A 101,156-nucleotide genomic window follows, 5' to 3' on the forward strand; every position below is an offset into this window, starting at 1 on the left:
CGATCTGGCTCTCTTTTTACGTGGTATCTGTGTGACTTGTTTTGTAACTCTGAAATGATGGTGACAATGCTAGTTAGTATTTCCAAGTAATACTGATCTTAGTGTTATTTTTGCATTAATGAAAGAACTGATTTAAAAGCCAGTTATGTAAAATTTACTCATTCTGGCTACTGTTTTTATCTGTACACATATTTAACCTCTATAGCCTAAGATTCTGTGCATTAGACATTTATGCATATTAATTCCAAATAGATTAGACATTAATTTTGTTGTTATTTCATTTTGTCCCTCCTTCTAACCTCTTCCCATTAATTACTCTTATACTGCCTTATACCAGAAACATCCAGAATTGTGTACTTCAGCGGACCTCTATGCAAAGTTATAAAATAATAAGGATTCTCCAAGGAAAGGATAAAAAGATGTTTTTGATGTAGTGTAGTTGCATGAGAGGGGGAAAACCAGACTAAAGACCTGTTTTTGCCAAAAAGTCCTTATTTGATTCCTCATTTGATTGGATAAATAAGGACTCATTGAGTCCTTATTTGATTCCTCATTTGCCCTCATCTCACTCTGCTCCAGCTCTGACCCTCTGTGAGGTCATTCAACTTATTAACCCAGAAAAAGACTAATGCCAATAAAAGAAGAAAAAAACATGATTGTTTTGTGCTGAGTTAGCGTATTGAATTGCCTTAGCTCACCTCCTGCAGGAACCACAGCCAGCTTGTGGGAGATGAGAGGTACAAACATGCAGTCAAGAGCAGGCACAGGGAGAAATGTAGATGGAAGAGACCTCTTTCTTCTCGGTTGTGAGCCGTTTGACTAACTCCACTACATTATTTTTTCCCTTAAAAAGATGTTAGATAAATACTGAATTATTAATGGCCAAGACAATCTGGTCTGAAGACCCGAGAGAAGAAGAATTTCCTTACAGACTTCAAATGCATTGGGTACTGTTTGTAGCAAGTCTTTCAAAAAGGAAGGAGGGAGCTGGAAGAGGTAGGCCATCTACCTACACCAGTATCTCTGTGGACTGTCTTTGCAGAGTTATTTATTTCCACAAATCACGCTGCATAAAAAAAAAGAAAAAAGAAAAAAAAAAAAGAAACAGAATGCAATGCTCCAAATTACAGGGAATTAAGGTATATTGTAAATTATATAAAGCTGAGTTAGTTTCAGCAGTCTAATGAAGCTATGGCTGATATTCCCAGCAAATTATTATTCAAAATAGTGCCCTGTAGACTCCCAGACTGTATTTAATGCTATATAGACACCTATAAATGAAAAAAAAAAAAATAGATGTGGTAAAAACCCACTTCCTTTTTTCCTGCATCCTTTTCTTGGGCTCACATGCTATATATGGGGGAAAAGACAATCAGGCAGACATAGGCAGATGTACTTTTTCCTGTCTTAAATCTTTCAGCCAAAATCATACAACCTATCTAAAGAATGAAAAGCTGGATTATACTGCTGGCTATTGTAGTCAGCACAGAAGAAGCACAAAAGCAGGACATCTGTACCCAAGGGTATCCTGGCATCCCCGGCAATCCTGGACACAACGGCATACCGGGTCGTGACGGACGCGATGGCCTGAAAGGCGACAAGGGGGATACAGGTACCGTGTTCAGCGTAAATGATCTGATGTATGAAGTGTTTTGCTACTAGTTCCCAGCAATGTCTGTCACTCTGCATTAATGGATCATTCCACCAAGCCTCCAGGAAACATTTCAGACTTTCATCACTTACTTGTTTGAGGATGGAAATATAAGAAAAGACCTAATAATTAAAGCTAATGCTACTGAGAGGTCAGGTCAAAGGGATAAAAACAACTTAAAAGAAGAAAGATTTTACTTTCTATTTGGGGGCATTTCCAGGTCTGCTTAAAAATTGATAGCAACTATACTTCTGTAAACAACTTCAAGCCCAATAAAAAACAACTGTGTAATAGGAAATGTTCAGCAGTAAGAAAATTTTTCTTTTTTACCTAAATTTTGCATTTGTAGGACTTGATTCTGAGTGTGCCTACGTGCTGTAACTCAAGCACCTCTACAGTGAAGTTCAGGAAAGGACACTATTGAAAGAACAGTGTAGGATTCATGTCTGCTGTAACAGACTGCAGTAGAGACTTACATGTGATACTGAAGACAGGTAATCTTCACAGCCTAACCTAAATGTAATAACTGCTGTGGTACTTTGAGCCTCAGGATAAGGACGGCCTTTGCATCCATGCTGGAACATCAAGGCCAGGGTTACACCCAGTGATGAACCTGTCCACGTGGACATTTAACACTTCATCACAAGTGTCACAAACCTGGACATGCAAAAGAGGGGACAAATGCAAACCTGCTACCTCAAACTTGCTCACAATTTTTTGTAGGGGAACTCTTCCCCAACAAGGTATATGTCAGGTCAGCTATTGTGTGGCATCATGCATGGGGCATCACGGTTTAATGCATAAGTGTGTCACAAACACTGTTACTGTGAGCACAGATCTATCCAGATCAAACTTGTACTTATCACACAAATCCTTCTACCAAGTCCTGATCCTGCAGATTGTGAATCACAGTTTTTTTTCAGTAGAGTACACAGTCTAGTACTTGAATCAATATGAGGTCAGCAGTCAGAAAGAAATTACTTCAAAATGTGCTACAGTGTTTTACTGTGCCTTTCAGGCTAAAGGAAATGTCTGCCTTTAATAGACCAGCTTGCCGGTGCAATCACAAAGACAAAACCTAATGAATCACTTTCTTTACCAGTAAAGTCTACGCCTCCACAGGAAGTGCATTCTGCAGAATCAGTGCTGAAGGTGTAGCCTGATGTGCATTTCTTAGATGGTTATACTGGCATAAGCAGGACCCTCTGCTAGACCCTTTTGCTACCTCTCCACTCCTCTCTTCAATACACCACAACTCTTTGTGTGGCTATGCAGTAAGTTGGATTGGTTGAAAAATGACCAGGACTTACAGTTTGGACAATAAAGAGTTACTCGCTGCTTCCTGCCTGCCCTGGAGCACTGAAAGTCAAATCTACCCACTTTTACCCACCTCTGTGACTGCTAAAGAGTTACTTTGAACTCTCTTGTTTTATAAACAATTTACAGAATTCTCTGTCAAGCAACCACTTATGTGCTACTCCTGCATTCAGTGCCCTAGTCTTGCTTAAAATGAAACCTTTTAAAATCCAGGAGCAAATAAAAAAATCCTTTAGCTTCTTAACAGGTAGGTACAGTTAATTGCCATGATACAGTGATGAGGAGTGAATGCTTCCCTCTGATCTACAGACAAGATTATTCCACTGTGATGTTTCATTACCATTGGTAAACCCCTGCAGGTGTCTTTTCTTGGGGGTACAGATTATGATCGTTTCACTACAGTCAGTAGTGTAAAACCGTCAGTGTAAAACTTCTTTCTGAATGCAGCTTCCTTGCTCCTTTTCCTGCTGGTGTCTTCCATGATATCTCCCATGGATGGAGGCAACAACAGGACAAGAGGTTTTCACACCATTGGTCCTGACCAGGGGGTATCAACTCTACATATTTCAATATCTCACTTCTTTATGCCAAGGATTTTCTGTCTGAAAAAAGTGCTATCCTCAAGCATTTCTGTTCTCCCTGTTTAGTCTCCCCATGAGATAAAAGCATCAGCAGTGGCACCCACTAGTCAGGAATAAGACTACTGTTTACATCACTGTTTAGCCAGGCTTGAAGAGGAAGGATCAGAGCAGGATTTGAACCCCATTTTTCTGGTAATTTAATTATTTGATGAAGATCTGTTTTTCTCTTTTGTGCTAGGTGAAGCAGGACTTCCTGGCACTCCAGGGAAAGATGGCACAAATGGAGAAAAAGGCCAAAAAGGTCAGAGAAGTATTTCAATGTATTAGTCATCTATCAACTGTTGGTTTGTGAGCGTTGGACATGCTATACTTTCCAGCTGTAGTGAAATTACCATTGAGGTTAAAAAAAACTTTTTCAGAAGTGGTAGAGGCTGCACACCCATACTGACAATACAAGAGGAATTTGCCTCCGATTATCCTTCTGCCTCTGATGCCCTACAACTTGTCTGCTCAGCCCATTACCTCACCTTTCTCTTCTCTCACCCCTTTGTCAGCTGCAGAGGAAGATGCCACATCTGCAGCTCCCTCAGGAAAATGAGGTTCCTGTGGCTATGTGTGCAACTTTAGGGAAAGGTACTTCAAAAGGAATTACAGAAGACATGAAGTATACACCTAAAAATACAGTAGGCCCTATTATTCAATAAGGTCGATCAAGCAGATACCAGACCCAAAATCTGTCAAGGGAAGGCATCTATTTCTAAAATAAATGCACACATAGAAGACACACACAAAAAAGATGCATGTCCTGCATGCTTTCCCTGTTTTTGTGTAATCACAGCTCAGACAGACAGTCTGGAGCTCAGCCAGCAGCCTTAGTGGTACCTTAACATATATGCCCATGAGACACTAGCCCCAACATCTTGGCTTAAAGTGGCACCCAAGACCTTTCAATAAAGGGTTGCCAGATGTCCTTTATAACTGTCAGCTCACCTCAGATCTCATTTTCACATTCTATTTTCACATTCTAATCTCACATTCTATTGTGATATTTTTCTTGTCTTGTCATGGTGATCATAAACTTTTCCACAATTGCAATAGCCCAACCTATGGAGATCTGGAAAAAGTACTTCACCTGTTTAGTCAAACTATGCACATACAGAGAGTTTCCTGTGTCAGCTGGATGTACATATGCAGAGTGATTTATGCATAAAAGCAGGTAATGAGGCATAGTGCAAGTTGTATCACATTATTCTGCACAAATTCAGAATCTCAGAAATGATGGACTTGTGCATCCTTGGAGTAATTGTGCATGGGTAAATTTGTTTCCAAAAGCATATGAACCTGCCAAATACACTGTGTACAGGTTCTCTGCAATCCTTAAGATAACCCTGAAAAATAATATATGGTACATGCATTGCACAGGTGTAATAACAAGTTGCACTACATACCTCAGACTTTTCTACAGACTGTCCCCAGTCCTGGAAGCAAAAAGAAACATGAGGACACAAACATTTAATATTACCAAAGCTATCTTCTTTTCCTGTGTCCTTGTCCTGTTGGATCTGTGCTGCTTTTCCCAGAGGCTCACAGTATAATCTCAGTTGTTGTTAGCTCATTGCTGCTGTTAAATACTTTCAATTGTAAATTGAGATCTGTAAAGTGTAAATACAGCATTATTATTAAGATCAGAAGCCAGAAGATTTTATGCAGAAATGATTGATATGAGCATTATGTTATCTTTTGGCATTCATGTCTATCAACTGCTAATGTGCCCTTCACATCACGGGACCTTCATCAGCAAAAACCTTGTGCAGATGGATTTTCAAAGGCTTTGAGCTTTCAAGTCCAAGTCTGAATGAAGGATAAATAGAGCATGTGGTTGCAAATACCAAGGTCAAAAAGCTTCTCATTGCACTTCAGCAGCAATCTAGGTAACCCAAGCAAAGCCCCATCATGAAGAAATCATAGAAACACATAGCAGTTAAGGTCTGGATGTTGTCAACGTAGAAGACTTCATCTGACTAAATTGTGAACTATCTTCTTCACTTATACCAAAAGATGAAAATAAGCATCTGGACAGATGCTGCTTGTACATGAGACGATCTGAGCTATCATCATTCTAGAGAAAAGTCACACCTTCCTTTCTTTGAGCTTATTCTTGCTGCTTTCAGCTAGGGTAACTGTCTTCTATTGCAATAGCAGCTTCTTCTGGCTCATCCTGAACTTACATCTTTGAAACGTTGTATGTACAGTGAGTACAGTATGAACAGTGGTGACATACAGCTACGTGTCTTTGTACTCAAACTCTTGTTGTGCCTCATTAATCCACCGGACAATCACGAGAACGTCTTTCTTTTTTTTTATTTTTATTTTTATTTTTTTTAACCTCCACATGTAGGAGCCAATGGGACCGTTGAAGAGAAGGGGAACAAAGGAGATAAAGGAGAAAGAGGACGACCTGGGAAACTAGGACCAAAAGGAATTATAGGGTCAGTGGGTTACAAGGGCCAGAAGGGCGAACTGGGTCTGCAAGGACAAAAGGGGTTAAAAGGAGACATTGGGCCAATAGGTCCAAAAGGGACAAAGGGTGAAACCGGCCAGCCTGGAAGAATTGGTATGCCAGGACCAATTGGCCCCACTGGTAATCCGGGTCCTAAAGGTAACACTGGAGATCTGGGGCCACCAGGTAATCCAGGAGTTCAGGGGGAAAGAGGCTTGAAAGGAGACAGAGGAGATAAGGGGAACATAGGTGCCCCAGCAGTCCTGCCAAGGAGTGCTTTCAGTGTAGGCCTTACAGTTGCCACCAAGTTTCCTCCCCACAGTCAGCCGATCAAGTTTGACAAGGTGCTGTACAACAATCTAAATGACTACAACCCAATCACCGGCAAATTCACCTGCAAATTCTCTGGTGTTTACTATTTCACCTACCATATCACCGTCTATTCGAGGAACATCAGAGTAGCTCTAGTTAAAAATGGGGTCAAGATGTTGCACACTGTGGACGGGTACCAGGGTGTTGAGGACCAGGCATCGGGAGCTGCCATCCTTGAACTACACAAAGGAGACGAGGTGTGGCTTCAGGCTCACCGAGGAGAGACCTTCAACGGGCTGTTTGCAGATGCTGATGATGATACCACCTTCACTGGGTTTCTACTGTTCAGCACCTCGGACATGCTGGACCCACTGCCATCGCCCGCAGCGTAAATTCACGCTTTGTTAATCTATGACTCCAGTGAATTGTTGGTTGACTCCTACTGATCCAAGTTTCAGAGTGCTGTAAGCAGTGGAGGTGCTTTATGAAAGTCAGTGCTGGTTTACTTGCTTAGTATTCTTCTTCAGTAGGAACTACTACTACTAGTAGTTCCAGTCCTGCCTTTTGAGCATTTTTTGAAAGGAAGTAAAACCTATCCATGAATGATACATGTCTGTGTCTTTCAGTCCTCTCCAATAAATGTTAAGTCTGCTGGCTAATTTCAGCTGAATTCAGTGGAGAATTGAATTCATCAAGGGAGGTATTCCAAGAGCTAAACAGGAGATCTAGGACTGCAGGGAAAGATGGGACAAGGTAGAGATTTTTGTAAGAGGGTTTTGTTTGTTTGTTTGTTTTACTGCCCTGCAGAGATGGACTTGGGGGTACTGGTGGATGAAAAAACGAGTATGAGCCAGCAATGTGCACTTGCAGCCCAGAAAGCCAACCATATCAGGGGCTGCATCAAAAGCACCTTGGCCTGCAGGGTGAGGAAGGTGATTCTCCCTCTCTACTCTGCTCTTGCGAGACCCCACCCGGAGCACTGTGTTTAGCTCTGGGGCCTCCAGCACAAGAAGGACGGGAACCTGTTGGAGCGAGTCCAGAGATGATGAGAGGGCTGAAGCACCTCTCCTACTGAGGACAGGCTGAGGGAGTTGGGGTTATTCAGCCTGGAGAAGAGAAGCCTCTAAAGAGAACTTATAGCACGGCCTTCCAGTACCTAATGGGATCTATGGGAAAGATGGGGAGGGATCCTTTATCAGCGAATGTAGTAATAGAACAAGGGATAATGGTTTTGAACCAAGAGAGGGTAGGTTTAGGTTAGATATTAGGAAGAAATTTTTTACTATGGTGCAATTGGTTTTTGTGATTGGCTTCTGGGCAGGAGAGGGCATCTCTTCAGGGTCTGCAGGGCTGGGCTTGATGCATTACTGGTTTGGTAATTTACAGCAGTACATACACCAGTCCTGAAGGAGAACTGTTTCAAAAGAAAGTGGGACAAAATAAAAGATACATTTTCAAGTTCTGGAATTAGGTAGACCCCTGCCATATTGTATAAATATTAAACAGTAGTTACCTCCAAGCCAGTTTATATCTTTCCAAGTGGTAAGCACAGGTAGACTTGTAACTTGGTTAGTTTGCATCCAAAAATAGTATTTTTTAAACTTCGAATTAGCACTGTCTGATACCTCCACACAGCCTGCTTGTTCTTTGTAACGGATGAGTTTTGTTGCAGCTGAGCAGGATGTTAAACACAGCTTTTAAATATGGTTCTTTGCACTCTGTGCAGCTGAAGGTCTGAAACAGCAAAATGGCATAATAGATGGAAATGCCACGTGGATTTTCTGGCATGGGGCAGACATTAAATGCCAGTGCAAAAATACAGCATGATGCTACTATAATTTAGAACTAGCAGGTGCAAAACACATTATCCCAAAGGAATAATAAGCTTTAATTTCTGTGGTTTTGTTTGTTTGTTTTCCTCAGGTTTGCCCCTCCTCTTGTCCTAAAACTCAAAAATACAACAAAAGATGCTGTTAAAACTCACTTACTACCTTTAGAAGAGGATAAAGCAGAAAAGCCAACTGACTGAAGACAATTTCACAGTCAGTGTCACAAAATACGGTGTAAATGCAGTGCAAAACACTGAGCTCTAACTTCTGATAATCTCTAACTCTACCAGGAGGCAAGGAAAAGTGGACAAGTCTCCATAAAGTCGCTGAGCTTAGAGTTTGGATTATAAACTTAAAATGAACACAGTGAGATGAGTTTGTTTCAGGAAGCACGGATGCACATGCCAGTTGCACTATTACGAGGGAAAGGGTTATGTAAGTTTTTGATAAGGGGTGATTTTTCTGGTAAGCCACAGGCTGTAAGTTTGCATCACAGAAACATCTAAACTAAAAAAAATTCTTTCAAATACACTTATTTATGAGGAATTTCTGTCCTCGTAAGAAGCTATCAAGTCTTAAACTGCTAAAATAATCGCAGATTTTCAAGGCCCGGTGCCACCCAGGGCAATGGCGGTCGGGCGGTGGGGGGACACCGTCCGGAGCCCGGCTGCTCCTCACGAGCGGCCGCGGGGAGGCAGCGGCGGGCCCGGCGGGCTGAGGGGGGGCGGTGCTGTCGCCCTGCTCCCGGCCTCCCCGGCGCCGCTCCTCTCCCTCCCCGCCGCAGAGAGCGCGGCCTGCAGGAGGCCGCCCTCCGAGCCACCTCGGCCTGCCGGCGGGGCTGGCACCGGGCCGCTCCGCCATGCTGGCCGGCTACCGCCGGGCGTTCGGCCTTGCGCTGCGGGGCTTTGCGCTGCGGGGCCGGGCGGTGGGACCAGGGCCGGGGCCGGGGCTGGGGCCGGGGCTCCGGGCCGTCAGCACCAGCTGGAGCCCCGTGGGTGCCGCCTTCGATGCCAAGCAGCAGCGCGGCAGCGCGCCGGGCAGGGAGACGGTGAGCGGCGGGCAGCGCCCGAGCTGAGGGGGGACGGGCTGGCTCCGGCTGCGGGGAGTTTGAGTTGTCCAGCCCCAGCTTGGGTCGTCAGGAATTAGTTGCTCGTAACGCGGCCGTGTTCCTGAAGGGGGTTTGTGACTCTGCTCCGGCTCCTGGGTGGTGGGCAGGGCAGGGAGCCAGGGGAAGTATGGGCACCTCTGAGGGAAAATGCCTGGTGCTTAGGAGCATGGCTTAGTGGGTGACATTGGTGGTAGGGGGATGGTTGGACCAGATGATCTTGGAGGTCTTTTCCAACCTTAATGACGCTGTGATTCTATGGAATACATATTTGTGCAGTGTGTGGTTGAAATCAGGGCTCTGAAATATGGCCTTCTTTGCCTTCTGGCATTTGAGGACATCTCGCTGGGAACTGAGGGAATTGGAGTCCCTTCCTGGGATGAGGAACTTGCTGTCAAATTGTCAGCATTAGCAGCAGTGGCAGAATAGGACAAAGCACCTGGGAATGTCCCAAATACATCCAAGATGATGCTTTTGCTTCAGGACATGCACTTTGACAGACAACCAGTCAATTCGTAGCTTTTCCACTGAAAGCTTGTAAAGTACTTGCAAACCTGTAACCGGCTGCTATAACAAGGAGTTTGCAGAAGGTGCGTTGTAAAGGCCCGCAGATGTTCAAATCCAGATTGGGATTTTTAGATGCTGAGGTTAAATTTGGGAAGAGATGGATGTTGTATGAAATCATCTACCTTGTACTGTTAGCTGCTTTAATTAGCAGGTAAGGAGATGCACCTATTGTGGTTGGGCAGTTGCAAAGGGAGCGTGTTACTTGCAGAGCTGCTTTTTGGTTTATTAAATATATATATATTTATTTGCTGCTGTAGGTCTGTATCGTGGTACTTTTCCAGCAGGTAGTGTTAGCAATCCTGTGTGATCTGCAGGAGGACCTTTTAAAGTCTCTTCTACAAATGCAGAACATAACAGCTTTCCATGGCTGCCCTGCCAAAGCCACACTCAGTCAGTCTGTTTAAGGCTTGGTAAGAACTTCAGGAACAAAACTGGTCATATCATAATATTCTTGAGTTGTTGCTTGTCAGTCCTTTGAGATCTGGTTCCAGTACTTGTGGCTCATTTCATGAGCCCAAGATCACTGTTCTGCTGGTGAATATCCACAGCAGCTGGTCAAGTCATTCGCTGCTCTGAGACTCCCTTTACTCTTCACACTCCCGGATAAGTCTCTTTGCTTCAGAAGGATGTTTTCCCCTAATTTTAGAATGTAAATAGACTTCCTATAGTTTGTCTTGTGCCTGTGCTTTGGAAGCAAGGCAAAAAAAAAAAAAAAAAGCCTTGAAAAAAGGACAATATAGCAGATTATGGGGTGGAACAGGAGAAATTTCCCAGGATTTGGTGCTGAACTCTTACCACTTGCTGAGAAGAATCCTGGCTATAGGAATTCCAGTGATGTTGTGCTCTGGAGAGTGATGCTGGGAAATGAAGATGTTTATGTGTGATGCCAATATCTTTGATGGATGTTAACTAATGTGGCTATTCGCTCTACAAGGACAGTTGTGGAAGTGGCACTTAGGGAAGTGCCACTGTAGGTAGGGTCATTCTTGTAAAATTTCACAGTGAAAATTTCATACTGAAACAGAGGGACAGAAATTAAGGAACGTGATAGTAATGTGTTTCCATTGGGTTCTGCACTGCAGGGTCTGTTTGGTGTTCCAGAACTGAGTTGTCCAGAAGGATTTCAAGAAGCACAGGACAAAGCGTTGCAAGAATCGGAACAGCTAGTCCAGAAGGCATGTTCAACACCACCTGGACCCGAGATTGTAAAGATCTTTGATCAGCTTTCAGATGCCTTGTGCAGGGTAGCAGACTTGGTAAGTTACTTTTTTTAATTACTACTTTAAGCAATTTCTTTTAAACTGACTGGCATATCTTTTAGAAAAGCATCACTCTTCATCTGAAGAGAGCAGACCCAACCATCGTACAGAAATCAGTTGTTAATAAATAGCTCACTGAAATTTTTGCTATTGGTTTTCATATCTGAATTTCTCTGCGTGGTTTCAGTTTTCAAATCTTGTTTCTTCTTTTTTTTTTTTTTTTTTAATATTCAAGATCTCTTTTGTGCCAGGCACTTTTTCTTCCTGAAAGTACTTACACACTCTGCCAAGTCACTAATTCTCTTTTGTCTCTTATTTTTTAATATGCACTATGACTGTTTCCTCTTAATCTATCAATATCTAACTCAAACACTGATGTCAGAGTTAACGGTCATAGTTCTGTATCGGTTTGCTGAGTTAAAATTACTTTGGTTCCTCCTATATGCTACTTTCAGATTTACATGTTCAAAGATGACCTATCCTTGTAGAGCTTTATCTAGAAGCAATTTGGAAATGGTTCTCTGTTGGCAGGATTTTTGAGATTTGCCATTCAGCACCGACTCTGTCACTACTATACAGGATTTTCAGCAGGCAATCTTGCCCTAAGAAGTGAAACTCTTACGTGTATTACATTCCTAAGGTTACCTTTTCAATCAGACTGCAATTGTTCTATTAAACAAAAAAAAAAAAATGTTTCATGTACTTTCTGTAAAATCATGTTGAATGACTTCAATGTATTCCTAATCTTTAATTGTTTATCATTTGAATGCCAGAACGTCTACTTGCCTTGAATTCATGTCAGCACTCATGGAAGCCTATAGCCAGCCTTTCTAGTGTCCTTCCAGCCTTCTGAACTCTGCTAAGTATTCAGAGACTTATTAAAAATGAGGATCAACAGGAGTGAAACAAAATACCTATTTTGAATCCAAAAAGACCTTAGGTTTTTCTCTTTAAGACCATTTCTTCTTACTAGCTAATAACCTCAGAGCATAACTTGATGGTCTATACGTAAGAGTAAAAAGAGTTTGAAAACAAACCCTTTAACCACATTTGGTGGTGTGCTAATTCATATCTGTGAAGTTTAGATTTATTTATTTTTAATAACATTTAAAGCCTTTGCAGTATTTCTGTGTTGGAAGGACTCTAAGGTACACACAGTTTTAAGGAGTACATCGATTAAAGATATTTTTTTGGAAAGAAATGTTCTCCATCTGGTTTAAAAGTTGTCAGCACTGTTCTACAATAAGCTTTATTTTTGAGAAAAAAATATGCAAATTGTACAAATAGATTGCACAGAATGGTATAAATAAACATTCATTTAAATAGAACTACTTCAGTGCAACTGTGTTTATAATTAAAGATTTTAATTTGTCTCTTTGCCTCACTGTTTTCTTCCTTTTGCTCTGTCAGGCCGATTTTGTGAAAATTGCCCATCCTGACTTTGCATTCAGAGAGGCCGCTGAAGAAGCTTGCAGGAACATTGGTACTATGGTAGAGAAGTACGTTTTCTTTGTTTTGCTATTGCCATATGCAATTTTAAAATTTACTGTATCTGTGGTAACAGGGATCAAAAATATGTACGAAACAAAGTGCCAGTCTTGCTGTTACAGATAATCAAGAATTTAGTTTCATTACAGTATCTAGTAAAAGGTTATTCTACTTCAGTTTCGTTTTACCTTCAGAACAGAGTTTAGGTTATCAACTGACTCCATGTCACTGAAACTCCTCAAAGTCTTAAAATTACATTTTTCTAAGACTCATGGCACTTAGCTAGCTGTTGTAAAGCATATGTACAAAATCCTAATTTGTTTTTAAGATTTAAGCTGTTGTATATCACAACACTTCTCCTCCTGGTTTGTCGAACCTTTGAATTTCAGCCTGTGAGTGGGATATGTGAACGGGGAAAGGACAAGCCCCATTAAATGGAGTGTTTGGGGATGTGACTCTCTGGGGCTGTGATATATACCTGGTCTACCCTGGTGTGTGTTATCTTTTAGAAGTCCATTTCATAGAAATTATTCTTAAAATCTTCTGTGTTTGAAGTTTGGCCCTGCTTCTGGACCTTCTTTTCTTTTCTTTTCTTTTCTTTTCTTTTCTTTTCTTTTCTTTTCTTTTCTTTTCTTTTCTTTTCTTTTCTTTTCTTTTCTTTTCTTTTCTTTTCTTTTCTTTTCTATCTCAAAATCTAACTTCTGAAAGTTACCTCTGTGATCCAGCAGCGCATCAGTTTGGTAAGCTTTGTGACTGAAAAGGCTAAAAAGAATTCTAAGATGTAATTTGAGCAAAAGTGTTGCTTTAGTTTTACCATTGTGTTTGGGAAACCTTTCACTTGCAACTGGATTTTTCAAGACTTAGGTTGAGCACACCATCTATAACAATATGACTTAAATATCCAAATGCTACTTCCAATTTAAAATTGGCTAAAAGGAGAAAATATTCAACATTTATATGAAACGAGATGCATAAGTTATTGTAAAAGTTGAGAACTAGCTATTGCTGAGTTTTCATATGCCAAGCCTCTCTCCATCATAGCTGAAAAGCCCTGGTAGTCAGGCGAAGTCCCTGGTGACTGGAAAAAGGCAAACATCACTCCCAGTTTTAAAAAGGGTAGAAAGGAGGATCCAGGGAACTACAGATTGGTGAGCCTCACCTCTGTGCCTGGGAAGATCATGGAACAGATCCTCCTGGAAGCAATGTCAAGGCATATGCAGGACACGGAGGTGATCCGAGACAGCCAGCATGGCTTCACCAAGAGCAAACCATGCCTGGCCAGTCTCGTGGCCTTCTGTGATGGAGTGACTGCATCAGCTGACAGGGGAAGACCGACCAATGTCATCTGCCTGGACTTCTGTAAGGCATTTGACATGGTCCCATCCATGACATCCTGATCTCAAAATTGGAGAGAGATGGACTTGGTGGGTGGACCATTCAGTGGATAAGGAATTGGCTGGATGGCCCCACCACGTACAAATGGAGGCTGGTGACGAGTGGTTTCCCTCAGGGATCTATCCTGGGAGCAGTGCTGTTTAATATAGACAGTGGGATCAAGTGCACCCTCTGCTAGTTTGCAGATGACACCAAGCTGAGTGGTGCAGTTGATAACACCAGAAGGAAGGGATGCCATCCAGAGGGACCTGGAGAAGCCTGAGGAGTGGGCCCATGTGAACCTAATGAGGTTCAACAAGTCCAAGTGCAAGGTGCAGCACCTGGGTCGGGGCAATCCCAGACAGGAGCACAGACTGGGAGAAGAACTTACTGAGAGCAGCCCTGCAGAGAAGGACTTGGGGGTTCTGGTGGACAGAAAGCTCGACATGAGCCAGCAGTGCGTGCCTGCAGCCCAGAAGGCCAACTGCGTCCTGGGCTGCACCGACAGAGGGGTGGGCAGCAGGTGGAGGGAGGGGATTGTGCCCCTCTGCTCTGCCCTCGTGAGGCCCCACCTGGAGTGCTGCGTCCAGGGCTGGGGCCCCCTGCACAAGAAGGACGTGGGGCTGTTAGAGTCTCAGAGAGTCTCGGTCTCTTCTGTAGGTGTCTGCATTTGGCTGCTTTTTGACAGAGTGCTGGGCTAGAAGGACCTTTGGTCTGACCCAGTGTGCTTTTTTCATATGTTCTTATTTAGCACCTTCGTTACAAGAGCTTTTTTGGAAGTACAGGCATGATGCAGTGGTGTCTTTTGTATCTGAATTAGGTATTGGCAATTAACCAGGTTCGTTTCACAAATGGGGGTGCAGAAGCTTCCTGCACCTCAACCGATTTAGGAAGTTAGTGCTTAGGGCAGACAGGCTGAGGGCTGCTGATTTTTGTGGGTTTGCTGATGTGCATATCCTTCGTTCCCCACTGCGATTCTGACCCAGTAATCAAGGTCAGGATACCTGCTTGTAGTAAACCAGCCAGCAATCTGATGGAAATAGTACTCTGGCACAGGAACAGTGAGCAGCTGGAAATGTTCCGGGATGGTAAGCTCTCAGTCTACTTCAGTGGCAGCCAGAAAGTTCACCTGATGGCAGGCTTGGGCACAGGTTTCAAAATAAGGATAGAAAACAGTTCTCACACCTTCATGCTCTGACCATGGTTGTCATTGCGTGTAGAAGACAAGCTGACAGACTTGCTTGTATTTGCCACAAAATGCCATCCAGAAGGATTTTCCTATCAGAAGCACAAGATCTGTTTCCATGCCAGTTTGTCCACACATCCTTTGTATGTTAATTTTATACTTTTTCCGTGTTGTTGTGAACTAGAAAACATTTTGAAAATACAGTTTTTGGTTTTTAATTTTGTTAAGATCTGACTTTGAATGGGTGATATCAAGAGACTGAAATGTTTTTTGTTGCTTATGTATGATTCTTTTACTTTGTCTTTCCAGATTAAATACAGATGTTGAACTGTGCCACAGTTTGAGACAGCTGCTAGCTGATGAAGTTGTTATGAATTCCCTAGATCCAGAAACCAGGTACTTGCTAATGTTCATAGACTTAGATGTTTAGATAGTATATATCATTCCTTCCTGAGCTAGTAGTTTGTGTTTTATCCACTTAATTTATACAAGTGGAAAGCATACCGTATCTCTGTGACAAATTTATTGGTCACTACTAAATCACCTGTACATGAGTTAGGAAGTTTGTAGTTCTGCAGTCCTGGAGGATGTCTCTGTGACTGTAGAGCACAAGATATATTTAAACTGCATTACTGAGATCTTCAGAAAAAAAAAAAAAAAAAAATTAAGATTTTCTATAATACCAGTTTGTTGAAAATGTGCTCTTCTGTGGTGTATATGTCAAAGTGTTTAACAATAAAAATAGGGAACAGACTTAAATAACTTGATTTCAGTTTGAGTAAACTGAAATCAGTGGGCTTTATTCAGCTTGAGAATATCAGGTGTAATTCTTGATTTTTTAGATGTAGTCTAGAGTCCACTAGAAAATTTTGTAATACATAATACCATCATTGATACTTCAGGAAAAAATAAGAATGCATTTATTCCTGGAACTTATGAGTTGCAAGAGGAATTTTTTATCTTTCAAAATCAGATTGTCAATCAGATTATCAGAATATATACTTAAATCATGCATTATGATTGCTGTAAAATGTTTTATTAGCTGTTTATTCAGTTATACTTTTGAATTAATTTTTCCCTGACATGGTTAGACAAGCTTAATGCCTAATGTTTGCCCATCTTAAGAGTAAGTTATTTTCTTCACCCTCTTTCCCAATAATGGTAGTTTTGAAGGGGTCATTTTCTGATTATTTAGAATCAATGAAGTATAAAATTAAAAAGGTAATTTGCACAAATTGGTTAACCATCTATATTAATGTTGCAGAATTATTTTTGAAAAATATTTTTAATGTGGATGACTGAAATAGCTACGAAAGAAAAATCCTGTCACTGAGTAAACTGTTAAGGGCCTAAAACATAGGAGGTCTGTGTCCGTAATAAAAATACTCGTAACAGTGGAATAAATAATTGTGTTCTCTGTAAAAGACATCAAATATAACTACTAAAGGTAAAAGCTGTGAAGAAATTATGCTTACCAAATGAGGCTGTTTTAACAGGGATTTACTGTATTTTTAGGCGAGTGGCAGAACTTTTTATGTTTGATTTTGAGATCAGTGGCATTCATTTGGATGAAGAAAAGGTAATTTTTTGCTACAATATGTGAATAGAAATTTGCCTGACAATCAAAGACCAGGTAATGAAATCTGCAGGGCATGAATCATGATTCTGGGCCAATTTGATCCAAGATTCACACTGTCCTCTATGGAATTTTGTCTTCTCAAAAGTAGTGAATTTTGTCTATTTTGAGTCACTTTTATAGTGTTTTTTATGTTGTTTTACATGTTAGTTGGCTGTTCTTTCCAGTTTGGCCCTTACCATTCCTTCCTCTGTTGAGGAGAGTTATAAGCAAGACCTGGGAACGTGCGTCCTTTGATTGGTGTCTGCATCAGATATTTTAAATAAGTGCTTAGCTGTCTGAGCAGCTCATTTACAGAGGGCGAAATGCAAAACCTCGTGCACTCTGATGACGGGTTAATCAAGTAGAGTATTTCAGAAGGAATCAGGTGTGTGGTAGCCAGAGCTAACATAACTAGAAGTTGCAAATTTAATGCACATTTGAATGTCTGGGCATGGTCTGATTATTTCTGTTGGAGCTTTAACATGTTTTTTACAGTAGTGAATGATGGATTTGCTAAAACTAGCAGCTTTCACTGTGATTTGTGGTATGGATGCTCTGTTGGGTGTCTGTTCATAGCTCATGTCCCTGTGTAAATTAATACCTTATTTATTTGAAGTATGCCCTCAAAAAAGGTCTGTACAAAAACTCTTTTACCAGATTTATGTGGTGAAGTTACTCTAAAAAGCATTGTTGTGATGGTGGTTTATGAACTGAATGTGCTTCTAGAATATTTTCCTTACAATTACGTTGTACAACGAACAACTCTGAAACCTGTACTCTGGATTTTGTTTCTGATTTGTCTTTTTTTTTTTTTTTTTACTGTGACAATTGTCTCTGTGCTGCTTTATCCCCCTTCAGTTGCAATTTCACTTGCCGTTTGTTTTTGCATATTTTCCTCTTCTTCCCCTGCCTCTTCCACTTTTTCTTCTTCTATTACTTTTGCTCAGTGTTTCTTTTCACTCTCATTTCAGACTGTAGAATCCCTTCATAAGTTAAAATTTACTTTTTCTGTTGCAAATAATTTCTGCTTTTCAAAATAAAATTTAAAAGATGTGTCTTAAAGAGTAATGGAAAATGGAATGGGAGGACAGGTCTGCAGCTTTTGTCATTCTTTTCACTTTACCAAGTATGTTGTGTCTATACCTTCCACCTTTTCTTTTGAGCTATGAACCCACAGGCCATAGAGAGCATACTCTGCTAACACGAGCCAGTTCACTGAAGCAAGTGAAGTATCTGATAGTAGGGATAAATGTGTGAAATACTGTGCTGGTGGTGTTAAAACTCTAAATCACAAATTCCTCGGGGAAAGGCTGAAATAACATAAATGCCTTGTGGTCTGCAGAAAATACTGCAATACAAACAGTAACAAGAGAACTGTAAATCTGTATCTGCTTAGATTTATTCGGGATGCTGGTAGGATTTATCCCTCTTGATGATGCTTCTTTTTTTCTCCTTGTTATTTTACATAGCAGTCAGATCAGGTGTAGTTTTCTAAGCGCTTATCAGGTAGTTAGCAAAGCCTATGTAAATTCTAACTAAACTCCACTATATTTTTTTTTTTACTGCTGAAACATAGGCATTTTCTTTTTAAATTTCAATTTTGTATGAAATTATGTATCTGATCTTTCTCTTGTTGACTTCTGCTGTGCCTTAGGATTCTGTTGATGCTGTAGGTCTAATTGTAAAAGTAGTATTTTCCGCATAGTTTCTGGGGAGGTTAAGATTTCAGAAACTTTTGGGTCCTGTTTGAACTGTATCTGAAGATATTATGTATTTTGTACTTTATTTTTCTTACAGCGTAAAAAAGCAGTCAACCTCAACATCAGAATATTGGATTTATGTAATGAATTTCTGACAGGAACTCACCTTCCCAATAAGATTGACAAGCACATTTTGCCAGAGCATATTCGGTATAATTTTACAGCGGAGGGCAGTTACTTGCAAGTTGCTGGTCTGCACGCTGACTGTCCTGATGATCTGGTGAGTACTTCCCAAATCTGCTTTGGCATACTCAATAGTGCATATCAGCTTTTTTAACTGTTACTCAGGCAAATGCATATGGTTTATGACTATGATGTTATGACTAACAAGGAAGAACTGCTTTAGAACACAGTAATCAATGACAGCTGTGGTTATGGCAGCTATGAAATAGTGGAGGTGAAGTTCCTGAATGGATTAAGGAAGAAGAGAGGCAGAATTCAGACCCTGGATTTCAGGCAAACGTATTTCAGCTTATTCAGTAAACTGGGAGGTGGGATCCCATGGGATGCAGCTGTGAAGGGTAAAGGAGCTCAGGAAATCTGTCAGTTCTTTAAAGATAGCATCCAAGCACAAAATGATACTCGGATACCCAGTATCAGCTTGTGCTGATACGTAGAAAGCCAGGCAGACTTAACAGGAGCCAGGCTCAGCCAGGAGGGAAGTCATGACAGAGCTTCATCTCCAAAAGGCAGCAGACAGGAGGTGGAAGCAGGTACAAGGCACAAGGGAGTAATTTAGAAACACTGCCTGTACGTGTAGGGATGGTATTAGGAAGACCAAAGCTCAACTAGAGTAGAGAGTTGTAAGGGACATCAAAAACAACAAGAAGAGCATCTACTGCTGCTTTAGTACTAACAGGCTGAACAAGGTGACTTAGTACCGAGTAAGGTGACTTAGTTACAGCAGACGCAGATAAGGCTGAGACGCGAATTGCTTTCTTTGCCTCAGTGTTCACCAACAAGGTCTTCCAGGCCTCTGTACTTACTGAAAGAGTTCAAAGAGAAGAACAGCTAGCTGCAGATGAGGACCCAGTTTGGGATGACTTGAGAGAACTCAACCTGCACAAATCCTTGGGGTCAGATGGGCAGCATCCAAGGGTTTGGAGAGAACTGGCTCGATGTCCTTGGAAGGCTTGATGTCCCTGACAGGCTGTGAAGACCAGGGGAGAACACCAGTGACTTGTGGAAATGAGATGTTCCACCCACAACGTACTCAGAAAGGCCAAATAAACAATCTGGGGAACTACGGGCAGTTTAGCTTCACTTTGGTCCCTAGGAAGATGGATCAAGGAGCAGTCCAAGTTAGGAGCTCACAGTCTGTATTGATGGACAACCAGACATGTAAAAAATTTGTTATGCGTTTAGATTCAGAGAGTAGTGGTTAAAGTGTTATACTCTCCTGGAAGGCTGGTGAGGAAGGAAGTGTCGTAGGGGTCTGTCCTGGGGCCGTCCTGTTTCACATCTTCGTCAATAACCTAGGGGAGGTGACAGTGCTAGCACGCCAAGTTTGCACATCGTGTCAGATTAGGAGGAATAGATCTGACAGGAACGTTACATAATTCAAGAAGGACAAACGCAAAGTTCTGCAGCTGGAAGGGAGAATTCCTGGCAGACATATGGGCTGGGATTACCTGGTTGAGAGCGAGTCTGTGGAAGGGGCCCTGGTGGCAGAAACTGAGTATGAGCCAGCAATGACTCAGGCAACAAAGGCCAGTGGCATCCAGGGTTGTATGAAGGGGCAAAGACAGAGACTGAGGGAAAAGTTTACGTTTTTACTTTGCTCAGCACCCTTTAGACCACATCTAGATTACTGCATCCAGTTTTGGACACTTCCTGCAACCCCCTCCAAGAAGGACATTGACGAGCTGTTGGTGGACTTAAGTGGAGGCCACCAAGATGGTCAGGGGCTGGAGCGCACGCGTTGTGAGGAGAGAGCGAGGGAGCTGGGCTTCTCACCCTGTAGCAAAGTTGGCTTTGGGGGGGACCCTGCCAGTACCTGTGAGGATGTCCTGGAGACGATGGAGCTCTTCACACTAGTGCGTGGTGGGAGGACAAGTGACAACAGGCACAAACATAAATGAGAAATTCCAACTGGAGGAACTTTTTCATTGTGTGTATAGCTGAGCAGTGCAACAGGCTGCCCAGAGAGGTGGTGCTGTCTCTCCATCTGTGGGGATTTTCAGGACACAACTGGATAAAGCTTTGTGTAACCTAGTCTTACTTTATAGCTGATGCTGCTTTGTGCAGGACTTTGGACTAGAGGCCTCCTTAGATCCCCTCCAACCTGAATTATCCTGAATGATCCTATTTTAGTTATTGCTGAAGATACCTTTCTTGACAGAATTAATTTAGAAAGTGTTTGTTTATAAATTGGAAATGAATTTAGATTCTTTGAAATGCGACAGTGGTTCTTTAGTCTCCTAGATGTGAGTCAAGGAATGTATTACAACTTTTAGGTGTTTTGTTTTACTTTTCATAAAGCAATCAGGGTGACTCTGAAATCTTTTTTATCATGAAAAAGAGAAAAGCTGACTGTAATAGAACCCAAGCTGTAGTGTTTATTCTCTGTAAGAAATGAAAAAATAATTAAAATTATGGCACTGAGGGGATGTAAATAAAAGAGTAATACTCACTGCAAGTCATCTATAAACTTGTCCTGAAAACAGTACGATCTGCAGAATTGCTACTGAAGCTACAAGTAATAATACATCAATTAAAGAATTCAGTTCTCTGAGTCAGGTATTTGGAGAAGCTCTTTGGAAATCATAACATTTAGGTTGGGAGGGATCTATGGAACTTGTCAGTTCAAGCCTGATCCTGTTCAGAGCAGGATCAAGCAGATCAGGTTGCTCAGGGCCATTTTCCAGGTGAGTTTTGAATGCTTTCCAAGGATGGAGATTGCACTGTCTCTCTGGACAACCCGTACCCTTGTGTTTGACCACTCTCACTGTTATTTTTTTCCTGGTATTAAATTAGAAATTTTTACCTGCCAGCTTGTGTCCATTGCATCTCATCCTCCTGTTCTGCGCCTCCAAGAGCCTGGCTGCATGTTCTCTTTGTTCTGCTGCTAAGTAGTTCAAGATTAAGATCTCTCCTGAGACTTTTCTTCTTTGGGTTGGAGAAATGCAACTCTCTCAGCCTCCATTCGGAGTCGTGTGCTCCAGCCCCTGAACATAACTGGTGGCCACATGCTGGACCAACTCCACTTTGTGTTTTTCTTGTCCTGGGGAAACCAACTCTGAATTCAGTGCTCGAAATGTAGCCTGAAAAGTACTAAATAGAGAGAAGTAATCACTTCCATGGTTCAGTTGGCTGTACTTTCTAGTAGAGCTCAGAATGCTGTTGACATTAGCCGCAAAGACACACTGCTGACTCAGCATCTCACTTTATGCATTTTTGAATGAAAGACTGGTGGAAGGAAATTGATACAAAATGACTTGTGTATTATTATTGTCATATTTATTTAGTCTACGGTGTTCTCATGAGAGAGGAGCAAAGGGGCAGATGCTGATCTCTTCTCTCTGGTAAACGGTGATAGGAGCCTGAGGGAATGGCATGGGGAGGGTCAGGCTGGGTGTTAGGGAAAGGTTCTTCACCCAGAGGGTGGTCGGGCACTGGGACAGGCTCCCCAGGGCAGTGGTCACAACTCCGAGCCTGTTGGAGTTCAAGAAGCATTTGGACAGTGCTCTCAGACATCGGGTCTGATTTTGGGTGGTCCTGTGTGGAGCCAGGAGTTGGACTCAATGATCCTCGTGGGTCCCTTCCAACTCGGGATGTTCTATGATGCAATGATTCCAAACCCAGGGCCTTCATTCTTATTGAGTATATGATCTAAAAGAGAAGCTTATTTTGAAGGAAAGGAACCATAAGTTGTTGTGTTTCTTAAGCCTGTTTGATGTGTACAAAATAAAGATTTTCCTCAATTGGTTTGTGAAATACAAAAAGCATTTTACCAAGGTTGCTGAGGCTAGAGGTGATTTTTTTTTTTTTGAGAGACAGTTATAATAAAAAGAAATAGGAGAAAGCCGGATTGTCCATGGGCAGATGGACAGACTAATAGATTGCTACTTCAAAAGAAATAAGGCTTTTTTCTTCCTCCTTTTTCTCTCCCCTGACCCTGTCTCTGGTTCTTATCAGATCATTTCAGGAGCCAGTTTAACTGACATGCAGAGGACAATTTAGCTTTCTTCGAGTTTATTTTCAGAGCTTTTAGTGAGTTAAGACAGCTCACAGAGAAACACAGATGTTGTCACAGGGAGAGAGGCCACGAGCAGAGAGGGGACTGTTGACAGGAGTAGAGAACAGGACCCTTTTTAGCAGACTTGAACGGTTAGGTTGTCTCATTGCATTTCCTCATTCCATCTTTAAGGGGTAAGAAAGCAGTAATTGTCAGGCAGTCGTAATTACTATTATTAAAAAGTTGTAGGCCTTTTCTTACCACTATCAGTGAAATACAGCTGTAATGCCAGATCTTCAATTGCATTGCATGTTTCCTGAGGAGTTATGCTGTAGCAGTGTGACTTTTTTCTTTCATATTAGGTGCGAGAAGCTGCTTACAAGATTTTTCTTTACCCAAATGCTGAGCAACTGAGCCGTTTGGAAGAATTGCTTGCTAGCCGAAACAGCCTGGCACAGTTGGTTGGGTACGACACCTTTGCCCACAGGGCTCTTCAGGGAACAATGGCCAAAAATCCAGGTATAAGGCATATGGGGACGGATATGCTGAGAAATCAAATGCACTGTGTTAGGTATGAAGTTAAAAGCTGCCCGTTTGTTTTGTTAAGTTTACACATATTTGTCCCAGTGAAGTTTCTCATTGCAGTTACACTTAGCTTTAGGCAGTACTCATGTTTTCAGTAAATTCAGCAATACTTATCGAGTGGGGATCAGTGCTTTTGTTCAGAATTAATGTTCACTCCTTAGATTATGAAGTTGCCATTATTCCAGCATATAACAAGGTAAATGTGGTACCAAATTCTTCTGAAATGATGACACAGTGGTCAATAGTGTAGATTGTTGTTCTAAGGACACTTGTTTTGTTTGGGGTGTTCTGATCTGAACTTAACACCTTTTAAGGGATGGAATCACTTTTTTTTTTTTTTCCATTTTACTTCTAGAGACAGTAACACAGTTTCTGGAGAAGCTTTCTGACCAGTTGTCTAAAAGGTATGTCTTTTTCACTAAGTTATTTTGTAAGCATACTTTTATTCAGGAACATAAGGACTCGTGTACTCGAAAGTCAGTCATTGCTGCTTATTATGTGTTCTGATGAAATAAAAAGCAAAACTTTCTCAGAGCTTTGAGGGGAGCTATTAGAATAAATTCTGTGATCAGAGAACAGCCAAGACCAAATACAGGTGATGTGCCAAGAAATTCAGGCAACAGCACACAAGTTTAAGTGTTGAAGGACACCTCTTGTGTTCTCCCCATATGCACAGCTCCATATATTTTACATCTGTGAGCAAATTTCTGTTTATCCTGCTTGCTTCCCTTAATTCCACACAGCACAAAACAGTTTCATCACTGCGTATTAATGGGGTGTATTGTCAGAAAGAGAATGCTTGGGATGGGCACAACCAGAGTAAGAGAGACTTGAAAGTACCCGAATGAGAGATGCAGAAAGGAAAAGTTATTTTATTGTAGTGTAAGGGCCTGTCATTTTATAGCATAGTAACAATCTCTGATGATAGGCTTTTGTTAGGACAGCGTATTCTTTTATGTCGTATTCCATTGCTCAAAAATCTTTCCTGATCGCTTTCATCATAAAAATATTTTTCAGAACTCAAAAAGATTTTGAAATGATGACAAAGATGAAAATGAAGCTTAATCCCCAGAATTCAGTAAGTTAAATTTACATGTACGTTGAATTTTTTTAATATAGTAGAAGCTAAGCTTGTTTTACATGAAAAATCAGCTCAATTTTAGTGTACAACAAGTAGCATAATTGCAAAGAGGTACTTTTCCATCTTCTTGTTTTAAATGGTTTTTGACTTCTTAGCTGCTATTACTATTAAAACCAGCCATTGAGTGCAAGATGACAGTTGGTTTATACAAAGTGATAATACTTTTAGTTTTAAAATTAATTAGTGGACTCTTTTTTTTTTTTTCCTTGAAATCTGGTATAAAGTCCCAGTGCATATTTGAATAAGAAATATGGTCTGAAAGCAAATAAATAAAAAAAAAAAAAAAAAAAAGGTTTCAAATTGTGGAATATGAAGTTATTTCTGATGATGAATTTAGCACTGAATGTTTTCCACTTTTTTTCTAAGTTCTGTGACTTGTAGAAACGGCAAAAATATGCAAAGGAAACAAAACGTTTACTTCGGGTTCACTTGTTGTCCATTATTGTAATTATAAGCTGGAATCCTCTTTCAGAAATTGATGCCGTGGGATCATCCTTACTACAGTGGCGTCCTCCGTGCTGAGAGGTAAGCTCCTTATGTTCCTGATTGTAATGTAAATGAGTGTCTTTATTTCATTCATTTCACTGAGGATAATGAAAGTCCTCAATGTAAACAGGATTTCCTTCTTTGAAGATATACTTTAATATGAATAAATAGAGAATATCCAAAGCGGCAGTTCTTTGCAACATTTCTTAGCGTTGGAATGCCTGTGAGGTTTTGGCTCTTCTGTTGTTTTGCGGGAAAGTAGTGGCCTTTGAAGATACAAGAGGATAAAACAGTTTCAGAACAGATAGAAAATCCTTGTTTTCATTTTGCTTTTAGCTCCTAGCTGAGCTGTAGTTATGTTTAAAAATAAATTTTGAATCACTGACCATACAGTCCAACTCCTCTTCATATTATAATTGTATTTTACTTCTTTACTGAGCTTGCATCTATTTTCTTGCATCTTCTACAGACCTCAAACAGAAACTTGAGTAGATTTTCACTCTTCTTGGGTAGAATTCATTCTCATCTCTCTTGCAAAGATTGGGGAATAAGTCTGCAACAAACTTAAATAGCCCTTGCAAGTAATGAGATGCCAGCTCTGAAAGGCACGAACCCTGCACGTTGTGTTTATTAGATCAGCAGTGGTGACCTTTCAGATTTGTGTTATAAAAGATAATTTAAAATTGTGCTGCTCTTGCAAGAGGAGGAGGAAAAAATCTTGCCTTCGTTGCAGGTTTGTACGTTTTTGTTTTTTGAATAAACTGAGTCTGGAAGTATCTGATTAAGGAAGAAGTTTGCTCTGGATCAGAAAGCTCTGATAATAGAGATGTGGCATTTGGAAGGATTTCTACCAGTTGCCCTGGCTGATTCACAGCTTTCTTGTACTTTGATACCAAGGCAATGGTTTTATGAGCAGCAGGTGTGATGTTGGATTTGTCTTTAGCTACCACACGTTCAGATAGGAGCTGATATATTTATGTGCAGCAACATTCATGTCCTTGCAACGTGCATGGACCTTGCTATGCAGGGGAGTGTGAGGGATGTTCGACTTCTGAGTTGGTTCACTGGAGCTGATCCTAGAGCATGCAGCACTCCACAGCATACGCGCAGATCGCTTGTTGATGGTGTGGTCTGGGAAGTGGCAGTTTTTCTTTTAAACTGGACAGGTATCAAATGTAGTTCTGTGAGTGTGAGAACAAAATCGTGGTCATACTGGAGGAGTCAAGGTGCACCTAGCTCTGAATCTCTTCGCAGGGAATAGTGATCTGTGGAAGATCACTGTGACACTTGTTCAAGGTACTGTCTTGTCTTGTAGCTTACAGGTCTTTGCCTGGTGGTTTGCTGTCTTCAAAACAGAAAGTAAGAATTACATTCTGATGCGTAGTCCTTATCATTACTGTCAGATGTTGATGAAATTTATTTTCTTGTTTCCTATTTATTTTCTATGTTCCTACAGTGTGTCTCCCTGTCTTTAGACTTAGTGTGCCCTGTACAGGTTAGGATGTTAAGTGTAGAAGTCTCAGAGTTTGTTTCTCTTACTGTCTTATTGTCCTTCACAGATGTTCTAATGAAGCTAGTCATTTTGTAATTGAGTTGCCAATGATTACAAATAGATTATTCTGCCCATTTTGGCACTAGGAAGAAAAGCATTTCCTTTCCTTGTGGAGCTCTGTAAAAGTTACTTTATTTCAAGAATAGTCTGGTAGATTTCTGAAGGGAGAACTGAGCTTAAACAGACCAGGACATCGGTAGTGTATATTTGCTGTTTTATTAATTAAGGCAGCAAGTCTGGCAGCTGTGTCTGTGTGAAGAATCTCCTAAACATACGTAGTTCCTCCCTTGATTACAGTGCAGGATCGGGGCCCAGCCTTTTTCTCCTTCTGGGTTGGGCAGGAGTATTTTTTTCTGGAAGCTGTTACAAGCATCTACAAGTCAGGGAAGAAAAAGCACTTTTCCTCTCCATCGTGTGCAGCGGTGTTTTGCTAAAAACCAAGAGCTTGGTCTTTTACAGTCCTGTTACCTGAATGCTGTGTGTTCAGGAAAAGTTTCTGATCTGACAGTGTCTTAACAGTGTTTCACATTCATTCTGCCCCTGTTGTAGATATTTAACTTACTGGCTAATAGATAATCAGCCCCTAACAGGAAAGCTCAGTTCTTCAGTGCAAATTATCAGTAGCTGTGCTTTATGAATGAAACTAGCCAGGAATTAGAGACTATTCATACAACAGCCAGAGGACAGGAATATGCTGTTTCACATCTGTGCCCTTACCGTGTTTTATTTGCCACTTACGATCTATTTAAGTGTCTTCTTACACGTTACACCTTGTTTGTCTTGTATTTGTACTTACCTCTCATGACACCCTTTCCTGAATTCCCCTCGGATGTTATCGTGTTTTCAGGCCAACACTTCAGGAACTGCAAGATGAGAACCGTGTGTCACAAAGCTTCTTACTGGCAGGAGTTTGGTTTGGCTATTTGTTGTTACTCTCCCTTTCTAACCGAGCCAATTAACTTGTAATACAAGAGGATGTCTCTGAGTAACATTATGTTGTTTTCCTTCTTTTTTCCCTGGGAAAATCATTTATCCTTTTTGATTTTTTTTAATGGTATCATGTTTCATTTTATTTATTTAGAAAATAATTTACTTAAATGTACTTATTGTATCTTATTTTTTTGCTTAATAACAAAATATGTTTTCAAACAAGATTTATCTGATATGAATTTCTTCCATTGTTATTATTCTTTGTTTAGTAGATGAACAGTTTTGTTCTTTGAGTGTTTTTTTTGTTGTTGTTTGTTTTTGTTTTTAAGAAATTTACTTTTAGCTTGGTGCCTTTTACAGAATGGACATGGTCAGGTGTGTAATAGTACTGTGCGCAGCACATAGCTTACATTTTCGTCTCTGTCATGTTTTGGGGCTCCGTAGTAGTTTGTGGGGTGGATTTCTGTATTGCTATCAATTTCATTTCATATTCTGACTTTCTTAGTAAATGTTTCTGTTTAAAAGGAAGCAAATGCATGCTTTCGGGTGTTTCTTTTGTCATTGTGGCTCCAGTTGATGTAAGGAACCAGTTTCCTGGATACTGTCGGGTATGTAAGATGACTGTCTTTACCAACCTAGGTATAAAGCCAAGGCTTTACAGGATTTTAGTTTTTGATTAAGTAACTTTGCAACATTCTAGTGTGTCACATATGTGCCTCTAAGGGATGAAAGAAATATTAGATGGGACAGTGCCTATGTCTGTTGAAGTAGCTACACTGTTCCCTATTTTCGTCTGTACAAGCATATTTTCACACAAAATTGTTGTGAGGAAACACTGGATGACAATGTGATCGTGATATGATCTATTACTTCTTTATTTTTTTTATTTCTTCTCCAGATTTTGGTCAGCTACATCAGTTCTTCTCAAATTGCACTAAAATCCATGATATTTTCCTAATGTTTTTATTTTTTATCTGTATGTTGTATATTTTGAATGTATGTATATGTAGTTTAGTCTAAGCATGTTTATTCTGCATTAAAAAAGGCTTAAGGAAACAAATCCTTTGTTAGATTCCTCAGAAGTAGTTTTAAGAGCCGGATATTTACTTCTGAAGAATGTAGGGTATTCACATGCACTTGGACTACTGAATTTTGATAGTATTCGCTGTCATACCAGGTTGCTTCTATTTTCTTCTTACTGCTTCATTTTAATGGAATATTCCTGCTGTTTTGTGGGGTGAACAGCAGGAGGAGCTCCAGACTTAACTCACAAAGCACGTTTTTCTTTCTATAAACTCATCCACAAAAATTTTGTTTCTGTCAGCTTTCACCAAGTCTTTTCCCTGGAAACTTGATCCCACTTCAAAGAGTAAGTCTCCCATTGATGGTAACAGGATAGCTTACTTCCAATTTTTTTTTTTTTTGAAAATTATGTTAAGTAGCCTCTCTGGCTTTAAACCCACACTTAAAACAGCACAATGTTTTTGTAGCTCTAGTTTAAGTGGCACAGAAAATAGATGTCAGTATAAATGTACATTTGACAGAAACTGGAGACAAAAGTCTGAAAATCCATGGTAGTAGTATCTTAAAAGCAGATAGAGTAATTAGGAGAACCTCAAGAATTTTGGCAGGCTAAGTGTAATAAAACAGTAAATGCTAGAACATGCTTCAGCCTCTAACAAGTAAGAAGATGTCTGTCTAAAATGTGTATTATAAAATACTACCCTTGAGTTTTAGTGCAGGCAAGTACCGGAGTATTAATTAAATCCCATTACTTCTCAGTAAGTGCTACTGCAGTTATAAGTAATTCTCAAAGCCGTGATCCTGCACAGATATAGTAGCCTTTCTGATTTCTTTAGGGTCATAAAAAAAAGGAGTGGAAGAGAGCTTTCACGGTCAGCTATGTGTCTTGAAGGTGGGGCTGGCTGTACTAAGCTGCTTCTGACAGAGGCACAAAACTGTTCCTAAGAACCATCGGTGGTGAGCTTAGAATATTCAGTGTTGGCTCCTGTTTTCCTAACCTTTGTTGCTTCTGAGGCTGGGCTGACTTGGTTGGCTATAATTCACTTTTGGGATTTTTGCCAAACTGTCAAAGACTTGATTTAAGTAGCAACTGGGATGTGTTCGCAGGGTATTGTACTCTGTGCTGGTCCGTTGCTTTGGGACTGCAGAAATAAATTAAGACTGGCCTTGGGGATGAACAAATCAATACCAAAATAAGCCAGTTTCCTGCTGGGTAGGAAGGAGAATCCACCACCACAACTAGAGGCGTTTTGGATCCTGGGGTGATGAGCTCAGCAGAAACTAGGAATAATTCTGTTCTTGTTGGGACTGTACATGCTTGAGGGGGAGCAGACAGCACTTTGGTTTTTCAGGAGCAGGGGTAGTACCAAGGTACCTGAACAAGGCTCTGGATGTTTCTAAAGGCATATACGCTAAAAACTGCCACTGCATTATTTTTAGTTTTACAAAAGAATGTTCTCTGTTGGGAATGCCATGTGGAAAAATAGCTCAGACCCTTTGTGGAATCTGTAAGAAAACTGTCACTACTGTTCAAACTGAACACTGAAATGGAAGAACATTGCAAAATTTAAAAAGAACCAGGAAATCTTTCAAACAAATTGCTCATAGAGAAGGAAAACATTCTTTAACTATCTAACTGTAAGCAAGATAACTCTTCTATCAAATCAACTAGTTTAATTGTAGGAAGTATATTTAACTTACCAATCACTAAGCTGGTTGAGTAAAGTTTATGGAGGAAAACATGAAAGTTACCAAAAGGGCCATGCTGTATTTTTCATTGGAGAATGGTCATCTAACGAATACATACTGTGATTGTGAGAAGGGCTCCAAAAATTGTGAGTTTTGCTTTGTATTCAGAGTTCTGTTGCTGTTTACTGTAGAAGATACTACTTGGTGGTGGTTTATATAAAATGTTTTGAAGGATCCTAGTAACGGAGTTTCACAAGTAATTTGCTACCTTTGCTTTTCCTGTTATTGCTGAGTACTTAGCTTGCTATTTTCTTTTCTTAAGAAGTAGTTGAAGTAGTTAATGTAATAGAGGCAAAGCATAATATTTTTTAAAAACATTATAAAAAATTTTAAAATCAGTGATCATTCCTCCTGACTTTCAGATATGTTACTTGCATGCTGAGTAGTACAAAAGCAGAATTTAAGTTTCAAGAATTGTTTATTCAAAACATTGTAGAAGGACAAAGAAATTGCTGTTGATTTGAAAATAAAGTCAAATCTGAAAGTCACATACAGTGTCAATGGCAAACCAATATTCTGAATTACCCCCTGACCTCCTCCAAAATATTCCGTGAAGTACAATTAACAGAAGAGAAAAAGGATAAGGTAAGATACAGGTGCTAGTTTATGGCTGATGAGAGTACAAAGATTTTCTATTATTATTATTATTATAATTTTTAAAAAATCCAGAGTCTTCTATAAATCATGGTTAAGAATCTCCCTTCAGGTAAAGAATTAAATTTCATAGTCTGGCATGTAGTGAAAATTGGAAGGGGTTTTCCTTGTCTTGATCTTTCGAAGTTAACCTGAGGGGTTAATCTTACTTTTATCTTCTACTAACAAGTTGTTTTTTTTTTCAAGTTTATTTGAAAGTTTTGAGAAAATCTGTTTTATTAGAGATAGTTAACTTAGCGCTCTGTGTTTTCATGGATGTCAACAGGATAATTTTCTCAAAAAAAAAAAAAAAAAAAAAGAAGGAAATATCCAGGACTGCATTTAATAGCCACTGATAAGAATTCTTGCCAAGCAGCTAATTTGCAATTGTTGAGTCTGGATCCTTATGCTCTGTAGAAGAGTGATTCTTACTTAACTATCCCTAATGTCCAAGTTTGTCAAAAGCATTGTTAATAAAACAGATGAAAGTTGGACTACACAAAACAGTCTTAGTTTCTTTTCAAATATACAGCTTAAATGAAAGTGATTTTAGAAGTCTGTATTTTATTTAGACTCAGTGAAGTCATACAAGCTTAGAAATAATTATTTATAATGACATACTACATCTTTGTTCTTCACAGGGACACAGCCTTTTTGTTTGAAGCTTGCAGTTCTTGAAGAATAACCAAACCTCATTGTGTCAGTTAACTTTTTAAAATTGGTTTTTAAATTGGTTTGGCTACTTTACTTCTTTTAAAAATATTGCCAGGCTGCATACTGTAAAAGTAAGGTGTCTGGATTTTTGAGCATAGTTTATCCTTTAATATAAAGCAGGAATTTACATCAAAGAAACTACTGTTTTCTTTGATACTGCTACTTTCTTTAGCAGAGTACTGAGATTTCTCTTTGTAAACTTTCTGAGCTTACGTTCTGACATAAAGTACATAAGAAAATTTTCATTCTTTCTGGGGTTTGTTATAAATAAAAATGCTTTGGGGTTTGAAACCAGACATTCAGAGTGAAGTAGGCTACTGGCATATGGTTTAAGACAAAATGAAAGCAGAACAAACTTCTTTTGTTCACTTTTTTGTGTCTCAGTCTTTCAGTTTTGGACTTCTGAGCATAACCTACATTGTGCAGTTTTACAGGCTCAGCCAAGTAAAGGTTGGTATTACAATAAAAAGGACTATTTCTAATTCTTTATATATTTATATATTACCTGAATTATCTAACAGATAGTTTAGCTTAGAGGAAAATACTCTTTTTCACTGTAAAGATGAGTTCACATATGTTTTTGATTTATTCAGAGCAAGATATGGCACCCTTTTTTTTTATGGCACCCTTTTTTTTTAAGGAATATAATACTTCCAACATCTAAACTATAAGGATTTTTTTTTTAATATCTAGTGATGTAAAAATGCCTTCTTGATTTTTGAAAGTGAACTTCCACATTAATAACTGCGTTTTTTAGTTTGTATGTCTGTAATAATAGAAATTTTACTTTCTTTTTCCTGCTCTTCCAGAAGTGCAGTCAGATCACTTACATTTCACATAAAGGCTTAAGAAAATTTAAGTGTTCAAGTTCCATGGTGGTTCAGAAAACCAACTGTAGTACTGCAGGTATCAAAAAACAATCCATACCTGTGTTTTTGACCTCAGACAACCCAGAAGGAAGCTACCATAACTGGAAATTTTTGACTTGAGTATATATTTCTCTACAAAGTGCTGTTCTGATGCATCAGACTGTTGTTCTTACATCTCCATTTTCAAAGGCTTCTTCCCAAAGGAAAGGCTGTGCTGTTCATCATCTTGGGATTCAGGTATGCAGACCAGTCAGAAGCCTAAGTTCCAGAGATGAGCAAGAGCTGACATACCTCAGCTCAAGTGTTCTGCTCGGTAGCTCAAGTTAGTACCCTGCTAAGTACAAGTGGCCTTATATTTGTATCTGCTTTTCTGTGAGGACACAGGCATCCTAGCTGCCTATTTTAAGCACTCTGAATCACCTTACAGTGGCCCAGAACTCGCGTTTTAAGGGACGGGACATCCAAACAGGATGTTTTGTTCTTGCCCTTGCTTGTTTAGCTGACTCGTACCCTTTCTCTTCCTTAGGAAGTACTGTAACTGTGTTTCCATGTATTTGTCAGCTTTGGAGACAAGGGTAAAATGCTGTGCTGGTGGTGTTAGTATGCCATGTGCATCACCCTACCCATTGAATTCTGCCTGTCTGCTTAGCTGGTGCAGCAAACAAGCTGCAAATTACAGCACAGAAGAAAACCTGTCTTTTGGCACTTCTCTATAGTTTCTATCGCCAAATGGAGCTCCAATTGTTCGTCGGCTTCTAATGCAGATTTTAGCTGTCTCCAGAGCATTAACCTTTCCTGCTAGTAGCAGTAACCCTTAGCAGAAACTTTACTGGTAGCAGAATGCCTGTTAGTGTAGTTCAGTTTGGGTCGTAATGACTTCCTTTCTGATTTCTTTTCTCAAAAATACTTGAATGCATTTCCTGTTGGAGATAAAAGTCGTAACTTGGCTGAAGAAATGCAGAGGCAGCTTGCCAAAGAGTGACCAGAAATTAAAGCAGCTGCTTCTTGCTGGTATGTTTGAATTTTAAGCTGCTTTAAATAGAAGGAACAAAGCTAGACAGCTATTCAAGTCCGCAGTTGATAACAGCTTGAAAATCTTGTATAAAGTGATCTTCAGAATGGCTGCTGCTTTAACATGTAGTATAAAAAGATAATTATATGCACATTAGGGTTACTGATGTGCAGATTATGAAGATTGCTTTGCTTTGAATGATGAGCAGTTTTGGGGCAGGCTAAGCTGAAGTACTTTTGAAACTGTTCCTTTTTATATAGGGTTAGTCACTATCACTTAATTCATTAACTAAAGTTTTTGTCCTTTTATTCTAGCTGTAGAGAAATATATGAAGTGCAGTGCCTTGTTTTGGTAGGGATTTGTTGGGAGGCTTTTGTGTGCATTTTCAAATACATTTCACATTTGAAAAAAAAATGATCAAAGAAATGCATCACACCTGGGATAGAAGATGGTGAACTTTGAGTTTCCCCTTTAGCTTCAGGAGAAATTAATTTTACAGTCTTGGATCAGCCCTCAAAAAGGCTCGGCATCCTACACAGACAAGCTCTGTCTTTGTTACAGAGTATTTTAAAGTGTTAAAAGAGTGTATTGATAAAAGTCTGCATCTTGGAGTTTTATGTGGTCTTTTAGATAATCTGGCCAGGGTCACAGAGTGTTTTGAAGATACAACCTAAAATCCTTGAACAGCATTAGAAAATTAATTCAAAGGGTTGAGGGAAGAGAAGTTTGGCTTGCTGTCACAGTCTCAGTCACCTTTGCTGCCAAGAAGTTGTGCTATGGTGTTTTAGATTAGCATGGATTTAAACACTGAAGTACTGTGCCTGAGAACTGTTGTGTTCTTGCAGTTTCTCTAAGGTGATGAAGCTGTGAATAACTGAGGTTAGGGAATCATTTGCTAGCAAACAGATGCTTTTTTTCCTGTCATCTGGAAATGATGAAGTTGCTAATGGTTGCTACTGTTGGAGTGCCTGGAATCAAGCAAGAATCTTCAATAAGGGAGCATGTAGTTTGTCTGCAAACTCTTCCAAGTACTTTTCCACCCACACCGTCCAGCCAGACTTCAGTTTTACAGCTCTAGGAGAGATTGCAGGGTTTCCTGTTCTGCTTATTGAATATTCTTTTTCAGGGAAGGATTCAAGGCTTTTAAATGAATTTCTTCCCTTTTCTTCAGCGTCCTCTAATATTATGTAGTGCTACCCCTTCCATTCTGCAGTGAGAAGCATTAAATCCTGGAGGTGGGGGCTCAGAAAAGAATCAGTCGTATGCTTGCTTTTGCCACTGAAAGTCAAGATCATCTATTAATTCCAGGAACATCATTTTTTGGTTATAGGACATCAGCTTCAGATAACTGAGGTTTTGGCTAATTTCTATTCTTGAAATAAGCCCAAAGAGAAAGTTTTCCTGGAATTAATGCAAGTTTGGGGTTAGACTTTCTTCAGTGATAGTTGGTCTTACTTGATTTCACAAGAGAGTTCGCATATAAGGTAGGACTGAATTCAGAAGTTGTGAATTAAATCTGTATTTTCATGTCCAGAATGATTATTTGTTGGTGGGTATAAACTGGTGTTAGGGTAAGATTTTGAAAGTGTCCTATCCGCTTCCTGGAAGAGTAGCTGTTTTTTTTTCAGCACCCCATACTAATTTTAAATTGTGTTATTAATTAGAATAGAATAGAATAGCTCAGTTGGAAGAAACCTACAAGGATCATCAAGTCCAACTGCCTGACCGCTTCAGGGCTAACCAAAAGTTAGTGTATTGTTGAGGGCATTGCGCAAATGTCTCTTGAACACTGAGAGGCACGGGGCATCAACCACCTCTCTAGGAAGCCTGTCCCTGTGTCTGACCACCCTCATGCTAAAGAAATGTTTCCTAATGTCCAGTTTGACCCTCCCCTGGAACAGGTCTGTGCCATTCCTTTGAGCCTGGCCATCGGTGACCAGGGAGCAGAGACCAGCACCTCCGTCTGTGCTGCAGGGAGCTGCAGAGAGCAGGGAGGTCACCTCTCAGCCTCCTTTCCTCCAAACTACACAACCCCAAGTGTCCTCAGCCTCTCCTCACAGGACATGCCTGCCAGCCCTTCTACCAGATTGGTTGCCCTCCTCCGGACATGTTCAAGAAGGACATAAAACTATTAGAGGGCATCCAAAGGAGGGCTACAAAGGTGGTGGAGGGTCCAGAGGGGAAGATGTATGAGGAGCGGCTGAGGTCCCTTGGTTTGCTCAGCCCAGAGCAGAGCAGGCTGAGGGGAGGCCTCATGGAGGCCTGCAGCTCCCTCACGAGGGGAGCGGAGGGGCAGGCGCTGAGCTCTGCTCTCTGGGGACAGCGACAGGACCCGAGGGAACGGCATGGAGCTGGGACAGGGGAGGGTCAGGCTGGGTGTTAGGGAAAGGTTCTGCACCCAGAGGGTGGTCGGGCACTGGGACAGGCTCCCCAAGGCAGTGGTCATGGCCTTGAGCCTGCCAGAGTTCAAGAAGTATTTGGACAGTGCTCTCAGACACGTGGTTGGATTTTGGGTGGTCCTATGTGGAGCCAGGAGTTGGACTTGACAGTCCTTGTGGGTCCATTCCAACTCAGGATATTCTATGATTCTGTGAACTCCTGTGACATTGCAGTGACGAGCAAAAAAAAAAAGACCCCAAACAGAACCAAGCTATGACTGTAAGATAATTTGAGGCATGATAGTTGCCAGTGACTGCTGTCAGGATTGTCCCAAATTAGTTTAAGTGTCAGAATTGTGTCATAGGACGTTAGTGCTATGTGAGGATTTTTCAGTCTTCATCTTTGATCTTTGTTTGTGCACTGGTGTAGCAGGGTAGGCAGAAATGGAGAAATAAATGGGAACAGAAACAGAAACAATTTTTTTTGGCATTCCACATTAAAAATGTTTTTTCAAAATTTTTTTTTTTTGCAATTTTCCATTGGCAAGAAGGACAACATACATCTTTCATTCGATGTGGGATAGGTTTGATCCTGACAGTGTTCTATCAGAAGTGACTGATATTAACTTTGTGTATTTTTTATTGAAGTGGTTGTTTAATCAAAGCCTCATTGTCCTCAAAATGTTAGATGGTGACATCTTCAAACATTAGCCAGGGTAGGGGACTGTTTCCCCTGGGAAGTCTGCCTCAAGCCGATGTAGTCTGTTACTGCTATTTTTATGTGTGGGTGGATAAGTATTATGCTTTTTCCAAAAGACAAAATTGTTACAGGCTGATTTCTCTCCCCACTTTAGATAGTGACAGTGTATTACAAAATACCAGTCAGAAAGCCTCCTTCCCTTCCTCTTCATCATGAGGTAAGTTCATGGGGACAGTTGGCGTGTTCAAGGAGTGATGAGAATGAGGAATAAATAGACACTTGTCGTCTTCTCATAATATGTCAGTGTCAGCTCTTTCCATGAAGAAACATCACTGCTTTCTCCTGCTAGTATGTATCTGCTTTTATGCATCAGCAAGAGTTTCTTTGACAGAAAAACAAAACAAAACAAAAAAAAATTAGTTTCAGAGTTCTTCCCCTTTGCCCCCCAGCCACGACATGTTAATCCAGCATTTCATTTGAGCATGGTAATCCATTGCAGTTAGTATGAAACCTGTTGTATTCCTCTGATTAGGAAATCTATCTCATTCTGCAGTTGTGTGGTGCTTGGTCCTAGGCTCCATATGACCTCTTCACTTAATCACAGGATGGTGGAGGTTGGAAAGGGACCATTGGAGGTCACCTGGTCCAACGCCTGCTCAAGCAGGACCACCCAGAGCAAGCTGCCCAAGACCATGTCCAGGCAACTTTTGAAAATCTCCAAGAAGAGAGACTTCACCACCTCTCTGGGCAACCTGTGCCAGTACTCAGTCACCTGCACAGGAAAAAAGTGACTGAGTTTTCAGTGTTTCCTGATGTTCAGTCAGAGCCTCCTGTGGTTTCTTTTGTGCCTGTTGCCTCGTCCTGTCACTGGGTGCCACGAGAAAGAGCCTGTCTCTGTCCTCTTTGCACCTGCATTTTAGATATTTTTAGACATTGATAAGAGTGTACACCCTCCCCTTTCATCCAGGTCATTAATAATGATGTTCAACAGGATTGGACCCCGTACTGACTCCTGGGGTACTCCACTAGTTACTTGCTTCCAGCAAGACTTTGCACCTTCTGGGCTTGGCCATTCAGCCAGTTTTCTATCCACCCCTCACTGTCTGCCCATCCAGCCCATACATCACCAGCATCTCTATGAGGATTTCATGGGAGATGGTGTGAAAAGCCTTGCTGAATTCTAGGTAGACAATACCCACTGCTCTCTTCTCGTCTCACATGCCAGCCATTTCATTGTAGAAGCTCGTTGGTTTTGTCAAATGTGACTTCCCCTTGGTGAATCCAAGCTGACTACTCCTGATGATTTTCTTGTCCTTCATGTGCCTGGAATTGGTTTGTAGAATGAGCCACTCTATCAGAAAATATTCCTGCTCTTTAGAAAATTCTTTGTAAATGTGGATTAATTTTGTAAAGTCTTTTTTCAAAGGTGCTGTTCTTGATTTTCTGAACATTGTCACACCCTATTTTCCTGCAGCTGAAATCAGTGGTAGAGATTATATGTTTAAATTTCCTGAACTGTGAAAATCTGTTTGTTTGCTATGTCTGTGAGATGCTGGTGGAGTTAAATATTGATTTCTTGAGTTGCATGTTTTTAGAATTTCATCACGTTTTTTTTCTTCAAGTTTTTAATGCAGTCAGCTTTCTTCTCCAAGTTGACAGGAAGGAAATGACAGGGAAACCCTGGATGATATTGGATGCCTAGGGGAGGAGGATGTGAAGTTACTAGATGGGTTTTGCAGAGTCAGCATAGCTCTGGTAGGGCTGATGGAAATGAGCTCTGCTAAAAAGCCCTCCGGCAACCTCCGTGTGAAACCACTTCAGCATGTCTGTATTGCTCCCCTGGTTCTGAAATAGTGCTACATTGTGATCACTGCGCCTTGTGCTACACCTGGATTAATAAACCTTTCTGGAACCTAAAACAAAGTACCGTGAAATTTGAATGGCTCTGCAGTGCAGGATGAGCAGGACTGGCACAGAGCCAGAACGAATAAATCCTGCTCATCACAGTTAGCTCTGTCGAGATCTAGTTCTAGTAACTACTCAACTCAAGGCTGAAATTAGGGCTAAAGGTGGTGTACAGCTTTGTCTTTGTGTGTGTGTGTAATTTTTAAAGTTACACAAAAGGAGTATCATTGCCTACTGTTTCATCCTTAATTTATTTTGAAATAAAAGTTGTGAAGTGAGGATAATGTCACCTTGGAGGCATGTATGTGAGAAATCCTGCTTCACATTACAGTAAATTTTTATCAAGATAGTACTTTTATAGAGAACTTTTCGTTTATGCTCAGTCTCTAGTTACAGAAGCAATTATTTGAATTATAAACAAGAAACTCAGCTTAGTATTCATAGTACGATGATGGTATAAAGATTTTAAAGTAATTTAAAGTGACAGGAACAGTCCTAAACTATTATGGAGATTGTCATGACTCACTGCTGAAAGGTGTTACTTTTCCTTTTTTTTTTTAAAAAGGATCATTTTGACAGATCTTTTCGTCTGTATGCAGGGAAAGCTTCAGAGCAGATTGAGATGAGGGCTGAAACACTCAGTGATGGTTTTAAGTTTTCACAGTAAGAATCTGAACAGAAGGTGATCACTGGAAGATGCTTTAAAAGTTCTGGAGACATTTGAGATTTCTCCAGTACAGCTTTTCAAAAAGTACCTCTGTTGAAGGAGCTGCAGTTTTCAGGAATCCCCAAACTAAAAATCCCAGGATATTCAACACACACACTGTAATTCTGTGCTTCTATGTATGTAAAGCAGTGTCTTTTGTACTTTACATTTCTGTGGCTTATTACAGGAAAATGAACTCATCTATTCTGCTTTCTTTTAGAGATGTGCTTCTAGTCTTTTTATCTAACTTAATCTAAAGTGATTGATATTATGCTTATTTTTGTCCTTTTGGTGTAATGACTTTCTCAGTAAGGAGGAAGAAAGTGTGTATTTAAGTGTTGCTATACATCTTGAAGAAGTTATGTCACTATGGTAGAGTCAAAGTCTGCTTTGTTTTATATGTCCTGATATTATTAAAAATAGAATGAAATACACAGGCTTTAGCTTCTTGCACTTGTAGTGTGAAAATATGCAAAATCTTGTAACTTTAACATACCTGTGTTTTCGACAGGTGTTGCCATAGTAGCTGCAAAATGCTGCTAGAACATGTGATAAAGGTAATATAAAGGATGGTAGGAGATAAAAGAAAATACAATGATAGGTACAAGAGCGAGAGCAGTGGCTTAGGGAGCTAATCCCACCCTGCTGTGCACGGCGGCGCAGTGCAGCTGCATCCTGAGCAGGAGCTGCCATTGCAAGCAGGACGTTGGCAAAGGCAGCATCCCAAATGGATGGGCTTCGTTCTTAGCCCTTTTCTTTTGTGGGCAGGGGAGGAAGGGTGAGTAAGTGGGTAGGGACTGGCTGACTCTTTCACAGCTTTTCTCTGACGAAGCCTTTTGATCATAGGCCTTAAAATAGTATGGTTTTAATGTTTGGTGTTCAGCTCTTGTAGTGATGTAGTGATGCATGTTTAAGTTTCAATGGCTAGTTACCATGTCATTACGAAGCAAAAGCATTAGAGCATGAAAGAAGAAAGGAGATAGGGAGGGACTGTGAGCTAAGAGAACAATTTTTACTCAGAGGCCCCCAGAAAACATAGTAACACTTCGACTTTGTATATAAATTGAGAGAGCAAGAACATTTTTTAGGGTGCATGCATACCTACAAGCAGATTCTTGTTCTGATTTTGCTACAGTTTCCAAAGAGCTTTGAGCAGTTTGTGTAGGTCCAAGTTCGCAAAGTATTCCTTTGCCTGATGCATTTGCAGGTTGCTTATTTTTTAGGGTCAGAGTCTCAACATGTTTGTGCCCAAGCATGGGCTGCATACACCTCTAAGATACTTCCGTAGCTGCTTTTCACTATTTTTTTTTCATTTATGTGTATGTATGCAAACACATGGTATCTTCTCCCAGCATGTGTTTTCTGTGCTACAGTGTCTTGAAAATACCAAGTTGCTTGATGTTAGCCACAGGAAACTTGGCCAAGTTTGAACTCCAAGTCACGTAGCAAAATCTTCACCTAGCTTGAAGTTGTAAGATAGTTTCCACATGGCTCAGAAAGTCCCTGGAGCTTGAGGTGTGATCCATACGTTGGAGGTGACTGAGTCTCCCTGATGTTCCTATTGCTCCAGAGAAAGACAAGACTGCAGAGTCAGCAGCGCTTTCTGGTTGCTTTTCTGGCCTAGCGGAGGGCTTGGCCTTCTCCACAGCCAAGGCCAGCTCCATTTTCTGGTCAGTCATGTGGCACAGCCTTGGCATGAGAATGGCACTTGATCCAGGGGAGGCCACCAGCCCTCAGAAGGTGCAGCCTGGCCACCCGTGATGTTGCCATGGTCAGTCTGAGCTGTGTGTTCTCCACATCTCTGAACATCATAGTCAGCATCTGCTGAATTTGGTATCCCAAACTGAATATAAATGTAAAAAAAGGGTAATTGTGAAGCACTGTGCCATAGCTAGTCTGTGACTTAGTTTCACTGGCTGAAAAATAAAGCCAGGCATGCTTAATAAGACCCTCATGAGGTTTACCTAGTCTGTTTTGTCACATCCTGTGACGTGGAGGTGAAGACTGCAGTTCGCGTACCTCAGTTAAATGACTGGAACTGACTTGTGTGGGATTCTGTTATGTTCTTAGGTACAACATTGATCCTGGCTTGTACTGTCCATTTTTCTCTCTTGGGGCCTGCATGGAAGGTTTGAACTCTTTGTTCAGTCAGCTCCTAGGAATCTCCCTTTACGCTGAACAAACACAGAGAGGAGAAGTTTGGTCCGAAGATGTTCGAAAGTTGGTAAGTGTTCTTGTTCCATCTGGAATGACAAAGGGAAGTCAGACAAAATTGTATGTTCCTTTAAGAGCCATGAATCAATTCTTAAATTAATTGGGTACCTATCAGAAGCATACAATCTCTGTCTAATTTTAGTTGAAACTAGAACTCAAGGGCTTCATGCTCTAAGTACCTTTTATATAGTTGGTGTTTAATGGCCTTTAAAATTTGTCTCTGTGTGAAGGGTGCCTGAATCAGAATCAGTTTCTCTGTTCAGAGATTACTGTTGTACCTTTCACGTGGTCTCTGAATGTGTCCTTCTAGTTTTTCAGTTAGGACTCTTTGTAACTAGAATGCTGTAGGTGTGTATGCTAGTAGTTATTTGTCTGTTTCTAATGTTTATTCCTGTGTCACTTTTACTTTTAGATTCATGTTTACCTCTTTATTTTTCTGCCCTCTTTTTAGTGGAGGGTAGAAATAAAAACTTGGGCAATACTTTATTCCCGGGTTCTTTTGGCATCCTCCCTCCATGTGTAGACAACCAGATCTTCACTCCTCTTCCACCACTAGCCTCAGAGAACTGCAGTTCTTTATATCCTGTGGGTCAATTTATAATTACTCTCTCCTATTTTTATGTCCATGATAAATCAAATTCTGTCACTGTTAACTTCTCAGAAGTCATATAGGCGCTACAGACAGTGTTACTGTTAATACTAATTCTGACTACATAGTTTTGAGTGAGATACAGAAATGTCTGCAGTTGGAAGGACAAGCTTTAAATCTTATGTATATATTTTTCCAACTAACATTGCCAACAACTTTGACATGGATTATACCTGGTTTATTTTCATTTATAAATTACAAACCTTTGGATTAGAATACTGTGTCTTCAATTTACAAATCAGTGCTTTCACTGTGGAAATAATCTTTTTTCTTCAGGCTGTTGTTCATGAAACTGAAGGTTTGCTAGGATACATCTACTGTGACTTCTTTCAACGACCTGATAAACCACATCAGGTAACATTTATGATCCGATTTCAGCATGGGTTTGAGCAATGACCGTAGCATTAGGGTCGTTGTGTTCAACGTGAATTTAATAAGAGATATCTGGACTTGAAATAAATAAATTTAAATATGGAAAGTCTATAACTTGAAATGTGGTTTTAGGTAAAATATTTTTGTGAGTAACTTTTCGTTTGAAAAACATCTCCTGATAGGCTGAACTCAGACTCTCAGTACTACAGAATGACAGGCACTATGAGTCTCTAAGAACTCTGCTTAGAGAAATGGTAGATTTTCAAATGTCTATTTTCTGGCTGAATATTTAGTAATAAAAACAACTTAAAATTTTAATAGCTTCTAAAGGTGAAAGCTCATAATGACTGCTAATTCTTATTCAAAATCCTACTTAAAACTCTACATGGTTCCAACTGTTGAAGCTTGCTGACTGTGTCTTGTGTCAGTGTATTAAATACACAATGCAATACAAAAAACACTTCTGTAGAAGCATCAGCAAATTACCACCTTGAGTGAGGTGGTAAGTGGACAAACTTTAAATCTGATTAGTTTAATGTATTTTACTAAGTGTACTCTGTTCATGATACACTGAATGGTGTGTAGCATGTTTTATAAAGAAGCTACTGCTGAAGAATGAGGAGCAAAATCCACTGATGTGCCAAATCCATAATTTATATATATAATGTTCTTCGAGTTAATGATATTTTTTTAGGAAAATTGAGAGGGTTTGATAATTCTAAAACAAAAATATTAAATTTTGTTTTCTAAAAGAAGCTCAGTCTTTTCTGTATGGAATAATGTAGCTTCCTTATGAATATGAAATAGATATTGATGGTGGAGAAACATAATGAAAGTTTGAGGTCAAAATTGTATACTGTTATTGAAGAACTCTTTAATGATCATTGAATTCAACTTAAGTAATTAAGTAAATGTTTAGGTTTGATTTAATAGTTTAATTCTAATTTAATACTTCAATCAGTGTTTTAGTATCATTGACATAATGACATTTGCTGTCCATATGTTTCCTTTTACCTTCAAAAGGACTGTCACTTCACAGTTCGTGGAGGCAGGCTAAGGGAAAATGGAGAGTACCAGCTGCCCGTAGTTGTTCTCATGCTTAGCCTTCCCCCTTCAACAAGGAATGCACCAACACTGCTAAGTCCTGGCATGATGGAGAATCTCTTCCATGAAATGGGACATGCTATGCATTCTATGCTGGGACGAACTCGGTACCAACATGTCACTGGTAAGAAATTTAGAACAGTGATCTTTTGTTGTAGTTAAATGTTTAATTTGTAGAGGAAGAGAGTAAATTAAGCAAACAAACAAACAAACAAAAAAAAACAAAAGGATGAACCAGAAATTCCTGAGTCACGTTGGTACTTTGATATCTTTGATTACTTGAAAATACATTATCAGATCCCCAAAGATTATCTAAACGAAACAAACAACACTTGAATATTCTTCCTTTCCTAGTAAGACTTAGGCATTTGTATTTCTTCTGTCTGTATGGCTAATCTTTTTTTGTAGTGATGTGATGCAGTCCTGCAAGTTTGCTTTATGTAGAGTTTATAAGAATGGAATAATCAGAAGATTGAAAATAAATTGAACTAAACTTGTAGCTAGTGTAAAAGCACAATGAATTCTGGGTTGGAAATGATTTGGCTGGCAGCTATCAGGGTACTGCCCCTTCTCCTGCAGTTGTTGCAAATGGATTAAAGACCTGTACTTGCTAAAGCTGCTTGGCATGCTACTTTTCTTATCTGCAGACAGCCTGGTATATCTTCTTCTGTAGTAGTGTGCTGGAAATCAAATACTTGCAGTAGACATTTATTTATTCATTTACATATTAAAAATAAAATGAAATGGTAGTTACCTTGCCCGAAGCATTATTTTATGTTTTACCTTTTTTATATTACATAAGTGGAACTAAGGGGAGTCTGTGTTAGAGTCCTGTGTTATCAGATGCTTTGCACCTTAAGAAAAAGTAACCTTTCTTAAATCTTCCAGTTAAAACTAAAACAGGCCGGGCTGTTTGTGAGTATGTTATTACTGGACATTGTGAAGACAAATAAACACTGTATATATGCTCTTTCATTGTAAGCTCTGAATAGGAAGCCTTGAGGCAGTTAATTGCTCTCTCCACCCCTTCCACACACATGGCCTCACTCTTGCTGATCTCCAGGGGTCCATACGTGCCCCAAGTAGCTGCTTTGGTAGGGTCCTTGTGGTGAATCGCATGCGTAACCATGTCAAAAAGTCTTGAAGGGGCAGGAAATGGCTCATTTTGAGGCTCAGACTTTCCGTGAGCCCCTGTGTAGGGTTTCAGCGTTGCCTCAGGCAGTCCTGCTTCCTAGGGGACTTCACTGCAGAGCTAGCATTGCAAAAGCAGCATCAGAGGTCAGTTGTGTTGTTTCTCCAGAGTACAATTTTTTAGGGATTGGAATGTGTGACAATCAAATGACTCATCCCAGAGGAGGCACTAGAGTGGCACAGGGTGGAAACAAGATGATTACAGGCTATTGTGAGAACAAAAAAAATTTTAAATTCCAGTGGAGATATACTGAGTGTTTTATACCTTTCTTACTCCTGCCTGCCTTTTCTGATTAACATTCCCAAGTATACAGGAACCTTTTCTGCTACTAGTGGGCCTAAAACTTGCATGATATTGTACGTTTAGGATTTAAGATGTGCTTCCTTTTAAGCTAATCTGTCATTTTACTACATTAATTTATTGTTTGTTTAATGTGTGTTTGTGCAAGATTTTTTTATCCTAGTTTGTATTCCATTTTAATTTTATTATGCGGTAGAGAATACCTGCAGTTGTTTCACAGCAGAACTCAGTTATCCCAGATAACTGCCCAACCTTGCTGACCTTCAGATAATCTAATTCTCTTTAATGGCTATTGAAAGTATTATCATTTTATTAAGAGATACTGAGAAAGCATACAGGCTAGAGGGGAGTTAGGATATTCTGTAGGCATTTGTCTTGGGACTGGCCTTGGGTTAGGCTTTTTATTAATGATTTTCAAACAAATAAAAGACAGTATTAATGAAATGTAATGGCACAAAGGAATGATTGGGTTATTGTATAACAAGAGCTGAAAGGCTGAATACCACTCTGCTAAAAGTAAGTTCTAATTCAGATTTACACAATGCAGGTCACGCGTTTAAAGAGTTCAAGGAGAATTTCTGCTATCAAATGGATATTTCTACAGTGATGGAAGAACAGAAAAACATTTGTATGTGTTAATGGAGAACTATGAGTAGCTGTTGTGTCTGTGAAAGGGATGAATGTGATCTGAAACTATATCAGAGGTGTTTCTAACAGAATTAAGTATTAGAGTGATTTAAGAAAGCTATGAGTGAAACCTCGTGCAGCACTGGGGCATAGTTTCATATCTCTGGTCTACAGGTGAGTTCAAACTGAAGCAAATACAGAGAAGAGCTGCAGGTCAATGGATAGTCTTTTAGACTTTGTTTTCCTTTGGAAAATGATGGCTGAGAGAGAATATAGTTTCTGTCAATTTAGGAAGTAAAAATAGTCTGGGAAATGCTGTTAATACTGAAGAACATTGGATCTGAAAACACAGAGTATAAACAGGTTGTGAATTCAATTAAAAGTTAGAGAAAGATTGGTGAAGACCAAAGGAGTGATTTTTCAAAAATAGTCTTCAAGAAGGAATAGCAGAAGTTAAATACTTTACATTTAAGACTAGTTTTAAATGTTGACATTGCCTCTGGCAGACAGGGATAGATGTGATGACCCAGTGGGTTCATTATTAAAACAGATTTGTACTTCCCTAAATTTAATATAGAAATTAAAAATATAGCTTTGGTTTGGTGCTGTGTTACACTTCTTAATAACTTTCCTGGTGTAAGGTGATGATAAAGATTAGAGTAAATAAGGTTTTGGGGAGAGTGCTTTTTGAAGATACTAACTGCAGAGGTATTACCTCACTGCAGGACATGTCTTCAATCTGCCCGAGTTTTCCTTGGATGAATGACTTTGTATTGTAAAGTGAGGCTAATATAAAGCATAAGTAAGCTCAGTAAACAGATGGAAGGCAAAAATTGTAACTGTGAATGGGATTAAGGCAGAGTTTTATTTACATTGTAGTTTGATTTAGGTTTAGGACACTTAAATAGATTTGGTGTTTCATGTAGGGCCAGTTTGGCTGCAGTCTGGTTTAGTTTAAAAAGGGTGTGATCCAGCGCTTTATAAGGTGCCTCACCCAGCTGTTCAAATATTTTGTTTTACTTTGTGATTTATAGTAAAATGTGTAGGATTATAATGAAGCTTTTCTGGCAATATGTACAATAATGTTATAGAAATAAAATATTGACTTAATAAATGAAAGAACATTAAAGTTCACCAAAAGTCCAAACTGAAAGCTGCAAAACCTCTTGGGAAGAGTTAACTATTTGTGTTAATGGAAATGGCAAATGCTAATATGTTCACTTATTCTACCTTTAGGAACCAGATGTTCTACCGATTTTGCTGAAGTTCCCTCAATTCTGATGGAGTACTTTGCAAATGACTATCGAGTGGTTAACCAGTTTGCAAGGCATTTTAAAACTGGACAGGTAGGGAAAACTAATGTCTGAAATATGGAAAATAGGAATAAATGCATGCAAGACAATAATCACATTTTCATGTGTTGTTAGTACTGTTGAAATAGAAACAAAAACAGGTTATAAACTAATCAAATACTATAATTTTAATTATTCAAAAAAAAATACTGTTCTCATGGCAGAAAAGACAAACGTAATCTGTAAAATAATACCAGATCCTAATAGCCAAAGTTCTAGTAACATATTTAAATTTGTCGACCTTTTTTTTTCCTACAAAGGTTGTGTAGTTTCTACACTACACAAACTTAATGTAGTAAGTGAAGGTTTGTATGTTGCTTTAGTTTAATTAGACATAAGTTACGACTGAAGTAGGCATTCCACATCAAACTCTCCAAACTGCCTTTTAAAATAAAGCTCAGGTACCAAGACATGGAAATAAATGGAAATGATCTGCAGCATTTTTAACACAGTGTATGGTAGTGACTGAAATGTTTAGTGATGAAAAGGGTACTGCTTTATTTAGGATATTAGGTATGTAGATTTTGGCAGTCATGAATCTCTGCATTAAAACTCTGATTCTTCTTTACATAAATCTATTCTGTGCCAGTCTAATGCAAGGGTCTACTTTCTATAGGAAATTTAGAAAACATGGCTGTCTGAAACAATGTGACTTTCGATGGTTGCTTAATTATTTATGCATGACAGCATAACATGATTTATATTTGTACAGACATTTCAAAGATGCAAACCAGTAAACAATAACCAAAGATCTTTTTCCAGTGCTTTTGATTGAGGCAAATTTCAGCGGTGAAAATATACTCAAATGTGATGGTTGAAGAATACACTACCTATCAATGCAAAACCAAGAGAGCCTTTTAAATTGTATAGTGTTACACTTCATTTAAACTTTTTATCCAATAGTAAGCATTCCATGTGGGTCAGTATTATGAAAGTGGAATTATGTTTGCCTCCACTGTAACAGTTAGTTAGAAAAATAGGTTGCGTAATGTCTATTTTAATAGATATTATTTGAGAAATTTGCTCTGTAAATCTGCTTTTTTTTTACAGAGCAATCAATTCTGCAGAACACTAGGAAAGTCTCCTTGAAACCCAAGAGTTGAAAGTACTCGGTTCAGAAGTGTTCATCATTCGTATGTTTGAATCCACATACCAAGTTACTGCTTTTCTAGTGTTCTTTATGAAGTTCATGTAGTGTTTAAACATTGTGGAGTTAATCTGATTGCATATGAGTTCAGAGAATGAGCTTGACTAAAACATCTGAAAGAGATTTGTGAAACATTATTTATGGCTTTGTATTTTCAAAATGGCTTAACAAATCTAAACCATGTTTAGTTGCAGTTTATAATCATAGAACCAGGCTGTGTGTACCATTTGGCATTTCCAGAAAAAGTCTTATATTTATTGCTGGTGAAATCTTGCCCTTTCAGAAGTTTAATGTAGAAATTGAGTCTTGAAGGGGTACAAGAATGGATTATGCTGGAAGACGAGGACAAGAGTCTGAAAGTGCTGTGTGGCTTTTGAGGGCTTTAGACTGCTTCCATTTAATTGCTTTTTTTTTTTTTTTTTTGGAATTCAGAATGTATTTTTAAACCATTATCCAACATATATAGATCTGCTTTTGCTTATGTTGGTCATCTAAGCTAGTTAAAAGAATTTGATACCAGATTTCTGTATCTGTCATTTAAATACAAACAGATTGAAGTCATTTTTCTGTTCTTGAAATTCAGTGATTGTTACAGCAATTGCTTTTATCCGTTGTGTCTATCTTTCAAAGTACTTTGAACAGACAATCCCTGCTCTCTTAAATTTGCAACTTCACAGAAATACTTTTGGGTCTTTTCCTGTTTTTGGTCCCTGACTGATTTTTTTGTGTGCAAATGGAAAAGTTAATCAGCATATTTTTATCCAGTTTTTTAGTTATTTGGAAGAAAAGTGAGTCCACTTTGCCCTCTTCAAGTAGGAGTGAGGAAGGTGGGCAGAACAGTTAAAATGTGAAATTTGCAAAGCCATTTCATCCAAATGTTCTTCTATATGAGAACTTCCATTTCCCTATGAATAAAGAGGCTGAGCTTTTCTGTACAAGAAACAACACCAACAAAGCTCTGCTGGATGTTGACAAAAGAGGTTTTCTTACTGACCTAGCTTGTCAAGGAGGCATTGCAGGCAATTCAAAACAGCATTCGTCTTTCAGAACTGCTGCATCTGTGCTGTAGTTTTTGCATATACATATTGAATTAGGTGGTGTCATTTTTAACACCCCTACTGAATATGAGTATGTCAGAAATACTTTCTAGCGTAGCCTCAGTTTCTGATTGCCTTTACCGTAAGAGCAAATTGTAGAAGGAGTGGTTCTGAGCTGCAGTCCTTACTGAGGATCAGTGCTTGTGCTTAAGGGAGGAGGAAGGGAAAGACGTGCTGTTTTGATTGTAAAAACAGATGAACTGTTGAAAACGGTTTAAGTAGCATTGCAGAAAAAAAGATGTGTTGGGTAGGCTTTCAAAGATGTTAATGCATTATGCATATAGATGTGGATCATGAGGATCTGATCCAAAATATGGTGAAGTTTATAGAAAGCCTGTCTACTTTCTGTGCATTTTGGATAGTTCTGCTGCTGCATACTGCAGACCTCAGAAGCTTGCAAGTTCTTCTGGCAGGAAGAGCAGGAGCAGGTCTTGTGAATTTGGTTCAAAAACCTGTCCAGCACTAAAATACTTCTTCCAAGAAAGTAGCAAATCTAATTTTCCCTTCATGTTACAGATAAGTCAAAGTGAAAAATCCTCAAGGAAAAAAAGAGTGAATAGAGAGGTCTATGTTAATTGGTTACTCAAGTCAAATTACTCGGGTAAGCTCATGAAGTCAAGCCGTACCAGAAGGAGGTTGTAACAATGTGAAGCAGGCAATCTGGTGAATGCGTACCATTCTGTGCCACTGTGTTTGTTCAATTTTGTTTGTTAAATGCAGATATGTGGTAGGTCTGTTGCGCTAAATCATTTTAAGCTTGTGTGTCTTTGGAGGCTCTCTAGAACAAAAGCCAGTATTTCAGCTGTTCAAATTTGAACTGACTTCATTTTTCACAGAGATGGAATTACAAAGGCTGTATTGTATTAGCATGATTACAAGAATAAGCCCACAGATAGTAAATAGTCTTAACATGTCCCCGTTACTACACAGCGGTAAGGAGTTAAGTATGCTTTGAGAATTTAGAACACAGGGAATTTTGTTCTTTAGCCACCATGGCAAACAGGCTGAAAAATTCATGCCAAGGTCTTAAGGCTACTTAGTATAAAAAGATGGAAAAATGGAACCCGAAGTAAAGCATGTAATGTTTAAATTTTTAAAATGGAATGGTTATTCAATTAAAATAGTTTTAGCCAAAGTTCTGTGAAGCCTTCCTTTCAGAAGGAGGATGACAGTCTGATTTTATCGGATAACTCATCTTTCAGGATGGATGAAATAATACTACTGATGCCTTTTTTCTTCACTCAGTTGTAACAATAAGGAGAAATAGTTTCTGTTGGCTAAAAGAGTACATCTTCATTAGTACATTCAAGACCTCAGAGTGTCTGTATGCCTGACACTCTGGCATTCCTTGAAATGTTAAATTTTAAAATGCCGTAGATTTGAGAGGAATAAGTTTTGGAGGATTTATTTCAATTTAATTTTTGCTACCATTTTTTCCAGTGTTGAATTCTGCTTGACTTATGAAGTATGATTAGACTGTAATCTTTGCGCCAGATCATTAGCACTGATTGACTTAAACAATACAACATTTATGTATTTCATTTATGTCTTTAGCACCACTTGATTTCAACAAAAGAAAATTTCTGTCTTTCTCCCATCCTTTTTTGTAGGTATTGTCAAGAGTTATTTGTGATTTCCTGCTAATTTTAATCTGCTAAGGCAGTAGAGCTTGATCTGCAGGACGGAGCAGATCTATGTTTTATCTTCTCGCAGATAGGTGGCGATAGGACTAGAGGGAATGACTTGAGTAAGTTGTGCCAGGGGAGGTTCAGGTTGGAAATGAGGAGACATTTCTTCTCAGAAAGAGCAGACAGGCATTGGGACGGGTTGCCCAGGGAGGTGGTGGCGTCACCGTCCCTGGGGGTGTTCAAGGAAAGGTTGGACGTGGTGCTTAGGGACGTGGTCTAGTGGGTGATACTGGTAATAGGGGGATGGCTGGACCAGATGATCTTGGAGGTCTTTTCCAACCTTAATGATTCTGTGATTCTATGTTTTTTGTTTGGTGTTCATATGGCAGAAAAAAAAATAAAATTGAAGGTTTCCTGGAGCTTCTTGGTATTGCCTGTGTTCTAGTTGGTCTCTCACAGGTGCTGCTAAGCTGTCTCCAACGCAGAGACATCTGGGCAGCTTGGAACATTCCTTTCAGTTAGGACCCTGAAATCATTAAAGATCATTTCTGTGTCTCCCCTCAGGACTTTAGTCTAGAACATGGTAGATGCTTATAAAATCAGAAGATCAGGAAGAAATGGGTGAATGCAGAGGCTGCCTTTTCCGTAGTCTTCCCTGGCTTGAGGTCAGCTATTTGCAGTACAGTACATTGAATTATTATTAATTTTTTTTTTTTGGTGCAGAGAGTGTAAGAAGTTCTCAGCTCTGAACTGAGAATTAGACCTCCTTCAGCTGTTTCTTGGGTAGGGCTGGGTGTGCCCGGCTCTCCCAGGGAGCAAGCAGCGTTTGTCCGCATTGCCGAACCTTGCTGCTCTGTGCCCCAGTGAACTGCAAACTTGAATTTTCCAATTCAGTGAGGATCTGTGGGATTGTGGTTTACCAAAATGCCAACTAGCAAAGTCTGAGTGTTTTTGTGTTCTGTTTATTTTGTGTACTAGCTGAAAGCCTGTACACTTAGCTTCCTCTTACCATTATTTAATATAGCAGAAATACAATGTTGAAAATCCATTATGTTGAAAGAGTTGGTTTGACCTTACTGGTAGGATTGCTCTTGGCTTTAACACTCTTAAATTATAACTGTGTAAAATACACATACTTGCTATTGCCAAGCTTTTGGAAGTTCAGCTTTTTCACACTGAAAAATCACAATCTATAAATTCCCATACAGTTCTTTCCAGCTTCACTGTACCTAGGATACAAGTGCCTCTCAAAGAAATGAGTTTTGTTTAACTCCACACTGTACTGCTTCACTAGGAGGTGAAAGCATCCAGAAAGCTGCCAAAACTTGTTGATAGGTTCGATGTTTAATAACAAAATATGTTCAAAATTGCATAGGTTTCCTTACACGCTGTTTTCTCCCATGACAGCTGAGGCTGTTATTGTAAACCCACATGTGCTTTAGCTTCAGGATGAAGAGTTACTGAAGTACATGCCTCACTCAGCCTGTGTAAGGGGATAAAACAAGACATGTTCATGGAACCAGGAGAAAAATTGCCCAGCCAACATACTTTTTACCATTTCTAATATTGTTTCTATTTTGCATCTTGCTTTAAGAACTTTTCTACATAATTAAGCGCTTTTTGGAACAATGCTAAAGCCAGTATGGAACCTCAAGGTAGTCAGCCACTAACATCTTTATTACTATGGAGAACTGCTCATTTACTCTTACTTTAGTAGTCCAAAATCATCATGTAATTTGAAAGACAATTTTTATATTTGGGAAGGGTAAATACTGGCCTAACAAGGATACACTGTAGGGTAGACTTTATGTTCGTTGGTTTGTTTCTCTGTGTTGAAATTTAACAGCTGCACACATTTATGACAGGCAAAATAGTGGGTGTTGTTCTATCCCATTCTTGACCCAGCTAACATTTGTCTTGGAGAAGAGGTTACAAGCCTTGGCAAGCTACTGCATAAAACAGCTGTGCAACTTGAGAGTTTTTCTTATCTCCTTTAACTTCCAGATTCCACAGAGTTAATTGATAACATTTTCCTCACTTACATGTAACTTTCCTGGAGTTAGGTTTTTATTCTGTGAACATTAACGTTGTTTGTCTTGAAGTCATATCATTTGCACAGAATCTAAACATACAGCTCTGCCATCGGGATCTGTAAACTTTGATGTATTATTTCTTAAGCACTTCAACACACTGTAGAAGTGTAGGTATGCTTTTAGAGTTCAGTATAATACCAAACATCTGTATAACATTATACAACTTGTAATAACTTTTTTAATATTTCAGCAAGAACACAGTTATTTTAGCCATATTTAATGTGTTTGGTTAATAAAACTGCTGGCAAAAAAAAAATGTGCTTACTAGGAAGAACATATATTGAAAAGCTTCAGGAAGCAGTGGAAGAAGTGTAAGGTCAGGCATTCATATCCAGATATGGATAAATCTGTCATTAACAGTCTTTGTATTTGTAGATATCTGGATAGAAAGTCAAAAGGAGTTTGCTTAATGACTTGAATGTCTCTGACTTTCAGCCTGTATTGGCATGGATATTTTATTGCTGTAGATATGCAATATGTTCATCTTAGTTAAAAATTTCAAAGGGTAGACACTGACTGTTCAGGATGACCAAACAGGTTTATGTGGGTAAGGGTAGAAGGACAGATGCTGCCCCAGTTGAAGTTATGAAAACTCTGGGAGTTACATGGGCATCTGTGTAAATCTAAATGAGCTGTGTTTGAAGGCCAGCAGGAGAATCTGTTGTAATACCTACTTTTGACAATTAGTAAGATGACCTGAGGGGACTTTTGCCGCCTCATCTATTGTTCTTTAATTATAGTCATAAGATTGTAGTCATAATATATTTTTAAGAAGTATGTAAGGGAGCGTAGAATCATTTTATAGAACAAACACTGAGACTTGACTGCTATGTAAATTATGGCTGATAATTTCTGCCATAATGCTTTAGCAAATGAGATTTCCTTCTTCATTGCTAATTCCTCAATGGAAAGCACTTTGAAGATGTTTTTAGTATCTCTGAGTCTGTTTTCTTTTTGCATTTAGTCTTTTTTAATAGTAAGCACATTACTAACAAATTTGCAACAATTCTAAATATGTTCTGACTTTTTTTTTAAAGCCACTTCCAAAAAACATGGTGTCAAGACTGTGCGAGTCCAAAAAGGTGTGTGCTGCAGCTGATATGCAACTCCAGGTATGGTCTTTGCATTCTGGTCTCTGACTTCTCTCTCTGTGTTGAGAGCAGTAATTAAATTCATAAGTCTTTATTTTCTGTGGGCAGATGTGATTGATCAGTCATTCCCATAAATAAATTATCAGTGTTGCTTTTCTTCAAGGGAAGTAAAGGAATTTAGGGTATTATCTTATATGAGTATTTAATTTTTTTTAGTCCTGCTATAGTAATTCTCAGACATGATCAGTAACATTACAGCATCCAGCCAACTTTTTTTACAATGAGAGTTTGGCTACATTTGGTATACTGCAAGCTTCTGTTGTGCGACTTTTGTAATTCTGTTTTCTTCTTTTTTTTTCTTTTTTCTTTTCCCTTAAGCCAGAAGCATTTAATTTTTCTTGCTACAGGTGACCTAGTGTTTAGGTGAGGTAACTGCTCATACCTCGATTAAGGGTTTTCATTATTTTTGAGACGTGCAAAGAAGCAATTCTTAAAATCAATCCCTTGTAATTTTTCTGTTTGAAAAGTGCACGAATGTTTGTAACCTTGTCTACAAACATGAGTTGCACTAGTTAACTGAAGTTGATTTAAAAGAAAAACTTAGTTAAATATTTGCAGTTTGCTCTGTGCAGTAATTTATAGTGATTTAAAACTAATCAGAATATTTGAGTGTGGACCTGTAAATGTATACATGTCAGTTAAACTAATCAAAACCAGGCTTACACTGTTTGTAGTGTATACATGTATTTTTCAGTGGTGAAACTGAACGGATTTGTGAAATGTGCTTTCAATGCTGCGCTCCGCCTTGCTGGCCACTGTCGGTTGTGCAGGCAGCGTGAACGAACCTGAAGCAATACTTCAGTGACATGAAACTAACAGAGCCCTCTCTTCAGCTGTGACTTTGAAATGCATGCTTCTGGCTCTGAAAGGTTCTCTTTCTAGAGAGAGAGAGAGATGAGAATCCAGAAAGAATATGGTCAATAATATAATTAATTCATGTAAGAGGTTTTTTGGTGAAGAAAACAATTCTGGATCAAAATAAAAGTTATACTGAGAATGCTTAATTGATGACCTTTATGAAGTCCACCAACACTGTTGGAATAATTTGACAATGTACAGACTAGTAACCACCACAGTGATGGTCAGGTGCTTTCATGTGCACCTGTTCTTTATTCTGTGTCCATACCAGCTCTATAGAGATCTGATGGATTTCCTTTCAACTTTTAATATATATTTGCTGTAATCCTGTTAAGTTTTGAGACCATATTGACTGTGTGTGGACTAAATGGGCTTGTTGAACAAGAACACTGAGTCACAGGTAGATAATGAATGACACAATGCTCCTGTCCTGTGGCAGGGGAGATGGCGAGCTCCGGAAGGACATTGAGGAAGGGGTCAATGTGGTGGTCTCATGGGCTGGGCTGGGCGATCCCCCCCTGCTGCTGTTAACCCTCAGGTGCTTCTCCCACCTCCCATGGAGTAGCTCCTGGCTCTGTCCCCGGGGGACTCCAGACCCCGTAGATTTAGAAGTGAGGAGAGAACACCCAGCTCTGTGGGGCTCAGATTCCTGCGGCGCCTCATAACTGGCTGGTGCTGGCAATGACACAGTGATTAAGCAGGCTGTTTGCCCTCAAATTACTCTCATGTAACTAAACTTTAGCTGGTCTCAACCCCTGACAAGCTACCACAATGCCACACTGAATAATATTAGTCATTTCCAACTTTCAGTACCATGTTTTGGGAGATTCCAGTTAAAATGCCTGCAGAAGTATGCACTCATTTCGAAAGACACTGGCTGGCAAAGCCACTTACTTTGTTAATTCAGCAAAAATGTCCCAGAGAATTGATTGCATCGCAGATCTAAAGTTCACGTGTTCCTTTGTATAAGTTTGTATTGTTACTCATGGTAATTCAAAAGGTTTAGTGAAGGACTTAGTGTTAGGTCAGAGGTTGGACTAGGTGATCTTTGGAGGTCTCTTCCAACCTAGACAATTCTGTGATTCTGTGAAAAATATAATAATTCATTGAAGAAAAACATATTTTAATCTGCAGGTGCCCAAGTATCCATGTACTACTAAAAGTACAGTCTGAAAAGACTGTGAATGATGACTCTATACCTTTTCTCCAGGCTTTGCACAGAGCATGTTCTGTACTGACGACTAGATGCTGTGCATTATTTGGCCTTCAAAAGAAATAAAAATGCTTACAGTTCTTTTTTAGCAGTGAGGAAAATGCCTAAAGGTTCTTTTGTCATCTGGTCAGAAAATAAGTCTATTGGCATGTGAAAATAAGAAATTACACTATGTTTTTCATTATAGCTCTATCTTCTATTTTTGTCCAGCTCGTTTAATCAGTTAGTCAAGAGGAAAGATATGAGAATCCATCCATCTTCTCATAAAGCTTTTGCCGTGCAGATTAAGTCCCGGAGTCTTTCAGAAAGCCAGCAGTAAATTCAGTGGGAAATGCCGAACTGTTTACATGTTAATCCTAATGAGTGGGCAGGGAGTCAGAAGGAACTGGAGAACCGAGTTAAGCTGATAAATAGCAATGTCACTGCAAAATGGAAAGGCTATACGCAGATAGACAACTACTTGATGGCCTTTTTATATTTCTAGGTCTTTTGGGAAATGGGTTTTACTGAAATGAGAAGTCGTCTTCTAACTGCTGCTTAATGTTAAGTGTTAGCATGCTCCTCAGCGGCATCATCTAAAATCCTGCGGACCTGGGATGTGTCTCCTCTTCCTATTTCAAAGGCCTGCATAAATACACACAACTGTGGTTCATAGATGGGAATGCTTTTGGATATAAAGTTCATCCAAGTTTATTTTCGGGGCTGGATTTTTTTTTACTGTGCTTTCCAGGTGGCCTGGCTCATAGCTTGCTTCCCACGCTTTACATGTGCCAGGATCGGGGGAAAGCTTATAGCTGGCTTTAATGACTCATTTCCCTTGCTCTCTATTACTGCATTGTTCTTTAGGCAGACCATTTCACTGGCCTTCAGCTGTTGTTTCCCCACTTCCTGGCTGTGAGTTGAGCTTTTGCTCCAGCTCTCTGACCACAAGCTACTCGACTCCAAATTTTACTTTAGAGAAGGTCTTCTGCAGCGCAGTTCACTCCATCTTGTGTGGAGCACAGAAGAGCAACTGCAAACCAGTCCTAACGAAGCAGGGAGTTGGAAGAAAGAGATCAAGGCTGTGCTGAAGCAGGATGCCACATTCTGTGATCAGATGCTCAAGTTCCTGGTATTTGGTTTGGGTTTTTGGACAGGAGAGCGAAGTCAGTGTGAAATGGCTCCTGCAGAGCCAGAGAGGCCTAGACTGACAGAAGAAAATGAGTTTTGTTGCACTGTTAGTTCAGGTAATTTTCAGACCTGTTCATGGTGCTTACTGTTGGTCATAGTCTCTCACCCTTGATGCTCTAAGTGCTGTCACTCTTGTTAAACTTTGTTTAAAAAAAAAAAAAAAGCAAGTCAGGATTTTGGAGACTAGCTCTGACAGTGAAAAGAACAAGCAAAAGCATTACCAAACCTCATTCTCTTCTAAGATAAAAGTAAAAATATTGTAATCTTTATGAGTTAATATGGGTTTTCCTTTAGATTTTTAGTTTTCATGTTATCAATATAATGAAGGAAAAATACCCCTGCGAAGTTTGATTTAAAACAAGAGTTGTCGTTGTTTGCCACTTGGTGCAGTGTTTTCATGAAATTATCCTCAGAACATGTCATTAATGACTTACCCGTGTGAGTTTTAGGTCTTACTGACCTCTTTTCCTCATTGGCATGTGGGAAGCAAGCAGAAAATTCAGAACCAGCTCCTGCATATTGGGGTTTCGTCATCCCTCTCCTTTATAACCCTCAGTTTTTCTTGAAAAAAAAAAAAAGTTTTCACATTTGTTGCTTGAAAACACTACCAATGGATTTATCAAGATGGGTTATTCAAACTGAAGGAATATGGTCCTTTGAAAACATTCACATTTTTGGTGTAAGCATGAGTTGTGTCCAGCTCTCCCCAAACTGTGTTGAGTTGAAATAAATTATGAAAGAGTTTGGAGTGGTTTTGTATCCAAATTTCATAATAAATCTTTTTCAAAGGTTGAGGGGTTGTATTTTTCAGATCATATAAAACGTCCACATAACCTTTTCTCCATAAAGTTTCTGCATTTTGTGGTTGTAATTTCTTAAACAAACAATGTGTTTCTCTCATTGGGAAAGGCATTGCAGTTTCTCTGGGAGTGTGACTGGGCATGAATCTCTGGCCAAATTATTTGCCTCATCCTTTGCACAAAAGTTTTTGGAGGGTCCCTACTGTCAATTTTCATATGAATTCTGTCTACGACAGGATAACCTGACCTGAACACTTTGGCTTGAGTATCTGGATCCACCAAACTTCTTCAAAATATTGTTTTGCACAGCAGTGGGCATCCTCTTCTGTCTTTCCAGCACTTCGACACAACAGGAAATCATCATATAAAAAAAATAAATGCTCCATTTTTTTCCAGTGATGGCACAAATTGAGCCCTGGCAATGTCTTCTTCGCATCTTATTTCGTATTTGCTGTTCAAGTGCCAGATACTCTTCTTTGCTAACTTGACCTGAAAAGTCTTTTTATTGTGCTGCTTTCCTGATCTCCAGACACCTCAGTGATTCAGTCATGCATCTGTGTACTGCCAGAGTTCACATGCTTGTGCACAGAAATTGCCTATGAGCAGCCCTTACGTCTGTGCCACAGTACTTCACTATTGCAGTGTGAGCTCAGGCTGAGCTTACGCTGGAGCAGTTTATTCCTCTGATTGCGGGAGGTAAAACAAAGGCAGCATCTGCTTTAGTACCACACCATTAGAGTGCTCTAGCGAAAACTCAGCAGCATCAGCAGCTCCCTGTGCTTATGTTCACTGCCTGGGTGTTTGCTTGCCCCCACAGGTGTGATTTGTTCTTAGGGCTGCATGCAGACATCTTAGAATTGCTTATTTTGCTGTATTTACTTGAATAACCCTAAATCTTTTTATTAAATCTATTTTAAGGTATTCTTTTTCAAGGGGGATTTTTTGGAAGGCTTTAGGGACAGGGTCTTAACTTTAAATAAAAATGTGGGTGATCTAGTACTGCCAGTGCTCTCAGTGACCTAAACATGTATTGATGATAGGCCATGACGGTGATGGCTAGTGTACTGCAAAAAAAACCTTTTTCTATCCTTTTGTGGTATAGTAAAAATAGAAGATTTACAAAACCAGATAGATTTAAACTCTTCCCCCCCTCTGTTCTCCCGCTCTGTTTCTTTTCTATATTTATTTATTTATTTACTTTGGTTGTCAGATGCCAAGGCCATGTGCCAAAGACAAACATTTTCTATCTCTTTAGGTCTTCTATGCTTCCTTGGACCAAATCTACCATGGGAAACATCCTCTACAAAAGTCAACCACAGAAATTTTAAAGGAAACACAGGAGAAATTTTATGGATTGCCATATGTACCTAATACAGTGAGTATTAGCATGCTAGCAACATACCATAGCAACTAAAAAAGGTACCAAAAGTTGAACCTTTTCTTCAATAGCAGTAATAGCCTCACTTGTCCCCCTGCCCCCAGTCCCAATACTCACATGCTTCTTGTGGTGTTATGTTGAAAAAGTTTTCTTTCTTTCATTTACTTTATCCAGAGTGTTGGTAATTTTTAGCTAAAGAACAAGAGTTACTTAATATACACACTTTTGTATGACTGTAGCTTACCATGATGAACTAAATTACCTTTTCTTCCTTTTTCCTCATCAAGGAAGGCACTGACAACCAGGTTTATTCTAGCTTTACAAAGGACTGTTTGTAAGAGTCAACAAAACACTGTACTGTTTTTACATACTGAATGTCAGTATGTGAAAGAGAGTCATGTGGAGCGGAACTTCAAAGTGAGTTTTTCTGACTGTACTGCTGTGACTTTTGGCATGTCATTTATTCTTTCATGCTGTACCTGGAAAACGGGCTGAAAGTGTTCCCTGAAGTCTTGATTTTACTGAACTACATAATTTTGATCTTCATCATGACTATTAGTGCATTTGTCCTGTACTACACGTGAGCATCTGAAGGTGCAGTTTACATTGATTACAGTCGAGAGACAGCCCTGCTCTGTCTGGAGCTGACTTCTCAGCTGGAGCATAGCCTGAATCGCTGTTTGACTCTTCGGTCAGAATACCCAGTTCCTTTCTTTGCTTTCTGCTTTTCAGGAAATGTTCTTTTTGCTTACCAAAAATGTGACTCAGATTCTCGGAGAAGGGTGTTAGCAGATCCAGCCCTTTCCTCATTGAAACTGTAACACTTCTGCAGGCCTGGCAAAGCCAGAAAAGTAGAAGCAAGGTATCTTCAGATGTCTGACATCTTAGCACTTTTATAAGTGTTGTTTTACACCATTCCTCTGCAGGTATTAGTTATCTGGTGAATGGAGCAGTTCCCTGTGTTGGAAGTTAGCCTGCTTTTTTGTTCCATTTAAAATATTTTTTATTTAGCTGTTACCTTCAAAGGAGTGTAACATCTCATAATGAGCTTAGCCGCAATATGAATAAAAAGCTTTGGCATGGAACTTCATCCCAGCAAAAAGTACTATGAATGTTTGAATTGCCAGAAAGTCCATGTTCTTCATGTTGATTGAATGTAAAATTGTGTGTCTAGTCAGGAATGTTAATATAATTTAAATTTCAGTAAAACCTACTGAGACATTATGAAAATGTAAGCACTCTGTACAGTAATTCATGTCTGTTATTTGGCTTGCTATATTTTGCAGCTTTTTCTTCCAAGTTTAAGATATGCTTGCAGTTTAATTTGTAATCCAGAAAAAGGTAAATGTCTTGTAGGTAAAAGGTTTCTTTAAGTGAAGAGAGGATAATATTCCTTCCTTTCAATTCAGAGTGTGACATTGAAATATGATAAGACAAACCAGCGCTTATTTTCATCTCTCATTTTGCTAGGCACATACAAGGCTGGCAGGGAAAAAATCTTTTGATGATGGGAATTTTACCTGCTTCCTATAGGTTTAGACTTGGTTATAAATGATTATGTCAGGCTTGTGTATCTTAAGTTTTAGGGGTGCTGGGTAAAAGTAATTCTTCCTTAATGAAGATCTTACTGCATTAATGTGATTTACTGTAGTCTCATTGTCTGCCAGGGCTGCACAAGCATCCATTATTATCTACTGATAAGAATTAACCTCAATTCCCTCTTACAGCTCTTCACAGGCAAGTAAACTTAGTAAATATCCTTCAAATATATTTGGGCTTCAGTCTCATCATGCAGATGCACGTTTTGAAGTAAAATCACAGCAAATACCTTCAGCAGATGCATTTCTGTCTTTCTGAGACACAGCTCAGATAGTAGGACAATTTGCATGCATCTTTTTGTTATAGCACTTCCAAAATGAGGAACATAAACTACACCTAATAAGTAAATGCTGCTGTATCTAGGTAGTGATACCTGTTTGAAGGTAAACCAAAACATTATCCTCAGCAAATATCCTGTCCAGCAATAGTAGGGATACTAGGAAGAAAATCCTGTGAAAGTCTGTATTTGCCATTCAGATAAGCTTTACAGGCATTTAGACGGTTGACGCTGTGTGCAGCAGTATTTACGTTGGCTGTGTTGACACAGACAGTCACAGAAGCTGCTGCCACACGCAAGGCAGAAAGGAAAGAGAGCAGAGACTACACAGACAGAAGCCCAGAGAAATAGTATTACACAAGACTTTGTTTTCCTGAAGAATGCAAATCTTAATTTCTGGCTGGCCATTGCTTATCTGTTCAAAAGGACACCGAGTTTGCTGCTGGCTTCTGGAGAGTGACATTCCACTGGGATTTCTTTGCTCTGTTGCTAAGTCCAGAAGCTGACGACTGCCAGGCAGGGTGCAAGGAAATCTATCTGTTTGCCTGTTTTTGTAGTGTCTGGTAGTTTTGTTGCCAGATATCTGTGTTACTGAGCTTGGAAAATGAATAGACGTTTTGCACAGGCTGGATTCTTGAATCCATGTGATGCCTCTAAAAGCAAGCAATCTTCTTTTTGGCTCTCCTAAGAAATGAAGATAAACTAAATAATAATGACCGCTCATTTTCCTGCCACTTCTTCCTGAATGTGTTTGGTGTTGAAATCTGTGTACTCTGGGGAATGCAGTATTCTGCTTTTACTCAAAACTTTTCTTCAAATCATAGCTTATTTCTCATCTATTGTGAAGTTTCCATTTACCGTGGCTGGCCTTGCAATTGATAACACTGTCTGCTTTTAGAGTATCTCTCCTGGTCTCTTCTACCTTTGTCTCCAAGATGCCCAGAGAGACTTTCTTAAAAAGTATCAGGTGACCCTTTGATCAACCCGAGACACGACCAAAGTTTCTCCCCATGATCTGTTACTTAGTCCCTTGCCTGTCCCCCAAGTTTAGACTTGAAATCTACTTTCCTTTGAAACGGTCATCCGTTGTTAGTCCTGCGCCAAGCATAATAATTCCTATCTCCTGCTGTGGGTTTTGGTTCAATAGGGAAACAAAAAATGAGACACAGGGTAAAGAAGCTCTGCATTGATAGTGGAGATTGCAGCCTCCTGCAGTTACAGGAAAAAGTTCCTAATAATGAAGTAATTTTACAATAAAACCAGCTGCCCAAATCATCATAGGTGATTTTTATTTGTGAAATAATGAAGTAGTTTGAAGTTTTGATTCTTATTTTCAGAAAAATATTGTGGACTTGTATATTAACCATTTGTTTTAATAACCTTTCTTCATTCTAATCTTGATGGGAGATGCTTGTTTGACTTGTGATTGTAAGGAGAATTGGTTTTGAAGAGTGAGGCACAGTGAATCTCTGTTCTTTTGTAGATTGCTGCCAAATAGTCCATTTTGCAGTTTTTAAAATTGTCGCCTTAAGTTTTTTTTTTTTGAAACATGGAAGGATTTCTTGTGTGATAGTTGAATATAAAATACAGTTTTGGAATTAACCCACACACATCATTGTAATTACATGTGGTAGAAGGGAATGTGTTGCTGTGTGAGGAGCCTTTTGATATTTTTTGGAACATTAAATAATTTGCTAGTATAAGTTTTCAGTCTAGCATGTTGACACACATTAGTTCAGAAGGACCACTTCTACTGGTGGCCTAAAAATTGCATTAGGTTACAGGTTTAATTATGCTTATATATTTTTGTCCAGAGTGCAGTTTTCTTTTCAGTTGGCAGTATAAGAATTTCTTAATGGCTATGGTTGCTAGTGATTGGAGAGCCCAAAACATCTGTGAGGCCAAATACATTAGCCAGCCAAGTTTGCCAACAGAAAACAAGGCAGGTATTGTTATAGATACCCTAGAGGGAAGAAGGGTATGAAAAATGGTGTATCACCAATGTGGTTGTTAGTCTTTCTTCTTCCTGCAGCTGGGGGGACTCTGCCCAGACAGGGATCCTGACCTTAGAGAGCTCCACTTAGGTCCTTGTTTGAACTCACTGAGATTGTCTGTTGTGTTCTTCACAAAAGAAATCAATGGATGATACGCAACCTAAAATTTGGAGTGCTTGCTTGTGGAAACTGTCAGGTACTACAGGAAGATGTGGCTTGCCCATGGGTGCTGAGGGCATAAGGGTTTCATTCATGGGGTGCAAGTAAAGACATCTGGTAAGTTGGTCAGCTGAAGAGGAGTTGGTGGCAGTAGACATGCAGAACTAGCTTCTCTGCGGAGAGGAGATAGGTTCAGACATCTTTCTGCAGCACACATTGTCACCTGGTGCCCAAGTCCCCTTTTTATTGTGCTTAAGAACACCCGAGAGCAAGAGAAGAGCTGTATACATTTTCTTTGCTAAGAGCCTTTTCTTTGGAGTTTGAAGGTGACCTGACCTCGTGCTTAGTTAAGTAAGCCAGAGGCCAGAAATTGAGATCATGGAGATGATGTGTTTGTTTGAAGTTCGTTATTGCAGTCTTGTACTGGTCACGATCACTATCAGTTGTGATGCTGCAGTGAAGAGGAAAGTATCATTCCTTACAGGCCTGCTCCTCAACTCACTTAGGGCTGGCTGGCAGTTCGAGTGAAGTAGCTTGTTATCGAGTCTGCTGTATGTGTCTTTGTGGTATCCGTTGTCTTACAATTTCTTCTTAGGTCTTTGGAGTGATAAATAAGAATGTGTAGTCATAACTGCTGTCCTGTTTAACAGTTCATGGGAATATCAGTAACTCATAAAAAAGAGAATAGTCAAGCTGCGCAAGTAATGAGGCAGCTGTCTTAAAATAAATAAGTGATAACCCTTAACCTCTGAAGATAAAAGTGGTTTTGAATTCTGAAACCTTGACTCAAGTGGTGAACATGAATCTTGAAATTATTAGTAACGAAGGGTAAGTAGTAGCTACCTATTAAATTTAAACTATGATTTCGTGTAATACTTATTTTATCTACAACCTTCCCAATTTTGTCCTAGATTTACTAAGTTAAACTCATGCAATCTTAGGGCCTAAGCAAAACTAAATGCCCTGTTTTAAAGGAAAAGAAGAAGAACAGCTAAAATGTTGCTGTTGGCAAAGAGTTTTTTTAAAGCACCCATACTGGGTTGCGGATGAGAGAATAACATTTGGTGCCAATCAACAAAATGCCGAAAAGAACCAAGGCAGGAGGAAAGCCTGTATAGTTGAATATCTGAGGAAAGAAAGTTATTGGAAACATAGAAGCCATGTAAAAGTGAGAAAAAGAGAAGACAGAATAAGCTCTAATGAGCTAAAACTGTAGAAGTTTCAAACAGCTTAAAAACCAGAAAGGTCAATAATGATTTAAAAATTCATCAGAAAGAGGAAGCTTGCCTGATATTTGCTGGAAATAGAAAATAGATGAGTGAGGATTCAAAAGACAATGTGTAGTTATCAAGGGCATTGAATCAATGACACAAATTATCCTGATATAAAGAAGTTCTGGGGCTAAGGAACCAAGAGCTTTAAAGACTTTATTAAGATCATAAAAAATAGAGATCATAATATGAAAAGGTAATTACTAAAAGAATACAAGAATTCAAAAGAAAAAAGGCTCGAAAAGCTGAGTTGCAAAATGCAAGCAGCGAAGGTAATAAAAATTTAAATAACTACTGAAGAACTAAGAAGATCAAGGAGAGTATGGATTTAGTAAGGGAGGAACAACTGATACTAGAGAAAGCAGAAATATTCCCTGTCTGTGCTTCAGTATTTTTTTCAAAAAGAAAAAAAATGAGTTTTGATTAGGTAGTCAGAATATTTAACTTTTTCAAAGCAGTCACTGACCTAAAGGAATTATCACTCACAAACTTAGGAAAAGTGGAAGTGTTATTATGATAGCTAAGGGAGGAGGACTTCGGAACTGCATACCAATTGTTCAGATTTTATCACTCAAAAAGTAGTAGAATCACTTATTAAGGAGACTGCAAGCACCTTGAGAACAATCAAATGAGTAAAAGAAAACTTCATGGTTTTGTTAAGAACCATCTGAGACAGCAAAATACACTTTTCATCTTAATAAAGTGATTGACCTTGGGAATAAGAAGGAGACAGATGATAGCATAACTCTAGACTTAGCAAGCTTTCTGACACTCGCAAATTGTAATTATTTGGGCAAACTTTGGGGTTGTGGCTGAGGCAACATGCAGAAAACATGCTGAAAGAGCGAGTGAAAGCTTCATTTCAGGCTGGGACATTTTAAGCGAAGGTTACCAGGCATCTATCTAGGAATTACTGCTGTTCTGTGTTTTTGTTAATGATTTGGACGAGAGCTCATTTATAAGATTTATAGGAAATCCTCCAGTTGACAAAGATTGCAGAAATCATTAAAAATATAATTGAAATGATCCAAAGAATTCGGAGAGTGTTCAAAATATTGTGAATTTCATCCTTTCAAAATAAATCCAAAGTAGTGCATCAGGAAACTGATCAGATACATAAGTATTTAAAGAGCAGTAACTGCCCAAAGAGCACTATTCATGGAATGCTGCCAAAGAAAATGTATATGTCTTAGGGATATTTTGATATTTGGTGTTGGGGCCAGTGGCCAATAGTGGCTGAATGCAGTGGCCAAATGTTGTGTCCTGTAGTAGATGTATGACTAAAAAGATTTAGACAACCTGGAAGAAATAAAGATGAGAGCATATGGAAAGATAATAGGTTTGGAAATCTCTGAGAAAAGTTGAGAAAACTGAGTTTATTTGGCTAGGAAAGAAAAAAATTATGTGGGCACAGACGAGCATGTATGTTCTGCTACTGAAAACCTCTTAAGACAAATACAGAATTGGAATTGAGACTGTGATAATCAATTTTTATGTGCAAGCAAGCAATAGTAGAAAGGAAAAGTGGTTTAATATACAACAGATGGAATTATGATTAGTACCAAATCTTTTAAACTCTTGTTAATCTTTTCCCTCTTTTGTTGAAGAGGGAAATACACCCAGCAGTTCTAGGATCTCCTTTATAGGGAATTTTAAAGAAACTGCTGTTCTAGATCACAGAGACGTACATTTCATATTAATTGCAGAGAGCCTTCATAATGGATTGCTTTTCCACTTTTTCTCCCAACCAATTAATTGAAGAGACACTGATGGTGCACTTATTCAACTTTTTGGAGTGTTTTGAAGAGACGTGAAGTCATACGTCATTACTCAACCTCTTGAAGTTTGTGTAACCCCTTCAAAGTAATCTTTTACCTTGCTGTGTTGGAAACCAGAGTTGTTTACACAAAGTGCAAATCCCTGGATTAGTTTCCTTATGAGCCTTCTTAAAAGTATACTATAAAATCAAGTTGAAGAGTCTGGGTCTGAGGAAAAGATTAATAAAGAAGTACACAGTGAACTCCGGGGAAGTGATATTTCTATAAATAATTAATAGCTAAAAGCCATTTCAGAAAGATTGGTGCCCTGCTGAGTTCATTATTAAAGTAGTTGCTGGAACTTTCAAAAGCTCTTAAAGTTGCCCTTCAAGGTTTGTTTAGGTTTCTGTCTTTCTGGAGTTGAGTTCATTTTATGATAAAGAAAATGCTGATGGCAAATATTGTGAAGATTTGTTTTCCAGTGGAAATATGACACTATTCACTGGGCAACTATCTACGGCAGCGGAGTGTTTACAGATACCAGAAGATATGAAGCACTTTTAAGGACATTCTTTTAGCAAGTGTTAGCCCCATGAAACTCAAACATACTTTAGCGATAATATTTACATTTAGTAGCATTTTAAAGAACAGTGGAGGAAATAGTTGCATACATTGCTTAGTAACGTTTTGAGATACGTATATGTTTTTCATAGATATCTAAATATATGTATATATAAATGCAGATTGCTTTGTTTAGTTGTACATATTTTTGTTCTCGTATCTCACATTTCCTTTTTTGCCCCCCAGGATTGCAGTACTGGTTTTATATTTGATAGCAATAGATAAAACCAAATGTATCACTTCCATAAATATGGGCTAAAGGACCTGACTGAAATGCTGTTCAAACAGAGTGGGAGATTCTCCTTTCTATGAAAAGCTTGCAGTCAAACCAGAGAAGGATGAGAGAGAAGTCCTATCATCCTCCCTTACTAGCAGTTGGCAGTTAGACTGAGAAGGGACAAAGAAGCAGTTTCTTCAAGTTCATATTGCATTTTATTGCAGATTCAGGATTAGAATCATGATCCCCTGTATCCCTGTCTGGAGTGGCTCTGGCAGAAGATAGTAAATGAGCATTATTGTAAAACATTAGCTATCTCATCTTCCAGTGTAAGTACAGATAATTTACATGATTAAGTTGTACCGGCAAATAATATTTTGCAGTTACAGCATTACTTAAAATATTTCTTATATTTTTTGTAAGTGCTTATTTTAAGAAGTTCATGATATTTATATTAAAATAACGGGTCAGTGCTTAAAATTTGGTTTAATTGATAAAATATAATAAAAACCTTGAGCTTCAATGTGAATCTGTACCCAAAGGAAAGCTTGGTGACCTGATTCTGGTTATCTGGGGCTTAAGAATTTTTAAAACTTAGGCAGTGCTAAAAGTTATTCACTGGTAATAGAATGGCGTGTGTGTGTATTGCATGTGTGTGCGTTTGTGTACGGAGTTGTGTGTTAGAGCATTAAGGACTCTTTTGAAAATTCTCTTGATTGCACACTTTTTTTTAATTTTACTTTTCAAACTAGTTATAATGTTTACAGGTAACACTGTCTCTCAGTGTGTCCAAATAAGGTCACATTATATCAGTTTTTGTATCTCCGTGTCTTTTAATCGATGTTTTAAGGATTGTGGAGCAACGCATATCATAAATACAGCTTTTTGATGTTGGTATTCTTTGTTGTCTCCTATGTCCCCCTTCTCCCAGTCTCTTTGCAAGGAGGAGAGAAGAGGGTGAAGAGGAAATAGTTTTAAATGATTTTGCTATAGCAGCTCAAATGCATTAATAGTTTATAAATGAAAGTGAAATGTTTTTCTTTAATTTAAGTAATTCAGAGACCATATGGTACATATCTAGAATCACCTAAGTGGTTAATTGCATGTTAAATTCCTTTCCTCTTCCGTAGTGTAAACAACTGCAAAAATATTTACATTCCCTGCCTTGCTAGATTTATTTATCATTTTATAATAAAAACACAGAAGTGTTATAAATTGAATTCTTAATCTTTTGCTTGACTTGCTTTCTAAAATGTCAGCGATGTCTCTGGGTTGGTTTACTTTGTGCTCTCTCCCACTCCTAGCACAGAAATGCACCACACTGAAAAACTGCGGAGTCCTGACATTAAGCAAGTTAGGGGGGGCAGTATAAAATGTGGTTTCTTGGAATTAACTTTCTGTTATTCTAAACAAGATTAGAAACTGCAGCTAAGGAAGTGGCCTTAAAACTTTTTATTGGATTTTTTTATTATTGTGAAACTTTAGAATGATGATGATGTAATTCTATAAAACTTAGAGGAGTTCAGGCCAAAAATACAGAAAGAAAGTTGACCAAACAGGCAGATGCATACCTTTTGAAAGAATCGTCACCCAGTAGGTTTTCATCAGAGGTAGCCCCTGGCACAGAGCGTTTGCAACATCTGCACCCCAAAACTCATTGTTTCTTCAAGTGGGAATGAGTTGAGGATGTCTTCAAAGCACGCTACAAACTTATGTAACTAATAGGGGAAAAATCCTGTGATTTGTTTCAGAAACAAATTCTTTAAGCTATAAAATGTATGTGATAGTCCTTTTCTCATGTCATAAGTAAATAAGTATTTAAACAGAAAGGTGGAAAAATAAATTCTGCGAGGTGACAATTTGGCCTCCCCAAAATAAATGCACCCAGCAGCAGAACTGGAGCTTCGGAACCTGGCAGGCACAGCCCGGGCTTCTGTTCCCAGTGCTGGGCTTCTCGCTCTGGCCACTGTCCACAGGCAATATCAAGAGGAGCTTTACTAGGAAACTTAGCTCATCTAACTGCAAATTCAGTTCTTACACCAAAGTGAGCACAGAAGAGGTTCAGTGAAGGGCATTCATTCAAGTAGATTAGCACATTACTCCTGGAAGTCATGGGGATGAATGAGAGAGACTTAAATTTTCTCTACTTGATGAATGGTGGTTGTTGCATGAAGGTGTCTGGTCCTTGTGGAGAAACCTCCTGAGTATCTTCCTTGTGTTTTGAGAAGGGAGATGTTGAACTTCCATCTGGGAGAGAATACAGGTTTGAAGAGCATGAAAATGCAAATTGGAGTCAAAGGTAAATAGTGAGACCAGATTTTCCTGGTCATGAGGTAATACGTTTTTTATTTTGCTAAAAGCATTTTTTTCCACTGATATTTTAAAACAAAGCCTGCACAGCTTGTTCATCGGAATGGGAAAAGTGGTAAGCTGGATGTGCAGCATCCAATGAGATCTGCACCATACCATGAATTTACTGTTCTTCTGTGCTGAAAAATGGCCGTGGAGTTCTTGCTCTGTAAACTGCAGATCTCTGGGTTCTTTGTGTATAGCTAGCCAGGAGAGGGAAGGGGTTGTCCCAATCCACTCTCAACTTGTGCGGCCTCACCTCAAGTACTACATGCAGTTTTGGCACCACAGTATAGGAAGGACATAAAAGTATCAGAGAGTGTTCAAAGGAGGGCAACAAAGATGGTAAAGGATCTAGAGGGAAAGACATATGAGGAGCAGCTGATGTCCCTTGGTTTGCTCAGCCCAGAGCAGAGCAGGCTGAGGGGAGGCCTCATGGCGGCCTGCAGCTCCCTCACGAGGGGAGCGGAGGGGCAGGCGCTAGGCTCTGCTCTCTGGGGACAGCGACAGGATCTGAGGGAACGGCATGGAGCTGGGACAGGGGAGGGTCAGGCTGGGTGTTAGGGAAAGGTTCTGCACCCAGAGGGTGGTCGGGCACTGGGACAGGCTGCCCAAGGCAGTGGTCATGGCCTTGAGCTTGCCAGAGTTCAAGAAGCATTTGGACAGTGCTCTCAGACACACGGTCGGATTCTGGGGTGGAGCCAGGAATTGGACTTGACAATTCTTGAGTGTCCCTTCCATCTCAGGATATTCTATTCCATTGACCTCCAGCTCCCACTGGGAGGAGTGGCTGGCAGTGCCACAGGAGTGCCAGTGCTCACTTTCAGTGTGTTTGCCTGCCAGAAGCAGGTTGTCCTAGAATCCCACCAGCTGACAAACCTTGCTTCTCAGCAGAGGGAAATAGCTTGTACTGATTTCCATGCTAATTGCTGTTCTTTTCTGGCTCCCGAGTTACCAGAGCCTGCAGCTTCTTTGTGATTCTCAAGAGTTTTCCACCCATGCTGATAGCCAAGTTCAAGGGCATTAGAAGCAGTAATATCAGCTTACTGCCAGAGCCAGGGGTTCTCCACCCAGTAGCCCCTGAGATAAGTTGGCTGCTCCTCCATTGAGTTTCCTGCCAGAATAAGAATTTAATTAAGAAAGGGGAGGGGGGGTGGCACCAAATCATCTCCATCGTATATTTTTCCTCATGGAAACTGTTCAACAACTTGCTCCTTGATGTAATTACTGTAGCACACATTTTGTAATTTGAGGACGTAAATGATGTAAATACTTTTCTTAATTTAGTGTTGGGTCTTTTCAGGTCCTCACTTGTGATTTTGGTTTTAAGATGCAAAGTAAAATGGACTTAAATATACTTTGAAATGGCTGAAGTCACAGCACAAACTGCTGAAGACCGTTTTGAAGAGTCCATGCGCTAGTCAAGAATTTCTGTAGCTCGCTCTTCCTTTTCAAAGGAAATAGGAGGATTTTATACCACTGATTCTGTGTGAGTAGTGGAGTCCATGAATAATGATTACCCACAGTCAAGCAAAAACTAGACTATTGTGTAGTGAGTTACCTGTAGCTTTTTGCTTTCAGTTTTTTCTTTTTAGGATCACATCTAAATTTCTATATGAGTTGATCTTTGTGATAATCTTAACACTTGTGAATTTAGAAATCAAATTATTGAATCTTTAATTAGTTTATATAGTCTTCAAACCAGTTTACTTTAGCTGATCCTGCGATGTTGTTAAAAGGAATGAAGTGGCTTAACTTTTAAATAGAAGCTAGAAGTAGTAGTAAATTATTTATTTTCTCTGAGAGCACTAGTCCTATCCCCATCCAAAGATAAAAGGATAAATATTCCTGTCCTCTGACTACAAAGGCAGCCTTTGTGACTAGTTTGAGCAAGGCTCCTAGTCTGAGGTAGCTAAAGTAAAATGAACTGAATCTTACCCTAAGAATGTATCCTACAAGTACTTTACTTAAAATTCCTGAGAAGGTATAATGTATCAGTATGGCACGTGTATCAGTGAGGTATTTTTGTTTGTTACAAGAAGAAATGGAAAGGCTTCAGACATTGGAAGCATTTCAGACATGGTTACAAGGGAAGATTGATAATGTTGGTGAAGAAAAGGCCCTTTTAATAATTGCAGTGGATCAGTCGCACACCTTTATTTCAGCCTGTTTTGTTGGATAAAAAGCAGGCATGAACATGACCCGTGAATGGCATATTATCATACCCCATGGGCTATGCTGTAAAATGCACACTGTTTTATAAACTCCTGGAATGGGTTCATGGAACTTTTTGAAGTAGGTGATTACTCAGAGTCTTCATTAACTTTCTAACTGCGTACCAAAAATGTAACATTTAATAAGGAGAGTGCCCTAGTTCTACATGTCTAGCCTTTATCCTTTCCAAAAGGGAAATTGATATGTGTGGTTTTATATATATGTATGAAGAAATCATTCAGCTTTACAAATAACACAGTTAAGAAATTAAGTCATTTTTCATCTATAGGTAGTTTTAATAAAACAGAATTTTATGCTAAAAGGTGAATCATGTAGTTTTAAATACCTTTACAGTGCTGTGGTTATTTTTTATTGTTCATAGAACTTCTTAAAGGAGTACTAGTCTATACATATCAACAAGACTAAGTGCTGGGTCCTGCACTTGGGTCATAATGTGCCAGGGTAGGTTTAGATTAGATATTACAAATAATTTCTTCACATAGATGGTGGTCAAGCACTGGAATGGGCTGCCCAGGGAAGTGGTGAAGTCCCTTGGAGGTATTTAAGAGACATGTGCATGTGGCACTAGGGGACATGGTTTAGTGGTGGGACTTGGTAGGTCAGGTTGATGGTTGGACTTGATGATCTCGAAGGCCTTTTCCAACCTAGGTGATTCAATTATTCTGTATTCTTGGGCTTTTTGCATGTTTGTTGCATATATCTTAATCTCATCTGTATAAGGTTTTTAACAGCATTTTAATGCAGGCAGGTAACTCCTTGTGGGGGCAGAGGGAGCACCTTAATGTTTAAATATTTGTTTACAGGTAACAAAGTCCAATTTGGAAAAGTTAATTACTAGAACATCATCAAATGGGAAAATATACTTGAGTAGTGTAATAGATAATGGGTAATGGTGAAATATTGAAGATACGGAATGAAGGGATTGAGAACTCCTGACCAAAAACTTTGTGTGAGGACTGAAAATAAGTTAAGAACAGGGAATGATGACATCCTAGAGCATTTTGTACTCTGGAGTGTGGAAAAATCTGTGCTGATTATGAAAACATTTAAAAATCAAATATAGACTTCAAGTCTCACTAGGAAATAGTGTGTTTATAATCAGATTTCCTGGATTGTTGTTTGCAATATGAATAAAATCTCAGTTGCATGATTCCTTTGAAGACTGAAGTCATCTTATATGACTCTCAGTATCTAAAAGCGTGTTCCTTTTGTACTTCCAATGAAGGGAGAGTTGTCTGTACTATACCTGTGTTAGGCATCTATCTTAATACAGATTAACTCATCCCCTGTTTTCTCTCTCTCTCTCCCTCTTTTTTTAATACCACTTTGTCGCCAATTAATTTTTGAATTCTCAGCTTCATCATATTTGAGAGCCTTCCCAAATGCAGAGAGTCGAGTAGCACCTTAGCTTGGTTTTCTGTATCCCTTCCTTTTATGTTTTGAAAGGAAGTGATGTGAAGTCTCTTACTTAAATACGCTAGCAAAGACAAAGTCAAGCAAATTTTTATGTGTAGACACAGGGAACTGAGTCCTGTTTTACATGCACTCTCTGAAACGAGCTTTTGGTCTTGGACAGGCTGCTGAGAAGCTGTTTTCCTTGCTTGCTTGTGATAGTTTCAATAAAACTGATGAGTAGCTGATCAGGCTGATCATCGTCCGATCAGAGGTGAAGATGAGCTCTTTGAGGTACAGAGAATTAAATGTCTTAGAAATAGCACAGGATCTTACTTATACCAGGGTATTCTGTGGACATTCAATGTAAGGAAGGCAAGATGAGCAATGTAATCTGGGCTGTTGAAAAAGACACAGTCCTAGTTACAGCTTATATGATGCATTAAAATCATTCCTTTCTGAATGGAGTGATATTCTTCTATATGCCAAGCTCACAGAAAGTATTTTCCTTTGTAGCAGAAAAAGCAACTTGGATCTTTCACTGAACAGATCTATTTACTTAATTTCTTTTTTTTATTACTTAAATTTCTGGGTAGATTAAACCAGTCAGGAAAGCTTTTCACATGCCTGCAAGAGTTATACTCTCAAGTCAAAACTTTGAATCCTCAGTTTGAAAACTTATTATGGAATTAAATAAAAGCTGATGTGATTTTCCTGTAAGCTCTCTGGTCTGTTTCAAACTGTGCTGTTAGTTTAGTGATTATGGTTATAATTAAAGGACTGGTTAGAAAAACTGGAGGCATTAAGTATAAACACAGCAACCATAATACTTTTCAGAGCAAACTGGAGAATCTGTATCCAAGTTGAGTGTTTTTGTATGTTTGCATTCTGGTGAGATATGGTACAGTTGGAGTTTACTTTAAAGAAAAAAAACAAATATCTGTCATTCTTAGGCATTTGCATCATGCCACAAAGCCCACAGGAAAATTGAGGACTGGGGACATTTTTCATCTCCCCTAAAAGTTAGGCTTCTACTTTAGTTGTGTAGGCTGCTTGTAGAGTCTAGATTGGGTCACCTGTAGCAAATTCCTTGTATTTTGGACACCTGCCTTAGGGTGAAGGTAACCACCTCTGGATGGCTGAACTGCTGCTGACTGAGAACTTTTTTGTGAGTGCTCTTGAGAAAAGAAAGCTTTGTTTCTCATCAAGGAGATTGTCATGGATCATGGATGATGGTCATGGATCATCATAGATCATGATGATCTGGATAATAGGCTGCTGTTTGCTACCTTTTTTTAAGGTAAAAAAAAAAAAAAAAGACTGGTTAAAAGCCAGATAGTTTCTTTTTCCACACTCTTGGTTGGTAATTTTAAAAAAATATACATACATCTTTGACTTGGCAAATGGAGAGCAAGATGATGATCATCACTTTCTTGAATTAAGAAACATAGTTTATTTAATCTGCCAAAAGTCGAGAGATTGTTACTGAGAGTGTGAAGAAGAATTTCAGTCAAAGGTAAATACTTCTAGAAAACTGCTGATACCCCCTCACTTTTCTGTTTGGCTGCCTCAGAATTTCAGCCATCAGGTTTAGGATAAGAAAACAAGCATATGACAGGCTATGGGTTTAAATTTAAAACACCTGTTAGGCTACTGTTTATCTTCCAGTTCCTCTTTAAAATTCTGTTTTCTGTAGTACCTAAAAAAAACTTGACAACAGTCATATCACAATAATATTAAGACCTTTGTCTTTAGACAGGAGGACAAATAAGATACAGGAGTTGACTCCTCTTTGGTTTCCTCAGAGAGCCAAAAGGGCAAGAGTAAGTTTCTCACTCCTTCATCTCTAGATTCATCATCTTCAGTTAAAAAAATTTATGTAAGCCTGTAGGGAAACAGTATCTTTTCAGCCTCCACAGGGCCATGAGAAATCTCATAAAAGTTGGCTCTGCTTTGGGCAGAGGTTGGACCAGATGACCTCTGGAGGTCTCTCTCAATATAAATTACTCTGTTGCAGTCAGGGAAAAAGGGAAAAAATGAATTTTATTTCTGTGAAAGTAAGGCTGATACTTGTGATTGTATCTGCTAAGAAAACATAAGAAAATAGTTGACACCAAAGCGGATTATAAAAGAAGTCCACCATCACTGGAATGAGTCATAAAGTAACAATATATAAATGAATAACAATGTAATTACAGATGGTAATCTGCTATGTATATACATTTGAAAATGTGGAAACAAATCTGTGAGCAATGACATTGTGTATGGATGTAATTCATCTACCTATGAGGGCTTTTGGCATATGGTAGGCTGTATTTTGCATGGTATTAAATGCAAATTCCTATGATCGTTTTGTTTGTGGCAAATATTTTTAGATGTAACTTTTCTAAGTGTGATACCGCCATTATCTGCATGGAAAATGGTAAAATGTGGCATTACATGTAATATGGTAATTGTTTTCTTTTTGAGACCAGTAGAGCAACATGGCTTTTATCACATTTGGCCACATTTTTTATTTCTTGTTTTTCTTTCCTTCTGACCCTATTTATGTATAATTTCAATGATGATAATCAGCATATTGGATATACAGTATTTAGCTTGAAAAATGCTTTGTATAGTAAAGGATGTGTTCATTCTGGGATTTCTGGTTGTGGTGGCTTTTTTTTTTCTTTTTTCAACCATTCCATATTGTAATACTAACAGATTTTTTTCCATCATGCTTAGGAAAACACAGAATAATTTAAAGAATTTAAAAGATTACTTCTGTTCTGGTTTTTGTTCTTTTCAGGCCTGGCATCTGAGATTCAGTCATCTTGTGGGCTATGGTGCCAAATACTACTCCTACCTCATGTCCAGGGCTGTTGCCTCCATGGTGTGGAAACAGTGTTTTGCTCAAGACCCATTTGATAGGTAAAAACAGAGAAACTTATTTTCAGTGATGATTGAAATGATGAAATATTGTGCCACTTGCTTCTGGAAAGCAAGAAGCAAGTGTTATACCCAGGGCAACATAGGTTGATGGGCTTTTTTAATGCCAATTAGTTTTTAGCCTTTTTGTTTAAGAGTATAACTAAATAGGAAATAACCACAGATATAAAATGTACTTTGGGACATGTTCATTGATGCAAAGAATTTGTGTCTATGTTTTAAAATGCAGGTGTGCCCGTTGGGAGGCACTGAAATCCATATTTAGATGTAATTAGAGAACTTGACTTTCATAGGTGCCTAATTACTTGTAATTTTCTATTGAAATCAAAAGCAACTGCAGGTGTTAAACAAGCCTCATGTCACCAACTTCAAAGCTAAGTACAGCTGTCCTACTCATTTTGCTTTGTGAAATTAAAGCGTAAATTGTGACATCAAAAATTTTAACTGTTCTTACAGCTTAGGTAAATGTTCTGAGTGTTGTAGCAGAGTAACTTTTCCCCTTGGAGCAATGAAGGTTAAAATGTCATCCACAGTTTAACTTCCATAAACATCAACACATATTCATATGTGTAAAATTTGCCTAGTTCAGTTAATTAAAGTATAATTTTAAATGTAATTTGAATTTGAGGAGTCAACATGGGATCAAGGCAGTCGTTATTTCAGGGTGGAAGATTTCATTTAGTCCCTGTCTCTGAGTTATGCAGAGATCCTAGAAGCAAATATGACTGAAAGCTGGACAGGTTGTGTTTGCAGATTGCTCTAACATCTGTGTTTCTCCAGGGCAATGGGTGAGCGGTATCGTCGAGAGATGCTGGCACACGGTGGTGGAAAAGAGCCCATACTTATGGTTCAAGGTAGAAGAAACATTAGAACTATTTGATTCCCTTGATCAAGGAAGAAATACCTTAACTTTATTTCCCAATCTGGTCTTTCTAGTTTCATTTTGGTTTTTATTGGATTTGTGAAAAAAAACTTGTTCATTTATTTTGTTAAGTGGACTGGTTGTCAACTTTGTGTCACGATCAGTTGAACCCTTGTGATCCGCAGAACAAAACCTACACAGAGATAGTTGGGGCAAAGTGTTGGAAGAGGTTGTATTACAAAGCAGTCTAAAGAATTGAAAATGAGTACGTCATATTTGAAAGAAAATAGATTATAATTTTTAGACACAAAAAATGCATAACTTTTACGTACATTAAATTCATGGATCTAGTTATTTTGTACACAAGAACTCGAACTTTTTATAGCATCATCAAGATAGCTTTTATTGTATTAATACTTTCAATAGACATTCTTGTGAAATGGAAGTCTGAAGGTTGATAAAGAAACATGGTTCATCATTCCTCTCAGTACTACATTTGCTTTTTGAATCTGGAAAACAACTTTTTAAAATCACTTATAGCAATAGAAAACATACTATATTTAATATATTAAAAAAAAAGGTCAGGAGAATGAAAAAAGTTTGAGAAACTACTACTTTTATCTCAGATCTGTCAGTGAGATCAGGATAAAGACTTTTCCTCTGTAATTTTGCAGTATTCAACAGTTTTGCATTAGTGTCACTGTTCCTGATCTGAGCACTTGTTAAGGACTTCATCTGAGGAGCATCTTTCAATTTGCTCTTAAATTGTTAATATTATTATGAATGTTAATTCATCAGCCACTGGTCACTCCAGCTTAGAAGACTGGAAATTGCATTTTTTTTAAGACAAGTAAAACAGTGGCAATGCATCTGTATTTTGTCATGAACTCAGCAGTTTCATAACTAGAACATGCAGTTCTTTGACCTATCTGTTTGTCATTGAGGCCATAACCTTTGCTCTCCTTAGACTTATCATATATTAAGCAACTTAATATATCTTATTAATATCTTATTAATGTTTACAAATACCTGAAGTGTGGGAGACAGTGGGATTTGGCCAACCTCTTTTCAGTGGTTTGTGGGGACAGGACAAGGGGCAATGGCCGCAAAATGGATCACGGGAAGTTCCACACCAACATGAGAAAGAACTTCTTCACGGTGAGGGTGACAGAGCACTGGAACAGGCTGCCCAGGGAGGTTGTGGAGTCTCCTTCTCTGGAGATATTCAAGTCCCGTCTGGACGCCTACCTGGGCAACCTGCTCTAGGGAACCTGCTTTGGCAGGGGGGTTGGACCCGATGATCTCTTGAGGTCCCTTCCAACCCCTACAATTCTTGATTCTGTAACTATATATCTCCAGAGTATATATCTCTAGAGCAGTCCATTTTTATTTCTGATCTACAGTTTTACTTTTCCTTCAGCATAAATCTGCATCTTTTAAACTTACCTTTCTTTACTGCTCTTGAAGAGTCTGTGTTTGTAACCTAACTTTAAAAAATGCAGCTTGATTATGGGCTAAGTAGTTGCAAGACAAGAACTTACATTTTCACAAGCAAATTCAATTAATATTGTAAGTCATGTCATAGAGGAAGAAAGAATATTTTAAAATACCAGTTACATTTGTTATCTCCTCTGTTTCTGGGGCATATTATTTAATTGTTGAGCATGGAGTCTTACTGGAATGCCCAAGAGGCTATGCTGAAGTTGCTGACAATGTGCTCCCTGGAATCGAATATTATTTGAATGAAATTTGCAAAACACATCTGTGGATGGACTTACATAAAATCTGTGGACCTGCTGGTATGTTTATTCAGACATAAAGGAGAACCAGGCAGCAATAACTCCTCTGCATCAGCATTAGCAAGAGGATTATCACAAGCATTATCACATTACCTGTGATAAGAGCACAGACTTGCAGAAAACAGCGGATGTTTTCAAGATGTTTTCACTTTTATATTCTGAATTTCTTTAATATTACTTTAAACAGAAATTTAAAAAGATATTCAAGATCATAATTATTGGAAAAATGCCTTTATTAATTGTCAGCGTCCTTGCCTGTGCATATTGTGATGTTCGTTTGTAGACAGTGTGAAACTTAACCAAGCATGCTTGAGTTAACTCCCTGAAAATTGAAATTCAGGTGACTCAGGCCTTTTGACAAGTTAATGATTTGATTGCTTGTTTTGGATTAGGTGAGATTAAATCACAGAACACAAATGATGGAAAAGCTTATTGTATGTTTACACTCAAACACTCCATATCTATTAGAAAAATTGAGAATTTAAGGAGAAAATTAAGAACAACTACTTGTTCTTTAATTTGTTTAGATTGCCATTTCAATCAGCTTCTGACACTTTTTGTTGCATTTATTCCTTTTTATTCGTTACAGATATTCTATAATACTTAATTTACATCTTTTCTTGGTTTTCATCAGTTACAATGCCACACTCCCATAGCAGATCACCAGACTCCTGACTAAAGACAAATTCCACTGGTTGTAGGAGCTTGTTGATTTTATTATTTTCCAGAGAAACACTTAAGATTTTGAGCTCACTAGTGCCCTATTAAAAAAAAAAAAAAAAGTTCAGTATTATTTCTGATTTTTTTAACTTTAATAAGGGAATGCACTTGTTCAAGCCTGACTTCTGTATGTAGCCTCACCCTTGAAGTGTTTCCGTATCCAGTTGTGAAGTTAGCCGTATTCATTGATGGTTTGATAACAGATAACTTCACAAGCACATTTCATTTATTCAGTATCTTTATTACGATTTTCTTCTCAGAAGCTCTCTATTGTCTTTCTTTTGTGCTTGGATATGACCCTAGCTTTTCATCTTTCTCCCACACAACTCCATAGATGTACTGATTAGGGAAGATAAAGGATCTGACCTGCCATCCAGTGGAGTCAGTGACAAGATTCGTGCTTGGACTAGTCTTTCATTAGAAAACACAATATACTTTTTGTTGTTTGGGTTTGATTCTATTGGCACCTGTTCCCATAAAAAAAAAATCATTGCAATGGCTTTTTGAAACCTTTTAAAACATTTTCTGAAGTGACCTCTTTTATCTTACCCTTTGATAACACAAAAATAGTCACAAATATGGATAGCAGGAGTATTAAAAAAAAAAAAGTGGAAAACTCTTTGTCCAAGAGGTTTTCTTCTTTCCTTTAAGGAGAAAATACAGTTTGCAATGAACACGATGTCTCTGTCCTTGTGGGTTGGCCACACGGCTCTCCTTCACTGGATTACATGGCATTAGGGCTTCCAAACTCCTTCAAAGATAGGTAACCCAGGTCGCTTCCAGGTCCAGTTGCAGGTCTGAACAAGACTTAGGTGTGCACCGTCCCTCCCCCTCTCCCTTGGCACTCCCTGACTGGAAAGAAACCCAGGTGCATAGGCAGAAAGTGAATTGCAGAGTGGAAAAAGTACAGCACTGGAAGATTTGGGAAGTGAGAGCATGGAACAGACTCCAGAGCATGCTTGTCCTGCTGCTTTTGTGCAGGCAGATTGCCCTTTGGGTCTCTGAAGAAGCCCACGTGGAAAATCCACGTGCGGTTGTGTTCTTGATTGATTAGTGCTGCATTGTTTTGCAGATAGTCATACTCAGTTGTGTGCATATGTGGTAATCAAGCCCACTAAATCTGTAAATAAACATGTATTTGCTCCAGTGTAGTTTGAAAATATGTTTTTCCATGCCTCAAATTGTACTTGATAGAATACTTATGATTTGAAGAGGCTGTAAAGATCTTCAGATAATGATTTTGTCTCTTTGAAAGTACAAAAACCATGCATAAATCCTGAAAGGTGGTGTGAGTGGCAACATATGTTAACTCAAAATACACGGACCCAAAATAATTAGTGTTCCAAAGGGGCAGAGGCCAAATTCTGCCACAGGCTTTATTCTTCTCCCAATTTCCAGTGATTGTAGGTTACAGCTAACCATCTCTCAAAAGGGTGTGGTTAACCACAGCGCTGTAATGTGAAAGAAAACTTCAAAGCAGGGAAGATAAGCTATGCAGTTGCCTTAGGCTTGGGAGAGACTGAGCTGAAATAGGAGGGCTGAATGTATAAAACACACTCCTAGATTTTAAAACTGCAACCATCAGACGTTGTGGACATCTTACTAAATCATTTAGACCGAAGTGCTGAGCACATACTGATCCTACTTTGATATATTTTAATGGAGTTTAAAGGGAGACACGACCATTCTCAACACAGCTGGGTGGAGTAAGAGGTTAAAACACGGAAATACCATCAGTGTCTGTTTCTTATGGAGTTGTCTGCTCTGAAATCTGTAGTTATTTATTTCATAAGGGCATGCTTATTTTACTGCAGAAGTTCTCCACTGATGACCTCAGTTACTCTTCGTCCTTCCCTTTCAAAAGCAAATTCTGCTAGTGTCTGCTTTTGATGTCAGTGATGGGAAAATAGCAATGCAGTAGACCGCTAATGCAAGAAATCTGAAATCTGTTTGTATTATCAACAGCTGGAACTACTGGGTACGAGGTCATTTGACATCACTATTGCCAGAAAGACTTTGAATTCTCCTACATAATTAAAACAAACCATGTGGAGACTAACTAAATGTAGTTTGTAGCAAGTTTTGAGTGAGATTTGGTAAGACTGTGTTCAGCTGCACGTCTGAGTGTATTGTAGTTAATTATGTTTCTTTTACTCACTTTGTAATATCCAGGGATGGAATGGTTCTATTGTGTTTCGCTAACTTCATAAAAGAGGGACGTTAAATCTACTTAAAGATAATAGCAGCATCAGTTTCGTGTCTTCCCATACCTCAAAACTGGGCATTATATACTGTTGACCTTTCTTCTTTTGTGACATATTGATAATCGGGGCTTTAAGAATTCTTCGCAGCAAAATAAATTTTAGAGTGTCAAGAGAATTAGCTAAACGTCATCCAGCCAAACTGGTTTTTACAGACTTAATATTTGAAGGGTTTTTTTTTTTTTTTTTTTTTTTTGTATTTTGGGGCTTGCAGAGGTGGAGGTTGTGTGTATAATGGCCATTTTTATACTTCAATGAAAAATACTGCCTAGACAGCACTACAGTCATCCCTCCATGTTGATATCTGGTAGAAAAGGGCATATTGGCTATAGAAAAATGGTTCTTTTATAGAACATCTTAAAAATTGAAGGGTTCATACAATCATTTAGGTTGGAAAAGAGCTTCAAGATCATCAAGTCGAACCATTAACGTGACCTACCGAGTCCCATCACTAGACTGTCTATATTCCTTGGAGTCATGTCTACCCATCTCTTAAATACCTCCAGGGAAGAAATCATTTCACCTAACTTCACATTTTTATACCTAAGCTAGTCATCTGTGTTTCCTTTTTGGGCTGTGGGGAAAAATAGACACATCATAGGCACAATTCATCTCATTATAAAGTAGACCTCTGAAAGAGATCAGATGCTCGGCAGCCATGAACTTCTTTTTACTGTTCACTCTGTAAAAATAGAGCCAAGTAGTTGAGATGTAAATGTCTGAGGTAAAATGAGGTGCAAAAAAAAAAAAAAAAGACAAAATGATTTGTACTGTTGGGACTGGATCACTTCATCTCCATGAAGGATGAAGCTCCAATAGTTGTGCGTGTCAGTCTGTGTTCCAGTGGGCTGCCGTCTGCATCACCTCCTTTTTCAGGCGTTCTCTCCACTTTTGAGCAAACTGCAGAAAAATGCTATGGGTTTAAAGTGTTTGTTTGCGGGAAGGCTGTTGGGGAGCAAAGACACACATCCTCCAGCCACCCCAGTCAGGAACCCAGGAGAGTGAGCCTGCAGTGGGCTCTCTGGGGAGCGTGGGTTAGCAGCTGGTGTGGGACACATCTGTTTCTCAGCCCTCCGTGTTGCTTGTGATTTTTCATTGTGAACTGGAAGAAATTCCAGCAATTTTACTACCATTAGAGCAGATGACAAGTTTACCAAGTACTTAGAGATATTAATTCTGTTCTCTTTCATTTTGAAAATCACTTGATGCAAACTTCAGTTAGCAGCATTTCAGTCAACCTATGTATAGTATGAGATTTGTCTTCCTCTGAGTGCTCAGTATTAACCTACTGGGTCATGGCAGTTGGTGTTGACATTTGCAACGTGTTTAAAACAGATTGAAATGGGATTCTGTGAGGTGTCAGCAAGAAAATTCCTTCAGTTGCTCACACAAAATTACCTCGAGCTGGTCTGTTTCCTGGTGGGTTTTGAATCATTGTGCTTTAGTAAAAAATTCCGGTCTTTTAGCAGCAGGCAATTATAATTTCCACTGAAAGCAAATATTGTTGAGGATGTGAAAGAATATAAAATTATGTACCGTAGGTACGCTGATCAGAAAGGGTAGAACAAGGTTATATTTACGTTGGCAGTTGTCAGAAAGAACAGAACACATCAAAGAAGTACGAAGATTAAATTTTACATTATTTGGCAGCCATACTGTTTTTTTTCCCCTGCTACAAGTAATGCAGTAAATTTCCATATATAATCTTGAAAATGTTAATAACAGTGAAAAGACCCAACACTAATCTAATATTTGTTACAAAGAAACATCTGAAAATAATTTACATGAGATGTTCTCGTGCTCTCTGAAAACTGGGATGCTGAGGAGGAAGGTGTGAGATTTTTGGTTGGTCTGCTTATAGAATTAGATGACAGAATACTTGAACATGATTCTTTATTGTGCTCATTTCCCTGTCTGTTATTACTTAGCCATATGATGCAGCTAACATACTAATTAATATTCGTAATAAAAGGTAAATCCTTGTACTGTAAAAAAGCAAAATAAAACTGTAGCACACTGAAAATGTGATATGTTTCGGTATGTTTCATGCCTTGTGATGTATTTTGGAGATGTTTGTACTTCAAACACTAAATGCAATGTTTTTAAGGTGTGTAGTACTTTGAGAAAGCACGTTGTTTTTTCTGGCTGTACCAGACTAGAGACTCAGTAGATAAGGCTTTAGATCCTTCTCAATCAACGTTTCCTTCCAGCCATTTGGAAATGACTGCATCTAGCCTGTGTCTTGGTTACATTCCTTTACAACAGATATAATTCTCAACCTAAGCAAGATCGTAGTGATAAAAAAAAAAGTTCACAATCTTGAAACCTGTCAATTCTGTGATAACATGTAATAGGTAGCTTGAATAAATTAATTACTGCCTGTACGGTATAATTGCATTTATTTCTTGACAAACACGGTAACCCTTTCTGTCACATTGTGACATTAAAAGCTCGTTAGTTTATCATTGGCAAATCTTTTGAGGTGATAGTGTTCTTGCTAACAGTCTGTTGTCTTGGTTTTATAGGTATGCTTCAGAAATCGCCTTCAGTTGAAGATTTTGTGGATGCCCTTGTTTCAGACTTAGACCAGGACTTCGAAACTTTTATCACGGACTTATAAAAGTATTGAACAGAACTGAAATATTTTACGGAAGATTGCATACATCTTAATTGTGGTTACAATGTTGTTGTGACTGGTTTTGCTTCTTGGTGAACACTTGTACATGTTTGAATATCCGTGTTGGTGGAAGAGTAATAAATTATCTCATTGGATCACCTGGTTTCATTTATGAAGATGATGGGATGATGGCTTTCCACTCCACAGGAGCTTAAGCACAGAATATGAGAAAATACTCTAATATGTACCATTAAAAAAATGATCTTGTAGAAACAAATGGTTAAATGGGAATTGAATTCATCCTCAGGGTGGGTGGAGCAGTGCAAACAGTCTTTCAGTAGACAAAGTGGTTCAGTGTTAGCACATAACTGACAAGTGTCGTGACCTATAACTGTGTGCGTGGGTCCTTCTCACACGCTCCTGGGTATTCTTTAACCTTTCTTAACTGTTGTTCCTTGTGGGAGTTCTGCACTGGGGAATAGAAAATTGTGTTCTCAATGGAGAAGAGAAATTGGAAAGAAAGTTGCTGTGGAAAACTAGAAACTATTTGAGATAGGGAACAAAAAGATGGGAAAAGAAAAGCTGTAGTCATACAGGTATGTGAAGGAAAATGTTAGGATGGGAAGGAAAGAAACACCTTTTACAACATGAAAACGAGAGAGAGAGGAGGTAAAGAGGAAGCCCGTAAATGTTTCCCAGTGGAAGATGACATGGAAAGTAGTCGTGCTGTGATGATCCAATAGGTATGTGCATGGCCACGTTTGCAAGTAAAAATAGTATCATTTTGTTATATGAAGCCATCGAACAGGTCTTCTGTAGGTTCGCAGCAGGTGCACAAAGTTGTTGGGAGGAAGAATGGAGTTTGCAAGGTGCCACAGAACTGGTATTGCTGTTGAATTCATAGTGTTTACAATATCCAGCCAAGTTACAGTTTCTTGTTCCTAGGCTTACCTTGTGCAGATCTGCCACTGAGCTTCAGTACTCATGCATCAGGAATAGCGCAGTTGTTTTCTGAGAAGTTTTCTACCATTGACTGGGTGCTTTTGTCCTTTTACCTGTTTGCTTTGTTGCACAGTGGTGGTTTAGGTTTGCACACGTTACGTTAAGGGCTTTACTGGATGAAGTATACGGTGAGTATGGATTTGCAGGCATTTTGGTGATTCCACTGCAGGAAACATACTGTGGAAATAAGTTGGCAAAGTGTGCTGCTTAGGTGTGGCCTGAATCTGTTCCTGCATCTTTGTCCACATGGAGTTTCCATTTCATAATGAGTGGACGAGTGTTGGGAAGCTGTTAAAAGGCAGGTCTGGGGGCACAAAACTCACTTGAAACAAAGATATTTTCCAGTACATTTAGCTCCAGATAGCTGGAGCAGCTGAAGGTTACACATTACATAGTGGGTGATAAAGCAGTCATTATCAGTGAGGGTTTCTTCTTCTCCCGAAGGAATTTCTGAAATGGTATTTGAATGCCTGTTTAAAAAATGTGGTAAGTTTTTCTCTAAAGTAATACCCTTGTCTTTTAGAAGTCCTCTGTAGGTTGATGCAAAAAGTTTCATGTGTCTATGCAAGTGCAAGTGAAAGGAGCAAGAAAACCAAGGCTGAGAGGTGAGGGCAATTAGCAGGAGGAGAAACAAGTGAAAAATAAGTATACAGACTTTTAAAGAAAAAAAAAAAAAAAGGATGTTTGGGAAGAGATAAGGAAGGGTGAGAGTTGATTAGGTGTTTGGACCCTGCTTTTTAACAGAATTTGTGCTATTAGGCATTGTTTGATATTTTACCCCATCACTTTTGATATTTTACCCCATTTCACTTTGTTTTTATATGGTGGGATTATATGGTGGGAATTTGTCTTGCACGAATAGTACTGCCATTCTATTAGAACTGATTTTAGATGTTTTTAGATAAGTTTTGACTAAAAAGTAGCCGATCTGTTTTCAGATGTGCCACAACCAAGCCTCCGTGCTTTGTGTCTGACTGCATTCTGCATCTCTCGTGGGCCCTTAAGAGGGAACAGTTTGGTTTAACAAACTAGGTGGGTATTTCCTTGTAAGTCAAGTGATTGAAAAAATAAAGAAGCGGAATTAATTTAAGCTTAAGTGTGAGTAAAAACATATTTTGAAGATGGTAGGTTCACAAGAGGAAACAATAACTCGTAAAGGTAAGTTTAGTAGCCCTTTATAGAGTATTCAGTGGACGTGTGGGAATCAAAGGGTGTCACCAAGGGAGTCCTGTGTTGTTAGTTTCATGTTTTCTGTACTGAGCAAACTGCCAATAATGTTTATCTGGAGTTGGCGGATGATAAAAGATTCATTGTGACAAAAAGAACTTGGGAAAGGAAATCCTAATGCCGACGTGAGCCTTGGAGCATTACTGTAGAGAAAATAATGCATCATAATTGGCAGAATAAGTAGAGCATTTAAAATTAAGAGATTGCCCGTAGGTTTTAATTTGAAAGAAATTGAAGCGATGTTGGTTCTAGAGTTTACATACTTTATCAAAATATATATGGTAGTCATTGGTTTATGCCTGTGGCCTCTGTTACTTCCTTCATTCACTGTCTCATTTGATCCTTCTGTAAACAACACTCCTTTCAAGTTTTTGTCAGAGTAGCATCAAACAACATCTTCCTAATACTAAAATCAGATAGAGACAAAGAAATGAAGAAAACTTTGTCTTTTGCCAGAGCAAAGTGGATTTTATCGTGTTGTCACAGATTCATAGCTCTTGGGACATTTGATGAAGGTGGGAGCTGGTAGGTAAATAAATATAACTCAGAATGACAGCTTCAGGTTTTTTTTGTCAAGAAACTCTGTTGACTCCACTAATTTTTGTTTTATGAAATAACCTTTGAGGATTGAACAGTAGACGTGATTAAGCCTCTTGAGAACACATTATATCACCACTATGATGCTTACTACAGAAAGGGAAATGTTTTTCTAAATGATTTTTTTCTTCTTTTTTGTAGTTTCTAAAAATGGTTCCAGCTGTTCAAATGTCTGATGCTTTTTCCTTTTTTTTTTTTTCTTTCTGAGAGACTTTTATTTTTCAGCAAATTTGTGTACTTTCAGTAATGTGAGATCTCTCTTGTGACCAGCAGTGTAACTCCTCTTAAATGTAAAAACCACTGTAATCCTTTTCCAGCATTCCTTACTTTCCCACTGGGGCTGCTGATCTGGCCGTCCAAAAGCGGCTTTTAGAATCCTGCAACTCAGTGTCATGCTTTTAATCTGAAATTGTGCTATGTTTTGGATTTTAGCTGCTATAGAAAATAAGTAGTGAACATCTTTGGAGGAAATTATACCCTTATGCAATTCTGAGATAATAACATGCAATTAAGACATACCGGAAAAACACACATGGATTACATTTGTTAGTCTGAGGTGTCAGTTATGCTTTTATTTTTTTCCCCTCCATGTTTGATGTGATTGTTTTTCCGATTCACCTAAAGTAGACTGAAATCTTGCTTAATAATTGCTGTCTGGTGAAGTAAACATGGTGCAGCGTGGAATTCTCTCGATGCCTTACCGACAAAAATGAGAGGAGCAGAGGAAAGCAGCCAAGTAGAGAAGGCAGGGAAGAGAATGGAGATAGGGCAAGGAAGAATTGAATATAGATTAGAAACCAGACTTGAAAAACAGTTGATACAGAAGCAAAATAACCTCTGTGATACAGATTTAGGGAGACTAAAAAAGGGTTTTCTTCCTGCATGTATTTACAAAGCAGTAAATCTAAAATGGAAATTACAGCACTGTCACTAACAAAAAAGTCAGAGTTGTTAAAAAATGATTATGCTTTGTCTTCAGTGAAAAGCCAGATGGAAGAACTCATGCTGTCTGTTGATAAAATGCTTCCTAATTCTAAAGATGCAAAATAGCACCTTGTACAGTGGGTCAAGCATAAATCAGTGTACAAAAACTAAAAATGAATATATTATCAAAATAATGGATCTTAGTATTGTACATGATACTTAGGTGGAAATGAAGAGCATGGGTCATTGTAACAGCAATGTTGGTGGCTCAGAAAGGATGTGTTTCAGATTATCAGAAGATTAAAATATCTAAATCATGTTACAGAAGCAGAAATGTGAAAGTCTGAACATCAGTCTGGAAAACGAGTGTCTAATGAGCCAGTAGTTGAAATTGGAAGCATTTACCCCTAGTTTTTGGTTTTCTTTTTGACAGCAGGGATACTTGAGCACTGCAGCACACCCGAAGGACTGTGCTGGGGTTGCCTGATCACCATGAGAAATGTCGATCAGAAATGGACGATTTTTCTCAAAAATGTGCCCTAGTTTAGATTAATTCACAGAAGCCCCATAGCCTTAGTTACTCAAGTGGGCAGTCCTCTTCCCAGCCTTAAGGGCTCTGGATGAAGTGTTTTTGGAGGGAATCTGTGCCACAAGGGTGGCAGGTCCCCAGTCGCCGGGTCCCTGTCCTGCTTGTGGCTTCATGGCTAGGAAAGGGTCAATGAGAGATGGAAAAGTGGTGGGAGCCAAAGCACTTCCTTCGCTGCACCTTAGGTGGGAGGCTCTGAGCATCTGGCGTTTCGGAGAGCTTCTGGGCAAAGTGCTGGAGATTTTCTTTTCCCAGAGCCAGGGATTTATTTACATGGTGTTGGGAACAAGTTCAAGTGAGTGCCTTACCCTGGCAAATTCGCCGCCTGCCAAAAGAGGAAGATTACATTAAAATCAGAAGACAACTCGAGAGCTGAAAGCGAACGATTGCAGAAAGCAAGCGTACGGGTTTCCCGGGGAGAAGCACCGTGGGAGAACAGCTAGCGTGCTTGGGGAGGAGGGGAAGGAGATAAAAGATAAGGCCGTATAAATCAGCCCCGGCAGGACGGCCGGGCGGCCCCTCTGATCTTCCCCGGCTGAGATTTGTTTATCTTTCAAGCCTGCTGCGGCTGCTCTTCCCCAGATGGCTCTGGAAAAGGAGCTGGTAGGAAATCCTCACGGCTTGTTGCTCGGAGGAAGCATCCGAAAAAATCTGTTAAAAGACAAAATACTTAAACCAGAAGCAAAGCGACGATAAGGATCTGACAGAGTAACTGGTCGCTGCTCTGCTGGTGCACAATTTTATAAACAGAGGGGAAAGTTGGTGGGGTGCCCCCCCCGCCATGCAGTTCCCTGTGGGCTGTGGGGGCAGCTGCAGATGGCTGGAGCTGGCCATCCCGCTTCCTTCCAGACTGGTGGCATGGAAAGGGTCCAGAGCATAAGTCTGCTAAAATACGAGTGTCAGGAATCCTGTTTTAAATTCAAAACACCTGGAAGCACCAAACTTACTGTTGTGGTTTTGGGAGGGATTTTTTTGAAGGTGCCATTTTTCAGTACATCACCATCGTTCACTTTTCCTGCCTGTCGTATGAGTGAGTTTGTACGTTAATAAACTTCATCATGTAGCACTATTAAAGTAGTTGCAGAAGGTGGTTTTCATTAATCTTCAGCACATCCTGGGTTTTAGGAAGGTTAGCAGGGCAGTATTAAGAAATAAAGTGTTTATTAACAATGCCCTTCTGAAGTACTTACCGCAGGCTCAGTTGCAGCCTACTGCCAGCGTTCAAAATTCATACAAAAGGACAAATGCCTATAAACACGGAATGGGTTGTTGGTGTCACATAGTGCAGCCCCAGGTTTCTTCCTTCTGATCCATAGAATCACAGAATGGTCTGGGGTTGGAAGGGACCATAAAGACCACCCAGTTCCAACCCGCTGCCATGGGCAGGGACACCTCCCACCAGACCAGATTGCCCAAACCTGAAGGTGAAAGCCCCAACCTCACGTTCCCCTTCTCAGTACAAGCCAAGTCTTTTTCCAGGATAAATTCCCAAAGCTCCAATGAAGTTATTAAAGACCTGCAGTGTTCATGCCTGTCAAGCATTTTCTCCTGAGGTCATTTAAATCTATCCTTGATCCCAGGAGCTGAGCTGCAGGATCCAGAAGCGATCTCATTCTTCTCATGGATTTTGGAAATGGGGAAGGCAGTGAAGTTGACTTGAATGTCTTTAAGTGCCTTTCTTTACATACAGATGTGCTCAGTTGTCTACATTTTCATTCCACAAGAGTACAGTTGTAACAATGTCATTTGATAAGAGAGCCCTAGAGAACACAAGTGATACAGCAACCTTTATAAGAAACTAAAACTTCTACAAACCAATTATATGTCTTATCAAAGTGATTCATACATGCCCGTGGTAAATCCCATTCACTACAAACAAGTTTAAATCACAGTTCATTGCCTCTTAACAGCTGCACAAATAGCGTGCATGGTCGCTGTGGGGTTAAAAAAGGAATAACTTGTCACCTTTTAAAGTTTGTAAGAATTGGAGATGTAATTGAACACTTCGAGAAAGAGGCAGTACTGTTAGGCTCAGTAACTTGGCCATCAGGGACAGGGGAAAAAAAAAAAAACAATACGAAAAAGATGTCTTTGACTGGGGTGATGCTCTATCATCAGACCTGTTCCCTTGCCATCCTGGAAATCTCTCTTCTTATTTTCCCCTATTTTGTCTCATCTTAGCCTGCTGCCCGCCCCCTGAGCCCGTCCTTCGTGCTGCATGAGGTGCTGCGTGTCTGCAGGCACGGCTCTTGCTGAAAGCCTTTTACACTGCAGGCCGTCTGCTAAACAAAGTGCTGGCTTGCTGGCAGGGTTCTCCCTACAGAGGGATTTAGATAATTTGTTCTACTTAATCAAATTAGTTATCTTTGATTCAATCAGCTTTTTAAGCCAAATTCCGAAGACAAGGTGGTATAAGTAGTTTGTTTGGTTCGTAATCTCTGTTTTCCAAAAAAAATCTGCTTTTTGTTTTTTTCCATTGGTTTCTGACTGTCTCAGATATATGTGAAAAAAAAGTGTTGGCTGGCTGTCTTCAGGGAAATGGCTAATTTGACATTGAACCTCTTGAACATTCCTTATTTCATCAGTAAGCTGTTACATTTCCCAAGTCTCTCTCCGTGTCTGTCAGAAGCACCTGTCCAGCAGCTCTGAAACCTGTGTCTTGCTTGGTTTATTCCAATTTTTTTTCTTCTTGCTCTGCTCCATATGTTTCTCATCCTGTCTTGCACCTCCAGCTTTATCTGCTTCATTTGGGAAAAAAGGAAAAGAAAAGAAAAGAAAAGAAAAGAAAAGAAAAGAAAAGAAAAGAAAAGAAAAGAAAAGAAAAGAAAAGAAAAGAAAAGAAAAGAAAGAAGAGAAAAGAAAAGAAAAAAGAAAAGAAGAAAAGAAAGAAGAGAAAGGAGAAAAGAAAAGAAAAGAAAAGAAAAGAAAAGAAAAGAAAAGAAAAGAAAAGAAAAGAAAAGAAAGAAGAGAAAAGAAAAGAAAAAAGAAAAGAAGAAAAGAAAGAAGAGAAAGGAGAAAAGAAAAGAAAAGAAAAGAAAAGAAAAGAAAAGAAAAGAAAAGAAAAGAAGAAAAGAAAGAAGAGAAAGGAGAAAAAAGAAAAGAAAAGAAAAGAAAAGAAAAGAAAAGAAAAGAAAGAAGAAAAGAAAGAAGAGAAAGGAAAAAAGAAAAGAAAAGAAAAGAAAAGAAAAGAAAAGAAAAGAAAAGAAAAGAAAGAAGAAAAGAAAGAAGAGAAAGGAAAAAAGAAAAGAAAAGAAAAGAAAAGAAAAGAAAAGAAAAGAAAAGAAAAGAGAAAAGAAAAAAAGATACATTTCAGTTTCTTTCTGCCTACCACAACTGAAGTGGTGGCCCTGCTGTGGACGTGGTCCCGGGCAGCCAGCTCTGGGTGTCCCTGCCTGAGCAGGGGTGGCACCAGGGGCCTCCAGGGGTCCCTGCCAGCCTCGGCCACCCTGTGATGCTGTGAGGCTGTAAAAACTCAGCTCTTATCGTAGTTCTTTCTCTCTTTATCAGAACCCTTTATGCCAACTGAAAGCATTTCGAATTCCAGTCACCACATCCTAGATAACAGGTCGTTTCTGTGTAACCAGCCCAGAAATGTGCAGGACTTGTTTAAATAACCAGGACCTTTGGGCTTTCCTCTTACTTTTTCATTGTTCGTCGTGGTTTTTAGGCTGGCTTGCTGCAGAAATGGGACATGCAGCTGTGCTCGAACCCGCACTGTCTGTGTTTCATCCACTAATTTTTGAATCCATTCTGTCAAAGTGCTGAAAGTCACAAAGGAGCTGATGGGTCTCTGGGAACAGGTGATATGGAGATGGAGACATCCTCACGAAGTCAGGGCCGGGGAAGGTTGTGCTCCAAGTGCCTCCTCTGCCAGAGGGCTCAGAGGCAGGTTAGGACCCTCTGGTGCCCCAGCCCTTCATGAAGGATGGTCCATCAGTGCTCTCGGCCTGCCGACACACCACACGTCCACATTTCCTCAGCTCTTAGGGAACCTGCTTTGGCAGGGGGTTGGACCCGACAATCTCTTGAGGTCCCTTCCAACCCCTACAATTCTGTGGTCCTGTGACCCTTGTGCTCTGGTGAGGTGTTGAGGGACTGCAGTTGGCGTGGCCCTGCTGTGACTTCTCAGGAGGCTTCGTTGGAGGCGGGACCAGCTGGGCCGGCCATCTTTCTGCCATCACGGGCAGTGGTGGCAGTGCGCATGTGAGAGCAGGAGGCGTGCGAAGGCAGAGCTGACAGTTTGGCCGACATCCCAGGATTTTGTTTCATCTCCCTCTGAATGTCGGGGCGAGTGATGAGGCGGGTGAGAAGCTTTGCATTTCTGCCTCTGTGTCACAGAAAAGGCCTCCTCGTGCCAAATCACGTGGCAGCGCTGGAGCCTCCCTTTTAAGCTGTTGCTACTTCCACTGACCCGAAATCTGTATTTTGTTAATCTTTTAGGTTACCTCTGAATATATTTTATTTGTTTTCTTTTTAGAATCCACTCAGAAAAGTTTCTGAGTCTTCCCTTCCCAGGAATACCCAGCTTGCAGGAAATCCCCCAGGTAAGCTCAGCCCATGTAGGCTGACATGCTCTGAAGAGGAATCCCACCTGGAAGCCACCAGTGCCACCATTGCCTGTGCACATAGTTTCTGCTTGGCCAGCACATTTCTGTCATCCCTTTCAATATATGGCTAGAGGAGGAGTGTGGATTTTTGCAGGCTGGTGGCCGGGTGACCGATGGCAGCACCCGACAGGAGCTGCAGGTTCAGCGTCGCGTGGTCCCGCTCCCCAACTCCACCAACAAGGCTGAGGGTGGGTGAGGTGAAACCCAGCTTCCAGGGCAGCTCATTCCCCCACCTTATATTTGCTTTTTGCCTACCCCTGCCATAAACACTGCACCCTGCTATGCAGTGCTATTTGTGCAAATATCGACACAAGGAGAGGCAAGTCTGTAACCTGTCTCTTCGTTAGTACTGCTCTGATGCCGTGAGTGCTATTAAAAATGTTAAACAAACAATCTGCAGAATATCAAAGACGTTTTTGTTTGCAATCTGACTTTCAGAAACGCCAGTCAAAATTCAGGTCAAAAGTGCCCCAGCGCACAGGAGGCTGGTGTCTCGTGTCATCAAGGGACTTCAGGGAGTCCTGTTTGCCCATCGTAGAAAAATTTTGGATTTTAACAGCAAGGGTCTGGTACTGATATTTGATTGTGACGATATTGCTGTTAGTGAAGTGTTAGTGAAGATAATGCTGTTATATGACAAATATTTGATTTGTGTCAATGTCTTTGCACGGAGGAGCAAGATAGAGCCCCCCTTTCATGAATGTGTGTGGGATGGTGTGTGTTACAATTTCATTTCAGTGGCTGAATTGTTGCATAATGTTCATAAGTGCATAGAAGCATTTGCAGCCAAAACCTATGAGGATGAGTGGAACTCAGTGGAATTGTTTCCATCTGGGTAATGCAAAAGATACTCTAGTGTAAGTCTTTGTACTTCATTAAAATAGGAGACTTTCTTAAAATTAGATTTTAATAACCACTTTGTAAAAATGAGCAATCTGTTCTTCATTGGCATCTAACATCTTCTGCAGCTATCCTACTGTAGCCAAAGCCCACCAGAAGCTACAAAAAGGGCAGCTCAGTGGCACTGCAGTGACTGGGTTGCTCCAGATCTACCTGGAGCAGGGTCAGATGCCCTCACTGAGGCAGGGACAAAAATCCCATTCACCTGCAAACCTTGTGCTGATACTTGGCAGCCCTTCACAGAGCTTCACAGGATCCAGCACTGCAGCTGTGAGCTTCAGGTCTTGCTTTGAGGATCCCTCAGAGTTTCTGTTGTACTCCTTCCTGGCCAGGAGCTCCCCATTCCCCATGGCAGGGCTCCCCAGGTCTCCTGTTTCACCCTCTGTGTGGCACCCAGAGGTCTCTGGGACCGGTGGGGTTTGTCCCTGCTGGGCTTTGGGCAAGGAGCCGTTGGGTTTGTCAGCAGGAATCCTGTCTGCTCTGAGCTGGAGGAGATGCCACCATGTTCAGGTGTCTGCTCTGTGATGGAGCCACACTGCCCAACAGGCTGCCAAAGAAGGGGCATAACTGAGCCGGGGGGGTCTTACCTCACTCCAGGTTTATTTTTCAGGGGGAATCCTTTATTTTGGCATGCACCTCAAGAGGAGACCCTTCCTACCTCCTGTTAAATTTAGGAGATCTCGAGTGACTTGGAAACATAAAGAGCTGCTAATGGCTGAGTCACTTCTGCTGCAAGCGGGCCTTCAAAAGTGCTGCCCAAGGCAGTAAACCTGACCATCCCAAGCTGGAAGGGACCCACAAGGATCACTGAGCCCGTGTCCAACTTGAGTACACCTTTAGAAGTCAAGGTTTATAACCATTTGCACCTGGGGACAGAATCACTGTGGATACAGCTGCCATCACCCCCTCATCATTTGGCTGCTCCTGCAGCCCCTCTCTGTGCCTTGTCAGCAGTCCCAAGCGATTCCTGAACTCAAGACTTGTGTTGATGTTGTCTTGCTCTTCCCATGCTTTGGTTGCTTGTTGTGTACACTAGGATCTCCTAAATATAGAAAAGGATGTGAAGAATGAGCAGCCACAGACACAGTTTGCAGATGCACCCTGCGTGAGCAGCTCAGCTGGCTGCAGTAGGCTACAGACATATGCGGTGGCCCCGTGTCCAGGCATTGACCATTCCAGAGCGGGCTGATGATGGGACACGTCCAAACTATTGGACAAGGCATGGAGCAGAGCAGCAGAAACATGTCTAGTATGAGCGTTTCTATAGTGGCAATTTAGGCAAGGAAAAGAGATGGCTGATCTGTTTCACAGCGTCACAGCATGGTTGAGGTGGGCAGGGACCTCTGCAGGCCACCTGCTCCAACTCCCAGCTCGAGCAGGGCCACCTGGAGCATGTTGCCCAAGTTTCTCTTTCCTGGAGCCCCAAGAAGGTGGCATTTTTCTGCAGAGCTGCACCACTTGTTCAAGGGCTTGCTGTCAAACATTTAAGAATTGCTTTCAGGCAGATTTGTACAGTGAGAGCCTGCTGTCGCTGTCCGCATACACTATCTGACACAATGTAGGTTTCACTCTTCTCTTCTTTAGCTGATCTTTCTGCAGTTCTCTATGTTATTGTTATGGATACCCTGCTAGCCTCACAGTACAGAGCAGCAGCTCCCAGGGAGTGTTTGGGCTAATGTACAGCCGTCGTTTGCCCAGGCAAAAAGCGCTGGTGTTCAGTGTGCTGGGCGGGTGACGGAGCCCTGGCACAGGCTGCCCAGAGAGGCTGTGGGGTCTCCTCCTTGGGGATCTCCAGAAGCCGCCTGGACGTGGTCCTGGGCAGCCTGCTCTGGGTGTCCCTGCTTGGGCAGGGGTGGCACCAGGGGCCTCCAGGGGGCCCTGCCAACCCCAGCCCTGCCATGATCCTGTTAGTGCCAGTGTTATCAGGCAATCAGTGGTGCTTCATTTCAAGTGGGAGAGGGCTGCTGTGCTTGGCTCAGTCCTTCCCCTTCCACTTTCATTAGCCAAGAGCTGAAATTTCAAATACACCTGTAGAAAAGCCACAGGTGGCATTAAAAAGGAAGATAAAACGCACAGGGCACAGGGGACTGCTGTGCTGTTAGAACATCCCGGAGTTGTGCTGTGGTCAGTGAGGCCACAGGCCATCCCTCTCTGCGAAGGGAAGGTTAAGGTGCTAGTAGAGCAGTTTCATTTCACAGCTCAACACATTTTAACTGGAAAATGTGCTCTTCTTCAGCCTTTGATGACACCTTTGTTAGTTAGAAAAGTGTCCGCTGTCCAGCCAATTAGCAATCCAAATGCCCACAAATATACATATATATATATATGTACATATATATAAAATTGGGAAAGAGAATGCCAGGTCCCCAGGGAAGTCCTGCAGGTGGCTCTAGCAAAACCAGGACCAGCTCCTGACCTGCTCGCGTTGCGGCCACCCTATTGCAGTCGTGCTGCCTAACACAGGCTGCTTGCTAGAGCAAGGAATCTCTAAGTCTTTGGTTTTGCAGCACTACTTCAAGCACACAGGTGGCAAATTGGCTTCCAGGTATGGGGCCAAATTCATGGGTGAGGCTAAGCTTGTGTAATTTATATGTTCTCCTGGGCTTACACAGCTACACCAGCTCCGACACCCACATTTGCTCTTGCTGCAGCTTTGCCACCAGCCAACTCCTGCAGCTATGGCAGTGCCCTTGCAGCTGTGGCTGCTTCCCTGGGCACGATGGAGACCTCACTGCCCTCAGAGCTGCCAGCTGGCTTGTCGTGGGCAGCGACCCTGAGATGGAGGAAGTGACCCTGCTAACGCAGGGTGGCTTTGCAAGAGCTTGGAGCTGGCGACAGCAATGTTTCCAGCTCTATCTGAATCTGGGTTTTCACAGACTGCAAATTAATTGCACCCAGGAGTACATCCTTCAGCTGCTGGAAGCAGAGGAGCAGTGCTAACAAAAGGGCTCGCTCACTGAAACTGCTTTGCAGTTTCCCACTCCATCACCTAATAAAGAGCCAGAGCCAAACGCACCAAAGCGCAAACGCTTGTTTTCTGCCAAACGTCATCACACAGCAGCACATTGCACCACACTATGTGCTTCCTGCATGAGCCCCATTCACCCGCTGTAAGGCTTTCAGCAAATGTAGCGGAACAGTTTCCAAAGAGAAAAAAAGGCAGCGGGGTGCCACGGTAGCACAGCCGTGCTCGCCACCCAGGATCGAAGCACACAGTGAGGATCACGGCCCCGTCCCAGCCATGGGTGGATGCCGCCACTTGGCTCACCCGCTCTATGTGTGAAGTTGAATGTTGCATCAGGAGTATACAAAATAGATCTCATGCCAACAATCATTCATTTTGCTTTACGTAATATTTTGCGGTACAATTATCTCAGGGAGGAGAAAGTGACAGCTCCGGACAAAAAAGGAAAGCAGGTTTTTGTTTCCATTGTAATTCCCTAATGTCCTTCCTTGCTGTAATAGATAAAAGTTTTTGCAGCACTTTAGGGTAAGTAAAATACTAGCAATTGTTATGTACCCATTTGGTTGGCTCTTTCTTATCGGCTGCTGTGACAAATTCCCCGTCTCTAGTTCTCACAGAGAACAAAAATTCCAATTAAGGCCAGTGCTTGAAAATCACCATTTTAAGCTGTTAAGCTCAACTGTTAGATTCATTTTTGCTGTGGACAGAAGGAACCCAACCGGCTGGACTCCTGACAGGTCGGTTTTGCATTCACAGTGATTGCTTTTCCGAGAGCACTGCGCAGGGAGCATCTGGCACCACCACTGGGCGCCTTCATCTCCTTTGGTTTCCTTCTTTTATTTCCTTTGGTTCTACATGGGAACAAAGCCTTAGAGATAGCTGTGCACTCCGTGTTACATCTCCCAGGTTGATGAAATCCCCACGATTTAAACCCACGATTCTGCTTTCAAGTGGTGATAGGCGAGGGGACCAGCTAGGGGAGGCAGGAGAATGGGAAACACACCTGGGGAAAAGATGGCAAAGCACTGCCAGAAAACCGAAGCAGTGACAGGGAAATGAATAAAGCAGCATGATGGGGAAGAGCCATAAAGGAGGAGGCGGGGGGTCAAGGACAAACCCAGGTGCATCAGGAACGAGAGGTCAGTGCTGCCTGTGCCTGCTTTACAAAATCGAGTCTCCATCAAGAGCAAGGAGCTGCAACAGCAGTTGTACACCAGGGGCAGGGGAACTGCAGCAATCAGAGGGGTTTTCCTTCCTGCACATCCCCCTGAGCAGCCCGAGGTTATTTGGCAAAACTTTAACACCCAAGTGGGAGCTTCGCTGAGTGTCTCCACGGTGTAAATCATTGCGCAGCTATTTTCTCCTGTTGCCAGCTGGCTTCTCGTTTTTGTTTGAGCTGCCCATAGACCATGACACAAGGACAGATTTTTTTGCAGAATGGGTTGGTGTAGGCTGGGGATGTTTTGGTGTTTCTGGCCTGATACCTGGGCCAGGGGATATGGCACTTTTCTCTTCCATGAGAAAATAAAATTGGAGTCTCGCTACAGGCAACTTGTGAGTAATGTAACAAGCAAAATTTAAATAGAGATAATCCTTTTTTGTCTCCCCCCAAAATGAGGTAACTGGGGAAAGAACAGAGATTGCCTGGTGTTTACACCTCCTTCAGCTCTTGCAGATAAGTTATAACAAGGCCAGATGGAAAGGTAACTTCTGCTCCCTAAGACCAGGTAGGAATTGCAGGCGCATCCACAGAGCTGCAGCAGCTGAAGGCCTTAAACTACAGGCAAAGTGAGTAAGCAAACAGAAAGCAGAGCCCTAAATCTTATATATATATATATATTTTTTTTTCCAACTAGCAGATGTTATTTCTTTCTTTTTGCTTCTAGCTTTCAATTACAACACTGATACACCTGCAGAAGGTGCAATGTTGCATCCTGAGGGATATTTAGGCTTCCACGTGCCTTTACAGCTGATCTCTGCACAGCTGGGAGACTGGCAGTGAGGGACGGATGTAGCAGGCTGTAACAGAAAGGAAATGAAAAGGCTTCTTCTCTAGGAAAAGAAATCAGTCGTAACTGCAGCAAGACCTCCTCGATGACATTGTGTGCATTAGGAAGCATAATCTGGCAGACAGATATTTTCGGGAATCTCTCATACAGCTCTCGCCAACGCCTTGAGTAAACTCAAACGCTATCTATTTGTTGTTGAAAGCCACAGGATATGTAATTTATGGCATTCTTGAGCTCTTCCCTGCAGGTCCCATAGGCTGTTTGAAATAACAAGGATGAGCTGAACCCACAGGCTTACTTCTTTTTATCCCTTCAAGACAATAGGTATTTTATCATCTGAAAGGCATAAAGTTTTGTCTGCCTGAGTCTGTCTGTCCTGCTAGTTAAAAATCAGTGCGTGAAAATAACTTGCGGTGTTCTCATCCACATGAATGGGTTAGTCCTCTTCAAGTAACCAAAAAAAAAAAACCCTCTGAAGATTAAAATGTATCTAAAGATTGAACTTAAATTAATATTGAAGGTTTCAATTTATAGAGGGGTTTAACACAGAGGGTAGCTGCACAAATCCTCACGGAGGAAACGCTCTTATGTGATTCCACAGCATTTTGTCATCATGCAAATATTTTTTCAAGCAAGGATTGTTATCATTTATTTCAATTTGTAGTCTCAAAACTTCAAAAAAGGTGAGGAATTTTGACAAAACCTACTGCAAGTGTTATTTGGTAGACCATTGTAGGTCTATTTTGACATCTCAGTCAGAAAGCTCTTCTTCCCCTTGCACAGATGTGGGGTCCCCTTAGCTTTTATTGTTGAACATCCTTAGGAATGAGTTTAGTGAAGATGAATCTGTGAAGTATCAATGACAAAGGACCCACTGCTATTGGGTCTACCAACATGAAATGTCATCATGTTGGCCAACGACTTTCTTTTCCTCTTGGAACAGAGTGAACCAAATTGCCCAACAGATACGTGGATTTCCTCAGGTTAAACTCTGCTACCATGTGTAGCAAGAGTCAGCATAAGTATACAAGAAAGGGCATTTGCAATGTATGAGCTGAAATGGTTCAGTAAATGCTGTCATTCTGCTAATTCAATAGCCTCCTGCAAATACATATTTGCACTGGTCAGGTGCAGAGTTCATGCAAGTTTAAGTAAATGTGAAGTTAGAGGAAGGTAGCTGTGGACTCAGCCTTTACTTTGGCTTTTAAAATCCAATTGTCAATGGAGACGTAGTGAAAATGATGGCTGGGAGGCTTCGTGTGTGTGCGGACACAGCTGTTAGGCTGCTTGGTAAATGCAGACGTACACGTTTCTGCCTTCACTGACCATTGTGGAGAGGTGGACTGGTGCTTATCAGCCTTGCCTGGGTTGTGTGCCCCATCACAGACAGTTCCTACGGAGGGGACCAGCCAGGGCCTTCAGATGCCACTGACCCTGGTGGAGAAATACGCATTTACTCAGTGAATATTCTGGCACGTTCCTACTGAAAAGCACAAAATTGCAGATCTGGAAGGAAGCCATGGAGTACTGGCTGCACATCCTAGATGTTCTGGGATGTTGTTTGCAGTCATTTCTTTTTAACTAAGACTCTTATATTGTTCCCTGAGGTGTCAAGGGCACTTGGATTTCTGGACTGAAAGATATTTAACAAAATTGAAATAAAGCCTTTACTATTTTTCAATAAGTTTTCAGTTCATTTTGTAACCCCTGCCATATCTAGAATGAATGCTTTATAATATAAATGTCTCCTTTGAACTGTAATTTCAGTGTTCTGAAATTTCCTCACGTTTAAGGGTTTAGGAATGAAATTACAAACTGGCAGAGACGAT

At 39.8% G+C, this 101,156-nt stretch overlaps 2 protein-coding genes across 2 annotated transcripts; both read left to right on the plus strand.

The window, feature by feature from the left end:
• Positions 1 to 1,283: 1,283 nt before the first annotated feature.
• On the plus strand, positions 1,284 to 6,981 carry LOC121063503 (complement C1q and tumor necrosis factor-related protein 9A-like). Its single transcript, XM_040543981.1, has 3 exons — positions 1,284 to 1,612; positions 3,788 to 3,850; positions 5,948 to 6,981. Exons 1-3 carry the CDS (start codon positions 1,447 to 1,449, stop codon positions 6,751 to 6,753), a joined length of 1,035 nt encoding a protein of 344 aa, XP_040399915.1. The 5' UTR covers positions 1,284 to 1,446; the 3' UTR covers positions 6,754 to 6,981.
• A 1,931-nt stretch (positions 6,982 to 8,912) lies between these two features.
• Positions 8,913 to 84,665, plus strand: LOC121063505 (mitochondrial intermediate peptidase). The gene is made up of 19 exons (XM_040543982.1): positions 8,913 to 9,238; positions 10,945 to 11,118; positions 12,532 to 12,620; positions 15,479 to 15,565; positions 16,685 to 16,748; positions 18,585 to 18,767; positions 23,087 to 23,243; positions 23,665 to 23,713; positions 24,327 to 24,387; positions 24,923 to 24,975; positions 41,178 to 41,331; positions 42,247 to 42,324; positions 43,366 to 43,570; positions 46,802 to 46,911; positions 53,920 to 53,994; positions 59,330 to 59,449; positions 76,112 to 76,233; positions 77,032 to 77,105; positions 84,419 to 84,665. Exons 1-19 carry the CDS (start codon positions 9,050 to 9,052, stop codon positions 84,511 to 84,513), a joined length of 2,139 nt encoding a protein of 712 aa, XP_040399916.1. The 5' UTR covers positions 8,913 to 9,049; the 3' UTR covers positions 84,514 to 84,665.
• The last annotated feature ends 16,491 nt before the right edge of the window (positions 84,666 to 101,156 follow it).

The sequence above is a fragment of the Cygnus olor genome, chromosome 1 (assembly GCF_009769625.2).
Source record: "Cygnus olor isolate bCygOlo1 chromosome 1, bCygOlo1.pri.v2, whole genome shotgun sequence".
Taxonomy (NCBI): domain Eukaryota; kingdom Metazoa; phylum Chordata; class Aves; order Anseriformes; family Anatidae; genus Cygnus; species Cygnus olor.

Coding starts and splice junctions, on each gene's coding strand:
- LOC121063503 (XM_040543981.1), top strand. CDS start 1,447: ATGAAAAGCTGGATTATACTGCTGGCTATTGTAGTCAGCACAGAAGAA. Junction 1,613..3,787: donor AGGCGACAAGGGGGATACAG/GTACCGTGTTCA, acceptor CTTTTGTGCTAG/GTGAAGCAGGACTTCCTGGC. Junction 3,851..5,947: donor TGGAGAAAAAGGCCAAAAAG/GTCAGAGAAGTA, acceptor CTCCACATGTAG/GAGCCAATGGGACCGTTGAA.
- LOC121063505 (XM_040543982.1), top strand. CDS start 9,050: ATGCTGGCCGGCTACCGCCGGGCGTTCGGCCTTGCGCTGCGGGGCTTT. Junction 23,244..23,664: donor AACAATGGCCAAAAATCCAG/GTATAAGGCATA, acceptor TTTTACTTCTAG/AGACAGTAACACAGTTTCTG. Junction 24,976..41,177: donor GGCGTCCTCCGTGCTGAGAG/GTAAGCTCCTTA, acceptor TTATGTTCTTAG/GTACAACATTGATCCTGGCT.